The sequence below is a fragment of the Vipera ursinii genome (genome assembly GCF_947247035.1).
Source record: "Vipera ursinii genome assembly, chromosome: 2".
NCBI classification, from domain to species: Eukaryota; Metazoa; Chordata; class Lepidosauria; order Squamata; family Viperidae; genus Vipera; species Vipera ursinii.
In genome coordinates this window covers 250863845-251008023 of record NC_139513.1, presented here as the reverse complement: position 1 = coordinate 251008023, position 144179 = coordinate 250863845, and the positions used below count along the sequence as shown (strand labels likewise).

The following is a 144179-nucleotide window of genomic DNA, read 5'->3' as shown; positions in this document are numbered from 1 at the left end:
TTCTAGTTGTGGATTGTGGCAGTCCCACTTATGATAAGATGATATCATAAATATTACATCTCTTCATTTCTTATAATTTTTCAGCCTGCAGACAACAGCTTCAGGTTTGGGAGATAAAACCAAGAACTTCATATTAATTATATCTCTGCAGATAAAATGGAATTATCTCCTGATAAGTGGGCAAATTTAGAGCGCTTCCTTTTCTAAGAATATTTGCTTGCTCAAACACATTTCTCTCTTAGTACATATTAATCTTCCTACTGTATAACGTCTTAAAGTTTGAATATGCGTGTGTACATATATACAGACACACAAATAAACACACACTGCAAGTTCTAATTAAACACAAGGAAATGAAGCACTTAAATCTAAATTCAAATGAATTTGAAAATAACAGAATCCAAGAAGTGATATATACCTTTTTATTATACTGCACACCTCAATACATATGTAAACCTTTTTTATTTATTATTTACTATGTTTAGCATAAAAATGCTTAGTGAAATAAGACATTTTTAAATTTTATTCATTCAAATTTTACTTTAAAAGTATATCATTTGATTTCAAAAGATACAGGTTCTTCACCTTTTCATGAATAAACATGAGTATTTTGCTTGGTAACTGAAGACTGGAAGCATAAAACAAAAGCTGCTGATCAAACGCCCAAGGCCAACTTTCCAGCTATAATAATCTCATGGATGCTTAATAGTTCACATTTGGCATATATGCAAAACAACCACCCTTTTTGTAATCAATTCTTTTTTCTTAGTCTGAAGCAATCAAGACTAAGTAATCCCTGTAAACCACTTAATTTGTTCAACTAAGCCATCTGCTCATCACTTCTATAGTGAAAGAAGTTTGAAAAATTCCTAAAATAATTTAGTAAAGCTTAGTTGGCTAGAGATATAAAAAGGGGTAGTCAAGGGAATCATAGTTTCTTAAAACTGAATTAAATTTCCAATCCAACCTTGTGGAATAGGAAAAACCTCATGATATCATCTCGTTCATTTTCAACATTTTGAATCAGTCCAAATAAGGATGAGATGTCTGGAGAAATCAGTTCAAGTGCTAATATCTGTTCAGCTCTTTTCTCCTTTCCTTAACAATCAAGATTGTGATTATGCAATGAAAGCCCTCCCTTTTTGCATGCAACAAACATTAAAAGGGCAAGGCTTTGTTTGCATGGTTACAGCCACCATTTTGATGTTTTCCCCATCCCCATGGATGCCTCTGCATTTGACAGTGATATTCCAATTAAAATAAACCACGTTTTTGCCACCCGAGACCATTTCTAAGACCAACAATACAATGTGCACTGCAAATCTTTTTATAGATAAAGATAGCTAAGTGAAGACTCATTAGGTTCATAGAAAAAAGGCAAAGGAATTGTCATTTGCTGAAAAATAATGTGATTTTGAGCATATATGTTCATCTCAGTTAGGATACCGTAGTGATATGTGTGGATATTAGCAGCATTATTCAGTTGCAGCATCCACAGGGAATACCAAAATCTACAAGGTGGAAGAGTTTTTAACCATATATAACTATTTGGATTACTGCAAATAGGGCTGGACAGGGCCAGGTTATCTGCAGGACTGGCTTTCCTTGAGAATATCTATCCATCCTATCAGATGAGATTAGGTGGGCACACTCCTAGTTCCTTCCTCTAAATATTGCCATCTGATGGGAGCTAGGAAGTGTGCCTATTCCATGGCAGCTCCTGCTCTATGGAACACTCTATGTCCTCAAGTTCAGTGGTTCTCTACTGTCTTAGCATTCCATAAAGTTTTGAAGACCTGGTTTGTCCCCCAAGTGCTGGAATAAGATTAAGTGGATGCACAGAAGTTTGATTTGGTGCCAGGTTTTTATTGCTTTTGTTTGTTTTAATGTTTTTAGTTTTATAGCAATAGGAACATTATGGCTCACAAGGTTAGGCTGTTGGGATGATGATTGGCAGGCTTGTGTTCGAGATCCAGTTGCTGCTGTGGGACAGGGTGAGCTCCTGTCACATGCTTTAGCTCTACCGACCCAGCAGTTTGGAAGGGGTGACTGTGAGTAGGTAGATGGGTATCAGTTTGCTGGGTAATTTAACAGGTATATGAAAGGATCTCCCTACTGGGTTTGCCCCCTAGCAGCAGTTATGTCACCATTCAATCTTTTCAACCCGGAAGTGCTTTTGGTGCTCCTGACATGATTCTGTAGTAATTTCATAGTTTTAAATGAGGTTCACTTGGACACCTTTCAGAGGTAAAAATCACCTCTGTTGCTATATAAATCAAGAATATGAAAATAGTGCTGAACAATCAATTTCTCAGTTACCAATTTTGTATCAGGAAATTCATAAAAAGAAGTAGAGAGGAAAAGTTTAGATTAATAAAATACAAGACATAATAAGTGGCCTTATTCTTAAATGAAATCATATTGAAGCTTAGCAAAATAAGTTATGACTTTCTGAATAGGTCATCATTTAAAATAAAAGGCAGTGGATGGCAAAGCATTTTTTTAATGTTTATTCTGGCACAATATAGATTAATGACAGAACCCAGAAAGCACAATAAAAGCAATTTCAGTGTTATTATATAAAACAAGTCTTTAACATATAATTTTATAGTTTTTTTTAAAGCTTTTCTATTATTCAAAAATAATCTGGCCTGTTTTTTTGCAGAAAGAAAAATCCATACAACATTGAATGTTCACTACCAACACTGATTGGTGTTTATCACAAATGGATAAAAGATCAAAAGCAATTATAGGTAAATTAGATTTTTTTTACATTACATTTTCAAATACCTTTATTTTGACAGTTGAATAAATCCTAGAATATTTTCACTGAGCTACCTGTAGTAATTATAAAACCATCTATCAAGTGCCTACACTGTAGAACAAATCATTAAGATATAAAGAAATTAATATTTCAGTGATTAAACACATTTAATCAATACCATCATTTTTAAAAATCCACACTGCAGAGAAAACCAAGACCAGTGGATTAAACCTTGGAATTATGATATTTCCTACATTAAAAATAGCAAAGTCCTATTCGCTGGTTTGAAAGAGAGCTCATAGAGGCCATCTATATTAAAATTGAACAGCCCTTTCTCAACAGAGGTGGAGGGATAGGACACCAGCTATTTCCTGTCTCCACAGTACCAAAAAGGTTTCACACCCATTTGCACTCTGATTCAGGTGACCCTGAGAATACAGATGAACCCCCCCAAGTGGCCTCAATGACTCTCAGAGAGACAATAACCAACCTTCAGAGTGCTAATGGTAGATGACTGCTAAGAATATAAATCCTTCCATTCCCCACCATTCAGCCAGAACTGAAGGTTCTTAGATGAAAACAGAAGTTTTCAAAGAAAAACTTTTGAAAAGTCTGTTTGGGACACCAATGACCTGGATGATTGAGAATCTCCATAGATATTTCCTACAGTTAATTGTAGATATAAACATCATCACATGTCTAGAAACTGCCACTCAGTAATGAATATCATAGTTCAATGATAGAACACATACTGTACTTTCTATGCACAAATTTCTTTGGCATTTTCACATAGCAGGACCAGGTAACAGACAAGAAGATAAACAGGGCTTTTTTTGTGAGTTCTGGCACCTTTTCCTTTTACAAAAAAAGCACTGAAGATAAATGAAATGCTCTAAAATTGTTGCCAACTAGAATAGACAGTTTCTACTCTACTAGCCACTGCCAAAAATGGCAGCCAGCTACAGTTAAGGAAATGTGACAAGTGCTAAGTGACACTCTTTCCAAAGTTAATATTGCATGTGTTATATGTTCTTCAATGTTCTGCATGAGAAATTTAATATTTGATAATGTTATGGCTATGATGCAGCGTGGAAAAAATTGAAGCACAAAGTGTAAACCTGTAATTTGGAAGTATTGCAATTAAAGATCAGATCCCAAACAAACCCATGAAATCCTAATTCTATTATTAGCCATCTCTCAATGAATCATTATGGAAACTGCACAGAAATTAATTAACACCAATCCTACCTTCCTATTCAGCAATGTGATTTCATTGCACCTAAAACTGAATTTATTTCAAGTCAAACTTCCAATTTTGCAGTTCAAGGCCCTAGAAGAGCATTTCATTGAATTCAATCAAATTCTTTCAGCTGTAAATTGAACAAATTAGATTCACATAATTGAGTTGGAAAACTCTCCAGCTCATGATTAGTGAATCATCACAAAACCTAGATGGATTTGTCTTCACAATGTTGAGTCAAATAAACTTCCAAGAAATCATATTAACAGCTATGTCAGCATCCAAAAACTGTAGCTTATAGGTCTTGTCTAATTAAAGCAAGAATGTCTATGAAAAATTTGTTATTGTAACAAGCCTGTGTAAATCCTGCCTGAGCTGGGTACACTGCCATAAACACTCTGTAATCAATATAGGCTGTAGTAGTTCTTAAAATCTTAACATACACATTTATCAAGAAAATAGTTCTATAATTAGAACAGGATCGAATCCTTGCCTTTCTTATAAGTAACAAATATAAGTAATATTTGCCTCATTAAAAATGAAATGCAGTCATTGATTCAATTAAGCTTTACTAGGGGCTTCTGATAAATAAAATTCCATACACTTTTTACATTGATCCACTTGGAAATCTTCAAATCTTCCCTGATTTCACAGATTTCATTGTGTAGTCTCAATTCCTTGAAGCAAAAAAGATATAGCAGAATTAGCAATCCAGTCCTATGATAAGGAAGGAAGGAAGGAAGGAAGGAAGGAAGGAAGGAAGGAAGGAAGGAAGGAAGGAAGGAAGGAAGGAAGGAAGGAAGGAAGGAAGGCAGGCTATCTCATACTTTGTGATACGTGATATAAGTGATATATGTGATAAATATAATTCAGAATATTTTTAAAAGGTTGATTAATGAAACTGGAATCTGTGTATGGCATCCATTTGTATTCCTAATGGACAGCACAGTATTAGACTGTTTAATTTATTTAATATAGAATCCAATAATGTTCTGAGTTTCTCTCTCTTTTCCCAGTATTGTTGTTCTTGTGGAATGTAATAAAATTTCTATTTTGGAAGTATAAATCTAATTAAGCTCATTTTTGCCTGAAACTACCTCAGAAACAGTAGAGAAAACTTCAGATCTTTGCATCGCGCTTTGGAAGGCTTTGTTTGCAAAACTGTTTTCACCGAGTAACCCACCTGAAGTTTTGTGAAACTAATCACTGACTGGACTCTTCACATAGCACTCGTTGTTATTAAGTGATGGGGTCCTCACCATCTCTCTATTTTCCCTCACAACTATCCTGTGAGAAAATATTTAAGATTGACAGTGTCTGCATGAATCCAAATGCCATCAAATTTCCTCCCTCCTCTCTGTCTCTCTCTTCTTTCTCTCTCTTCTCCCTCTCCCTCTCTCCGTCTTTCCCTCTCCCTCCGCTCCCCCTACCAAAAGAATTAGCTCAATGCAGAAGTTCCAAGCTTTGAAATTGAATTTCATATTGTTAAGCTGTAGCATAAAGAACATTTTTGATGTTAAAAAGGACTTTGAACAACAAAAAAAACTAACATCTTCAGATTTCAGTTACTGTATTGCTTAGGCACTCTGCTGTGTGAACTTGCTGAAATGAGCTCATCCATTTGTCATAATGTCATAACTTTGTCTAGTCTAAAAACAGCTGAAAAGTCTTCTCCCCTGGAATGAGTGGCATTTTAGGATCACTCCAACCAGGCTAAAATTGCAATCAAAAGTCTTATTGTTACTTCAGCTGGCGCACACATATGTCTCCCCAAGTAGCTGTGTCTTTTTCACAGTCCCCTATGAGGCACCTTGCAGCAGACAGTGCAATTATAGGCAAAGAGCAAGAAATGCAATCATATGTTCAGACTGGTGATTAAAAAGTGGATATTGTTTCCTTACAAAAGCATCAGCTGCAGAGCTTCAGACAGGATGTGGCTGCTTGCCTCTGAAAAGGACTGATTCAGTTAAACACAGACATCTTTCTGGAATGCTAATTAAGGAAAGAAGCAGAACAGATTTATTGCTAATGTAATCTTATGGCCAATGATATAGATAAATACGAACTATGGAACAATAAAATGGAATAGCAATAGAATCAAAGCATTCTCATCTAAATGCTACTTTGCAATGAGAATTCTATTAATACATTTTGATTTGGCAGGCCACATATTGTTTTAATGGTGAGGCACAGGCATAGGAAATGGTAATACAGTGGGAACAGCATTTTTTATCTGCTGGTGAGCTTTGTCCTTGACCTAAAGCCTCTGGGTCACACAAAACCCACAAAGCAGAGGCCCTCTAACAATTGTCACCAATTTGTACATCAGTGTTTTTCAAACTTGGCAACTTTAAGATGTGTGGACCTCAGTTCCAGGAATTGAAGCCTACACATCTTAAAATTGCCAAGTTTGAAAAACAGAATGTGACAGAATGATTTAATGCATGGCTGGAGAGTAATCCTAAATGCTAATTTAAAGTTGAATGTAAATGAAATCAAAAATTAATTTTAAAAACCCTGTCCAGAGCAGCCCGCAAACATCCTATATTGTTATGATGACTTTTCTATGAGCTTTTCTCAGTTTTCTTAATCTTGTTTGTCTGCAAGCCAATTCTGGGGAAATGTCTATATATTAAAAGTTCTTGCTCAGGGACCAGTTCCTGCCTCTGCTTGTGGCATTGCCTACAAAAGAACTGCTTCATCCTGAAACGTGGTATGACTCAAGGATGTTTGCAATAGTGAGATGTTGCAGACTAGCTAAAATCAGTTATAAGTGAGATGGTCAAGTATAAGAGTGTTTAAATGATCCACTTAATAGAGAGGAAGTACCTCTATTATACTTGGAGGGGCATATTGCCAAGGCCTGAAAAAATAGACATAATTTTTATTTGTTAAGGAAGACTGTTGAGTTCATTTTGACTGAAGGATGTAGGGCTTTTTTTTCTCATAGAACGCACAGAACGGCATTCTGGCACCTTTTTTTTGCAAAAAAAGCTCCTTCTATTGGCTTTCGAAAGCCTATTGCAGGGATAGGCAATCTTGGATCTTTTTTATGACTCGTGGACTCCCAGAAATCCTGAGCCAGCCACGCTAAGGGGAAAGAGAGAGGTTTCCAAGCTGAGCCATGCTGGCTCAGTAATTCTGGGAGTTGAAGTCCTTGAGTCATAAAAGAGCCAAGGTTGCCTACCCTGCACTAGAGGAGGACATTAAAATTATTTACAAGGTTACTTCTTTAGCAACTAAACTTTTAGAATCTAAAGCAGCTAATTCAAAAAAAAAAACCAACAGGAAAGAACGTCACATTTTTCATCTGCTTCTGTCTTCTGGAAGGTAAAATTAGATAACAAAACAATCTATTTCCTATGTTAACATCTCTGCATTGAAATCAATATAGGTAACAGTGTATTATATCTGTAAACAACTTTAATATATAAGTTAACAAGTTATACGATGAGGGAAACCAATCTGACAGGAGAACACGCGGGAACTTTGACAGCTGTCAAAGTTCCTCGCAGGGCGCAGGCGCGACCACTGACAGCTCGCGGCTGTCAAAACACCAAGCCATGCGGAAGCCGGAGCTGTCAAGAACAGACGACGCGGATTGGTCCGGAGAGACGCGGCGCCAAAACGAACGATCCTGATTGGCCCTCACTGACAGCAGCCGGCTATAAAAGCCGGGTGAGTTATTCTGTTTTTGTCTTGCTCTAAATAAACAGTTGTTAAGTAGCCTGTCGTCCCGAGTGGTCCTTCGGCTACTTCACTGGCGACGAGGGTGGGATCGCTCCTGAGCTGAAGTCACGGCCGTGGAAGAGAGTTCCCGGCCAGAGCTGTCACGGGAAGTTTTAACTTCCAACGGAGCGAGACCTAGGACCGGACGACATGGCAAACTTCGGGCGCGTGAGGGAATTCGATACCCGCCATCCCGAGAGATGGCAATCACACCTGGGACAAGTCGAGGGATTTCTCCTCGTCAGCAAGATCACCGAAGACAGAGCAAAGGCCGCCGCGCTGCTATACATCAGCGGACCCCCAGTATACAACGCTGCCGTAGGGCTGTTTAGCCCAGTACCCATCACCGAGGTCTCCTACGCGGACCTGGTAGACCAGCTCACTAAGCATTATATGCCAGCCCGCTCCGAACTGTACTGGCGGGTACAATTCACCCTGAAGAAACAACGACCAGACGAACCCGCAAACGATTTCATCGCCGGGGTCAGACATGCCGCACGGAACTGCCATTTTCCCGACCTAGAAGACCACATTAGAGACCAGGTGGTGATCGGGCTGAGGGACGAACGTCTACAGAAGAAGCTGACATCCAAAACCGTCATGAGCCTGGCAGAATTGACCAGAGAAATCATGGCCTACGAGTATAACCACAAGAAGAAACCAACTACCACGACCCCCGAGAGCCCAGCGACCGTATACCAAGAAAGCGCAACGCTCAGCGACAGCGACGAGTCGGTGGACTTCACCGACGGGGAAGCCCTTCAGCGCCGAATGGAACGCAGACAACAGAGAAGAAGCGACACCTCGGATCGCCGAAGATCCAGGAACCCCCCTCTGCCACCGCCGCGCTACGAGCAACGGGCCGCCTGCGCCAGCTGCGGGGTCAATCATGCCCGAGGAAGCTGCCGGTTCAGAAATGCTAAGTGCCACAATTGCGGGAAGACTGGCCACATCAAACTGGTGTGTCGTAGCCGGGGCCGCGACAACGTCAATGACTTGGAGGCCAATTCCCCAGGTAGGCCAGCTGCCCGGGCCAACAGAGGAAAAACGACAGGGGGGCTTGTAGAAACCATTGATAGGGTAAACAGCTTAAGCTCAAAGGTGAGGATCAGGGTAAAAATTCAGGGGGTGCCCTGCCTCATGGAGGTGGACTCCGGGTCAGCAGTCTCCTTGATTTCATTTGAAACGTATAAGGAGATCTGCCAACAAACCAAGGGAAAAATTCCTCTGAAACAAACCCAGGTCCATCTAGCAGATTTCCAAAAAAAACCCTATTCCTCTGGAAGGGAGGGCTAAGGTTGCTGTGGAATACAAAAAATTCAAGGGCCCCTTAGAAGTTCTAGTAACGCCAGGGAACCGCACCAACCTGATAGGACTGAACTGGTTCGGGCCTCTAGGAATCGCCATAACGGGGGTAAATACAGTCCAATCACCCAGTCTCGAAGCCGTTTGCAACAAGTATGCAGACGTCTTCGATGGCACGCTAGGAAAATACACCGGTCCCCCCATCTCTTTACAATTAAACCCAGCAATCCAGCCCATAAAGATAAGAGCTAGGAGAGTACCCTTTGCCCTCAAAGAAAAAATAGAAAATGAGCTAGAATGCCTCGTAGGTCTCGGGGTGCTCGAACCTACGAAGGGGGGAAGCTGGGAGACCCCAATAGTCACCCCTGTCAAACCTAACGGGGAAATAAGATTATGCGTGGACTATAAGGCGACCCTCAACCTAGCGCTCAGCCCCCATGCTTACCCGGTGCCAGCGGTAAGGGACGTATTTGCTTCCATCTGCTCCGGCGCCATTTTCGCTAAGCTTGATCTCACGCAGGCGTATTTGCAACTGCCTGTCACAAATGACACCGCGGAAGCCCAGACAATTGTCACCCACCGCGGTGCCTTTAAAGTAAAAAGGCTCCAATTCGGCATATCGGCAGCCCCAGGTATCTTCCAGGGTATCATGGAGAAAACCCTGAAAGGAATACCCGGGGTCTGCCCCTATTTCGACGATGTTCTCATCGCCGGAGAAAATGAAGCAAACTTAGCTGACAGACTGTCAGCTGTGCTGAGCCGGCTCAGAGAAGCCGGTCTCAAACTTAAAAGGGAAAAGTGCTCCATTGGAGTCACTTCCACAGAATTCCTAGGGTACAAAATAGACGGCCAAGGCATCCACCCCACCACTGAAAAACTAAGGGCTATTCAAACAGCACCAAGCCCAAAGAATAAACAAGAACTCCAAGCCTTTTTAGGATTATTAAACTTTTATCACGCCTTCCTTCCCCACAAAGCCACTATCGCAGAGCCCTTGCATAGGCTCCTGGACAAGGGAACTGCCTGGTCCTGGACCAAAATACACGAAAATAGCTTCCAATCATTAAAAAAGATTATTTGCAATAGTTCAACGATCACCCTTTTCAGAGAAGACACACCAATATGCATCGCTTGCGATGCATCTCCCTATGGGATTGGGGCAGTGTTAAGTCATTTATACAAGGACGGCACCCAAAGACCCATAGCCTTTTATTCACGCACTCTGTCAAAAGCAGAAAGGAACTACGCACAAATAGACAGAGAAGCCCTAGCAATAGTCGCAGGGGTTAAAAAATTTCATGACTACCTCTATGGGAGACCCTTTACTATATTCACAGATCACAAACCCCTAATAGGGATATTCACGTGGAATAAAACAACACCTCAGATTCTCTCACCGAGAATTCTACGGTGGTCCACATTCTTATCTGCCTATTCTTATCAATTAATCCATAAACCAGGGAAGAAATTAGGTCACGCAGACTGCCTCAGCAGACTGCCAATTCAAAACAAGGACCCAGACCCAGCCCCAGCTGGACTGATTTTAGCAATTTCTCAACTTCCAGACTGTCCCCTCTCAGCAAAGATTATAGCTAACAACTCAGCCAAAGACAAAATACTCAGCAGAATTCTCAGGTGGGCCACAACAGGGTGGCCAGCACAAAACCCACACCCCCAATTCCAGCCATACTTCAACAGGAAAAATGAAATATCTTCACATAGGGGATGCCTGCTATGGGGAAATCGAGTTATAATACCTAATAAAAACATAAATCAAACATTAGACATCTTACATGAGGGACATCCTGGCATTGTCAAGATGAAAGTGATGGCCAGGAGTTATGTCTGGTGGCCTGGCATAGACAAAGAGATAGAAAAATACGTGGGAGGGTGCTACACCTGTCAAGCTACACGAAACGAGCCACCCCAAGCACCAACTCACAAATGGGAGACTACAAAAAACCCATGGTCACGCATACACTTAGATTTTGCAGGACCTATCCAGGGACAGAGTTTCCTAATTGTAGTTGACAGCTATTCGAAATGGTTAGAAGTCACCCCCCTTAGAAAAACTACGTCAGAAGCCACTATACAAGCCCTAAGGAAAATATTCGCCACACACAGCCTCCCAGATACCATAGTTTCAGACAATGGCCCTCAATTCACCTCTCGTGAATTTCAGTTCTTCGCTATGAAGAATTGTATTAGGCTGGTCACGTCTGCACCATTCCACCCATCGACGAACGGGATGGCAGAAATTATGGTGCGTTCCACAAAAGAAGCTTTGAAAAAATTCGTCAAGGGGAACTCGCAGCGGCGACTCAGCCAGTTCCTAATGTCACAACACGCAACGCCATGCACAACAATGGGCAAATCACCGGCACAACTAAGATGGGGGAGGAGGCTGATAACGCAGCTCGACAGACTACATCCTGACACCTACCCGGAGGAAAACGAGCACCCCCGACCGAACCGCACACTCAAACCAGGGCAAATGATATGGGCACGATCATATACGGATAAAAACAAATGGGTCCAAGGGACAGTGCTCAAACAAACAGGACCCATTTCCTATCTCATATCCTCACAAACTCACGGCAATCTACGCCGCCATATAGACCAACTCAGACCCAGACAACCACCACACACCCCAGAACCCCGACCGGAGGAACATGACCGACAACCCCCCCCCAGAAATACTACCGATGCCTAACCAAGAGGAAGAGGGGCAAAGTGACGCACTACCGGCAGAACCAGACATCGCCCCACTTCCACGTCGCTCCGACAGGAACCGAAGGGCCCCCGCCTACCTAAAGGACTACCAGTGGGCAGGTTCCAACGACCAAGGGGGAGGGAACGCTCCAGGGGAGGGGTAAGGGGTGTATTATATCTGTAAACAACTTTAATATATAAGTTAACAAGTTATACGATGAGGGAAACCAATCTGACAGGAGAACACGCGGGAACTTTGACAGCTGTCAAAGTTCCTCGCAGGGCGCAGGCACGACCACTGACAGCTCGCGGCTGTCAAAACACCAAGCCATGCGGAAGCCGGAGCTGTCAAGAACAGACGACACGGATTGGTCCGGAGAGACGCGGCGCCAAAACGAACGATCCTGATTGGCCCTCACTGACAGCAGCCGGCTATAAAAGCCGGGCGAGTTATTCTGTTTTTGTCTTGCTCTAAATAAACAGTTGTTAAGTAGCCTGTCGTCCCGAGTGGTCCTTCGGCTACTTCAAACAGGAAAGAAATGGGAAACATTTTTCTCAATGTAATATGTCTAATTTAGCTGATGCTAGAAAAAAAATAGTATCTTTTGTACATACTCTATTACAACTAAACCACTTTAAATTAAACAATTCTTTAAAATGAAATAATATTAATTTGGACTTTACTTTTACTGTTTGAACTGTTGTGTGTTTTGAAAAATAGATTATTTAGAATCTAGTTATGTTGCACTTCAGTCTTTAAATGATTAACCTAGTATATGATGTTTTCCATGGTGAGCTTAACTTCAATAACATTTATTAAAAAGGCTAAAATAATTTCTGGTGGTATTATCTGTACATTAAAATTTTGTTTAGTCACAATCTTTCACTTTTCACATTCTGGACAAGCAGTGGTCATGTATCCTAGCAAAAGATGTTACATATGTGCATAAGTGTAGTCAGTAGCATATGCCTTTGTAAAAATATCAAACATGCAAAGAAACAAAAATAAGTCAAAAATAACTGTATTACATCCAGAAATGCCAACTTTGCAACCAATATTTCTCATCCATAACTATGGCACCCTTAGGATACCTGCATACATGCAAATGCTTCTCTGGGATCAGTAACGCGGCAGGGATTGCTTTTTCCTTCCAGTAACAGATTGCTGGGAAATACAAAACATGGCCTTCAGAATTCCAATGTTTGTTACACATTTTTCTGGATGTGGTTGATAAGAGGCCTAGAAATGCCAGCACAAATACATCACACTTGCTGAACGTGCACACACAACTAATTACAATCTTCAATTATATGTGATATATCTAAAATGAGATGGGATGTCTCAACTGCAACTTGCAAACCGTTCCGTTTTGCGGCAAAACAATCCAGGACAAGCTGATCAGCAGAGCTTAGAGAGGACTCATTAACACAATTTTTGGGAAGGAAAGAAACAGAAGGACAGTTTAACATCTTCCAGTTGACGTTATGTTGTGTAACATCTTCTGGGAGTTGAAGTCCACGAGTCATAAAAAAGCCAAGGTTGCCTACGCCTGGCCTATTGGCTTTCGAAAGCCAATAGGAATTGCTGCTGAGCATGCCAAAAGATCCGGCCAGCAAAAGTTGCACAAGCAAGTTGTCTGCAGCGAAGGCAGGAACTTTGCACCCCTCCCTGCTGCCCAACTACACCATCTCATCTAGGTAAGTAAGATATTATTTGCAAATAGGATGGCAATAAACAATTTAGGCTGCATTTTACATCAAGGCTTTTCAACCTTTTCAGAAATTGTACCACTTTTAGGACATGACAATATTCAAGCACCACCAGTGCTTAACAAGGTGTCAAAAACTTGATGACTAAAAAAAAGGGGGGGTATTTTGGGTTTCATTGGTTAGATTCATTTATTCTTGTAGAAATGGCTAGTTTATAATATTATAGAAAAGCAAAAAGTTGAGGTTCAATGTTAATGCTTCCTTCTACTCCTGTAAGAGGAAGTCAGAAGTCAGTGCCTTTTCTTTTTCCCTTCTCCCTCTCACTTTTCCCTTTTTCTCTCACCCTTTGCTTGCAAAAGTTTGCCCCCCCCTCACTCACACTTTGCTCACAAAAGCCTCCAGTCGCTCTCACTCACTCCTCCATCTCTTTCAAAGTCACCTCATTCAGTCTCTCCCCCACTCACTCTGTCTCTTTTAAAGGCCTCTTGCTTGCTCACTCACTTACTGTCCCATCGCTTCCAAATGCTATCTGCTCGTTCACTCACTCACTTACTGCCCCGTCGCTTCCAAACACCATTTGCTCGTTTACACACTCACTTACTGCCCTATCGGTTCGAAACGCCACTTGCTCGCTCACTCACTTACTGCATTTGGAAGCGATGGGGCAGTAAGTGAACAAGTGCCGGTGCCGGAGGCCACTGCCATGAGGAACACAGCTCTGGATCGAGGTTTGGTGGGGGCTCAACATGGGCAGCAGCATGGCAACTGCGGGGAGGGGAATCTCCACGGCGACTGTGGTGGGGGAAACCCCACGGCATGTGGCTCCAAGCCACAGGGGTAGGGGTGCAAAGGACGGGCGCCGCCGCAGTAGCAAGACCCCAGCATTGCTCCCAGTGACAGCACCTCTGAGTTCCGGCACCTTTTTTTTTTTTTTTTTAGAAAAAAAAGCACTGGAAGGATGTATTTGAAATGAAAATGGGGTTCAAATTTAGTTCACTTTGAAATACTCTAACTTCCTGTTTTTTTAACTTTTCAGAAGATAAAATGTCTGAGAACTGTTTTGTTTGTGGTAGGATATAAATATAAAACAAAACATGACTTTTTTCACACAGAAAAAAGTAAACATTCAAATGGGACTGTTTTGCTCATTTTGAGGTCAGAATTAAGCAATGATCCTGTTGAGTGAGAATTTCTTTGTCATACATTGCTAACCCTTTTGTATTCTAGTTTAAACTCTGCTGACCTTCTTAGCCCACTGATATCTATACTTTTGTTCCATGGTGAGATGATTTCAGTCTCTGCAGGGCAGCCCATTGAGACACTGATGGAAAACCCAAACATTTGTTGATTATATCAATGCTTCAACTTTTCACTTAGGAAACATTGAGAAGAACATCAACGGGATCCTAAGTCACAAAGTCACTTTTGACATACTGGAGGTCAAGCCTTCAGGTATCATTTGTAACCATATGGATGAATAGGAATCAACACATAAGATGAGCATCATCAGTTTTTCCAATCACATCTTAGACTAGATACCTAGGAGATGGGATACATGCCTTATTGTTTAAGTCTAACTCTGAAGGCACATGGGCTACCCTGCTTGAGGTCACTTCTACCCTCTTAGAATATGCAAACAATGCCCATCTGCATTTTTGAAGGAGAATCTTTTTGGCTTATCATATACAGTATATTGTATATAAACATAGAATATATTGTATATATTCTGGCCTCAGCCATGCTCTGTTCTGTACAGAATAGGCCATGTGTGGGTTGTTAAAAATAAATGTAAAATCAAGAGGAAGAATAATATGTCTTTATTTTTTTTTTAAAATAAATATTATTTTCCAGAAGCATGGAAAAAGCATGATTTGGGAAAGAAAGGAATGCAACATATAATTTATGTTCCATTTCAAACCAAGGCCAAAAGAGGTCTCGGTTGTAGTAAGTTTGAGTTTGTGTACTGATTTTTTTTTTAGAAGAATGTTGCAGAATCTGGGACTGTTTTCTTTCTCTTGGGCAAACTATTTGAACTGTATTTTCAAGTAGAAGTGATTGAAATGCCCTGCTGGGGAATATATGTCCAGATTCTTGTCAGGAACAAGGAATAATACACCAAGCTGGCAACTCCTGTGAACAATGACAGTAACTACAAGAAAGAATATGCTTGCTGGAATGGAAGCAAAAAAGGTCTTCTCATTACAGTGTCTCCATTATTCCTAGATGATTCTAGCTAACTACCTGAATTCCAATATGCAATCGTCAGAGTACAATTACATACTTTGGTGCTACTGGTTATATTACGTGTTCATCTAACGCTCATTTATTTGGCATGATCAATTTCCTTTGGTTCTTTATCTCTTCAATTGTCCTCTGTTTCTTTTGGTGACCGTATCTTCTCTTCATATTCCATTGATTCTTGCTCATTTTAGTCATCCATCTCCTACCCCTTCTCCTTCTCAAGAACTCCATTTCTCTTCCCATGATCGTCTTTCTTTTGCTCTCATCTCATCGGTGCTGATTAACTTCAAATCTATATTTCTTCTTCCTCTGATTTGTGTTTTCAGGTCCATTCTTCTTTTTTCTTCCAACTCTTATTTTTATGCTAGATATCCTGCCACTAATGCAGTTGGTAGAGGTAAGGGCAACTCAGTTAATATTGTTTGCCTCCCCAAAAGGCAATTGTTTGAAGTTGCTGCCCAAACTTCTGTTGCTCCTCTCACAAGTTAATGTGCATTTAGCATTTATTTTTATAGGGCTCAGAAAGATACTTAGAAAAATGAGGATGCTTGATGCTTATCTTAGTAATTAGCAAGTTTTTCATTCTCCCATTTTATTTAAAACAAACATATAGACAATAAAAATAGGAATCTGGAGACCACTAAGGTATCTATAGAAATACTAATTCCATGGGTATCATATTGCCTAACTCAGCCAGCAGATTGGGTAAGTTATTTTTTTCCTCTGCAGAAAGAAATGAATTGAGCTAAACTGAAGATGGCAGTTTAGCCTCTTGGACACTGTGCATAAGAGTCAAGTCAAAGAGCTAATATGAAAAAGTATCAGGGAAATGTGTGAATGAACCAAAAGAAACATTTGTTATTAGCAGTGCATTAGCAACTACATTTGTGAGCCAAGAACCTTCAAGAAAAAAGAAAATACAGTGCTAAAAGAATTAATGTTAAAATAATTGTAATTTTATACCTGAACAAAGACAAACAGTCCAGTCCCTGCATTAGATATAGTTATCTCATTCTTAGAAAATGATGGATCGGTCTGTAATTATTCTCTCCACACTAGCCAGCTTCGAAGGTGATAATTTCCTTGAAAAGCATTAGGCACAGAGAAAAAAATATCTGATTGAATCATTTATTTTAGAAGAAAAGGTGACATTAATTCTCTAATTTAGCAAAATTAAGAGTTTAGCTGAGGCAGCCCATCTTTTTACAATGTTCACTCATCTGTCAGCCTAATGGGTAGTTAAATATTCTCATCTCTGTTGCTCCATAAAGCTATGGTGTAAGCAAAGAACATTTAAAGTTAAAAAAGGGACTTTGCTCAGAATGCTGCTCTTGATTCTTGACAAAAAATGGGGATACTGAGGAAGCAATTAATGTCGTTCAATGATTTTTTTTTTGCTTTAGACCGATTGCACTCTATTTTTTAAGAACTCATGTCATATACCAGTATGATCAAGTCTGAGTTTCACTTCTTCCCTACATAATAATTGTGTTTTCTGGTTTTTAATATTGCTATCTTAACATAGGAATCATTTTATTAGTAGTTTTGTGAATGCTTGAGACTTTTGTGATTTTCATAGAATAAAACTCATTTTCAAACGGCCAAGATCCTCCACAACATATGTACATTTGTCTGAACAATTTTTCCAGAATTCACTCTTTTACCAGGCAGTTCTTGGCACTTTCAGGGGCTTTCAGGGGTCCTGCTCCAAAAGTCTCAGGTTGTGACAGCCTATTTCTTAAGTTGGGCTCAAAGGAATCAGTTAGATAGTTTCTATACTAGTCTCCCTGCTGCACAGTAACATCCTTGCCTGATATCCTTGATAGCATATCTGAGTTAGCAGTGGAGTTCCCTAGATTAATGGTTTTGGAGGACTTTAATCTCCCTTTCCTGTGAATAGAGCCTGGTGACTCAGGATTTCATAGCTTCCATGACAATCAAGAGACCTGGCAGTTGTCCCTGCAAGTCTGCCATATGGTGCCTCTGATATCTTGAATAAGGAGGAAACCGAACCCTTGGTTCAACTCACATCCACATCAGTCTTCTCTTGGGGGTCCTGGCACTCACCATGATTACAGAGAAAATGAGGGGGATAAAATAGGAAAAGAGATGTCTAGAGTGTTGCTGGCATTTAAAAAAGAACCAACTCAACCAAACCACTATTAAGGCCTAGCCTGTGGAAATAAGGATGGCAAAGTGCCAGTACTTTTCTGCTCTTACTACATCTGCAGACTGCTGCCCTATAGCCCTTTTCAGGTGATTGAGCCTATTTATTATTGTGTACCACCCAGTCCCCTTTGTGGAAGATGGGCAAATATACAATCTGATAAATAGCTAGCTAGCTAGCTAAATAACAAAATTTAACTCTGCCCTTTAGGAGCTGTGACTAGGGGGGCTTTCGCCCAGGTTCGCCTGGTACGCCAGTTGCGGCCCTATCTAAGCCGGGATGATCTATGCACGGTCACTCACGCGCTCGTGACCTCTCGACTAGACTACTGCAACGCTCTCTACATGGGGCTGCCCTTGAGGACCACCCGGAAGCTCCAACTGGCACAGAATGCAGCCGCGAGAGTTGTGTTGGGAGTTTCCCGATACTCCCATGTCACACCTCTGCTCCGTGAGCTGCATTGGTTGCCAGTTGTCTTCCGGGTGAGATTCAAGGTACTAGTTATGGTGTTTAAAGCCCTACATGGCAGGGGTCCGGAGTACCTTAGGGAACACCTGCTGCCGGCGTCAACTTCCCTCCACCCTGTGCGTTCCCACAGAGAGGGACTCCTCAGGGTGCCACCGGTCAGAGAATGTAGATTGGTGGCCCCCAGGGGGAGATCTTTCTCTGTGGGCGCCCCGGAGCTATGGAACCAGTTACCGGTTGAGCTCCGGATGGCGCCCGATCTTCGCTCCTTTCGCCACGATCTGAAAACATACCTGTTCGAACAAGCCGGCCTGGCCTGAGGGGGGATTGGTGGGGTTTTTTATTATCATTTTATTGGGGTTTTATTAATGTACTTATTGTTTTTATGGGCATGTATTTAATTACTTTTTAATTTTTGTAACTTTGTGTTTTATTCTTGCCCTGTACACCGCCCTGAGTCCTTCGGGAGAAGGGCGGTATAGAAATATTAATAAATTAAATTAAATTAATGTGAAGAATCTTAACACAGACGTAAGAGAAAAGGCAAAGAAGTACACATACCGGTAGAAGTGAAATTGGACAATGCCACTACACCCTGGCAACTGTATTGTGCAAGTCCTGAGACTGTTTTGTCCCCAGTGTTATTTAATATTTGTATGAATTTGCTGGGGAATTTTCATCAGTTTGGAGGTTGAGTTGATGTTACTAAGCTTGACCTCTCTATAACGTTTGAATCAAGAGTGATTGTGCATATTCTAAAATGTCTGAATGCAGTGAAATGTTGAAGACCAGGAAATTGAGACTGAATCCTGATAAATACAAAAAGCTTTTCTAAATTAGATTGCATTCCTTCAGAGAATTGGTAGATCAGTTGGAGATGTTCCTAAGGTTTTCACTGAAAGCCCATATGACCGTAGTGCCCCAAATTACTCATTGTAAACTTTGCTTGTATAACAATTGTAACAGTTCCTGTCAGAGATAGCCTGGCAATATTAATGCACTGTCACACTCTTGTTTAGACTACAGTAATGAATCTTATGTGGAACTACTCATGTGCTTGTTGTGAAAGTACAGCAGGAACAAAATATGGAAATGGAGTAGAGCACTTGGCCATATATATCCTGTGCTTCTTCTGAAGCAACTGTACGGGACATAAGTTAGCTACTGAACCAGATGTGAAGTTTACAGCCCTAAAATTGGGAACAGGTCAGCTGACAGACTGGCCTTCACTATTATAGATCAGGTCAATCACTAAGTACAGATCTTGCTACATGTCCTGACAGAGTGCCAATCTGTAATTATTTTCCCAAATCTTTTCTGTGATAGTGCCTATTCTCTCCATCTTGTAATTTAAGAGGCATCTGATTATACATCTTTTGAATTCCTGTTGAAAACCATTGTCTTCACGTTCACTCTTCATCCATGTCTTCCTTGCACACATTTATTTTGTTTTTGCTTTCTTTTTTCTGCATCTTTTAACAATCTAGTTTGGTTACTCTCACTTTTCTACCTCCTCATATTTCTCCTGTAGCTACAAGTTGTCTTACTTGCATGCTGAGCATTGCTGTGCAATATTTAGCATAATATTTTCTGAACAACTACTGTGTTTTGAAAGCTAGTATAGTCCCTTATCTGCAAAATTGGAATAAACTGTTCTAAACAAGTGTTCAAAGGAGAGGCTAAATTGCTTGTCAATGAATTCTCACATTATTAAAGTTTTGGTTTAATGCATTCATAGCTTATAAAAATGAAACTAGCAGACTTTTAATCACACTGACATTTACATATGAATAAATGAATGGAATTCTATAAAATATATCAGACTGGATCTAGCTATTAGATGTGTGCAAAATATTTCATGAGTTCCAAATTAGAGCATGTTGAATATGAATTTCACTGGATCAATTGTCTTAAAACTCTACGAAGTATTATTTTACAGCATTTTTTGCTATTTCATATAAGAATTCTATTGATGCCATCCTTCCAGAAAAATTAATGTATTGATTGCTGCAGAAGAAACAGAGTGCACAAGTGAGCAAACAAAAGGACTGGAAAAGGAAAGAAATTGACTTTATTTTACAAGTACAAGTAACAAAGAATTAAACAGCAACTCCTATACACAAAATAATGTTAAACTGCATCAAACAAGATGATCCTGACAGAATACATCTCAACAGTGCACACAAATGAGACCTGTTTAAGTTTACTAGCAGTAGTACTGTTTAGGAAGGCATTTTCCACAAACATCCTTCCTCTAATATATACAGTTAAAACAATTGTGCTTTTGCCGATTTAGGACAACAGTGCTCTTTTTCAAAGGATGAAATAATAATAATGACAGGGAGGAAAAAATGATGTAAAAATTGCACAGCTCCAGTGGCACGGACCATATCATTCCCGCTGGAGAAACAGAGGTGCTTGTTTCCTGTGACTTAATGGATGGCATTTGCAGCCTTGAGACATACCTTCAGTTATAATCAAACTTTTTGGGCACTTTGTATTTTAGACTTCTATCCCATAGGCTGACTTCCTTTGCACAAAACCAAAGAGGGAATAGACGGAATTGTTCCTGTGAGAGGTTTAAATGTATACTGAATGCTTGTAAATCTTTCAAAAGGTTCAATAAAGGTTCAAGTGTTCCAGTGAACCTTTCCTTCAAAATGCTACAGTAGTTCATTTGGAAAAAAAATGGCATTCTTCCATTAAAGCGAAGGGGCTGATCAAATCCATTTAGAGCAGGGGTGTCAAACTCAATTTCATTGAGGGCCGCATTAGCATTGCGGTTGCCCTCAGGGGGCTGGGTGGGTGTGGCCTACTGGGTGGGCGTGGCTAAAGTGCGTATGGCCTACTGGGTGGGCATGGCCAGCTCTATATCCTTCACATCAAGGGTGCGTATGGGGGCCTGGGCAGGAGTGGGACAGATCTGAGGGTCTCTGGTAGGACGAGGGTCTCTGGGCCAGGGCTAGGGCAGTCGGGGCCGTTCCCTCACTGTTTCCAGGATGGCTTCGCGGGCCGCATGAAACCACTTCACGGGCTGGATCTGGCCCCCGGGCCTTGTGTTTGACATGTCTGATTTAGAGCAATCTTACTGCAATGTTTTATGGGGATAGATAGACTCACTCCCTGAGGCACTTTACATCAAGGTAGAGTGATATGCCTCAGGGAGGACAGTAAACTGATGTATGAATGCAAAAAAACCCTACTAGGTTTTCACTTGTTTTAGTAGATGACCATTCACTGGACTACAACCTAATCCTTGGTTCCCAGCATAATTGCACAACTTTTATATTTAGTGAATTCAATGTTAAATTTTAACTGGGAACAAAGTCACAGAGCCGGGTTTAGGAGTTGTTGACAAGATTTTGAGTGTCTGTATTTTATCTGCAAATTGAAAACTATCTGTAAAATACGATCATTTCAATTTTAAACTGCACACTTCACAAATAGCTTTGGCTAGGTTACTGATTAAGACATGCTTAGAAAACAATGTATGTGGGGTGGGGGTGGGGAGAAAAAACCCAAATAAATAAACAATGTATGTATTCATTAGTTATAGCTAGGAATGAAGGAGAAATGGGTTTGACCAGTATTATATAAGCTTGCCAGTGAATATCCTTTAAAGTTAAAACATAAAATAGAATAAATCTCTGTGTTGTACCTGGTGCTTTTAGAATTTTGCAGGGTAATAATGCAACTGAACATCACAAAATAAAATTATTCAGAAACCCATGTAGTACCACGTTGAGAAATTATTTGCAAAAATAGCATTTAATATACAAGAAATATGTGATATGGAAATGCATGAATTTTGGACAATGTTTTATTCATAAAAAAAATTCAAAAACTGATACAAACATGTTTAGTAATTAACCAACACTGAAATATTTTCCAGTTTCTATATATGGCTATTTTAAACTAATAAATATCAAATTTTAATAATTACTCATTTTTATTACCTTGTTTTATTTCTTGCACCAGTTTGTAAATTTTCTGAAGTATAAAAATTTGTGTACATTTCCTTGCAAAATTTTCTATTATATTAATCCACTTTTTGTAATATATGCATTTTTGCAAATAATTAATATGTTTTCATCTCAACTGTACCAATAGTGAACTTTTCCAATATAGGCATTATATAGTGCTTTATATCCCTAGCATATATTTTCTTAACTTTTTTCTAAGCTGCATCATAAAAACATATAGAAAGTGTAGTATACATGAATTTTAACACCCCTATAAGTTTGGAAAAAAGGGACGCGGTGGCTCAGTGGGTTAGGATGCTGAGCTTGTCGATCAGAAGGTCGGCAGTTTGGCGGGTCGAATCCCGAGTGCTGCGTAACAGAGTGAGCACCTGTTACTCGTCCCAGCTTCTGCCAACCTAGCAGTTCGAAAGCACGTAAAAATGCAAGTAGAAAACTAGGGACCACTACGGTGGGAAGGTAACAGCATTCCGTGCGCCTTTGGCGTCTAGTCATGCCGGCCACATGACCACGGAGATGTCCTCGGACAAGTGCTGGCTCTTCGGTTTTGAAACGGAGATGAGCACCGGCTCCTAGAGTCGGAAACAACTAGCACGCATGTGCAGGGAAACCTTTACCTTTACCTAAGTTTGGAAAATGTAAGTTGACCAAATTTGCAGTAAATTGTGAATCAAACTTATCCTGCTTTCTATTGCTTTTAATGCATCAATTTCAAGTAAGAATGACTTAATATAGATTCAATTAATTGTCTTTAATTTTGTGAATCTATTTTCTGGATGATATAAAATAGAGAAATATCAGATAGACAACAAACTAAAAGAAACGTTGAAAAGATAGTTAACAGAATAAAAGAGGGAGAATATTCCAGGGATGTGTGCAGGGAAGCAAGAACAGAAAAGCCTTACTTAACTGGATCTTGATGAAATAGATTTTACATGGAATGGTACTTTTCACAGTAACTTCATTTGCATAATGTTAATCATTATGCAAATAACATAAATTGACACAAATGATATACTTTTCATCATTTACATAATGGTCTATGAGAAATCTCTAACCTACTGGATATTTCTTAATAACTCGCAATTCGTGTTAGTCCACTTAAATGAGATTTCACTGTACGTTTATCATCACTAATCTCAGAAACTATAGTTCCTAACATGACCCCCACTTTAAACATTTATGATTTACATTCATAGGAAAAACATTCTTGAATGAACACAAATTCCCTTTCTAATTTCATAGTTTAAGATTTCTTCATAGATTTTTTTATCAAGTGATCTAATTTTGGTACTGAATATTTGTTGGAGATAGTGCTGGGCAATAATAATGGGAAAATATTGGTCTATTCATCCAGAATCCTGGAAGTAAAATGTGGTAAGTAAAAGAGCAAAAATGAAGAGAAACTTGAATTTATTCTTTACAAGGATCTGAAAAGGTATCACCTATTATTTCTGTATATTTAGAATAAAATAGAATAACAGAGTTGGAAGGGACTTTGGCGGTCTTCTAGTCCACGGGTGTCAAACTCACGTCATGTGACGTGTCACAATGTATCACGAATTTTCCCATTGCCAGCAATGGAGTGGGTGCAGTTTTGGCATGACGCATCCAGCCTGTGGGCCGGCAGTTTGACACCCCTGTTCTAGTCCAACCCCTGCTTAGGCAGTAAAGCCTATTTCTCATTACCTTTTCTTCTCCCACAGCTCTACCCACATTTTCTCAATTAAAAATTACTAAAATCGCAGGAGATTGTCCCATTTAGCAATATCAATACCCCATGAACCTGACAGTCTTTTTTATTGTTTTATTACAATAGAAGTCTTTAATTTTAGACTCCTAAAATTCGATGACTTGTGAAGAACTATATTTTATGGTGCCTGTAAGCATTGCATCTCCAACCCTAGATTTTAAGTGGTGGTTATTCTCAAAAGCTATGAATTTACAATGTAGGTCTGCATAAAGGAAAAAGTTGCAGTAGGAGTTGCATTTAAAGAAAGAATAGAAATTTCAAGGCAAGCTTTATTTCAATTCATATAAAAAACAAAACTCAGGACAGACATCAGGCAGGCCTTCCTGAAGAGTAGTAGAATCTGACAATCAAGAAAAGGCAAGGCTGTTCTACGAGCTGAAATTATCGTACATAAAATAAGAGGAAGGTGAGCAAGCTGACACTATGTATAAAGAAGAGATAGTCACTGTGTGTTGGGGGGAGAGAGCACGGGGGGAGGCTCAGCTAATCTCAATGTACACATGTTGTACTTTGACAATAAAGGTTTATTATTTATTATTATTATTTATTTATTTATATTGTGTTCCTGAAAAACTTTCTGATACTTTCAATCACTTTCAATTATTTTTTTATTTAGAAGCTTTTATTTGCTTTTGTTCTTTTATAGTCTTCAATGAGGCTTATTTTACACATAGGATTTTAATGTCTTATAATGAAAAAACAATTGATTTTTTTAAACATGTAATGTAGCAATCCCCTTCATGGAATACTGCCTAGTCGTGGTGAAGGGGCTTGTGTAATTCAATGAACGTAAGAGCTATGCTGTGCAGGGCCACCCAAGACGGAAAGGTCATAGCAGAGAGTTCTGACAAAACGTGATCCACTGGAGAAGGAAATGGCAACCCACTCCAGTATCTTTGCCATGAAAAGCCTATGGACAGTACCAAAAGGCAAAAAGATATGACGCTGGAAGATGAGCCCCTCAGGTTAGAAGGCGTCCAATATGCTACTGGGGAAGAGCAGAGGGCTAGTACTAGTAGCGCCAGAAAGAATGAAGCAACTGGGCCAAAGCCGAAAGGACGCTCAGCTGTGGATATGTCTGGTGGTGAAAGGAAAGTCCGATGCTGTAAAGATTTTCTCTCCATAGGAACCTGGAATGTAAGATCAATGAATCAAGGAAAGCTGGACGTGGTCAAATGAGATGACAAGACTGAACATCGACATCTTAAGAATCAGCAAACTAAAATGGACAGGAATGGGTGAATTTAATTCAGATGACCATCAAGTATACTACTGTGGACAAGAATCCCTCAGAAGAAATGGAGTAGCCTTCATAGTCAGTAAAAGAGTAGGAAAAGCAATACTTGGATACAATCCTCAAAATGACAGAATGATCTCAGCACGAATCCAAGGCAAACCATTCAATATAAAAGTAGCCCAGATCTATGCCCCAATCACCGGTGCTGAAGAAAATGAAGCTGACTGGTTCTATGAAGCCCTACAGCAACTTATACAATTAACATCAAAAAATGATGTCCTTATCATCATGGGGGATTGGAATGCTAAAGTAGGAAGCCAAAAGATAACCTGAATAACAGGAAAGTTTGGCCTTGGAGTACAAAATGAAGCAGGGCACAGGCTGATAGAATTTTGTCAAGAGAATATGATGGTCAGAGCAAACACTCTTTTCCAACAACCCAAGAGACGGCTCTACACATGGACATCACCAGACGGCCAACACAGAAATCAGATTGACTATGTGCTCTGCAGCCAAAGATGGAGAACCTCTATACAGTCAGTAAAAAAAAGACCAGGAGCTGACTGTGGCTCAGATCATGAGCTTCTCATTGCAAAATTTAGGCTTAAACTGAAGAAAGTAGGAAAAGCACTAGGCCACTCAGATATGAACTAAATCATATCCCTGATGAATACACAGTAGAGGTGACAAATAGATTTAAGGAATTAGATCTGATAGAGTGCCTGAAGAATTATGGACAGAGGTTCACAACAGTGTACAAGAGGTAGCAATTAAAACCATCCCAAAGAAAAAGAAATGCAAGAAAGCAAAATGGCTGTCTGAGGAAGCTTTGCAAATAGCTGAGGAAAGAATGGAAGCGAAAGGCAAGGGAGAAAGATACGCTCAATTGAATGCAGAATTCCAGAGAATAGCTAGAAGAGATAAGAATGCCTTCTTAAATGAATAGTGGAAAAAATAAGAACACAATAGAATAGGGAGGACCAGAGATCTCTTCAAGAAAATTGAAGATATAAAGGGAATGTTTCATGCAAAGATGGGCATGATAAAGGACCAAAATGGCAGGGACCTTGTCACTGCGTTTTTTGTTTGTCAGCTCCGCACGTCTCACTTTGTTTCTCTGCCAGCTGCATAGTAATCTTATCAATGTAACCAAGGTGATTGTCACATGTCCAGCCATGTTATGGTTTCATGCCTAGCACTGCTGTTAAGTGCGCATGTCTACAAAAGTTTTCTCACTTTACTTTTTCTTCTCTTTGTATTCTGTCTGATGAGAGGATGTAGTCAGTTAGGAGTTTTCTTTTGCTTTCCAATTAAACTTTTACATACAGTAGAAAATGCCTCAGTTTTGTTTATTTTTACCTGATGTTTACCATGCGTCAAATGAACCACGGTTCATCGCCCTCTGATAGGAAGTATTACTTTATTCTCCCTGACATTGGTAGCAGAGGATGGTTTGTTTTTATTTTCAAGATTTATTGCTACTGATAAGCGTATAGGCAATTAGCCAGCTCCTTAGTCCGGTGACTGAGGAACGCTGTGATTAAATTGCTGCAATATGCCAAAGAAAAATAAGAAGGCCTGTTATCAGTCTGCTGCAGAGACAGTTTTTTCAGGAAGACATCTCCCTTCCAGTTTACAGACTCCGCTCGCATCTGCTACACGTCTTGGAGATGAAAATGCAGCCTCTGAGCTAAGGTCAGTCTCATCGTTTTCTGATATTACAAGCCCTCCAGAAATAATTTATACTGATGGAGCACAGGCTATTTTTGAGAGGCTCGGTGCTAGACCAAAAGGTTCATTAGAAAAGGGTGTGATTCATTATCCTCCTAGCCCTGAACAAACTGTGCATGAGAAGGCTTTGCAAAGTTATTTTCAACAAATTGAAGCTTTTGACAAAGAGCTGCAGCAGGCAAAGGCATATGCATCAATGATTAAGCAGCAGGGGAGAGATTCTGCTGGTATTCACATTCCAGAGTCAGCCATATTGTCTTCTTCAAAGCCAAAGCCACTCCTACAAGAGTCAGCCATATTGCCTTCTTCTTCAAAGCCAAAGCCACTCCCAGAATTGAGTGTTGTGTCAGACGAATGGGAACAGGAACCTCCTATGTCACAGTCCCATGATTATGTGCTGAGCTATTCAAAATCTTAAAAGACAATGCAGTAAAAGTACTACACTCAATTTGCCAGCAAATTTGGAAAACTCAACAGTGGCCACAGGATTGGAAAAGATCAGTTTACATTCCAATTCCAAAGAAAGGCAATGTAAAAGAATGTTCAAACTATCACAGCATTGCACTCATTTCTCATGCTAGTAAAGTTATGCTTAAAATCCTACAAACTAGACTCCAGCAGTCTGTGGATCGAGAACTACCAGAAGTATAGGCAGGATTTCGGAGGCAGAGGAACTAGATGTTGTGACTCAGGGCCAGCCTGTGGGCCCGGCAGCCGGCTCAGATGTATTGGATGACTCAGATGAGGGGGAGGAGGAGTGTGTGGGAGATGAACCGGCTGATGATGGCTTGCAGGCTTGGCAGAGCTCCCAGCCGGGGCCCTCTTCTCAGCTGCGTGAGCCCGATAGTGCGGAGGATGATGACCCACAGCTGGCCCTGTTCAAGGACGCCCGACGCAGGAGGCAGTCGAGCAGGACCAAGCAGAGAAAGGCTGCGGGTCTCCTCGGGAGGAGGCAGAGGGAGGCCACGCCCTGAACTCTGAATAAAAGGAGTGTTTGGGGAAGGGCTGGTTGCTGAAAGCAACCCTTCCGCTTGAGGATTCAAGTTCCAGTGTTTTTGTTTCTTGTTCTGTTAATTGACTAATAAATCTTGGCAGACGCTTTTCAGCCTTGGACGCTCTCCAGTCTCTACTGTTTGAATAGGGGTTTGCCTTATTACAAGGCCGGTAGTTGGCTGGTTCAGAACACTAGAGATCAAATTGCCAACATACGCTAGATTATGGAGAAAGATAGGAAGTTCCAGAAAAACATCTACTTCTGCTTCATTGACTATGCTAAAGCCTTTGATTATGTGGATCACAACAAATTGTGGCAAGTCCTTAAAGAGATGGGTGTACCAGACCATCTTATTTGTCTCTTGAGAAACCTATATGTGGGTCAAGAAGCAATAGTGAGAACTGGACACGGAACCGCTGATTTGATTCAAAATTGGGAAAGGAGTCCGGCAAGGCTATATACTGTTGCCCTGCCTATTTAACTTATATACAGAGCACATCATGAGAAAGGCAGGGCTAGATAAATCAAAAGTTGGAATTAAGATTCCTGGGAGAAATATCAACTAAGATATGCAGACAATTCCACTCTAATGGCAGAAAGTGAAGAGGAACTAAAGAGCCTCTTGATGCAGGTGAAGGAGGAAAGTGCAAAAGTGGGCTTAAAACTCAACGTTAAGAAAGTCAAGATCATGGCATCCAGCCCTCTCAATTCCTGGCCAATAGATGGGGGAAGAAATGGAGGTAGTGACAGATTTTATTTTCCTGGGCTCCAAGATCACCGCAGATGGGGATTGCAGCCAAGAAGTTAAAAGACGCTTGCTCCTGGGGAGGAAAGCTATAGCAAATTTAGACAGCATACTAAAAAGCAGAGACATCACCCTGCCAACCAAAGTGTGTATAGTCAAGGCCATGGTTTTCCCTGTTGCAATGTATGGCTGTGAAATTTTATTTAATTCCATTTTTATTTTAATTCCATTTTATATCCCGCCCTTCTCCGAAGACTCAGGGCGGCTTACAAGCTTAGCAGTAGCCTTCATTCTATGTATATGCCTGCTTATTAGGGCTTTCACACACACCCCCAAGCGGCATTATTACAAAGTCAGCTTAATTGCCCCCAACAATCTGGGTCCTCATTTTACCTACCTCGGAAGGATGGAAGGCTGAGTCAACCTTGAGCCTGGTGGGATGCGAACCTGCACTAATTGCAGGCAGCCAGTGTTACTTAAGGAGGCATTAGCCCACTGCTCCACCAATTCCCTATTTGGACCATAAGAATGGCTAAGTGCCAAAGAATTGAGGCCTTTGAACTATGGTGCTGGATAAGACTCCTGCGAGTCCCTTGGACTGCATGGCATTCAAACCGGTCAATCCTAGAGATCAACTCTGGCTGCTCTTTAGAAGGCCAGATTCTGAAGTTGAAACTCAATACTTTGGCCACCTAATGAGAAGGAAGGACTCACTGGAGAAGAGCCTAATGCTGGAAAGATTGAGGGCAACAAAAGAAGGGGACGACAGAGAATGAGGTGGCTGGATGGAGTCACTGAAGCAGTAGGCATGAGCTTAAATGGACTCCAGAAGATGGTAGAGGACAGGAAGGCCTGGAGGAACGTTGTCCATGGGATCGCAATGGTTTGGACATGACTTTGCAACTAACAACAATATAGCAATATATATTAATCTCTTTTTTTTTAATTCTAACTTTCTTCTTTTGATTTGGAAAATTTAAATTTTCCTGAGAGATGAAAAACATAAAAGGGGTTTTAATCTGTATTTTAGCCCTTTCTTTATAATTGACATATTGAACTAGTCTGTACAAGGAAAGAATAATATAAACCAGTGATAGGTGAATATGAAGATTCAAGATAAAGTAAGTTGATTATAAAGGCACCACTTAACATCTTGCGTGTAGGTTTTAAAGTATATAGTCTATTCTGCCCAAAAATTGCATTTTAAAAAATGCAGGCATCATTCTTAATAAAGTGAGTACCACAGCTTGCAGATATATCCTTTTGAATTTTTATGAACTAAAAAGAAAAATCCTACAACAATGAATTCTTGGTTGTTGAATGTATTTTAATGTATTTATTTTCTTACTGTATTGCAAACAAGTGAGCTTGTAAATAACCATAAATACTAATTAATCTTCTTTTGTTAGGAAGATCAATCTTATTTACTGAGTGAATAAGAAAGAGTATAATTTGCTAGCTTCAATGCCTCATTGAAAGAAAAGTTTGTGCTGGTTGAGTAGACTAGAAAAAAATTATTTTGTTCCTTTTTTTTTTAGAACAAGAAAAAGAAAATAGCTACCAGTAAAATAATACTGCAGGAATCAAATACTTTTTCTAGTGAAAAAGAAGCAGCAGCTAAATTCTTAGCATTGACGTGTATACATTTCTCAGAAGCTTGCGAATCAAGTTCAGTAATACCAACAACTGCATAACACCTTGTTGTGAATTGTTAACCATTTCCCATCCACTTTACCAATCTGAAATAACTTCATCCTTGTCTTAATCAAAAAGAAGAGTTATAGGTGAGAACAAATGTCTATGAGCTTTCCAAAGACATTATTATGGAGAACAGAATATGGATTAGACAGAATATTAGTACGATCCACCAAAGTTTCTCTTAGGGTCTTCTGAAGTGACAGTGATGAATTGGCAACTCATTAGTAAGTGGAAGGGATGAATAGCTGATCTTAATAAGGTAAGTTTTAAACCAGAATTAATTAATTAATTAATGCACGCACAAGTATGTAAGCAGAAAGGAAAAGTGTGAGAATAGAACTTAAGATCTGGAAGGAAGCTCAAGATTATTCCTTTGGTGAGAAAATGACATCCAAAGCCCATTCCTTATATGTTCTATTTAATAAGATCCAATTAAAGTGTATTCTGTGTTTGCTTTTCAGAAGTTTTCTCCTTTTGCTCTTATTTAGGAAGTGGAGATAAATGAGTAAGTACACTCTTCACCCTGTAGCAATTTTGACACCAGTCATTAAATGTGCTTCAAATACTAAGATTTGCAGCTATTCTGTGTACAACCCTGCTTGACATTAGTGCTTCCGTTAATCTTCCTCTTTAGAAAACCTTTGGGAGCAAAGTGCAACAATAGAATTCTTCAAAATAGTACAAGAAAAGGAAGCTTCTAAAAAGCAGAAAGGCAAAGTATCTTAGTAGTGAGGTTTTTCATTTACTATTTATCAAGATACTACTGTATATGTCAAGAAAAACAGGGATATTGTCCAGCACTATAATGAATATATTGTAAACAAACTAAAAATAGTGGGGGAAAACTGCAGAATCTGAAAATAAGTATTAATGTTTTTTTATTACTTCTATTATCCTATTTTGATTAATGAAAGTCACGGGCACATTCTAATTAAGAAGGGAGAAGAATCCATTTTGCGCTGTTTATAAAATATTCAATATTCAATAAAATATTCAAAAACCAAGGCAAGTTAAGGAATTTGTCATTCAAACAGAATCTACCTACTAAGTTAACAGGAAACAGAGATGATTGCAAACGGTTTCCTCAGCAGTACAGCAACACAGTGATAACGCTAAATGTACATGTTTTTGTCAATACAAGGTAAATAAATACATTATCAATTACAAAAATCAGCATAATCTTTGGTACCAAATGTAAGGGCACCTGCTTGTTAATAGTATTCTTTTCATATGCCATACAAGGAAACAATCTTGCTTTAATAACTGCTCAAAATATGAAATGCTTTCAGGATGATTTAACTTATGACATAGGGCCAAATTACATGGATTTCTTCTCCATTTAGCTCTCCTCTATTAGAGACCTTGGCAGGAGGTGGTGAGAGTCCAAAAAAAGTCAATATGGTGGCTCAACCACATAACCAAAACCTTACCCTTTGTCACACACACCTCGTGGATGCTCCTAACCTTCAATGTGCTTTAAAAACATGCTTAGGATAGTTGTTTTTAAAATGACAGTTTGAAGACAAAGCCATATGAAGCCCTGAGCCAGAACATGTTCCCCATCGGATTTCAGGGTATAAGCCAGCCTCTGGTTTGAAAATCTTTCCTTCTGTTGCTGCTGTTTGAGGCAAATAATAATTGAGAATAGATGCATGAGCCCCAATATGAAACCAGCCATCTGGATCAGGCTCTCACAACTGCTTTTTCTTTAAAACAGAACAGACAGGGAAGAATGTTTTTCATTTGAACGTGTATTTATCAGTCCCTCCAACAGAAGCACATTTTTATTATTATTATCAAATTTCTATGCTGCCCATCTCACTGAAACAGCAACCTGGGGAGGCACATAAAGCAACTGGGAGATTCTAAGCCCTAGTACTCAAATTATACTGTTTTTTAAATACTGCTCAAAACAGTCTCTCTGAGATGACTTTTCCACCGTCCACTTTGTATAAGAGGGATTTAGTCAAGTATCATTCTTGTCAGCACTACATCTTCCTTCAGGTGGTTAAGGCTAGCATAGAGTATATTCTGTGGCCTGCAAAACCAGGGGAATGGCTCTGCATACTACAGCATCAACAAGCCCTCACATGGAGCTAGTTTTGACTTTAAGCAAGGTTAAGCTGAACAAGATGATACAATATTCATTTTAACTTTCAGGGATTTTTAAAGAATTAAGACATTCTTCTAAGATCAATACCTAAAGTTCAGTTAGAAAGTCCATATTATTGTCTTTTAAAAATCCCTTACAGAGTTCCAATACCCAAACACTATGATAATAAATGCATGACAATTGGAAAGAAAAAGAGAAAGAGGTTATAATACAAAGTTAGGCATTCCTCCGACCAAGGTGTCTTGTTTGATCTTTGAGATATGATCCACTGCTCTCCAAATTCCACCTTGACTTCGGATTCCTTTCACTTCGTTTCAATGCCAGGTTATTCCTTTGGACATTGCCTGACTTTGTGCGGAGGCAAATGAGCAGCGAGCAAATAATTTGCTTCTTTTAACAAGTGATGAATGCATTGCTGGATCTTGTAAACACTACTGATTGTATACATTCAAGATTTCTTTTTAGCAAAAGTGGCACTTACTTGAACCAATCCACTCAAGATTTAGCACTTCAACAGGTAAAACATCAGCTGGTAATAGACTTGATGTACTTCCTTATGTTCGGATGGCTTGGTACAGTGCACTGGGCTATATCCACTGTTTGGATCCCACTGCTGTTCTATAAAATCTGAATTTCCTGTATTTCTCGATACTTGACTCGTGCATTATTGCTGTATACATTTCCCTGTGGTCAATTTAAGTGCTCCTCTATTATGTAACATGTTCAGTGTTTTAAACTCTAATGGCATCCTATGGGGACTGGCGTTTGAAAAGTATCTGTACTTTAAGTCATCATAATAATGATATTTGACTGGTTTTCCATTTATATCCTTTGGGAAGGGCCAGAATCCGTAAAGGTGAATTTCATCACAGAACCTCGTTGCGAGGGTATACATAAGGAGTCCTGTGCTGGGTCGCTTGATGTAAACTTTGTTGGTTAGCCAGTAACTGTAGAAGTTGGAAAACAAACAGAAGTACATTTTATTATTAGGAAACTCCAACAAGAACTTTATCTTAAATTATTTTTCATTGAAATATGCTTTTCTAAGCCTTTTGTATCAAAATAAACATATTACACTGCACTTTAATACTATTTCAGAGATACGTACATTGTGTTTACCAAAAATTGAATCCAGAGATAAGTCTGGGAAATGGCAACCAAATCACATAGTGAATTCACTAAGTTTTAATTAATCTCAGAGATTGGAGCATTTTCTCCCAACAGCAAGTATTTGTATGTTGAATTAATATTTAACTATCAAATTTCTAAGTATTCCCCACCCCACCCACCCTAATAAAGCATAAGCATCAAATATAGTTACATATTCAGAGAAGAGCAGATATAATAATTAAATCCTGTTCCTGGCTTAATTTATATGAACAACGTGGTTTAATCTCCTGTTCGTGATTTGTTCTGTCCCACCCACATTATTGCCCATAAAAAGCCCTTTCAGCACAAAATGCCTCCCACTACCAGCAAAAAAGTTCAAAACCGCAGCTCTGAGAAAGTTATCTTGCTAAAAATTAATGGAATCATTGCTACTCAGAGAAAGCAACACAGCTTTAGTATCAAGCTTCATCACTGGTCTAGCTTAATATAAGAAACATCTCTTGTCTCTAAGTTCCACTGCCAAAAGTATGGCAAGTGATTTTAGGCAAGCTCCATTTCTTTCAACTTCATGTATGCACCTCCATGGTCTTGTAGTACAACAAATTGTTGCTATATGTTGTGTTTCCACTGAGAAAGAGAAATATCTTTTTTTATTGACAGCTGTAAAGCAGCCTGAAGCAAACTACATGAATAAGGCTGAGATAAGGAGTATTCACAGGGGAGGATTAAAAAAAGTCAAAATGGCAGCCATGACAATGCAATCAAAGATGGCAATAGCAATAAAATAGCTTTTAGACTTATAATGCCCAATAGCGCCCACTCTCTGGGTGGTTTACAAGTGTTATTTGCATATTCCTCCCAACAATCTGAATCTTCATTTTATCAATCTCGGAAGGATGGAAGGCAGAGTCAACCTTGATTCCCATTAGGATTGAATTCCAGGCTGTGGGCAGAGTTTGCCTGCAATACTGTATTTTAATCACAGCGGTATCAGGGCTCTATGTTTTTAATGTGGTACTATTGTGGTGATCCTTTTTTTAACCATATCTTGCAAATGCCCATTGCTAGGGATGAAGCGGATTCAGAGTAACAAGAACTTTCAAGCTTGTTTTGGCCCAGGATGAATGTAATCTTACAACTAGAGTTCATTCACCTCATCCCAGAATTGACTTAAGAGCTATATCTTGAAATAAGACCATCAATGTCTTCCTGGAAGGACCACCATCACAAACCAGAGTTTTTTCTACAAATGAACAGTGCTTAACTGCTGCCTAAGTATATTCCTATTGCATCAATTCACTTGATGCTGTAAGATGAAAACAACCATGAGGTTCCCAAACGGGGGCACTGATGATGAGGAATTTAACCCTGACTCTGTTTTTACATACATACCTGCCCTCATCTCTCTTGAAATCTACAATTTGGGAAAAGATATACAACCATCATATATTTTTCCTTATTTAGGTAAACAGCAGCTGGTGAAATAATCTATATCAGTAATATGATCAGAAAAGAGAAAGATCTATTCCTGTTTTTGCTTTTCCCCCTCTCCCAGTTGCTGTCTTTGTGATTGTTTTAAAGAAACCTAAAGACATATTCAGTTAAGTCTGGTGGTTAGGGCAGGGGTTCCCAACCCCCAGTCTGTGGACTGGTACTGGTCCGCGGCATGCCAGCAACCGGTCCGCAGAAACAAGCAAAGCCCCATCCGCAGGATGCAGGCAGCACATCAAACCATGCCCCCTCCGGTCCATGGAAAAACCTCTCTCCACATAACTGGTGCCTGGTGCCCAAAAGGTTGGGGACCTCTGGATTAGGGCACTAGACCAGAAGCAGAGAAATCTGAGTTCTAATCTTGCTTTAGACATCCAAACCAACTTGGGTACTGCAAGCCAGTCGGTCTCTCTTTCTCTCTCTCTGCCTCATCCCGCCCCCCTCACCCAGAAGGCACTAGTAAGTCCACTTTCAAAAATGTTGCCAAGTAAAACTACAGAAACTTAATCTTTGTAATCACTTGGAGTCAGACTGACTGAAAGCTATGGAAAGCATGAAAACAGACCTCAACTCCCTTTTTATATTTGAATCTGTCAGCTGTTGCTTTTACAGTCTGAATGTAGACAGAGAAATCCATAACTCAGAAAAATGCTTTTGCTGATGCAAGGCTTAAATGTACAGTAATACATTTTGTAAGAAACCAGACCATCTCACGTTGAATTAGTTATTTTTCTAATCCTGATTTTCAGTTAATACCTCCTCTCAATATAGCAACAATTAAAAATGTTTTCTTATCTTTAGAAGTCATTAATCACATGTCCAATAATCTTTTTTATAAGAAAATGTATTAGTTGTGAGTTGGATCCTTTAAAGAGCAACTGTTGAAGCAACAGTGACAGACGGGGATGGGTGGGAATGAGAAGACTTTAGCATTTGCTAATTTTAAACTTATTTTGTCCTTGCTAAGTGAGATAAAGTATCTTGTCTAGCAGCAAACCGTTTAAGAGATATTATAGGATGTTTTTTTTTTTCTGGTGCAGTTAGAATAAATCCGAAATAACTGCACTCTGCAAGATAAGAGCTGGAAATGTGTTGTTGCTGTTAAAAGCACAATGTGAAATGTATAAAACTAAACATAAATAAGCATTCTGTATCACATTTAATTCTTTTTCAAAAGACAGTAAGTTATAAGTGCTTTTGAAAGCAGCAGTTAATTCAACTAATGAATCACTCATCAATTCACCCTAAACCAGATTAATACATGACAACGATAATAGCCAATGGTTAGCAGAATTCTGCTGCATGCATTAATAATCTCTGTTACACATTGAAATGCTTTTAACTTTGACAGACTTTGCAGGTTCCATGGTTGTGTAGCTAAGGCAGAAGTCCTTTTGACTGCCACTTGTGTTTGTATGATGCCATCTTTCTTTGGCTTGAAAAGGTCAGAAAACTGTTCTTGTTCGAACAAGAATTACATTGTAAATGACAACTTGCCAATATTGGCCCCACACTGAGCTCAAAATGTACACAACCCTAAGGAGTAATGGAAGGTCATATTTCACACCAAAATGGGAAAAGGTCAGCCATATGTGGATTTGGATTTATAAATGGCCCTCAAATTCCCATGGGAAAGTAGCTTTGGAAAAGGTCACTGTGGAAGCTGGATTCTTTGCTGTAGCAATTGCAGTATGAAAATCTCAGCTTGCCAGGACACAACAGAAGTCATTTTGATGGCTCAAAACTTCCTGACATTTATTTCACCAGGACAGAAAATCAACAATCCTCTTTTGTATTGTACCAACTATGGAACTAGACACAGCTTTCTCACACTGAGCCAAGACACTTAAAAATCCAAAATCAAAATGCATCTTGCATCAACAAGAAAAATAGCCTAACATTTACTGATTGTAAGTTTGGTTCAGCTTCTACCTCTATGAAGGCTAATCATAACAAGGATTCATCTGTGTGTCCTAACAGTGCTTGAAGATGCCTCCCTAACTATGGCTGAGGTGGCCTATTTTTGCTTTTACCTGATATGACATTAAAGTGGTGCTCTCCATTTTCACTCAACAAAAGCCTTGCTCTAAGCACAATTTTAGGTGTTTCAAAACCCACTGTAGTGATGACAAAGTACAGGTGAAACTCGAAAAATTAGAATATCGAGCAAAAGTTCATTTATTTCAGTAATGCAACTTAAAAGGGGAAACTAATATATGAGATAGACTCATTACATGCAAAGCAAGATAGTTCAAGCCATGATTTGTCATAATTGTGATGATTATGGCTTACAGCTCATGAAAACCCCAAATCCACAATCTCAGAAAATTAGAATATTGTGAAAAGGTGCAATATTCTAGGCTCAAAGTGTCCCACTCTAATCAGCTAATTAAGCCATAACACCTGCAAAGGGTTCCTGAGCTTTTAAATGGTCTCTAAGTCTGGTTCAGTAGGAATCACAATCATGGGGAAGACTGCTGACCTGACAGTTGTGCAGAAAACCATCACTGACACCCTGCATAAGGAGAGAAAGCCTCAAAAGGTAATTGCAAAAGAAGTTGGATGTTCCCAAAGTGCTGTGTCAAAGCACATTAATAGAAAGTTATGTGGAAGGGAAAAGTGTGGAAGAAAAAGGTGCACAAGCAGCAGGGATGACCGCAGCCTGGAGAGGATTGTCAGGAAAAGGCCATTCAAAAGTGTTGGGGATTTTCACAAGGAGAGGACTGAAGCTGGAGTCAGTGCATCAAGAGCCACCACACACAGACGGATCCTGGACATGGGCTTCAAATGTCGTATTCCTCGTCAAGCCGCTCCTGAACAACAAACAACATCAGAAGCATCTCATCTGGGCTAAAGAAAAACAGACCTGGTCTGTTGCTCAGTGGTCCAAAGTTCTCTTTTCTGATGAGAACAACTTTTGCATCTCATTTGGAAACCAAGGACCCAGAGTCTGGAGGAAGAATGGAGAGGCACAGACTGCAAGATGCTTGAAGTCCAGTGTGAAGTTTCCACAGCCTGTGTTGATTTGGGGAGCCATGTCATCTGCTGGTGTTGGTCCACTATGCTTCGTTAAGTCCAGGATCAACGCAGCCGACTACCAGAAGATTTTAGAGCACTTCATGCTTCCTTCCGCAGAGGAGATTTATGGGGATGCTGACTTCATTTTCCAGCAGGACCTGGCACCTGCCCACACTGCCAAAAGCACCAAAACCTGGTTCAATGTCCGTGGGATTACTGTGCTTAATTGGCCAGCAAACTCGCCTGACCTGAACCCCATAGAGAATCTATGGGGTATTGCCAAGAGAAAGATGAGAGACATGACACCGAACAATGCAGAAGAGCTGAAGGCCGCTATTGAAGCATCCTGGTCTTCCATAACACCTCAGCAGTGCCACTTGCTGATAGCTTCCATGCCAGGCCGCATTGAGGCAGTAATTGCTGCAAAAGGGGCCCAAACCAAGTACTGAGTACATATGCATGCTTATACTTTTCAGAGGTCCGATATTGTTCTATGTACACTCCTTGTTTTATTGATTGCATGTAATATTCTAATTTTCTGAGATTGTGGATTTGGGGTTTTCATGAGCTGTAAGCCATAATCATCACAATTATGACAAATCATGGCTTGAACTATCTTGCTTTGCATGTAATGAGTCTATCTCATATATTAGTTTCCCCTTTTAAGTTGCATTACTGAAATAAATGAACTTTTGCACGATATTCTAATTTTTCGAGTTTCACCTGTAGAAGGTGGGGTCTACCTGAATGTCTAAATGGCCTCTTCCAAGTCCTGCATACACAGCCATACATTTCAGCCTGACAATTCCCTGAAGGGGGCGGGGAATTTAACCTTCAGAGAAAAGACAAAAGGAGCATTCTGAGTCTAATCATTTCTCATTTCTTAAGTCACTCTATGTTTGCTATTTAAAGCCTATACACATGAAACTAGAGTAATGCAGACTTTGTTTTACTGCAGCTTTTGATTGCCACTTCTGGTCATGATAGAGTGGCAGAGAGAGTGAACAAAAATGGCAGAAGTGGGGAGTCCATCTGCTGGAGGGTACAGCCAGCCTCCCCATCAGCTGTTTTCAGACAGAGTGAGAGAGTGAGTGAGGAAAAAAGGGCAAGAGAGCATGCAAGACAAATCAGGCATGAGAGACTAAGAATAAGAGGACCATAAGAAACAGAATGAGAGGAAATGCAAAAGAGCACAAGAAGGAGAGAGAGGTAATTTGCAGATCCTTTCTGGGGTGGATAGAAGCTTCCTTAGTATAACACGACAGCTTCTTCTACAGAACTGGAAAACCTTTTTCCACCGTGTGTGAATTGGCTGCAGAGCTTGGATGACAGGGTGAATTGGGGCTTACATGTAAAGGTGGAAGGCAGAAAGACCCTAATTATTCCTGAAGGTCAGGTTAGGACAGATAGCTAAATCCATGGATTAAATTCACTTCTGTCAAAATTCACTTCTCCCTAGTCCCATTCCATGTTAGGGGAAAGCGACTGATGGTTATTTTTCCTATGTGTAGGAAATTCACCAATTATTTTTCTTACATTATTGCACATCAAACATATAAAGATACTACTACTTACTGGTTTCATCACTGAGACAGATTGTAGCACAGCTGTCAGGACAGAGCAAATTTTGCCATGATACTTTATTCTGGCATATGGATTAGAAGAAAGCAGATTAAAGTGGCTGCCTGGATGAGCCCCAAATTTCTATCTTCACTTAACTGGTTTAGCAAGGCTGGTGCCAATACTTAATAAGTGAACCAATCATCAATCATCAATACCTTGTACTTCTTACTAAATGTGTACCTAAGAGTGTGTGGCAAGAGAGTTTTGTTTATGCATTAGAAACACTTGAACATCATTCAACCTGTATAGTCACTCTATCTGCACATTTGGCTGACCCAAAGCATTTTGCTGCAATTTTCAAGTCAAAATGAACAGCGCTGTGTATTAATAATTATTTTGAGATCTTGATCTGAATATGCTATCCTTCATGATACATCAAATCAGCTGCCAGAAACAGCCATCAGCTGCCAGAAACAGCCTGGAAAATACAGGCACATACACTGAAGCACATCGGTAGCCGTATTTCAAAAGATCAAAAGGCTTCCCGTTAAGTTTGCAGAGGCTGCTTTGATTTTCATTACGAAGAAAGGGATATGGTACTTTTTTTTTTAGGAAGAGAAATGATACACAGATCTAGTGCAACATTATTACAATACAAAATCAAATACAACTGTAGAGAAATTGAAAACCCCGCCATAAATATTTATTGATCACCAAAGGATAAATTTACATTCTGTCACAATCTGTGATACTGCAACAATAGTATAATATAATGTTATATATACTATATACAGACATATACATACAGACAGACATGTGTTCTGAAACATGTAATTTGTATCTGTCACTGCACAAAACTCACTTGGTCTTGACATTATTTCCCTGGGGGGAAAGACATGCACTTAACGTAGTACTTTGTTCAGCAATGTTGCTGCTTTATAATTTGCATTATTTCTTGGAATTGAAGCAAATGTGATAGCTTTTAAAGTGTATTTTTGGAAGGTTTCACAGCCTTTTTAAGTGCCCTAAAGTAACTGGCCTTCTGTTGCACATGTCCACCGAATATAATTATATATATCCCAGCATATAAAGATCTTTATGAACCACATAAAAAATGTTCTCAAGAAATCTCCAATATGGTAGCAGGTGAACAAAAAAGCAAAGAGTGTGCCTTATTTAAAGCCTTAATCTAAAAACCTAATTAGTGGATACTGTGCATAGTTATTTAGAGAAATAAACTCTTCTGAACTGGGTAGAATAAATATGCATCAAATTGTTGTAAGGGTAAAAAAGGTGAAATATGAAGCCTGAACAATTTATCATCCAGAGTCATATTATTAGAAGTTGAAAGCACAGATTTATCTTGCGCATAAATATTGCAACAATCAACTCTAATGTTCTGGATAAACTGACTCTGTAAGAATTTGGAGGCTGCATCTTGGAAGACAGAAATGCTCAGCATGTCAAGCAACCATTATACAATATCACAAGAAATAGACTAAGCAATTCTTACCACAAGAAGTGTCTAAATTGAGAGCTGGGAGGGAGGAGAGCAGAACATTCAAGTAGGGAGCTATGTTTTAACCATGTTTAAAGCATAATCTGGTTTTGGCTCTCCTTCCAAATACCATACTGCTTTGTGGACTATGAAAGATGATAAGTAATACCTCTGGAGGGCATAAGATTAGATAAGAGTATTATATATTAGATTATTTTTCTCTATATGACAAAATGCATAAACATCTATTATATTTTTCAGACTGAAGATCTGTGCAAAGAATGCACTTTTCAGTATTGACTGAATACTGAATAATTCAGTTTTTAATTAAGTATTTAATCAGGGACAAGGTTAAATAAAGACGTATGAAGAATAAAAAACCTAGACTTTCTTCTTCCATTCTGCATTCAAATGCCATTGGGGTGAAGGTGGGGAGTTCACACACTGCATCTGCCTATAAGGGAGGACATTATGCTGATGAACTTTGTGCTAATTTTCAGGGGAAAGGGAATATTAACCTAAGCCAGGTGCAGGTTGCTACAGCTGAGGGGACCAATACCCTCCCTTTTTTGTGATTTTGAACACAAAATAGTAATTGCCACAAGTCAACTATGATCACTGAACAAGTAAGTGGTTGCTAGGTAAGAGCTACCTACAGTATATATCAGCTTCTTCAATAGCATCTTCATAACCTAAGTATTCCAACCATCCTTCTCCTGCAGATTTATTTAAGTTCTAAATAACACATGTGCTTTCCAAGGTTTTGCAGGATGGTTGTGCCCAGAATTCCAGAACCATACCCTGCATGCTTTCCCTACTTTTTTTTACTCGGCCATTGGTAATCAAGCCATTGTGACGTTTGAAGTCTGGACTGCCCAGATATTCACTCAACAAATACTTACAAAGCAACCACTTGATCACCTTTCCTATAGTTGAAAAGTACACCTAAATTTATTCAACTATATTGAACCCCAACCTTCTATTTAATTCTATAATGAGCACTGTTTTTAATTTAATAGTCAAGGTAAAACCAATTTCAGGACTTTTGAGGGCCAAAATTAATTCTTTATCTTTCTATTATATCACCCCATCACACATGCAATCCTCTGTCTAAACTATTTGCTATCAACTATTAGCCTGTCAAGAAAAGTTATCTTATATAAAAGACAGTATTAAGTAACAATTGAAGAATAGATTTAAAGGTGGTGCTTTCAACGCATGTGGCATATCCCTGAAAAAACACACATAAAAGACAAATTTTCATTCAGCTGCTAGCATATTTGAGACATTCACATAAGAATATACTGTATATAAAATGATTACAAACTACATAGCATTTTTGGTTAAATGTTTGAACTAACTGCATTGGAAAATACTGTGCTGGAAATGCTGTGGTTATGACATTTCTAGCTGCACTTCTGGAATATGGTAGCTGTTGAATGGTAGAAGGGCATGTATGAATACATTCTTGATTAGGTCAAGTGCCAGTTCTTTCTCCTATTAGTCAAACTGGGTTAATACTTCATTGTTCCCAGTGAGAGCTTCTGTGATTTCATAAACTGAATTCATTACTGCATCCTCAGAAGGATCACTTCACATTTCAAGGCTGAGGGAGATGTTTAGCATTTGAGAAGCCCCTACAAATGTGGCACCAGATCATTGTCCCCTGAATTTTCTGTTCAGACATAATACCTGAAAAAAAGCTATTGTTCTGTGAAGAAAATGGCACTGAGGCATCATCTAAGAAAGACCTCCTAGCTGAGCCTTTTTGAATGCACCATAAGTGAGGAATGCAGATTTAGTACATCATGAGGAAGGGTTTTACCAGTGCCTGCCAGTTTTAAATCTATAATATGATGGCAGATACCAGGATATATTCTAATATGTATAGCTAGAAACAATTTCTACATGTTCAAAGACCTATGCGGTATGAAATATTTTGTGGAATTAAATAAATGAAACTTAAAATAGATCTATATTGTTTCTTTGAAAAAAAAAATGATACAAATAAAGATATTTTGAAGGTGAATACTGCTTTCTTAAGGGACGCGGTGGCTCAGTGGGTTAGGATGCTGAGCTTGTCGATCAGAAGGTCGGCAGTTTGGCGGGTCAAATCCCGAGTGCCGCGTAACAGAGTGAGCGCCTGTTACTGTCCCAGCTTCTGCCAACCTAGCAGTTCGAAAAGTACGTAAAAATGCAAGTAGAAAAATAGGGACCACTACGGTGGGAAGGTAACAGCGTCCCGTGTGCCTTTGGCGTCTAGTCATGCCGGCCACATGACCACGGAGACGTCCTCGGACAAACACTGGCTCTTCGGCTTTGAAACGGAGATGAGCACCGGCCCCTAGAGTCGGAAACGACTAGCACGCATGTGCGGGGGAACCTTTACCTTTACTGCTTTCTTTCCTTTCTGGCTTGTTCCACCTGCTAGGCATGTGCCGATATTTAATGCTCTTAAATTACTAATGTAGTTTGGCTTTAATTTTTCTATGTCAAAACATGATCACATTCGTCTGCTAACTATTTTTGGCACCCATAGGACAAAAATTTGAACACAGAAGAATAGAAATACAAGTGGAAATGGTTTTTCTCATCAAGATGTAAAACACAACAAAGATCACTTTGCCTCTTCTTTGTAACTCAATAAGAGGTACAGTAGAAAATCCAGTTTCTAAATTCACAAATAAGGAAAACGTCAAAAGAATGTGGGAGAGCAGTTGTTAAATTTCTCCAGTTTCGAAGTTTTCTGTATCTGAAATCCTATGTCCCTTGCCTGTTATAAGCTGCTGTAGATCTGTGCTGTTTCAGACCATCTTCCCACATGCTCTGAAACACCTTTTGTAATCTGAATAGGAAGGCCTAGTTTGAATCAAGTTTTTTTACTTTTATTAAGAATGATGATTACAATAGTAAAAATTAATATAAACTAAACTTAAGAGAAAGAGAATGGAAAAAAGAATAAAAAGTGTAGGAAAAAAGAAAAAGACAGAATATAAAGAAAAAGAAAAGAATATATATAAAAAATAAAAATATATAAAAGGTGACTTCCAACCTTCATCAGTTTAACTTCCATATAAGATTAGCCATGTAATAGCCGTACAAAATTTTGCGGCAGAGAGGTTGTCGCTGATAATTATCCAGTTTGGAAATAATAACAACAAGAAGTTGAAAAGTATCTTGGAGGTCATCTAGTCCAACCCCCTACTCAGGCAAGAAACCCTCTACCATTTCAGACAAACGGCTGTCCAGTCTCTTCTTAAAAACTTCCAGTGTGTTGGAGCATTCACAACTTCTGAAGGCAGGTTGTTCCACTGATTAATTGTTCTATCAGGAAATTTCTTCTTAGTTCTACCGTAGGTTGCTTCTCTCTTTGATTAGTTTTTATCCATTGCTTCTTGTCCTGCCTTCAGGTGCAGGAGAGAGACACAAGTACAGGTGAAACTCGAAAAATCAGAATATTGAGCAAAAGTTCGTTTATTTCAGTAATGCAACTTAAAAGGGGAAACTAATATATGAGATAGACTCATTACATGCAAAGCAAGATAGTTCAAGCCATGATTTGTCATAATTGTGATGATTATGGCTTACAGCTCATGAAAACCCCAAATCCACAATCTCAGAAAATTAGAATATTGTGAAAAGGTGCAATATTCTAGGCTCAAAGTGTCCCACTCTAATCAGCTAATTAAGCCATAACACCTGCAAAGGGTTCCTGAGCTTTTAAATGGTCTCTAAGTCTGGTTCAGTAGGAATCACAATCATGGGGAAAACTGCTGACCTGACAGTTGTGCAGAAAACCATCACTGACACCCTGCATAAGGAGAGAAAGCCTCAAAAGGTAATTGCAAAAGAAGTTGGATGTTCCCAAAGTGCTGTATCAAAGCACATTAATAGAAAGTTATGTGGAAGGGAAAAGTGTGGAAGAAAAAGGTGCACAAGCAGCAGGGATGACCGCAGCCTGGAGAGGATTGTCAGGAAAAGGCCATTCAAAAGTGTTGGGGATTTTCACAAGGAGAGGACTGAAGCTGGAGTCAGTGCATCAAGAGCCACCACACACAGACGGATCCTGGACATGGGCTTCAAATGTCGTATTCCTCGTCAAGCCGCTCCTGAACAACAAACAACATCAGAAGCATCTCATCTGGGCTAAAGAAAAACAGACCTGGTCTGTTGCTCAGTGGTCCAAAGTTCTCTTTTCTGATGAGAACAACTTTTGCATCTCATTTGGAAACCAAGGACCCAGAGTCTGGAGGAAGAATGGAGAGGCACACACTGCAAGATGCTTGAAGTCCAGTGTGAAGTTTCCACAGCCTGTGTTGATTTGGGGAGCCATGTCATCTGCTGGTGTTGGTCCACTATGCTTCGTTAAGTCCAGGATCAACGCAGCCGACTACCAGAAGATTTTGGAGCACTTCATGCTTCCTTCCGCAGACGAGATTTATGGGGATGCTGACTTCATTTTCCAGCAGGACCTGGCACCTGCCCACACTGCCAAAAGCACCAAAACCTGGTTCAATGTCCGTGGGATTACTGTGCTTAATTGGCCAGCAAACTCGCCTGACCTGAACCCCATAGAGAATCTATGGGGCATTGCCAAGAGAAAGATGAGAGACATGACACCGAACAATGCAGAAGAGCTGAAGGCCGCTATTGAGGCAGTAATTGCTGCAAAAGGGGCCCAAACCAAGTACTGAGTACATATGCATGCTTATACTTTTCAGAGGTCCGATATTGTTCTATGTACACTCCTTGTTTTATTGATTGCATGTAATATTCTAATTTTCTGAGATTGTGGATTTGGGGTTTTCATGAGCTGTAAGCCATAATCATCACAATTATGACAAATCATGGCTTGAACTATCTTGCTTTGTATGTAATGAGTCTATCTCATATATTAGTTTCCCCTTTTAAGTTGCATTACTGAAATAAATGAACTTTTGCACGATATTCTAATTTTTTGAGTTTCACCTGTACATTTCTTCCTACCATGTTGATGACAACTATCCTAATTTGTTAAAAACTGCAGAGTAATCACCACAATTAAACATGTGGGAGGAGAGCTGATCAGCCTCCCAGTTACGTCTTTAACAGAGGGGAAAGAGGTTCAGTACTGAACTATACATTAATAGAGGGAGGAAATGTTACCCCTCATCCTACCAATAAAATTGGAGGAAAGGTATAACCCCTTACTTCTATTCTTCCCCCCAACACTTTTATTTTTTCTCCTATTTGTATTACTTCTAACTTTCCCCATCTCTTTCACTGAATTTGTTTGGGGATGGCTACTTTGCAACAGGAAAACCCTAACAACACAACAACAATTTAACTATTTCCTCCCCAAAAACTGATTCTATGTTTACTGTATGTCAGATGAGCATGCCAAAGAATACTAACTATGCTTCTTTTAAAGCATCAATTGATCTTGAAGTTACAAGCCATAGGGCATAATTGTCAGGATGATAGAACTTTGAGGCAGAACAGTTATCAGGATTGGTCTTTTGTTTTTGTTTTGAGGCAACAAAAAGCTGCTGAAAGTCCACAATTCACAGGTATAATGTGATCATTAAGTTTTGTGTACAAAAAAAGTGCCCTATTGATCAAGCAGATTATTGAAAAGTAAGCCAAAGCAATCTGCATAGCTGTGTTCTGTTGCTACTTTTCAATGTACATATTGCTACTGCAGCACATCTAAACTCCAAGACTGTAAATGGTGCCAAATTATGACTGTGAAGTAGATGAACATACCAGAAGCCTTTGGGCTGGCTGGGGCTACTGATTTAAATTACAGTGGTAGATATTAAAAACTATAAACTGGACCATGCTTCAGGGTGGCAGTGCTATAATTTGCTTGGTTACACTAGAGTTTAAATCATAAAACTAATAGTTTGTGGTGATACTATACTCTTTGGCTGTATACACTGTGTGAATTGCAGTGATGTTTAGCATTAGTGCACAAATACAATCAACACTTCTTTCAAATTAGTTGCTGAAACACTTGGGAAAAGACCAATGTCTTGAACTGTCTTGTGCATACACGGGATTTGCACATACAGTATACACATAAGGGCTATCCCAATATGATGTCAATGAGTATTATAAAGATAACAAGATGGCACAGTCATTTGAGGATGTCAATATACAAATCCTAGATCCTCCAACTTAAGATCAGCATTGCTCTATAAAGTAAAAAAACAATGAGAGCAAAACAATATATGGACAAAAAATCCTGCTGATGTATGATTTTAAGATTTAAATGTAGTGGCAAATCATAGGACTGACTGATCTCTTTGCATTTAGAAAACTAGGTTATCATTCAGAGAATTTAGGCTGGCACTGTGTTCCATGGGATTCTAACTTTTTATACTTCAAAATTGGAAGAAACGGTAGAGATGCATCATCTACTTTTTTCTAGTCGAGCAAGGTGGCAGTAGCTACATTAATTTCTTTTCTTTCATGCCTATATATATGAAAAAATGAGACCAATATAGTTTTAAATAATGCACACTGCTCGTTAATTAGGACTCTTGTGAATTTATCATTCATGCACAACAAATAAAATTAACATATCAATCATGTAAAACACATTGCAAATTGTTGGGTATTAATCCTGCTATAATTGTTAATATATGCACAATAATTCACCAAAGCATCTGAGGGCAGGACAAGAAACAATGGTTGGAAACTGATCAAACAGAGAAGCAACCTGGAATTAAGGAGAAACTTTCTAACAGTGCGGACAATTAACCAATCAAACAGGTTGCCTTCAGAAATCATGGGTGCTCCATCACTGGAGATTTTTAAGAAGAGGCTAGACCACAGGTCTGCAACCCGCAGCTCCGGAGCCACATGCGGCTCTTTCAGCCATCTCCTGCGGCTCCTGGTCCTCTGCCATGTGCAGTTCAAAAAAAAAAAGTGGGACTAAAAAAGTTCAACCAATCAATTCAAATATGCAGGGTAAGTGCATATCTCACCTTGGCTCCACTCTTCAGTCAAACCCTGTTCTGCGCATGCGCGCATGTGCACACATTTTTTGTGGCTCCCAGTTTTTCCTTTTGTGAGGGAACCGGTTCCGAGTAGCTCTTTCACTGTTTCAGGTTGCTGACCCTTGGGCTAGACAGTCACTTGTTTGAGATGGTGTGGGTTCTCCTGCTTGAGCAGGGGGCTGGACTAGAAGACCTCAAAGGTCGCTTCCAGCTCTATTCTATTATAATTCATGCAGGTATACAAAATGATCATATTATGGGATCCAGGAAGCAGAATTATAAGAGCTGAGTTTCATCTCTGCTAGTATGTAAACTGAAAGCATGCTGTACTTACTGAATTACAAATTACATAAGAACAATGATCATAGGTAGGGTTTGCAAGAGGCAACAACTAACAAAATGTGCATCATGATGCAACTTCACTGTCTTACATATTTCCATGCAGTGTCAGGACACAAGTACAAAAGGGCAGTGTTTAGTTTGTGATGCTACAATTTTGTTTTGTCAATTCTGCACCATTGTATATTTTATGGGGAATTTTAGTGTTTGAAACAGACTAAATTAAGGCTTATCACTGTAGATTAGAGTGTAGCAAGGCAGGCCTGTGAATATTTTGAATTCTGCTATACACTGAGAATTTCACATGGAAAAATAAATGTCTTCAATATAATTGTAGAGCAATGATTTTTCCCCAATATAATTGTAAAGCAGTGGTCTCACTAGTCATATTTCATACTCATATCCTGAAATTTAATTTATCATGTCACTAAATCCTGACCCGCTTTTCTTTAATCAGTGCAATAAAACCTATCATTTCAAATATCTATTACCCATGCTTAGATTTTAATCAGGTTAAATCATCAGATATAAACATATTGATTTTACTATTACATCTCCCACAAGGGCCTTCATGCATTTGCCAACAAGAGACCTGCAGTGCATTAAAATAGTAAGTAATCCTCTAAACAATCAAAGGAGGTATTCATTCCTGAGAGAGCAAAGCACTTAAGCACAGGAATTGGCAATGGGCAGAGCAGCCTGAGTAATATTTGCAAAGCTCTGTATAAGGTTGAAATCCTTTATATGAGCAGTTTCCAAGGAAATAGCAGTGCATATGTGAATGATCAGGGAATTGATTCCAACTGTTTTTACAGAGCTACAAGCATTTTGTTTCAGCTAGTAGATCAAGCTGTGGAATTGTATAGGCAGTAACCCTAGTCTCTTCTCCAGAAGAGTACAAAACATTTAGATACATTTATGATTCCTAATTGTGGCTTTATGTTGCTGCAGTTGAGTCTCTTATTTGTCCTTACTAGTACACTTCTCAATGGTGGATGGGCTGACAAGATTAACTGACAAAGGCAGTAATTGTGAGCATGCATGTATCTATTGTAAGAGTACTGTTTAAAAAATGTAGATTATGAAATCCAAATTCATTCTCAACTTGCAATTAAACATCCAGATCCCATTTTTATCTGTTATTTTCTTAGAAGATAATCCTATTTTCCTCCCTCTGGAAGATAGGAAACCTTTTTCAAATGTTCCTTATTTTGTAATTTAGAAAACAAACTTTTGAGATCACTAAAAACCAAAACCAAAACTTAAATTGCAGACCTCTCTACAGGATGCCAAGTATTACCACTCTTATTAATTAGCCTCACAGCCTGATCCTCAACAAAATCAATAGCTAAAGACTCTATACCTTGAGGAAATAAAGAGATTGAAGGTGATTTATTTAGTAACCAACATTAGTTATGTAAAGGCTGATATGAAATTTCTAAAAGGTAAGGGAAAAATATGGACAAATCTATTGCCACTCTATACTTGCCGTTGAAAACTATGGTCCTTCCAATGGTTTTGTATAGTATATCTACAATTATGACACTGTATTTGTAATTCTATAAGATGTGTTCATATATACCGCAAATTTATTTGCTATTAGTATTCCTTTCCTTTCTTAAGATATACAGAAGCAAAGACACATTGCAATGGCAACATTTGTGTGTTCTCATCTCCGATGTTATCATAATTAGCAGAACAGCAGAAAGGACAAACAATATATTTAAAATAAATTAACTTTTAAATATATCAAGGAATAACCAAATTCTGATATCAGAGCTTTGGATGCAGTTAGTGTTTTTTTTTACTGTATCATGCCTATTATCCTTTTAACTCTTATAGAATTCCTTACAAGCAGTAGAAGTATAAAGGTTTACACAAACCCCTCTTTCTTCTGATTGCTTTTTAATCTTGTCTACCATCAAAGACTAACACATGTTCTTCCAAAAGAAGCCATGATAAGAATCCCATTTGTTCTACTGGTTAACTAAATTTCACATCATCCTCAAGTTCTGAATCTATATGCCAGACAGATATAGAATCTTAAAAAACAAATCAGCCAGTTTCTTGAAAGAGGAGAGGCTTTTGTGTACTAGCTACTTTGATAAATGATTCTAAGCAAGTATTTGAATCTTAATCTGGGTTTATTTAAACTGTATTAGATTTATATCTTTCTATCTTATTTTTAAGGCAAGCTCAGGTCTAAAAGTAATTCAGGCATCCAGTTCAATCCACATCCCATCTTTTCACCAATTTTTGAAGCTGTTAAATGAGGAAAGAAACATTTGAAGTTTTTCTTCATTTCTGATCCAACTATTACCTCAATATTTCAATATTTGTACAGTACTGTAATCGTAAAAGTGCAACATGTGCTTTTGTTAAGACTCTAAGGCTATACTTTAAAAAGAATCCCCTAAGCTTAAAAGGTAAAGGTAAAGTTTCCCCCGCACATGCGTGCTAGTTGTTTCCGACTCTAGGGGCCGGTGCTAATCTCCGTTTCAAAGCTGAAGAGCCAGCGCTTGTCCGAGGACGTCTCCGTGGTCATGTGGCCGGCATGACTACCTCTACAAAGTGATTGATCTGATGAGAACAAGGCATGAGACTGGAGGATTTAGTCAAGCCTGACTTTATACAGTTTCTCTTTTCCAATGCTGTCTAATTAGTTTGTCTGTCCCTATCATAAAAAGGTTACATAAACTTTTTTTTATTTTTGCAAGCAATTGTTTCCTACCATAAAATACCTTATTCACTATTTTCATATACAGACACTCTTATTTTGTCTGCAGACCTTTAGGTTTGTGTACTAACATATTTTTCAGAACCCTGCATGACAAAACCTGACAAAAAATATTGCTTCTGTAAGCGTATTTTGAGATAAGATCATATTAATGTATGAACAGAACAATTTTTTCTCCCTATGTATAAAACTCTGTACATTTGTGTCTGTTTGGTCTGAGAGCTTAAAGGATATACTGTTCTGAGATTACTGATATCCAATCTAATACTGAAAGAACAGGAGGTTACAAACTAAAGGTTTTTAATTTTTCTCCAAACTCATACCCCAATTCTTTATTATTATCCATAACTTGTAAAAACATATATTAAAATAGGATGATGACCCAAGTGAATAATCTGGGACAACGGCTGTTAATTTAAATCTTACAAAGCAATAAAAGTCACCTGGAAAGATAATAATAAAAAGCTACAGCTTTCCTGTCTGTAAGCCATAAGCAGCATTTGATAGGAAGTTAAGTTATTCAATGCTATTGTCTTTCACAAATTATTGCTGGAAATGTATATACTTAATGAAAACAGGATACCCTTTGTCCAATTTCAAGTCAGTAAGAATGACTAGTATCAACACTGACGGAAAAATCAAACAAACATCCTTCTTTTTTTCTTTTAAAGATAGAAGCAGATGTTTAACCATTTTAAGAAGTAGGCAAACAAAATGAAACTGTTCTTGTTTAATAAACAGAAATCTATATGTTAGGCTGTGGAGATTGTCCCTAACAACATCAGTACCCTTTTTGTGGCTGCCACAAAAGTTGGACCCATTTTTCCCCCAAAAGGTTTTGAAGATATAGGAAGCAAATGGCCTGGAATAATCTACATGCCACTGAGCAGGAAGGATGCAGGGAAAAACTCCTTTTAATAATATCTATTCTGTGTATTATAAGCCAACTGTGAATTGAAATAGGAACATTCCCATAAAATAAAAAAATAATAAATAAATAAAAATTTAACAAAAAATAATGAACAATTAAATAAACAATTCCCAGCTTTACACATCCAGGTTCTTATAGATGAATGGACCAGTTGTTTCCTACCTGTTAAAGTACTATTTCTAACTATCATGTTAGAATCCTATTCCATACAACCTGTCCATTCAATCCATCCTATCATACCATTTATTCCATCCTATTAATTCTATTATTGTATAGGCAGCCCTTGTTATTAGTGAATTTATGTCAAAGCTTTTATGAGGTTTACACATTTCAAAGGGAAGCAGGGAAAAATATAAAAAGGTGTGAAAAAACTTTGATACAAAGCTTAAATACTCATCTATGGATTTTATCTGTCTATTTCGATTGATAATCTAAATGCACAGAGTGGGTTTAGATATGCAAACTATGCTGGGAGAAACAGCTCTATGAACGTCTCCCTTTGCATAAACTGCCATTTCTTTATTTATTGTATTTGTATCCTTCTGCACTCCTCAATAACTCTAAGTGGTTCACAAATATACAACAATTAAAATATCAATGGTTGGGTTGAGATTAGAAAATATTTCTATATAAAACATAATCAACTCCAGTTCTTGGCAAGCTGTGAAATGCTATATACAAATAATAGGCTTCTCCCATTGTAAGCTAATTTCAAGGAAGTATGAGTGCAATGAATTTGTTGTCATTTCATGAATTTGAAAACCTTCCTATCATATTTAGCATATGTCTCAAAGCTACAAAATTGAAATTACTTTGCAATTAACCTACCTGGCACTGAAATCTAGCTATAAAAAGTAATCATTTTAATTTCACCTTTTGATTGCAGTTTTAATTCTCACAGTTAATCACAAACGGTACAATACACTACCTCAATTATTTTTATCAATAACAGAATTATATAATAATGGTCAGCAATATGCTATTAGAAACAAAATTAAAATAATGTACAATTTTGCAAAGAATACTTGTAATACAAGGAGGGGGGAGAAGTTCGACTCTAAAAGCTGAAACAAAGAATTAACCTACAGCAAAGTGATGCTTCCAAACTAGTGAAATTTGTCAATAAAATTATTTTACAGGATATAAATTATAAAGAGCATACTACTATTATCAAATATGGGCTAATGTATTAAATCTGCTGTATCATGCAGAACTTTGAATTGTCAATGAATTCTGAGTAATGCATTTACTCATATAATTTTTAAGGTACCCTTGCAATAATCAATTAATGCTGTATATTCTAAAAGGTAGACCTGTCTTTCTGTATGTCTCTCAAAAGGTTTTTTTGCAGAGACAGCTTTTTGGAGTATCAAAATTTTAGTGTAAATTAATGATGTAAACTAAGTAGAGAAGCTGATAAAATTGCAGCAAGCTTAAGAAATGATATATTTTCAAAAGAAAACAAAAGTTTAGATTTTGCAGACTTAGTAAGGGAACAGGCTGGAATTTAATGAGGCAAAGGCAATGGTGTGGTGGGGAATCAATGTGGTAGTCATAATCATATAATCGAAGATATTCAAATTCGCCTAGATCTTTGAATAAGAAGGCATCTAAAAAGGAGTGGGGTTCCAGTATCACAATCACAGTCACTATTGTGAGTTTTGTGATGCCACCATAGACAGCTCGGTGCTGAGGTTTTCAAGGTTTCTCTCAACAGCTCTGCCAGAGATGTAATATGGAGAAAGAAAACTTACTTTTTCTTAAAATGAGAAGGGTTAAATCAGGGGTCTAACCAATCCCTGGGTTGCAGCCCACTAGCACGTCTTGAGCCCTTTTGAACCAGAGCCACGGAAGTGGTAGGTGAGAGTGCTTGTGCATCCTCACTCGCGCAAGCATCGAGTGCAAGTGTGCGCACTCGATTTGTGCAAGTAGCGGGTGCATGTGCCTGCCACTTGCGCAAATGCAGCTGCATGAGAGCACATGCCTGCCGCTCACACAGAAGTATTCCCGTTCCCCTCCCTAACTGGTCTGCAAAGACGGAAAGGTTGGGGAACTATGGGTTACATTGTTTTGCAAAAGTCAAGGATTCTCTCCAGGCTTACAGCATAGACTTGAATGCACACCAGAGACCTGAACTGCAAATGAATTAGATAGGAAATATACTTAAAAGCTCTGGTCATTAAGAATCAGGGAAGTACAACTTCTTTCAGGTCACAGATAATACTTGGCCCTTGAATGGCATTTCGGGGCCACTCAAAGAGATAGCTCAGAGTCAATAATGAATAAAACCAAATTTATTTTGATTAAGCGTAGTTAATCTGATCACCTCACTTTTGCTTAATATTTATCTTGTTTTAGACTAAAATAAAAATCTGGAGATAGTTTTCAAAGGTTGTTAGGTTTTCCTGGTTGGCTTATGTCCATAGATTGAGTACTTCAGAAATAATGTTCTTTCAATTCCTAGGATTCATACTGAAAGGTCAGACAATGCTCAAGCATCCAATGCCCCATTTCTTTTGTCATACACTCTGCTATGTCCTAATAATGTGCCATTATATTGGTATTATTTTTAATTGTCCCTCAGTCTTCAAGCCGATCTGATTATGAAATGTTTCCCAAAGTATGATTTTTTATGTGTATGAGAAAGCAAACATCTTCTGTACTGCAGTCCATTTTTAAAAGCATGTCTTTCTCCTCAAATAATTGAACCAAGTAGGATCCTTGCTTTGAAAACAAGTGCTTTTGATTGATAGATTTCTAGAACAGAAGTTCTTCAAATCCTTTCAATGAAGCCTCAAGGCAGAAATAAATACAAGATCTCAAAAAGGTCCACCAAAGATAGTATTATTTTACTGCTAATATCTTTAGTGTCACTCCTAGCCCCCCAAAAAAACTAGAATATTCCCCAGCTTTGACATTTTATGGCAAAATTCCATAAACTAGTAACAATTCAGTTGTGTCTATATGTGCAATGCTTTTTAAAAGCTGCAGTCCTTAATAAAATCTTACATGAATATTGGCTATTTTATTTAGAACATTTTACAGAACAGGCAAGTTGCTCAGATGGTAAAACTACGTGAGCTGGAAAGACACAAACAGACATTTAGCTGTTAAAAGATAAATATTATCTTTCCTCCCAAATAATTTAATAGACTCACTTAAGCTATTAAATACAAAACTGCACTGTTATTTGTTAGTTATAGTTGTGCAGTTCATTTTGTATAGTATCTAAGTTCAGGTTGCTATTCAAGGAAACAATGCATTTAGGAGGAAGGTTTAAAAATCCTTCCTATGGTCATTTTATTATTTTAACTAATACAAAGAATATATTGCATTAAAGCACATCGTAAAAGCCTCAACGACTTTGCTGACTTCCGGTGGCTCCGCGGCGCCGGAGACAGCCTTCCCGGGCTGCCCGCGGCTCAGCTGTGTGATTTTTCGCCCGAAACAGCGCCGATCAGCTGTTCGGGCGAATTTGAAGCCCCCTCCTCGGGAGAAGAGGAGGGGGTGAGCCCCCAGGTAGGGGTCGAGTTCTCCGGGGCCGCCTGAGCTTGGAGCTTGGGCGGCTGAAGGATTGAACTCCCCCGTAGCCTGGGCTGCTCCCAGCTGGCTAGCGTCTCTGCTCCGGACTTTATGGAGCAGAGCCAGGCGTCTGCGACCATCCCTGCTTGAAGGAGAGACTATGAAAGGAAAAGAGCAGGCAGAGCAGTACAAGAGGGAAAGATGAAGAGATGAAGAGGATTATTTTATTTTACTCTCAAGCTTGATGGACTTTGCTTAAAACTTAAAGTGAAAGTGCGTCACAATTGTAAGTAAAAGATGGCGGCTAAACCTCCCCCTAGAACTTTTCGGAGTGCTGGAAATTCTCCGGTGCAACAACAATCATTACTGCAGGCGTTGCATTCTCCTGATGTATTGACATCGAAGGATCTTGAAAAACATACCCAGTTAATTTTGGAGTCAATGGGTGTTAAATTTGCACAGATGGAGGAGAAATTGGAGAAATTGGAGCAGAGAATGGAAGAAAGGATGGAGCAGAAACTTAGAGAGATGAAGGTAGACATTTTGTCCTCAGTGCATAAAGTAGCTAAATGTGTGGAGGTGCTGGATGATCAAGTGGAAGACTTGACTCAAAGGAATGCTATATTAGAAGCAAAAGTATTGGAAATTGAAGATTTAAAAGACAAAATGGATAGCGAACAGAGTTTGGCTCAATTTTACCAGATGCAGTTTGCTGTTAGAATTAGAGGCCTAAAAGAGAATATTAAGGAAGATCTAAAGCAGCTGGTTTCTGAGGCTTTTGAGGGGGTATTGAACCATCCAGCATCTGAAATAAAACAAGGCATGGACAAAGTGTTTCGTGTGAATTCGTGGATTGCTAAGCAGAGAAAGTTGCCTAGAGATGTGGTGGTTTATTTTGTAAAAAGGGAAATTAGAGATGAAGTTATACAAGCTGCCTATGATACTAAAGTTGTGATTGCTGGTCAAGAAGTTTTGGTTCTAAAAGAAATTCCTCCAAAGATTTTAAAGAGAAGGAAGGACTTTATATTTCTTGTGCAAGAGCTCAAGCAAAGAGATATAAGGTTCAGATGGGAGATCCCAGCTGGGTTGAGCTTCATGTATGATGGCAAAAGGTACTGTTTGGGTACTGTGAAGCAAGCGCATGATTTTTACAACAATGTTTTAAAAGCAACCGCATCAACACTTCTGGAAGCTGCAGAGGGATCTGGAGAAGGAGAACATCAAGAGGATGAAGATGGACAGATAGACGAGAAGGGTACAGGAGGAGATCAAGCTGCAACTCTTTTGGATGATCCTAGAGAACAGAGAGTGACGCGTGCTGCCTTAAAACGCTCAAAAAAGAAATAAGACCAGTAGAAATCTATGGAACTTCCACAATATACTTATAGTCAAGTGGTAGTTGTGTTTTTAAGAGTTTTGGGATGATATGTCTGGTAACAGAATGTTCAATTTGGAATTAATGGACAATTTACTACAGAGGAAGAGGAAGAAAGTTTTGTGGGTTAATGCGGGTTAATTTGTGTAAGAACTATCTATTATAGCCTATTTTGGCTAGAGAGGTTAATAGGGATAGGTGCTTGTGATGTGTAAGTGAGAATATGTCTAGGTAATAGTGAATTGTGGAAGAACATAGATGGGAATGATGCTAGTTTTCTTTTATTTTAGTTTTTTATACATATTTAGTATTGTTAAGGATTGGTTTACTCTATATAAGCTAGAGAGTGATGGATTTTAGAGTTTATAATTGTTAGTATATGATTGTTTATGATTGCTTTTTAGATATATACCTTGTATTTTGCTCTGGGAAGTCGGGGGGGGGGAGGGGGGGAGGAGGGGAAGTAGAGGGGGGGAGGCAGGGGAGGGAGGAGGGAGAGGGGGAGGGGGGGAGATAGGGGGGAGGTAGGGAGGGGAGGAGGGAGGGGGAAGGGGGGTTTTTCAAAGGAAAATTGTATTTTAAAACTTTTCAATAAAAAAAAAAAGCCTCAACGACTTTGCTGACTATCATGAAACTCTAATTCTTTAAAAAATGTTAAAAAATCTTGCATAAAAGTACATTTGATGTAAATGACCCTATGTATTAAAAAAAAATCCCCTTCATGGATTACTGCCTTGTCGTGGCGAAGGGGCTTGCGTAATTCAATGAAGCTATGAGCTATGCCGTGCAGGGCCACCCAAGACGGACAGGTCATAGCAGAGAGTTCTGACAAAACGTGATCCACTGGAGAAGGAAATGGCAACCCACTCCAGTATCTTTGCCATGAAAACCCTATGGACAGTACCAAAAGGCAAAACGATATGACGCTGGAAGATGAGCCCCTCAGGTCGGAAGGCGTCCAATATGCTACTGGGGAAGAGCAGAGGGCTAGTACTAGTAGCGCCAGAAAGAATGAAGCAACTGGGCCAAAGCCGAAAGGACGCTCAGCTGTGGATATGTCTGGTGGTGAAAGGAAAGTCCAATGCTGTAAAGATTTTTTCTCCATAGGAACCTGGAATGTAAGATCCATGAATCAAGGAAAGCTGGACATGGTCAAACAAGAGATGACAAGACTAGACATCGACATCTTAGGTATCAGCGAACTAAAATGGACAGGAATGGGTGAATTTAATTCAGATGACCATCAGGTATACTACTGCGGGCAAGAATCCCTCAGAAGAAATGGAGTAGCCTTCATAGTCAATAAAAAAGTAGGAAAAGCAATACTGGGATACAACCCTCAAAATGACAGAACGATCTCAGTTCGAATCCAAGGCAAACCATTCAATATCACAGTAGTCCAAGTCTATGCCCCAACCACCAGTGCTGAAGAGGATGAAATTGACCGGTTCTATGAAGCCCTACAGCACCTTATAGAACTAACACCCAAAAATGATGTCCTTATCATCATGGGAGATTGGAATGCTAAAGTAGGAAGCCAAAAGATAACCGGAATAACAGGCAAGTTTGGCCTTGGAGTACAAAATGAAGCAGGGCACAGGCTGATAGAATTTTGTCAAGAGAATACAATGGTCATAGCAAACACTCTTTTCCAACAACCCAAGAGACGGCTTTACACATGGACATCACCAGATGGTCAACACAGAAATCAGATTGACTATATGCTCTGCAGCCAAAGATGGAGAAGCTCTATACAGTCAGTAAAAACAAGACCAGGAGCTGACTGTGGCTCAGACCATGAGCTTCTTGTTGCAAAGTTTAGGCTTAAATTAAAGAAAGTAGGGAAAAGCGCTAGGCCAGTCAGGTACGAATTAAATCATATCCCTGTTGAATATACAGTAGAGGTGACAAATAGATTTAAAGAATTAGATCTGATAGACAGAGTGCCTGAAGAACTATGGACAGAGGTTCGCGACATTGTACAACAGGTAGCAACCAAAACCATCCCAAAGAAAAAGAAATGCAAGAAAGCAAAATGGCTGTCTGAGGAAGCTTTGCAAATAGCTGAGGAAAGGAGGGAAGCGAAAGGCAAGGGAGAAAAAGAAAGATACGCCCAATTAAATGCAGAATTCCAAAGAATAGCTAGAAGAGATAAGAATGCCTTCTTAAATGAACAATTGAAAGAAATAGAAGAAAACAATAGAATAGGGAGGACCAGAGATCTTTTCAAGAAAATTGGAGAAATGAAGCGAACGTTTAATGCAAAAATGGGCATGATAAAGGACCAAAATGGCAGGGACCTAACAGAGGCAGAAGAGATTAAGAAGAGGTGGCAAAATTACACAGAAGAACTATACAAGAATGAGCTTAACGTCCCTGATAATCACAATGAGGTGGTCACTGACCTCGAGCCAGACATCCTAGAATGTGAAGTGAAGTGGGCCTTAGAAAAGCTGAGCAACAACAAAGCTAGTGGAGGTGACAGTATTCCAGCTGAGCTATTCAAAATCTTAAAAGACAATGCAGTAAAAGTGCTACACTCAATTTGCCAGCAAATTTGGAAAACTCAACAGTGGCCACAGGATTGGAAAAGATCAGTTTACATTCCAATTCCTAAGAAAGGCAGTGCCAAAGAATGTTCAAACTATCGCACCATTGCACTCATTTCTCATGCTAGTAAAGTCATGCTTAAAATCCTACAAGCTAGACTTCAGCAGTATGTGGATCGAGAACTACCAGAAGTGCAGGCAGGATTTCGAAGAGGCAGAGGAACTAGAGATCAAATTGCCAACATACGCTGGATCATGGAGAAAGCTAGGGAGTTCCAGAAAAACATCTACTTCTGCTTCATTGACTATGCTAAAGCCTTTGATTGTGTGGATCATAACAAACTGTGGCAAGTTCTTAAAGAGATGGGAGTACCAGACCATCTTATTTGTCTCTTGAGAAACCTATATGCGGGTCAAGAAGCAACAGTGAGAACTGGACACGGAACCACTGATTGGTTCAAAATTGGGAAAGGAGTCCGGCAAGGCTGTATACTGTCGCCCTGCCTATTTAACTTATATGCAGAGCACATCATGAGAAAGGCAGGGCTAGATGAATCAAAAGTTGGAATTAAGATTGCCGGAAGAAATATCAACAACCTAAGATACGCAGATGATACCACTCTAATGGCAGAAAGTGAAGAAGAACTAAAGAGCCTCTTGTTGCAGGTGAAGAAGGAGAGTGCAAAACTTGGGTTGAAGCTTAACATTAAGAAAACCAAGATCATGGCATCTGGCCCTCTCAATTCCTGGCAAATAGATGGGGAAGAAATGGAGGTAGTGACAGATTTTATTTTCCTGGGCTCCAAGATCACTGCAGATGGGGACTGTAGCCAAGAAATTAAAAGACGCTTGCTCCTCGGGAGGAAAGCCATGGCAAATCTAGACAGCACACTAAAAAGCAGAGACATCACCCTGTCAACAAAAGTGCGTATAGTCAAGGCTATGGTCTTTCCAGTTGCAATGTATGGTAGTGAAAGTTGGACCATAAGAAAGGCTGAGCGCCAAAGAATTGAGGCCTTTGAACATTGGTGCTGGAGAAGACTCCTGCGAGTCCCTTGGACTGCAAGGCGATCAAACCGGTCAGTCCTAGAGGAGATCAATCCTGACTGCTCTTTAGAAGGCCAGATCCTGAAGCTAAAACTCAAGTACTTTGGCCACCTAATGAGAAGGAAGGACTCCCTGGAGAAGAGCCTAATGCTGGGGAAGATCGAGGGCAATAGAAGAAGGGGACGACAGAGAATGAGGTGGCTGGATGGAGTCACTGAAGCAGTAGGCGTGAGCTTAAATGGACTCCAGAAGATGGTAGAGGACAGGAAGGCCTGGAGGAATGTTGTCCATAGGGTCGCGATGGGTCGGACACGACTTCGCAGCTAACAACAACAACATTAAAAAAAATACAAAGCAGGATGCAGCCATGTAAACTGACTTGGATGGAAAGTATCTGATAAAGTTTAAATAAACTGTGTGTCTCTCCCCACCTTTTGGATAAAAGTGATTAATTTACAGGGTGGTAAATTATCTACACCTATATATTTTTTTCTTTTTACAACCCTATAGTCCCTTCATTCAGGGTAGAGCCAGGGCAACAGGGTGGAGCTGAGCATTTGCTGGTTGGATGCCCTTCCTGACACCTATGTGGAGTTCACAGCAGATATCTTTTTTTTTTTCTTTGTGCCCTAGGAGAGAAACATTTGCTGCAACATAGGATTGAACTTTCAAGTGGAAGGTGAGTATCTTCACTACTAGGCTACCATGCTGCTTCCTGGACCTATAGCACCAATTATTACATCAGCAAGTTGGCACATAGAAACTGTAATTATTCTCATGCTATTTTATAGGAACTGTGATTATTCTCATGCTATTTTAGGAGCATAGATTCAGTATCCTTCCAAAATTTCAGAATTTTCACATAAATAGAGAGTTGGATTGGGTCATTTATGCTATTAAGTTCCACCCTCTGTTCAATACTGGAATCCAAATTACAGCATTCTAAGAAATATCTACCTAGCTTGAAGGCATTCAGTTGTTTGGAGACTCTACCACCTGCCCAGATAAATTGATATTACACTTAGGGAAAAAAATGAGTAGGCCATTATCCCATGTTTCCTCATACAGAGGATGGAAAGGATCTGTTATTATTAAACACAGCAGCAGCAAAGGAATGATCTATCTATTCAACAACGTTGAATATTTGCCTGGGTTCATAAATTGTCCTGTGATCATATGTACTGCTTGGTTTTGAGTTAGCTCAATATGGGAACTCAAAACACTGAGGTTTGTAAATGTGGCTTATGACTTAGTGTGTGTTTTTAACCAAGTCAGTTATGATTTATTCACCATATAATGGATAAGCAAACTAGTACTGCTTGGTTTTGAGTTAGCTCAATATGGGAACTCAAAACACTGAGGTTTGTAAATGTGGCTTATGACTTAGTGTGTGTTTTTAACCAAGTCAGTTATGATTTATTCACCATATAATGGATAAGCAAACTAGAATTAGTGGAATATATGAACCTAGCCTTTGGCTCTTCAAAGTTTGGAGCTAAATGAGGATTGACATCCCTCCCCCCCAAACTTTTTTTAATTGGGTCCCACTGCAGGCCAGTTGTTGTCTATGGCAACTATTTCCAGGAGCTAATAAAAACGGAGAGCTATTTAGTCATTTCCACTCTTTCTACTTCTGCTAAAGGAATCTTTAGGACAAACTGCAGTATCTGATCTTTTCTTTCATTATCTTATTTTATAGTTTGGGAAATCCTAGGCTGGTGGGAGAGGTGCAGAATAGGTTCAGCTGTTCTCAAGTTATCTAGAGTAGGCTTGATGATTTATGTTGTCATGGAGTTTAAAAATAACTTTGCAGCAGCTGAGAAACTGAGTATTTTAATTGAGAGAGGGGAAGTGAGTAGCAGCCTTCCAGAAAATTCAACCTTTTTTTTTTACCCAGGAACGAGTGGTATGCAATGTGGACAGGTCTAATGTTACTGAAATGGGCCATGCATTGGTTTCTAATTTTTAGATTCTGGAAATGTGAAGGAATTAATTTGTCTACATACATTATTATTGGTTACACAATAAGCTAGATTTGACATTTTATCCAACTATCAAGTCATTTTTATTATTATCCCAAAATTACAGTAAACATATCTAATACTCTTGTCTCCTATTTTTCCCACAACAGTAGCCGTGTGAGATGCTCTCTCTCTCTCTCTCTCTCTCTCTCTCTCTCTCTCTCTCTCTCTCTCTCTCTCTGTGTGTGTGTGTGTGTGTGTGTGTGTGTGTAGCAACTCTCCAGATATCCTCTCACAGCCACTAACTAGCTTTTTGGACAGAAAAGTCAGGAAGATGCAAGGCAAGCAATATTTGGGATCTACCACAGATTCTTTACGCATTCTTCACAGACTATATACAACTAATGCTAAGAGTAAATTGAGAAGAACAATTATGAGAATATGCTTGTTAAAAGGTGGAAGGGTCATGGGTCAGCTTGTAAGGCCTGCTATGAGTACCAACCAGGCCTTCAAATCCTTTATATAAAGATCTAAAAAAAAGGCCAATACTGTACTACAAATATTGAGTAGCCTTTGAAAGCATTTTGTGGTCTGAAAAGTTGCTAAGATAGGCTTTACAAACTGAAAAATATTGCTATGCTAAGATTTTTTAATAGTAGCGAATATGGGATGGTGAATCAGAAGTCCTGCATGTAGTATAAATCCAATTCAGAGTTCCAATCTCTGCAAAAAAGTTCAGAAGTTCATATATTAAGAGTCTGGCTAAGGCTGGTTTCAAGGCAGACAACAGTCTAAATCAGGGGTGCCAAACTCGCAATGTTATGTGATGTGTCGTGACGTATCGCAACTTTTTTTCCATTGCCAGCAATGGGGTGGGCACAGTTTCACCTTGATGCATCGGGCTCAGGGCTGGCAGTTTGACACCCCTGGTCTAAATCATATCTCTGATGTCTTAATGTTTGAGCTCAAACAAAGGCTTCCGTTTCAGAGGTTCCTCCTCTCTACTCAAGCACAATTAATGGTATTTAGGTTGAATTATGGTTGCTGGGCTACTTGCAACTAACAGTCTACTTAAAATAACAAATTCTGAATAAATACTCCCAAAGCATACTTCTTAGCAATCTGGCTCTGTTCTGCTCTGTGGCACTTAACTTGGAAGCAGATGCCCTGTTACAGTTTTGTTCTTTTTCCAGAGTCTGAATTTAGGACCATGGTGGTAAAAGCAATTCTCCTAAGATCTCACAGCAAGAGCATGACTCATCAGGATTGGCTTGCCATATTTTCCATCCTTCTTCAGAAAACTCCTCTAAGAGGGTCACAAATGGATATTTAAGTTACATGTCTTCTCCAAGTTTTATGCTTGCAGATTCATATTTGCTTGAAGCACTAGTCTCTCACTAGTCAGCTTCATCTCTAACTTCAATATACCCTTTATGATTTTTATCTTGTGTGGGTGTTCTATTCAACTATTGATAAATAATTTGTCTAACGGGGAATGTCATTATGCCTTTTCACAGCTTCCATGCTCTTTTTTTCATTTAAAAAACATGATCTCGGTTGGATACATATATCTCTTTATTCCTAATCCATGTAGAGCTAGCAATGATTTTTCACTTCCTGTTGCACTTTCTCGTGCCTCTCTTAAATCTGAAGCATATCCTAATTTGCCATAAATCCTTTATTAGGCAATAACCTATAGGCTCTTGCTTCTTGTGCACAATAGATATTAAAGCTTATAACAATATCACTGTTCAGAAAATAAAATAATTCCTTTGAGGTACTGCTATAAAGTACACAATCATCTTCATTGGATCTGATTCATATTAGTTAGAATGAAGCTCTAATGAAGCTCATATTAGTTAGAATGGATTTGCTCTATTATTATATTCTGGAAGGAGGGCACTCAACCTAGTATCAATCTCATATCCACAGCCAGCATACATAATTTTTATACCAACGTTATAATTGATAATTTATATGATTTATAATTCAGAGTCATAAAGATCCACAATTCAACACAGATTCCAGTTGGTGCATGATTAAAAAAATACAGTACTTAAAAAACAAAGCCAATAAACTTAAAAATGGAACTAAAAAGGAGGAACAACATACCATACCCCAAATAAATACTGCAAACCAAATGAACACACAAACAATGAACTTTAGGGGAAAACAATAACAGGCTTTTAAACATTGTCTTCTAAAGGATTGCAAGGTTGGAGTGGGCTGAACCTCTAGCAGGGACGCTGTTCCAAAGACAGATGTTGAAATAGTAGAAATACACTTCTTGGGACCCAAGAGATAACAGAGTAATCTTCTCCTTCCCAATTGGTTCATAGATGATTGGCAGAAATACAGGTAGTCCTCATTTACAGCCACAACTGGGACCAAAAACTTGGTTATTAAGCAAAAGGATCTTATTTCAGCCTTCCTTCATTTTGCAGTTCAGCAAAGGTTATAAATGCAAAGATTAGTCACAAGGGGTTTTTTTCATCGCTACCGTAACTGCAAATGGTTGCTAAATGAAGCAGTCACTAAACAAGGACTGTCTGTAAATGGAAAAGAAGCAATCCTTCAGAGAGCCAGAAACTACATTATGAAGGACTTTATAAGTGATAAAATAGCGTATTAATGGCACCCAAAGCTTAATGGCAATCAGCACAATTTATGTGGCAAAGGAGAACTTAACACAGAGCATGCTCTGGGGCTTTTTGTCAGTAAATAAATAAAATGCTGCAACGATGCACATCTGAGACTAATAATGGAATCTGAGACTAATAGTGAAAGTATAAAAGTGGAAGGTATATTAGAGGAATCAGCAAATGCAACATCTATTTGATGTCTCCTCAAAGTATCCATGTACTTTAGTTTGCAGAGGATAGTTTTGGGCTTGAGGACAATTCCCTAGTCAAAAGACTGCCCAACTCTAGTCAAAGAATAAAGAAGAAAAGAAGAGAGAGAATGGAATTTTTAAGCTGCCATCAGCTTTAGAAAATATCCTGTGTAGACATGCATGTTTTATCTGTCTCAATCTTCCCACTGTGGTACAAATTATTTGAATGTAATATTTTCTTTCTACACACTAAGAATGACAATCTAATACATCAGGAAGGAACCCATATCAGGTAAGATTATTCTTCCTATTCTCAAAATAGATTTTTGAAGATTACTCTAGCAGTTATGCAGCTCCAGTATGCAGATTGCATTTTCATTTAGTGTTTTGGAGAATAAAGCTATTACATAGATCAGGGCAGTTATTTTTTACCATTGATAGGTACAACTGCTTTCAGAATAATAAGCCCTATAAATTTTTACCACTATGCCTTATGCATTTTCTTATTTGAAAAGTAACTTTGGAAAAAAAACAAACCACTAACTATACTGTGTAATATTCTAATATTCTGATAAGCAGGCCAATGAAAAGCAAAATGCAACCAAAATAATTAATCTGAAATGATTCCAGCAACAAGAAATTTTGCAACATCAAATGTTTCAAGGCAAAACCAGAAATGTACAACATAGCAATGCAATGAATAACTACAACTGGGAAAAGCTATCTCCAAAAGGAACAGGTGCATCCCAAAAAGCAATTAGTCTCACATAACAATTTGACCTATACGATCCTTGATGCCTTTTCCATGGCAGCTGCTACCCTATGGAACAGTCTTCCTCCTTAAGTTAAGCAACCATTCTCTCTGCCTATGCTTCCAAAACATACTGATGAGTCGGCTTTTCCTCCAAACGTTGGGATAAGATGAGGCAACTGCATGTTCAGCTTGTGCCATGTTTTTTGTTTTCAATAATGATGGTATTGATAGTTTAAATATGGTTTTTATGTTGCTTTTACTATTGATATTTTTAATACTTGTTTGGAAACTGGCCAGAGATTGGTATAAGATGGCTGGCTATATAAATGTTTTAAATAAATATAAAATTTCCTTGATCTTTATTCAATTGCAGAAATATAGAATGTGGATCCTCAAAGCCCTGCTTCCTCATAATAGAAAACACACATATGGGAAAGAACAGAACATATAGGACGGAGGCAAAATTTTCAAGTAGGAACATGCAATATTGGTGACGGTTGGCTCTGCTACAAGTCAAATGGGGGAGGGGAGGGGGAGTGGTCAAGCCACACCTGAGCAAGATTCACATGCTTTTGTGTATAAAGCGGAGGAAAAAAATATGAAATTAAATCAGCTCCAATGCTCGTCTTTGAATGGAGTAAACAGATTTTTTTTTATTTTTTATTTTTTAAATTCCATTTATATCCCGCCCTTCTCCGAAGACTCAGGGCGGCTTACAAACTTAGCAGTAGCCTTCATTCTATGTATATGCCTGCTTATTAGGGCTTTCACACACACCCCCAAGCGGCATTATTACAAAGTCAGCTTAATTGCCCCCAACAATCTGGGTCCTCATTTTACCTACCTCGGAAGGATGGAAGGCTGAGTCAACCTTGAGCCTGGTGGGATGCGAACCTGCACTAATTGCAGGCAGCTGGTGTTACTTAAGGAGGCATTAGCCCACTGCTCCACCAAGGCTGGGAAGTGCTTGCTTTAAACATGTCTGTATCAGAAATATAAGCCGCTATGAGTTGAATGGAATAGAGCCACTCTTTCTTTTCTAGCAGAAATGTTAGCTATGAGTTCCATTGTGCCAAGGACAGACCAGTCTTTTTCCAGACACTTACCCTCTGACAGCATGAATAAGTCTCAGTGATGGATAGGCAGTTCGCACTTTCAATTTATTCTTAAGGATTAATGCATTAACCCACTCCACATGCTTTTCTCCGCCTTTGACCATGAAAGCAGGGATCCAAAGGACACTGTCATTCAGCATAGATAGTCTATGCACAAATTTTTCTCTGTCACTCTCATTCCGAAAGCCTCCAAATGCTCTTTGTACAACTGATGGGTTCATGGTAATAAAATCTGATTTAGTTCCCACGTCTGCAGCAAACTCCACCACAGGAGCTAGATTGCACCTGAAGAGGAAGAGATTAATGGAAAAATAAAAAAAATGTGAAACATTAACTCAGGTAAAAACATGCATGAAATAAAAGCTGAAAATGAAAAATGCAAAGCTATTTCAGAGTGAGTAAAAATCCCGGGGCATCTCATAGGTTTAAATTAACCCTGGGCTGAATAAAGCTCTATCCTCATCATCTTAAGAATTTAGGTGGAGTCCAGAAGCAATTTTAACTTTGCTGATACCAACAGATACAATTTACTTAACTGTGGACTTAAATCTCACTAAATTCTGCTTATTTACTCAGTAAACGGAATACCGATCTAAAGGACATTTCTAAATAATTCAAGTAACAAAGTAAGTTTTATTTTGCATGAGATGCAGGCATCAAACCAAAGATTTCCAGCTGGCATACAGTGGTATGCTAAAAATCATATTCCAACAAAAGGCAAAAATGATATAAATTTGGATGAATGAAAACTAACAATACAGTTCATGGGTTTATTTCTCTTCTGTAAAACTATAATTCAGTGGAAATAAGTGGATATGCATCAAGGGCTGCACCAAAAGTTTTCAGGGTTATAGCCATAGAGCTTTTGAGTTGTGCAGTCTTGTACAAAATGGTCCCTTGATACCAACAAAGTGCTCCTTTAGAGAAATACATATACATATGCAATGTGCAGTTAATTTCAGGATCAATATGAACCTAAATGAGAATCCTCTAGATGAGCACTTTGTGACTGGATTTTCAGAGCCTAATGAATTAAATTTAGATACAGAACTATGAAAAAAAATAGTTGCTTATTATTTGTCAGTATTAACTAATTAAATGATCATGATCCAATATCAAATATTCCATAAAGCCTAGAATGCAACTATGTATAGGGTAGTTTCTTTTCCTCTTTTTTTATCATCATACTGCATTTGTTAGCATGAGGAGGAACGTGTATTAGTAGCATTGCAGCAATCCACAACAATCCCAACTTCACAGTAAAAAAAATAGTAAGGTTTTGATCTTCAGGTTGCTTTATGCAGAAGAATTTGAACACCACCACCACAGTTCTTGGTGGCCAAGATCTCTGCCTTAGGCTTCATATGATTCTGTCTTGATGGCAAAGCTGTTATGGGTCTAATCAAAGATTAGTCCATTCAAAAAATGTATTGTAAAACTTTTCAATAAAAAAAGATTAGTCCATTCTGGGTGGTTATTCTTTTAAAAAAGAAACAGTGTATTTTTTATTATTAGATAAAATAATATATTTTAAAAGGGAAAAGAGAAATAAAATCTTTATAAGGAACCCTGTAAGAAAGGCGTGAAGGCTTTTGGTAGGACATTCTAGCAAAATCTATCCTTCAGAAAATGTGATATTTAACAATAGGTTGAAAATGTACTTGTTGAATTCTTGTGGTGGGTGGACAGCTACATCTGAAATTATTAAAAGCCATTAGGAGACTATCTAACCCAGGAGTCCACAATGCCCACGCTGCGACCCACTACAACGAACAGGCTGTGCAAGAGGTGGGTGAGCACGCATGCGAAGCTCCATTTGTGTGAACGGCTGGTGCGCATGCTCCCATGCAAAACTCCATTTCTGCGAGTAGCAGGCTCGCACACAAAGCTGCATTTGAGTGAGCAGAACCATTCCCTCTCCTCCCCCCTGCCAGTCCAGAGTGACACAGAACCATTCCTTCCCCTCCCCGTCCACCAAGCCAGAAAGGTTAGGGACCGCTGATCTTATTAGGAGACTATCTAATGTTCTCTCATTACATTTATGAGCTCTTTGTTCATAATATGACCACTCTTATAAAGCAAGTCAAACAAACATTTGTAGAATATAACAATGAAGGGATGGTTAACAGTTGATGGGGCTAGCCTACAATGTCTCTTCCAATGATTCTTCCATTGACAATGTTCTGGAACTCTTATGGTCTCTAGCTATCAAATAATAAGTAATTATCATATTTTTCTAAAAGTTGGGCTTTTCTAAAAAAAAGTCACAATTATTGGACAGTAAATGATCAATATACATACTTTGTGGAAGCATTTATACTCAGACTGGGATTAGAACTTTATGCACAACCCAACATAACCTTTTCATATAAAGAAAAACACCACCTAGATAATACCCTTTTTATAAACTTCCCCTTTTCATATAAGAGTGCAAAACTTTGGGGCGTTATGTGGAAACATGCCTTAATCAGACCCCACCAATACATTCCCAGACTGATGCAAAGTCGTCATGGCTATAGATATTGCACTAACATTTACTTTACACAGAATATTATTATACAGTTTAAAGATAATGACTTTAAACTAAACCTTTAAACAGAATTATATTCAACTTGACATCTAACAAAAATAAATAAGGACTCATGTTTTTATAAAACCAGTTTATTTTGTGGTTAAAGCACCAGGCTAGAAAACAGGAGACCATAAACTCAAGTCCTGTCTTAGCCATGAAAAACAGCTGGGTAACTTTGGGCCAGTCAATCTCTCTCAGCTCTACCCACCTTCCAGATCTGTTGTTGTGAGAAAAATAGGAGGAAGAAGATATGCTGGATATGCTTGCCACTTTGAGTTAATTGTAAAAATAAAGGTGGAATAGAAATAAATAAAAATATTTAAATATTAAGAGTTTAAAAAAAAAAACTGTTAGCAAATGAAGTGTGGCAAATAATAACACAGAATAGGCACTCTTTTAGTGTTAAAACATTGTTTTAAAATTTTACATCTGTCAAAAGTAATGCATTTCTTATCTGGAAGGCAGCTAAGATGGAATTATTCTGAAATATTTTTAACACTCACAGTGATGACTCTATCTCTTTTTGAAGGTACTTTTGTTTCTGCCGTTTTATATGCAAAATGCCAGGTGGTCTTTGGATTCTGGTAGAATAGAAATAAATATCTAAAATAAGTAACCACAATTTGGCATGCTCTGCGCTGAAACACTAGATTACCTTGCACTGTATTAAAAAAGTTATCAGGGCAGATGGAGTACAAAATTAAAGGAAGTTGGAGATAGGGCAGAGGCAGTTAACTGAATAAAAAAGAGGGAAAGGTAAAAAAAAAGACAAAGCAGTATACAGAAAAGAAATGATATGAGGTTCGTTCTCAGAGCTCTGCTGAAGATGTTACCTAGCCTGGGAACGAAACCAAGCCGCAAGCTCGGAAAACGAACCTTCACCCTCATCCTACACCAGATAATTGTCACTACTGCAAAAAAAATTAGATATTGGAGACTTTGTGAAAATGTAAATTATCACTAGGTAAATAAGCATGTATCTCTAAAGGGAAACAATTTGCAATTGTATGTTATACTGTTTATCTGGTATATTATTGTGATATGAAGTTTTAATTGTTCGTAAGAAAACTGTAAATGAGAGAAACAATACAATAATGTCCTATGCCCAGGAACCAGTAAGAAAGAAATTAACATCTATATAATAAGTATATACTTATTTTGGTGTAATGGCAATGAGATTTTAACTGTATGCGCCCGTGTGTATTTCTGTCTATACATACAACAATTGATCATGTGCAACAAGTCATTGCTGAATCTTAGTTACTACATAGATTTCTTCCATGATGATCTGATCTTAACCCTAACCTGGTCTTTCAGTTCTTCAATAATGCAATCATGTCCACTGTAACTTTCCATCCACATATTAAATACGCATAAATTATATATGCGTATAAATATATATATTTAATTCTTTGTCAGCAATCCACACACACACAAACACACACACACATATATATATATATATATATGCACACACACACAAACACATATTGATAGTCTCAAAATAAATGTAGAAATTATGCCACTTCTGATTAAATAAATCCAGTTTCACTATGGGCACCTTGTTAACTTTTCATTGTATACAGCACATGATGCATTTTTAGTGATTTACTGGGTTTTCCTTATTTTTATTATGCTTGTTAATTATTTGTTTTACAAGTGGCTTTCAGCTGTATCTTATTCTTTTAAGAATTAATCTCTCCATTGACTGTACTGCCAACTGCATTGTACTTTTAAAAACAGTAGGAGAAAAAATAATAGCAATACCTTTGTTTTCTTTCATAATACATTTTAACACATTAGCCTGCTTTGTTAACATAATTTAAGCAAATATGAATATAGTTTTTACATTATGTTCACAGCACTCCCCCATTCAGCTGCTGAAAATTCACACTAGCAGTATTCTATTGTTTGTTCAGTTTTCAATATTTCCTAAAAATCACAAAACTGTCCTCAATGTAATTTTTCTTGTTTAAAATCTAAAACTGCAACTAAACTAAGCAAGCTAATATAGAATAAGTGCCATATCTTTAAAAGATGTGAACTAGACTGATCTCATAATTCAACTATTACTCTTGCTGTCTCCTCAGCTTTTATTATTACTGATAGCAATTCTCCCCATAAATTGAATATACCTTGTGAAGATGCCTGTTTTATTCCATTTCTTTACTCTCTCAGACATGGGAGACACTGTGGTTTAAATCTAATAAAAACTGAACAATCATTAACAAGGTAAAGAACAGCCTTGTCAGGACCCACCCCAAACCACGTCTTAGGAAGACAAAATTCTTGGAGTCAAATCTATTCCAAAAAGAATCTTTACTATGACATGCTTGGTTGTAGGAAAAGAGACAGGACTTAATATTATCCCATGAAGTAAACCCTTATAAAGAGTTCCTGGCTTAACCCCCCTTAACCCCATTTGGTCAGTCCCCCATCCTTTCTTTCGTATCATCCATCTCGTGGGAAAAAGGAACTTAGGACCCTTCATGTTTATTGCTGTCTTCCGTGACAAAAGCCAGATGCTAGCCCCCCCTTTTGTTTCCCCAGTTCAAAAGGCTTCTCCTTTCCTTTGAAATGCCTAATACCGGTTCAATACACATCTATCCTCCTCTCTTCCGGAGATGGCAGAATCCATGGAATAATGTTTGAAACATTCCATTTATGAATATGATATAAATGGATTCTGACAAGCCTGTTTTTATCAAGGGTTCATCAAGCTCTGAGCAGTCTGCAGGAAAACTCTCCATTAAGTTGATGAAAACAGCAGAAAAGCCAGCAAGAGCCCTCACCATGTTTCTCTAAAAAAGGTAGCCAGCTACCATGAGGATGCCATGTGCAGCCTATATCCCAGCAAGATGCATGATGGGAGAAAAAAGGGGAGAAATACTCAAGGGAAGAAGATGACCACAAGCTCCAGAATCTGAACTCCTAGTTCTCATAGATTCAATATTTTGCAACTTAATCAGCTCTGGCTTTATGCTGGAATAGAACCACATATAATAGAACCACATCTCTGGCTTTATGCTGGAATAGAACCACACCTGAATTGTCCTGTCAGGTGCTTTCCAAAGAAATGTAAGAAACTGTAGAGTTACCTGGGGAGGGAGAGGGAGACAGAGAGCAGGAGTAGCCATTTGGAAGAGAACACTGTGACCAAGTGCCACAGAAATATGTGGACTTACAGTAAAAGAACGTTCATTTGAATGACAAAATGAAAATAGCGCTAGAAAAATGAAGATGGGAGAAAAATAATGTGTAATGTGTATTTTGAAAAAAAAATGCAAAAAGAACAAAGAATGGTCAAGATTAATAGTGTAAACACTGATGTTTAGTAAGAGCCCTGATAAGAGTGAATAAAATTACAAAAAATAGCTATAAAATTGAGATCCAGAATTTTGGACAGAACACTTAAGAGATCCATATGAAAATGGATTATTTGTTAGCATCCAAAAAAAAATCTTTGATGAAAGCAGGCTGTAAGAATGTTGAAAAATGTTAAGACTAAAGGTGTAGATTGTATAACTGAAAAAGGTTAAAATATAGGTTAAAATATAGAAGTTTCCTCAATGAGTGTATGAGCAATGGCTGCATCTATGCATTACAAGCTTTCACACCACCACTAGTTGTAGACAAGGAAGACTCCTCTTATACCTGCCAATGATAGTCACAAAATTAATAAGGAGCCCGTCTCTATGGATTGCTTTTTACCAAAGAAGCATTATCCCATATTTTCTCTAGAACACGGGTGTCAAATTCACCGCGTCACATCACGCGTTGTGACATGACTTTTTTTGCATTGCTGGAGTTGGGGTGGGTGCAGCCTCTGCATGATGCAAACCGCCTGCGGGCTGGCAGTTTGACACCCCTACTGTTGTGTACTGGGTTTGTTGTGCAAGAATGAAGACGAGGCGAGTGAATTCAGTGAAGATCATGGTTTATTGCTTGCAGGATCTGAGCTAGAGAACAGGGCTGCAGATGCAGCAATTTATACCCTGGCCCCTAGGCGGCGGCCAATAGGTTTGAAGCAACCTATTGCCGCCCTAGGTGCAAACAATAGCAGCACTGGAGACGGGTTGTCTGAGATGCTGGGAGCCGTTAGCTGCTCCCTGCTCAAGCAGCCTACCAGCCGTTACCACGTGGTGTTAACAAGCAAGCCCAAAACATTACACCCCTCCCACCTTAGAACGAACAACATTATAGCAACAACAGAAAGTAATTACAGCAATACAATTTACAAAGATTTAACACTGGTGTGAATAGGTTCTACTTAGCAGCACAATAAGTACTTATAACATTATAGCTCCATTGTCCAATACAATCTTGTAGGTCAGCATTAAATACAAGGGTACATTCAACATTATAGCTTCATTATTTCAGGACAAAATCTTGCAGATAAGCAGGAGGTTTGCGTGGCCTTGTGGAATGCCTGGGGGACCCAGGCACGTCCTGGCCTACCAGCTTGCCCGCCGGGCTGGGTAGACCAGTGTCTCTTAGTTCAAGTGATTCAGAATGGCTTGGTGCTCTCTGGCTGGCCTTTCCAGGTTGGCCCACCCCAGAGTCAGTTTGTTCAGCAGACTTAGCACAGCGGCTGTAGCCATCAGGTTGGCTTTCTCCGTCAGGGGACCCATGATGCACATCCGGGCTCCCCTCCTCTACGGCCAACTCCTCGTTGCTTGGGCTGTGTGAGCCTTCAGAGTCTATGCATAGGCCGGCTTGGCTGCCGGTTTGCGGACCCTGGTAAGGACTTATGACGAAGTCCTCGCTTTGTGGCTGTTCTGGGAAATGCTTCCTAAGCTGATCAATGTGGTGCCGGACAACTCGCCCGCCCTCCAGCCCCACTTCGTAAGAGAGGGGGCCTGACGTTTTAGTAATTTTTCCAGGCACCCACAAATTCCCATGCCCATAGTTCCTGGCCCACAACCCATCGCCCACTTGCAGCCCCCTCGGGGCTTTTGAGCATGAAGCTTCTGCTGCCACCCTATCTGGATGCAACCTGTCCAGTTTCGTGATCAGTCGCCTCCCCCAGCGCAGCTCTGCTGGGCTGCGTGCAGAATGTGGAATGCTGGCAAAGTAAAAAAATCTGCCAATCTGTGATGCCAGTCCCCAGTCACTATATGCTTCAGTGACTCTTTTGTGGTCCGGAACATGCGTTGACCATTAGAAGAAGGGTGAAACGGGGCCGACGTTGCGTGCCTGATGAGGTTTGCTCTCAGGAATGCCTGAAATTCTGCCGCTGTAAATTGGGCTCAACTGTCAGATACTATGATGTCTGGCAGCCCATGTGTGGCAAAGAGTTTCCTAAGCACCTGGATGGTCCTAGCAGTACTCATGTTAGCAACTGGTATTACTTCAAGCCATTTAGAGTGGCTGTCGACCACTATAAGAAAGAGCTGTCCCTGAAAGGGCCCAGCGAAGTTTATGTGAATTCTAGACCAGGGAGTGTGAGTCTCCTCCCACATGTGAACTGGAGCGTGCGGCATTTGAGGCCTTGATTGTTGGCATGTGTGACATCCATGCACCTGGGCTTCAATGGCCTTTTCTAATCCTGGCCACCATAAGTAGCTTCTAGCTAAAGCTATCATATGGACAATACCCAGATGACCTTCATGCAGTGATTGTAAGACCCTGTCTCTTAGTGAGGTGGGGACTATGACCCTGTTCCCCCATAGGATGCAACTCTTGTGAGCTGATAGCTCGTGTCTTCTAGTAAAATAACTCTGAAAATCAGGGCCTGGGCTTTTATCCAGCCACCCTGTGTGCACCCAAGAAAGCACTCTACTTAGTGTCTTATCAGCTGCTGTTTCTGCAGCTATGTCCCCAGTGTGGAGGGGAAACTCTGCCAAGTCCTGAATGGACAATATGTGGGCCGCTGGGGTCGGATCTGGTTCGATTTGTGTCAGTGGAAGCCTACTCAGGCCGTCTGCATGGCCCATTTCTTTGCCGGGTTTGTGAATCAGCTTAAACGTGTACACTGATGAAAAATAGATCACCTCAGCATTCTAGGGGATAATATATGGGGTGTCTGTTTGTCTGTGGTGAATAACCCCAGTAGCGGTTTGTGGTCTGTGAGGACCGTGAAGTCCCTGCCATATAAATATTCATGGAATTTTTTAACTCCCGCTACAATGGCCAATGCCTCTTTGTCAATTTGAGCATAATTACACTCAGCAGAGGACAGTGTCCTCGAATAAAATGCAATGGGAACTTGAGTTCCATCTTTCTCTAACTCACTCAAGACTGCACCCACCCTGTATGGGGATGCGTCACAGGCTAAGCAAACTGGTTTAGACTCCTTGAAGTGAGTGATAGTGGAACTGACCGACAGAAGTGCCTTCAGGTCCTGAAAACCTTTTTCGTGAATGCTAGTCCACTTCCAAGAAGCTTTTTTATCTAGGAGCCTGTGAAGCGGCTCTGCCACCACAGCCTTGTTGGGAAGGAACGCGTGGTAGAAGTTGAGGAGGCCCAAGAATACTTGCAACTATCCTTTTGTTTTAGGGCTAGGTGGCATCTGAATGGCCTTCATTTTGGACTCAGCTGGGTGGATGCCAGTAGCATCAATGCGAAACCCCAAAATTCAGTTGAGGGAACCCCAATACTTAGTGGTGAAAGGTGGTGAAAGGAAAGTCCGATGCTGTAAAGATTTTTTCTCCATAGGAACCTGGAATGTAAGATCCATGAATCAAGGCAAGCTGGATGTGGTCAAACAAGAGATGACAAGACTGAACATCGACATCTTAGGTATCAGCGAACTAAAATGGACAGGAATGGGTGAATTTAATTCAGATGACCATCAGGTATACTACTGCGGGCAACAATCCCTCAGAAGAAATGGAGTAGCCTTCATAGTCAATAAAAGAGTAGGAAAATCAATACTGGGATACAATCCTCAAAATGACAGAATGATCTCAGTTCGAATCCAAGGCAAACCATTCAATATCACAGTAGTCCAAGTCTATGCCCCAACCACCAGTGCTGAAGAGGATGAAATTGACCGGTTCTATGAAGCCCTACAGCACCTTATAGAAGTAACACCAAAAAATGATGTCCTTATCATCATGGGGGATTGGAATGCTAAAGTAGGAAGCCAAAAGATAACTGGAATAACAGGCAAGTTTGGCCTTGGAGTACAAAATGAAGCAGGGCACAGGCTGATAGAATTTTGTCAAGAGAATACGATGGTCATAGCAAACACTCTTTTCCAACAACCCAAGAGACGGCTTTACACATGGACATCACCAGACGGTCAACACAGAAATCAGATTGACTATATGCTCTGCAGCCAAAGATGGAGAAGCTCTATACAGTCGGTAAAAACAAGACCAGGAGCTGACTGTGGCTCAGACCATGAGCTTCTCATTGCAAAGTTTAGGCTTAAACTAAAGAAAGTAGGGAAAAGCACTAGGCCACTCAGGTATGAATTAAATCATATCCCTGTTGAATATACAGTAGAGGTGACAAATAGATTTAAGGAATTAGATCTGATAGACAAGAGTGCCTGAAGAACTATGGACAGAGGTTCGCGACATTGTACAACAGGTAGCAACCAAAACCATCCCAAAGAAAAAGAAATGCAAGAAAGCAAAATGGCTGTCTGAGGAAGCTTTGCAAATAGCTGAGGAAAGGAGAGAAGCGAAAGGCAAGGGAGAAAAACATAGATATGCCCAATTGAATGCAGAATTCCAGAGAATAGTTAAAAGAGATAAGAATGCCTTCTTAAATGAACAGTGCAAAGAAATAGAAGAAAACAATAGAATAGGGAGGACCAGAAGTCTTTTTTTTGAAGAAAATTGGAGAGATGAAGGGAACGTTTAATGCAAAAATGGGCATGATAAAGGACCAAAATGGCAGGGACCTAACAGAGGCAGAAGAGATTAAGAAGAGGTGGCAAAATTACACAGAAGAACTATACAAGAATGAGCTTAACATCCCAGATAATCACAATGAGGTGGTCACTGACCTCGAGCCAGACATCCTAGAATGTGAAGTGAAGTGGGCCTTAGAAAAGCTGAGCAACAACAAAACTAGTGGAGGTGACAGTATTCCAGCTGAGCTATTCAAAATCTTAAAAGACAGTGCAGTAAAAGTGCTACACTCACTTTGCCAGCAAATTTGGAAAACTCAACAGTGGCCACAGGATTGGAAAAGATCAGTTTACATTCCAATTCCAAAGAAAGGCAGTGCCAAAGAATGTTCAAACTGTCGCACCATTGCACTCATTTCTCATGCTAGTAAAGTCATGCTTAAAATCCTACAAGCTAGACTTCAGCAGTATGTGGATCGAGAACTACCAGAAGTACAGGCAGGATTTCGAAGAGGCAGAGGAACTAGAGATCAAATTGCCAACATACGCTGGATCATGGAGAAAGCTAGGGAGTTCCAGAAAAACATCTACTTCTGCTTCATTGACTATGCTAAAGCCTTTGATTGTGTGGATCATAACAAACTGTGGCAAGTTCTTAAAGAGATGGGAGTACCAGACCATCTTATTTGTCTCTTGAGAAACCTATATGCGGGTCAAGAAGCAACAGTGAGAACTGGACACGGAACCACTGATTTGTTCAAAATTGGGAAAGGAGTCCAGCAAGGCTGTATACTGTCGCCCTGCCTATTTAACTTATATGCAGAGCACATCATGAGAAAGGCAGGGCTAGATGAATCAAAAGTTGGAATTAAGATTGCCGGAAGAAATATCAACAACCTAAGATACGCAGATGATACCACTCTAATGGCAGAAAGTGAAGAAGAACTAAAGAGCCTCTTGTTGCGGGTGAAGAAGGACAGTGCAAAACTTGGGTTGAAACTTAACATTAAGAAAACCAAGATCATGGCATCTGGCCCTCTCAATTCTTGGCAAATAGATGGGGAAGAAATGGAGGTAGTGACAGATTTTGTTTTCCTGTGCTCCAAGATCACTGCAGATGGGGACTGTAGCCAAGAAATTAAAAGACGCTTGCTCCTGGGGAGGAAAGCCATGGCAAATCTAGACAGCACACTAAAAAGCAGAGACATCACCCTGTCAACAAAAGTGCGTATAGTCAAGGCTATGGTCTTCCCAGTTGCAATGTATGGCAGTGAAAGTTGGACCATAAGAAAGGCTGAGCGCCAAAGAATTGAGGCCTTTGAACTATGGTGCTGGAGAAGACTCCTGCGAGTCCCTTGGACTGCAAGGCGATCAAACCGGTTAGTCCTAGAGGAGATCAATCCTGACTGCTCTTTAGAAGGCCAGATCCTGAAGCTAAAACTCAAATACTTTGGCCACCTAATGAGAAGGAAGGACTCACTGGAGAAGAGCCTAATGCTGGGAAAGATCGAGGGCAATAGAAGAAGGGGACGACAGAGAATGAGGTGGCTGGATGGAGTCACTGAAGCAGTAGGCGTGAGCTTAAATGGACTCCAGAAGATGGTAGAAGACAGGAAGGCCTGGAGGAATGTTGTGCATAGGGTCGCGATGGGTCGGACACGACTTCGCAGCTAACAACAACAATACTTAGTTTGAGGTCTGCTTCACGCAGCCTCTGCAGGACGGCTCTGAGCCTCCTTGCTAGCACCTCTGTGGATTCTCCGGTAATAAGCACGTCGTCAAAATAGGAGCAAACCCCTGGAATGTCTTTGTGTGTGTGTTCCATGATTCCCTGAAAAATGCCCGGGGCTACACTGACCTCAAATTACAAGCGCTTTACTCTGAAAGCTCCCCTGTGGGTCACAATTGTCTGTGCTGCGGTTGTGGCCTCATCAATCGGTAGTTGCTGATAGGCCTGCACCAAATCTAATTTTGCAAAAGTGGTGCCACCCTGCAAAGATGCCAGGATGTGGCTCACCACTGGGACTGGGTATGCGTGCTGTTTAAGGGCCCGGTTAATTGTGCATTTATAATCTGCGCATATTCTGATTTCCCCATTGGCTTTAAGTGGTGTTACAATAGGAGTTTCGCACTCCCCACCATCTACTGGTTGCAAAACGCCCTGTTCAACAAGCTTGTCTAGTTCCATGTCTATTTTGTGCTTGAGGGCAAATGGGACCCTGCAGGGCTTAATCCTGACGGGAACTACGTTTGGGTCTAGTTTGAATGCTATAGGCAGGCCTGTGTAAGTTCCTAAGGCTGAATCAAATACCTCTGTGAATTCCTCGCAAACTGTCGCTAGACTCACGATTTGTGTCCAGTTGATTCCGGTTACTTGGATGCCTAGTGCATCAAACCAATTGAGCCCAATTAGGCTCGTTCTCTGGCCCCCTACTACAACATCCAGGTGCCCTGAAAACCCCTTAAATTTAACGGCCAAGGTGGCTTCACCCTTGACTGCAACTTTTGTGTTCTGAAAATCTGTTAAAAGTATGTCAGAAGGCCTCAGTTTAGCCCATCTCCTACTGCGACTGCACACGAAATTAAATGTGTCCAGAGAAATAATGGAAACAGCGGAGCCTGTGTCCAGCTCCATCTTACAGGGGACCCCTTGCAGCTCCACCTGAACTCTATACTTGGGTTTAAGGGGGCGTCAGGCCCCAGTATGGCAGAAACTTCTATGACTTGAACAAAACCCCACGCTGAACGAACCTTGGGCTCCGGTACCTCTCATGGTCGTATCTTCTGACTGGCGATTCGATGGCCGGTCCCTCTGGCAACCTCTGTAAACTGATGCGATGTGGCTGGTTTTTCCACAAGCCCAGCACGTGGCTGTCCGGAACCTGCAGTCCAAGCGTTGGTGGCAGTCGCCACAACCTGGACATCTAGGCAAGGGATCTGCTTTGTAAGTAGTCTCTTGTTGCTTGCTGCTGTGGTGCTGTTGGTCGGGCTGTCTGTGCAGCTTGTCGACTTCAGCGTCTTCTTCTGTGTCCTCTGTAAGTTCTGCGTCCTCGTGGTGGATGGCCTCCTCGTGTTGCATCGTTCTGGCAGGCCGGATAGCTCGGATGGCTCCTCCGGCGGCTTCATCTGCCATGACTTCTTGCTGGGCACCTGCAAACGATAGGACCTCTCTGGCGAATAGTTTCTGTTGTAGCTCTCGGTTGCAGAGGCCACAGGCGAGTGAGTCTTGCAGTCACTCTTTGAGGTTTGAAAATTGGCACAAGGGCGCAATGTACTCGAATACGGTCTCTCCCGTTCGCTGTATTTGTTGTTCGAAGGTGTAGCGCCATGCAATCACTGACATCTTTAGTTGGAAGTGTTCTCCAAGCTTCTTCAGTTCAGTGTAGGAGATGGATTCCAACGGCGTGGGCGTGAACAGGTTCTCCGCAAGATCGAATGTCGCTGGGCCGCACACACAGAGCAGCATGACGGCCTTCAGTCCGTCCTCTGCGACCTGGTTCGCCCGAAGGTAGTTTTCGACCTGGGACAGGTACGAGGGCCATTCTTCTGGTTGCCTTATGTTAAATTCTCGCAGCCTTCCGACCTTAGGCATTGTGCTGGTCTTCACGGCTGGCTTCTGCGTCTTCGAATCCTGCCTCTCCATTGCTCAGGGACTGGTCCTCTGAGCGCGTGGTCACTAGCATGGCTTAGCTAGCCAACCATAGGGGGGGAATTGCTTTTCCCGCTAGGCGTGCGCTGCCTCTCCCCTAGTGACTTTCAGCTCCGACGAAGAAGCAGGATCCCACCTTCGTCGCCAGTGTTGTGTACTGGCTTTGTTGCGCAGGAATGAAGACGAGGTGAGTTCAGTAAAGATCATGGTTTATTGCTTGCAGGATCTGAACTAGAGAACAGGGCTGCAGATGCAGCAATTTATACCCTGGTCCCTAGGCGGCGACCAATAGGTTTGAAGCAACCTATTGCTGCCCTAGGGGCAACCAATAGCAGCGCTGGAGACGGGTTGTCTAGATGCTGGGAGCCGTTAGCTGCTCCCTGCTCAAGCAGCCTACCAGCTGTTACCACGGCGTGTTATCAAGCAAGCCCAATACATTATACCTACTCTAGAAGCTTAAGGCAATATATATGGCAACTCCCCTTTTGCTTTATCTCAACAAGAAACCAATGAGTTGGTTAGGCTAAGAAAGCATGACTACATCAACATCATTGCCTGAAGTCCAGTAGAATTTAAATCTGGATGCCTTCAACCTAAACCAATCATCTCAACCAGAGTTTATGAAAAAATATGAGGACTTCTATAAGTAGTTATTTTTCCCTAAAATGTATAGAAAATGGTGGTTTGATCCCTGACAATATTTGTCCATTAAATGTTGGGAACAATATTAACTTAATTTGCTATTTGCTAGTTTTTGAAAACATACTACTAAGGAAAAGACAGTCTTCTTCAAATCAAGCTCATTTTTTATACATATATAGGAAAAGGAAAAACTGGAACAGATAATCCTGAATTTTAAGAAACATCAAAGATATTTTTTCTGACCTATAACCAAAACCAAATAATCAGCAAATATTGTTCTATATTGATCCGTCTCTTGAAATATTTTTTTAAAATGATTATCAGATTTGGGAGGTTGGTACTATAAGAAATTTGAGGGCTCTCTGCTTTACATGATTTGTTGTGTTATGGCTCTTTTTTTCCAAGTAATTACACATACTTATGCAATCCTGAGGAGAAATATAATATTTTAAAATGTGACTGAATGCAAGGGACACCTCAAGCAGAAACAGTAATACAAAAGATACTTTTTAAAAACCTCTAGCTCTACTGAGCCTAATTCCAAAAACAATTACCGGTATTCCACGGAGGTAGAAAAAAAGCAATATTATGGATATTAAAGAATGGATTCATATGTTCCCTTGGTTTCACAAATGTCCTAAAATGAGTATATGGAGCAGTGTACACTAGTTCTATATAAATTTTAATAATATCAATATACTGAGTTAATTCTACATTAATGTTGTACATATCTTTCATTTTTAAGGGTTTTTTTCATCTGAATCAGTTATATATAATGTTATCCAATTGTTCTCCTCTTTATTGAATTTCACTAATAATAACAAATTCATCTTCCAGTAGGAAAGATAAAAACAAAATGATGCACTGCATGAAGGACATTTTTTTTACAGTATCTGAAAATAAAAGACATTATTTTCATGTGAAATATTGTTTAGTAATCACAAAGCCTATTTTTTGAATTCAGAAATCAAGTGACTTGGGGGGGGGGGGAAATCCACCATTTTCAAACTGTTCTGGAAACCAGAACTATTATTTTACAGAAGTTTTGATATAATCTTTTTTTTTTACAGAATAGGGAAGTTATGGCCATGAAAACAAGATTTTGCTTTGCCTTAATTCTGTATCTTCCTTTTTTCACTCTGAATCAGGACCAGAATAAAAGGTCATAAAATAGCTGGATGCTAACTGTTGAAGCACATCTTTTTTTTAAAAAATTTTTTTGAAATAATTTGAAAACAGCTTTTGCCAAAATAATAAATCCAACTATCCTTTGCAGTTAACCTTCCATGTCCCGTAAGGCATGTAATTCAGAATAATATTGCTGGTGTTTTTGTTAGCACAGTAGACTTCAAAACTGAAGAAACAAACTTCTGCCAACAGCTGAGTAAACATCAGTCAGTTAATAGAATAACAGAGCTGGATGGGATTTTGGAGGTCTTCTGTTCAATTTCAGACAAATGACTGCTAATCTGTTCTTAAAAAGTTTCTATGATAGAACACCCACAACCTTTGGAGAGAAGCCGTTTTAGTGGTTAATTGTTCCAACTGTCAGGAAATTTCTCCTTAAATATGGTTCTCTCCTTGATTAGTTTCCATCCATACCCAATTCCTGCCACTGTTCGTATGTTTTAGTCTCCAGTCCCCTAATCATTTTTATTCATCATCTTTTTTTATATCATGGAGATCAAAAATGATTGCAAAACTCCAACTGTAGTCTTATCAAGGCATTATAAAGCAGTACTAACACTTCACATGATCTAGATTAATATTAATCTAATATGAATACATTATTGTTAATTAAATAAATCAGATGCTGAAATTCACACAACTCTAACAAAATTGATATATTTACATTTGGACGCTTATTAAAAAGGAATTAGAAAATTTCCTAAGGATGAACGAAATGAATCAGGGTTCATGATTTATATGCAAAACAAATTTGGGCTGCCTCAAGAGCATGAATTTGATTGCTGAATAATCCCATTTATGGATTCTCTGAAAGGACAGCTTTGCTAGTTATTGTTGCTTTTGCTTTTGGCATGCTAGGAGGGGTTATTTTGGATGGAGGGATCACAAAGGGGGAAAAAAAACTCACATTCTCAGTTCCTAATTGCATGACTGATGTTTAAACAGAGCTCTGACTCATTCCATTGTTGAAGAGACACTTCTAGCAGTGGTTGAAAATGACATGAAAAAATAAGCAAAAGGAACATATGTAAATTTTGGGGAAGCGGGGGGGGGGGGGGAGAGAAGGCACATATTTAGTTTTATATTAAAACCTTATTTTAGCCTCCTGAGAATAAAAACTATGTCCTAATATTTTGGCCAAATTAAAATTTTGCCTCTAAGAATTTACAATATATAGAGAGAAATAATTCAACTTGTCACTTATTTAATTCTCCCATTCAAGAAGGCATTCTCAAGACAGGAGTTTGGTGGAAAACTCCAGTTCCATTCAACAGAATGAGAAGAACCCCCAAATGCAGCTGAGTTAAGCGTGCAGAAGAAATGGGGGCATGGTAAATATCTCCAATGACACGGTAATTTCTTGGGCTGTAATGAGTAGAAATGTATTTTCACACTGCAAGATTCTGTTAATACAACCTTATAATAAAGACAGAACTAATACTTCTGGGGTTTGCTTCTTGACTGGACCACCTGAGAAGGCTGGTGGAAGAACTTTAGAATAGTCCTTCTAAACGGCACTACTTTCAACTGTGCTAGATGTTGACTTGAATGGTCTCATTTGTAGGGTTAACAGTATTCTCACATGTTAGCAGAGAATGACTTTTTGTAGATATGCATGACATTCTGAAATGGTTAGATTTCCATTTGAATCCATATCTGAAATAATGTTCTTTAAAATGTTATTATTTATTCTTCCAGATCTAAACCACTTCCCAATGATATTGTAAATATTTTTTATGGTTTTAAATAGATATCTCAATTCATTTCAGCTCCCAATCAAGCTGAATTTCATTCCATGTTGTTCCATGTGTTCTAGTATAAGGAACAATGAGATTTTGAAACAAATCAATGCTCTGTTTTCAACTTGAATCTCCAAATATGCATACATCAACATAAATCTCATAAAGGAATAGTTGAATCAAACATTATCTTTATTATTTATTTCTTCATTAAATTTTAATGTTTTGCTTCCTCAAATACCCTTCAGAAAAAACCAACATGAACTGACTCCACCTACTTTTATGAATTCAGGATAAAAATGTAGGGAGCAAAGGCATATTTTGAATTCCCTCCAGTAGAACATTCAAAACATTTAAAATTTTGTTCTGTTAGAATATAAGATGCTTGAAACATAGTCACATTTTAATTGCAGCTGTTACATTTCAAGCTCAGAATAAAGTATTTTGTGTACATACCTACTACTCAGACGGTAGACATGTTTACCTCTAGAGCTAATTCTGGGTTTGCAGCCAAGAAGTGTTCACAAGATGTGATGATTATGAAATAACACTACGATACAAAGATCTGGTTGGATTGTATATATGAATAGTGAATTATCCCCTTTTCCTTGATAAAAAGGAAGATTTAATATTATGTAGAAAGTCTATCTATCTATCTATCTATCTATCTATCTATCTATCTATCACCATCATCTTTAGAAAAAAAGCAGGAAGGAACTAAAAAATGGTGGACTGGAACATGTACCGTATATACTTGAGTATAAGCCGACTCGAGTATAAGCCGAGACCCCCAATTTCACCCCCAAAAACTGGGAAAAGTTGTTCACTCGAGTATAAGCCGATCCGCCGTTCTGCAAGCCTCCGCCGCCGGCGGAGGCTGGATCCGCCATTTTGCAAGCCTGAATACACAGGAATACCCTGTGTGGCCGCGGCTCTCGGGGAAGCCCTGGCTGTCCGCTTCCTCACTCCACGCTGCCATTCGGGGCCCGCGCGTTCCCTGGGCAAATCGCGGTGCCCAGCAGGCGAGGAAACACGCCCATTCCAGTTGCCCCCCCTTCCCTCAGGAGATGCGAAGCAAGTGACCGCCCGGAGCTTACCGAGGACTTGCGCGCGGTCTCCGTTCCTCCTGCCGACGTTTGGGGAGGTTTGGGCGCCTCCCCAAACCTCCCCAGGTCTCCGTTCCTCCGCGCAGACCTGCCGACGTTTGGGGAGGTTTGGGCGCCTCCCCAAACCTCCCCAGGTCTCCGTTCCTCCTGCCGATGTTTGGGGAGGTTTGGGCGCCTCCCCAAACCTCCCCAGGTCTCCGTTCCTCCTGCCGAAGTTTGGGGAGGTTTGGGCGCCTCCCCAAACCTCCCCAGGTCTCCGTTCCTTCTGCCGAAGTTTGGGGAGGTTTGGGTGCCTCCCCAAACCTCCCCAGGTCTCCGTTCCTCCTGCCGAAGTTTGGGGAGGTTTGGGCGCCTCCCCAAACCTCCCCAGGTCTCCGTTCCTCCGCGCAGACCTGCCGACGTTTGGGGAGGTTTGGGCGCCTCCCCAAACCTCCCCAGGTCTCCGTTCCTCCTGCCGATGTTTGGGGAGGTTTGGGCGCCTCCCCAAACCTCCCCAGGTCTCCGTTCCTCCTGCCGAAGTTTGGGGAGGTTTGGGCGCCTCCCCAAACCTCCCCAGGTCTCCGTTCCTTCTGCCGAAGTTTGGGGAGGTTTGGGTGCCTCCCCAAACCTCCCCAGGTCTCCGTTCCTCCTGCCGAAGTTTGGGGAGGTTTGGGCGCCTCCCCAAACCTCCCCAGGTCTCCGTTCCTCCGCGCAGACCTGCCGACGTTTGGGGACATTTGGGCGCCTGCCCAAACCTCCCCAGGTCTCCGTTCCTCCTGCCGAAGTTTGGGGAGGTTTGGGCGCCTCCCCAAACCTCCCCAGGTCTCCGTTCCTCCGCGCAGACCTGCCAAAGTTTGGGGAGGTTTGGGCGCCTCCCCAAACCTCCCCAGGTCTCCGTTCCTCCTGCCGAAGTTTGGGGAGGTTTGGGCGCCTCCCCAAACCTCCCCAGGTCTCCGTTCCTCCTGCCGAAGTTTGGGGAGGTTTGGGCGCCTCCCCAAACCTCCCCAGGTCTCCGTTCCTCCGCACAGACCTGCCGACGTTTGGGGAGGTTTGGGCGCCTCCCCAAACCTCCCCAGGTCTCCGTTCCTCCTGCCGAAGTTTGGGGAGGTTTGGGCGCCTCCCCAAACCTCCCCAGGTCTCCGTTCCTCCGCGCAGACCTGCCAAAGTTTGGGGAGGTTTGGGCGCTTCCCCAAACCTCCCCAGGTCTCCGTTCCTCCTGCCGAAGTTTGGGGAGGTTTGGGCGCCTCCCCAAACCTCCCCAGGTCTCCGTTCCTCCTGCCGAAGTTTGGAGAGGTTTGGGCGCCTCCCCAAACCTCCCCAGGTCTCCGTTCCTCCTGCCGAAGTTTGGGGAGGTTTGGGCGCCTCCCCAAACCTCCCCAGGTCTCCGTTCCTCCGCACAGACCTGCCGACGTTTGGGGAGGTTTGGGCGCCTCCCCAAACCTCCCCAGGTCTCCGTTCCTCCTGCCGAAGTTTGGGGAGGTTTGGGCGCCTCCCCAAACCTCCCCAGGTCTCCGTTCCTCCGCGCAGACCTGCCGAAGTTTGGGGAGGTTTGGGCGCCTCCCCAAACCTCCCCAGGTCTCCGTTCCTTCTGCCGAAGTTTGGGGAGGTTTGGGTGCCTCCCCAAACCTCCCCAGGTCTCCGTTCCTCCTGCCGAAGTTTGGGGAGGTTTGGGCGCCTCCCCAAACCTCCCCAGGTCTCCGTTCCTCCGCGCAGACCTGCCGACGTTTGGGGAGGTTTGGGCGCCTCCCCAAACCTCCCCAGGTCTCCGTTCCTCCTGCCGATGTTTGGGGAGGTTTGGGCGCCTCCCCAAACCTCCCCAGGTCTCCGTTCCTCCTGCCGAAGTTTGGGGAGGTTTGGGCGCCTCCCCAAACCTCCCCAGGTCTCCGTTCCTTCTGCCGAAGTTTGGGGAGGTTTGGGTGCCTCCCCAAACCTCCCCAGGTCTCCGTTCCTCCTGCCGAAGTTTGGGGAGGTTTGGGCGCCTCCCCAAACCTCCCCAGGTCTCCGTTCCTCCGCGCAGACCTGCCGACGTTTGGGGAGGTTTGGGCGCCTGCCCAAACCTCCCCAGGTCTCCGTTCCTCCTGCCGAAGTTTGGGGAGGTTTGGGCGCCTCCCCAAACCTCCCCAGGTCTCCGTTCCTCCGCGCAGACCTGCCAAAGTTTGGGGAGGTTTGGGCGCCTCCCCAAACCTCCCCAGGTCTCCGTTCCTCCTGCCGAAGTTTGGGGAGGTTTGGGCGCCTCCCCAAACCTCCCCAGGTCTCCGTTCCTCCTGCCGAAGTTTGGGGAGGTTTGGGCGCCTCCCCAAACCTCCCCAGGTCTCCGTTCCTCCGCACAGACCTGCCGACGTTTGGGGAGGTTTGGGCGCCTCCCCAAACCTCCCCAGGTCTCCGTTCCTCCTGCCGAAGTTTGGGGAGGTTTGGGCGCCTCCCCAAACCTCCCCAGGTCTCCGTTCCTCCGCGCAGACCTGCCAAAGTTTGGGGAGGTTTGGGCGCTTCCCCAAACCTCCCCAGGTCTCCGTTCCTCCGCACAGACCTGCCGACGTTTGGGGAGGTTTGGGCGCCTCCCCAAACCTCCCCAGGTCTCCGTTCCTCCTGCCGAAGTTTGGGGAGGTTTGGGCGCCTCCCCAAACCTCCCCAGGTCTCCGTTCCTCCGCGCAGACCTGCCGAAGTTTGGGGAGGTTTGGGCGCCTCCCCAAACCTCCCCAGGTCTCCGTTCCTCCGCGCAGACCTGCCGACGTTTGGGGAGGTTTGGGCGCCTCCCCAAACGTCGCGCAGACCTGCCGACGTTTGGGGAGGCGCCCAAACCTCCCCAAACGTCGGCAGGTCTGCGCGGAGGAACGGAGACCTGGGGAGGTTTGGGGAGGCGCCCAAACCTCCCCAAACTTCGGCAGGAGGAACGGAGACCTGGGGAGGTTTGGGGAGGCGCCCAAACCTCCCCAAACTTCGGCAGGTCTGCGCGGAGGAACGGAGACCTGGGGAGGTTTGGGGAGGCGCCCAAACCTCCCCAAACTTCGGCAGGAGGAACGGAGACCTGGGGAGGTTTGGGGAGGCGCCCAAACCTCCCCAAACGTCGGCAGGAGGAACGGAGACGTTTGGGGAGGCGCCCAAACCTCCCCAAACGTCGGCAGGTCTGCGCGGAGGAACGAAGACCTGCCGAGGTTTGGAGAGGCGCCCAAACCTCCCCAAACGTCGGCAGGTCTGCGCGGAGGAACGGAGACCTGGGGAGGTTTGGGGAGGCGCCCAAACCTCCCCAAACTTCGGCAGGTCTGCGCGGAGGAACGGAGACCTGGGGAGGTTTGGGGAGGCGCCCAAACCTCCCCAAACGTCGGCAGGAGGAACGGAGACCTGGGGAGGTTTGGGGAGGCGCCCAAACCTCCCCAAACATCGGCAGGTCTGTGCGGAGGAACGGAGACCTGGGGAGGTTTGGGGAGGCGCCCAAACCTCCCCAAACGTCGGCAGGTCTGCGCAGAGGAACGGAGACCTGGGGAGGCGTCCAAACCTCCCCAAACGTCGGCAGGTCTGCGCGGAGGAACGGAGACCTGGGGAGGCGCCCAAACCTCCCCAAATGTCGGCAGGTCTGCGCGGAGGAACGGAGACCTGGGGAGGTTTGGGGAGGCGCCCAAACCTCCCCAAACGTCAGCAGGAGGAACGGAGACCTGCCGAGGTTTGGGGAGGTTTGGGGAGGCGCCCAAACCTCCCCAAACGTCGGCAGGAGGAACGGAGACCTGCCGACGTTTGGGGAGGCGCCCAAACCTCCCCAAACGTCGGCAGGTCTCCGTTCCTCCGCGCCCTGCCTGCCTGCTTCTTTCCGCTGCGGAAAGAAGCAGGCAGGCAGGGCGCGGAGGAACGGAGACCTGCCGACGTTTGGGGAGGTTTGGGGAGGTGCGTGCGCACCTCCCCAAACTTCGGCAGGTCTCAGACGGCGGTGGCTTGGGAGAGGTGCGCGCGATCCCGGAAGCACCAAAGCCTCGGCCGCGCACAAGTCCTCGGTAAGTTTTTTTGTTGACTGGAGTATAAGCCGAAGTGGAATTTTTCAGCCCAAAAAGTGGGCTGAAAAATTCGGCTTATACTCAAGTATATACGGTATTCCCTATGTTAAATATACTAATTTAACTATGTTATTCATGTCCATATATATCATTATTTCAATGTTCACCTTAGATCTAGAAAAGCAATAAAAAATAGTCCAGATCTGGCTTGAGAACAACAACAAAAGAGAACAACATTCCAGGGGGAAAAAACCCTTTGGAAAAGACAGTTGTGCAATGGTTTAGAATGCTGCTAGCCTACTCAGTTTTAGCACTTCTGGATATGATGACCAGATTCCAGAATTCTCAGTAATAAGCATGTTAACTGAGGAATTCTGGGAACTGACATTTACATGTCAGCAAGGTATTCAGAATGTGGAAGGCTTGTATCACATACACTGTTATCTCCAATTTGTTCCTAGAGGTTAATGCACCAGTCTAGAAACCAGGAAATTGTGAGTTCTAGTCCTACCTTTACAAGAAACCTGGCTAGGTGACTTTGGGTCAGTTATTCTCACTCACTTCACAAGGGTATTGTTGTATGGAAAATAGGAAGAGGAAGGAGTATTAGGTATGTTTGCCGCCTTGAGTTATTTATAAAAATAATATAGGGAGGATAAAAACATCTAAAGGTAAATAAACATAAATAAAATTGATGATTAAAGAATACATGGAATACAGTAGATATAAACAATTAAGATCTAAATAACTAACATAACTAAGACAGAATATCAGCAAATAACCCTTTATCTGCAAAGATAAAGTGTGGATTGCTAAGGCTCAAAATAAACTAAGGCTTGTGGCAAGTCAAAAACAACAACAAAAAACTTCTTTCAACATGTAAAAAGCAAGAAAAAAGTTAAGGAAATGATTGGTCCATTAGTGGGAGAAAGTGGCCAGAAGGTGACAAGCAACAGGGAGAAAGCAGAACTAGTTAACTCTTTTTTTGCATCCATTTTTACACAAAGGGACAAAACAGTTCAACCTATCAAAAAACAGTACTGTAAAAAAAAACGCCAAGTTATGATAGGCAAAAAAATGGTAAGCAATCACCTGTCCACCCTAGACAAGTTCAAATCACCAGGACCAGATAGATTACACCTCAAGGTTCTGAAGGAACTGGCAGATGTGATCTTAGAACCACTGAACTATATCTTTCGAAGATCCTGGAGCACTGGGAAACTACCAGAGGGCTGGAAAAGAGCTGACGTAGTTCCCATCTTTAAAAAAAGGGGGAAAAATGGATCCAGGAAACTACAGACCTATCAGCCTGAACTCAATACCTGCGAAGATTCTGGAAAAGATAAGCAAGCAACAAATCTGTGAACACCTAGAGGCAAACAAAGTCATTACCAAAAGCCAACATGTCATAAACAGATCATGCCAGACAAGTCTTATTACATTCTTTGACCAGGTGACAAAATTAGTGGACCAGAGAAATGCGTGGATATAATTTACTGGGACTTCAGTAAGGCATTTGATAAAGTAGACCACAACCTACTACTTGATAAGATAGAAAAATATGGGTTAGATAGCATCACCACCAGATGGATTCGTAGGCTTTCCTGCCTGAGCAGGGGGTTGAACTAAATTGGGGTTCCCAACCCCCGGTCCATGGACCAGTACCAGGCCGCAGCTTGCCAGCAACTGGTCGACACAAACAAGCAAAGCCCCATCTGCAGGATGCAGGTAGCACACAAAACCATGCACCCTTTGGTCCTCGGGAAAACCTCTCTCCATGGAACCGGTCCCTGGTGTCCCAAAGGTTGGGGACCTCTGGACTAGACGACCTCCAAGGTCCCTTCCATCTTCATCATCATCATTATTATTAATCTTCTAGATACAACTCAAACTAACTATAACTGATACTGAAGAATATGTTCTTGTATTAAATTCAAGCTATGAAATAATTTTATGAGCATTCCCTTTGCCTCCACTAATGCAAAAAGGAAAACAATATACAAATAACTAGAAAATCATATATATTATTGAAATGCAACAGTCTATTCTGACTACTAGGAAAGATGAATACATCACAAGATATTCCATGCTGAAGAGTAATTTTAAAACTTTTCTTTAAATGATGGTGGTACCACTAATAAAAAGTCCAATAAATTATATTAATGGTGATGCAATGAACAGATCCTCAAGAATACTTCAGTGTTTCATATGATCTTTCTAGACCACAGGTCAGCAACCCGTGGCTCTGGAGCCGCAGGGGCTCCAGAGACAGGCAGTTGCGCTTCCCTTCTCTCTCTGTGTGTGTGTGTGTGTGTCTGTGTGTAACTCACACTGTTCTCTGAGAAGCTGACAAGCTTATTGTGTGGGGCTCCTGCCTTTGCTGCGTCTTCACAGGAAGCAGCAACTCTCAAGGGCAGGAGAGCCAGCCCAGTAAGAATGTGTGTCAGCTTGTCCGAGAACAGCATGAAGCCAGCTTGCCAGGTGAGCAGAAGATCGGAGAAAAAGAGGGGGGGAGGGGGGAGATAGAGAGGGAGGGAGGGAGAGAGAGAGAGAGAGAAGAGACAACTCATGCACAGCAGCCTCTATTTCTTTTTAATTAAACTCTTCAATAAAGTCCCCCCCACATGTGTGTGCACGCATTTTGTGGCCCCCAGTGTTTTTTTCCCCTCTGGGAAACAGGTCCAAGTGGCTTTTTGAGTATTTAAGGTTGCCGACCCCTGGTCTAGACCTATAAATTAAAAACACATGGATATGATTTATTTACTTTCTGCACAGAACAGACATACACGCCCATACTCTATATAAACTTTGTAATTTTTTTCACTTGTATGTGTTCCTTCTAAGATCAAGAAGCATCTTAGAAATTAGATGGACTATGTTAGATAAATTGCAGAATTCTATCTCATTTGTGTTGCAGCAACAACTGACAGCTATTAATTATACTTCAGAAACATCTGCAAGATGGTAGGTTATCCAGTCAAATGGTAAGCATAAGGATCTACCATCATCCTTGCTACATCGTCTCTGGCTGGAAAAGTGAAGAATCTCTTTTGATTTAAAGAAAAAGTAACTTGAAACAAACAATTCTTTTAAATAATGATATAAGTGCAGCAAAACAAACAAACTGTAAAACTTGTAGGCTTTTTAAATAGAACTTTTCACTTCCCAGAACAAATAACAACTTTCACTTTGTAAAGATAACTGCCTGAACAACAGTAATTTACACAGCTTTTAAACTCTACTTATTTATAGAACTCCAAATGTCTCTACACGGAACTTAAGCTATGTTCCACTATTTAAAATATGAACACAGAAAGTTAACCTACTGAACAATGACATGTCCTGGTCTATATATTTAGGAAAGTTGACAGTCACATTTATTTCAGTAGTGATCAATTCCTACTGAAGAAAGAAAATGACAAGGAAACAAGGAACTCTTGCATCTGACAGCCACCCTTTAGCCCCACCTCCTAAATCTTCTAAGATTTACAAGAAATCTATGGTAATGTTGATGGAGAAGGTGATATTCTTTATTTCTATTTTTTGGGGGGGAGAAGTTATAAAACTAACTGCAAGATTTGCCCCAACTTAGCACAATTATTTTACCTACTCTCTGCAAAAATGCAAAGAATTACACCATCAAAGATTATTAATCCAGTGATATAATGGGAAGGGAGGGGCCTGCAAAGATTATGGAAATAGGAAGCTTAACGTTGTTTAATTTTGACCGGATTGCTCCCTTCTATAATTTGATACCTATAGGTCAGGGATTTCAAACTCGCAACGTCACATGACGTATTGTGACTTTTTGTTTCATTGCCAGTAATGGGGTGGGCGCGGTTTTGCCATGACAGCCCATGGGCCAGCAGTTTGACACCCCTGCTGTAGGTCTAGTAGACTGTAACTTATAAAAATAAGAGCAAGCATAAATGATATCTAATTGATTTTATTAGCTCCTTTAGTACCCAATCTAGAGATGCGGTAGTTTTTTGTCTCCAGACAACGCTGGCTCTTTGATTTAAAAAATAAAGAACCAGCTGCTAAAATCAGTCATGACTAGCGGAGTAAAGCCCACAGGGACACTTTTAGCTTTTTAGTTCCCAATGCCTAAATTTAATTAAATTTATTTTACCTGCATTTTGATTTCTTGCTGATCTATGATAATGCATAATTTTTAACTTTGAAAAAATTATTAAAATGAAATATATGACCGTATTTGTGCGTGTACTTAGGATGTATTTTCAGTGCAGTACAGCATATAAGAATTTAGATAGGAAATTCTAACAATTCCCTTAATGGGAATTATTTGGCTAATCCCCAGTGTATTTCATCTAAACATAACCATAGATATTCCAAAGGTGCTTTTTCAAGTGGCAACTGGACTTTTGTATTTTTCTTCTCATCCAAGAAGCTACTTCAGCTACGGCTGGATGGTGGGGAATGGAAAGATTTATATTTCTTGCAGACAGATGGTAATTTGCATTCTTTTAGAAAATCACTGAGGCCACTTGGAGGTTTATCTGTGTCATCAGGTTTACCTGAGTGGTACAAATGGGTGTGGAGCCTTTTTGGAACTGCTGAAAGGACTGTCTGGTAGACAGAGATAGATGACGTTGTATCCCTCCCCCTCTTTTGAGAGAGCTGTTCAATTTTGACTCAGATGGCCTCTTTGACCCCTCTTTCAAAACCAGAGGTCCTCTCAGTCCAAAATGTGAACTTTGCTGTCTTCAAGTGTGGCCTTTGTCTTTTAAATGCAGATGGACTGCTGAATCTTGTCCTGATGGGTTTGTCCTCCTATGCCTGTGCCATGCGTTTATGAAGTGGTTGTTTTATTTCAACATTGTACAGATCTGCACGTCTCACTGCCTTGTACTGCATATACCTCTTGGATGAAAAGCGAAACGTCTTCAAAGAAAAACAAGAAAGTCCAGCTGCCTCTTGAAAAAGCACCTTTGGGATAACTATGACCTGGATGACTGAAAATCTCCATTGACATGTAACCATAGACAGTGCATGTATAATAAATAAATATGGTATTTTTCTATTATGATGACTGGCAAGAGAGAGAAATTGAAAACATTTTCTTTTTGTGGAGCCAGTTCCCTATCAAAATAATTATTATGCCTGCATAATGAGCAAAAGCAGATCCTACAAACAGTATCACCAATCTCTCTGCAGCCTCCAGCAGTGCAATTTCTCATTCATAATATATGGACAGCCCTGTTCCTTTCTTACTGAAATATCTTTAATTTGGGCATCATATGGTGAAATATATATTCCAGAAATTCTGAGCTATCATTCCAAGTTGAGCATTTCTGTTCATTGCTGTTGAAGTAATAAGTAATCTGTCAAGCAAAAGATAAAGGCTCACCTTATAACGAACTCATGGTTGTCAATCTCTTTTCCACACCCACTATCCAGAAGGATGCCAGAATTTCCTACAACAGAACATGTCTTAAATCGACGATTCTTCATTGGAGAAACTTCAGGAAGGAGGCTATGCAAATCCTGAGAAATATTTAGTGTACGGCGTCTGTCTAACACATAGTGGATTACATCTCCGGGCTTGAAACTGCTTTTGACGACTGAGATGTCTCTTTCGGCATCCAAGAATCGAAGAATATTCTTCCTGCATTATAAACAAGAAGGCAAATGCATTGTACCTCTTTAAGAACTAAAGCAAACTGTTGTTGGATGATGCCCAGAACACAAGAAAACCTGTTGCTCATATATCACTTTTGAAAGATGTATTTCAGAAAACCAATCTGGGTTTTTTTTTGTGGGGGAAACTCACCTCCGAACTTGCATGGTCACTTCAAGATACTTCATACTTCAATTGCCTAATTCAAATGTCAGATGAAATAACTCTCTGCAATACACCAGGAGGAAACCAACATTTTAGGACGGAGGAGGAAATAATACCAAAGTTGAAGACTCTGATTCTCACTGAAATGGTACCAAGCCCTAGTTTGAACTTTATATGATACCCCTTTTGTGCAAAATCTCCATTTCTCTGATATATTCAGCAAGAATGGAAACATTTTTCTTTTTTTCAGCAAGATATGACACCTCTTGAAACAAAGAGTGAAAATATATTATCTGTGAACTTTTTAAAATTATAATGAAATTACATTTGTAAAGCTAAGATTAAAAATTACGATGTAACTTTAAAATTTCATGTCCAACTCCCACAAATCCATTTTACTGATTTTTTTAATCAACAAAGCAGTCAATAATTTTTGAAGAAAAATTAGATTCAATCATATCTGTAACAAAATTATCACTTATAAAAAGCATAATTCTACATATAACACAATAAAGAACTTTTAAACATTCCTGTTTATTTAACAAATCAGTTTTAGATAACATACTAAATTATAGCTATATGTACAATATTAATAAGAAGTTAGGCTAAGATGGTGAGCAAAGAACCTCTGTTTCTAATAGATGGTTATTTCTCATGTTTTCATCTGCAACTCTACATTAGTGTACATTTTCAATAGAAATGTCATTTCAAAGTACTTTTTCCAGCACAATCCTGAAAGGTCTATTAAAAAGGTTAGTTGTAGAGTCAAACTTTATCCATGAGGAAATGGCATCACTTTGATTCCAGAATCCCTACCTCTTGTCTTACCCATTATCCAAATCTGGATGCAAACAAGCCCAAGCTACTGTAAAGAGCAAATAATACTCCCGAAGGCCTGTTCCTAACAAGAAAATTTTCTCTTCTTCTGCTTTGGGAATGGACTCACTGTGTGCTTTCTCTTACTGTTTCCTTTGAAGAGAGAAAGAGTTGCTTAGGGCACTGTGTGGCTAATTCTTGGAGATCAGATTTGGGATAGAGCAATTAGATTAGTGAATAGAAAATACAATGAATCTCTTGGAAGAGCAAAGAGGATTCTGCTGAAGTTGAGAGTTTTCTGCATTCTGTGAAATATACTGTATCAAGGACCGTGAGGCTTTTTCTCTCATCTCCACATATGCACAACATCCTCTCCTTCATCTCCCCAATATAGCCTTGACTGAAGGAGAAAGAAATAAACTTGGACATAATATGCAAAAATCCTTGATGCCTCAGAGTGTAAGAAGTTCCTCAAAACTCCACATGCAGACAACACAGTGACAGAATCCATTTATAAATATTTATATTTATATTTATTTGATTTATATACCACCCTTCTCCCGAAGGACTCAGGGCAGTGTACAGGGCAATAAAATACCAAAAATAGAATACAAAAATTAAAAACAGATTAAACAATTGTGCCCAAATATAATAAATTAGTTAAAATCAGTAATTAAAACCCAAAACCCATCACCCATCAGACCAGGCCAGCTGTTCAAATAAGTGAGTTTTTAGATCACGTCGGAAGGAGCGAAGGTTGGGAGTCATCCGGAGCTCAACCGGTAGATGATTCCAAAGGTCTGGCGCACCCACAGAGAACGCCCTCCCCCTGGGGGCCATCAGTTGACATTCTCTGACCGGTGGCACCCTGAGGAGGCCCTCTCTTTGGGAGCGCACTGGGCGAAGGGAAGTTGACGCCGGCCGCAGGTGCTCCCTTAGGTACTCCGGACCCATGCCATGTAGGGTTTTATAGGTCATCACCAGCACCTTGAATCTCACCCGGAGGGCAACTGGAAGCCAATGCAGCTCACGAAGCAGAGGTGTAACATGGGAGTATCGGGAGACCCCCAACACAACTCGCGCGGCTGCATTCTGCACCAGTTGAAGACTGTACGCAAGGCATCCCGGTCCAGATAGGGCCGCAACTGGTGCACCAGGCGAACCTGGGCGAAGCCCCCCCCTAGTCACAGTTACTATATGATCTTCTAAGGAAAGCTGTGAATCTAGGAGGACACCCAAGTTGCGAGCCCTATCTACAGGGGTAATAACTCACCCCCCATAGTAAGAGATGGAACAATCTGAATTTCACGAGATGCCGGCACGCACAGCCACTCAGTCTTGTCAGGGTTGAGTCAAAGCCTGTTCCTCCCCATCCAGACCCAGACCGCCTCCAGGCAACGGGACATCACGTCGAGGGCATCACTGGGGTGGTTTGGGGTCAAAATAAAAAGCTGGGTATCATCAGCGTACTGATGATAACCAACTCCAAAGCCACGAATGATCTCACCCAGAGGCTTCATATAGATGTTGAACAGAAGAGGCGAGAGGACCGACCCCTGAGGGACTCCACAAACGAGAGGCCTCGAGGTCGACCTCTGCCCCTGTCAACACCGACTGCGAACGTCCCAGGAGGTAGGAGAACCATTTAAGAACAGTGCCTTCCACTCCCAACCCCCTGAGACGCCGCAGCAAGATACCATGGTCGATGGTATCAAAAGCCGCTGAGAGGTCTAATAGGACTAGGACAGAGGAACAACCCCTGTCCCGAGCCCGCTAGAGATCATTCACCAGAGCAACCAATGCCGTCTCCGTGCTGTGCCCAGGCCTGAAACCCGATTAGTATGGGTCCAGATAGTCAGCTTCCTCCAGGAACAAAGGGAGCTGATGCGCCACCACCAATGTGGTTGGTGAAGTCAAACCAGGCATTCTAGACTAAGGTAGGGGGTGCATTTGGCTGGATTGTCAGATGAAATGCATGAGGGTGAGACAGAGAACAAACTGTGTTTTCTGTCAAATGAATATTGCAGTATTTATTTTATACAGGTTTAAATGGTCAAGAATTCCATTATAACAGCCAGAGAAGCACCAAAACTGATAGTTAACCACAAATTCACACATTAATTCAAGAGGGAAAGATAGCAATTTTCTCTAAGACTGTGCCAAGAGTAATTGCAGAGTGAGCTTATTGCTTCACATAGATGCAGTTCTTTTCAAGTACCTTCAGCACAACTGTGTCCCTAAAGCAGCAGGAGATAAAATTCAACTCAGAAACTTGACCTTTATGCATTTAAAATACTAAAGCCACAGGCAGTCCAACCCTTATTTTTTAAGAAAAAAAAAACCCAGCTCTGTATGAGAGCAATATAAATCTGTGGAAAGAACTTTGGGTAGAAAGGATTCAAGAGAAGGAAAAATTGGGAAGAGGAACAAATGGTTGCAGTGGTTCATTTAGTGACTGTTCCAAGTTACAACAACAAAAAAGTGACTTATGACATTTTTCACAATTATGACCATTGCAACATCCCCAGTCACATGATCAAAATTCAGATGTTTAGCAATCAACTCATGTTTATGATGGTTGAAGTGTCCTGCAGTCATGTGATCACCTTTTGCAGCTTTCTGACAAGCAAAGTCAGATTCGCTTCACAATCATGTTAACAACTGCAGTGACTTACTTAATAACTGTCAAGAAAGGACATAAAATGGGGCAAAACTCACTTAAAAACTGTCTCAATTAGCTACAGAAATTTTGGGCTCACCTGTTGTCGTAAGTCAAAGACTACCTGCATACTCTCTGCCAGTTTGAATTCTGCCTCTAGTTATTACTGCCTACAGAAGGAATGCTTGAAACTGCCTTATGTTGGTTCATTGGTTAATCTATCCCAGTTATTACTCTGAAAGGCAGTGTTCCTTCATGATTTCAGGCAAATTGATGGTCCCTCTTCTACCATGGATGAAATGTTTGTAGGCATCCCATTATAAAGCTTTTCTTTTAAAAAGCGCTTGCTATAACTTAGTACTGAACACAAAAGAGTGTTTTCCAATATGCTCTCCAACATATTTCTGATCCATCTAAGTCAGGTATGTCAAACCTGCGACGTCACGTGACTTCACGCGACGTATCGGAACTTTTTCCCCATTACCGGCAATGGGGTGGGCATGGTTTCCTGGTGACACGTCCAGCCCGCGGGCCGGCAGTTGGACACCCCTGATCTAAGTATATTTCTGGTGCATACTCAGCCCATCAAGATAGATAAGACTGTGCAGGAGCTAATCTTTTCAAGGAAGGACAAAGCAACCTGAGGAAGACTTCCCTGATTACTTTGAGGTAACTTAGCTTCTAGGCAGGCACACAGACACACACACATACACAAATGGCCTTAGATTTCTATGAGGACAAGCTGTTGACTCACCTTTCAGAAACTGTTATGTGCCCCAGGAGGCTAAGATGTGTTATCTCTTCAAGTACTGCCTACCTGCAAACAACCTGCCTACCTGATAAATATCCCATATTTTAGAAAGGTCTAGCTTGACAATTATTCTTTTCCTAGCCTGTAGCCTTTTAGTAATTAACCTTATACTTGAAACTCATCTTCAAAGCCATCATCTCCAATGACTTATTGTTTATCTTATGCTAAGGAATGGATAACCATTTAGTAGCAAGACATATTCAGTAGTTTTTTTCTGGAGAAGCAAAGATTGCATTCGCAAATGAGTTGGGGTGATGTCACACATGAAGATAGGAATGCTTCTTGCATGTGTGCAGTTTGTCAATGGATGAAGTTTTCCTTTAAAAAAAACATATGAAGCCTAGTTTAGGTTTTATGGCAGCTGAACATGCTCCAATCTTATGCAATTTCTTCTCTCGGGATTTCCCAGACAACATGCCTGTTGCTCAGATTTCTGGAAGTTAAAGTACTTATTCCACAAAAGGTGAATTGTGAAAAATTTAGTGAAGACAATGGACAAATGACCACAAGGTAGTGGCTAAGTCTCCAACCTTGGCAACTTTACAACTTGTATGGCTAGCTGAGGAATTCTGTGGGTTGAAGTCCAGAAGTTGTAAAATTGCTAAGGTTGGAGCCCCTGACTTAGAGGACTAAAAGGAGGTAAGTCAAATGAAATGAATAATTAAAAATGCTTAGTCATGACCTTTGTTTCCTTCAGTTGTGCTTACCAGCTGTTAAAGAACAGCAACAGTCCCCTATATCATATTCTGCTTAGAAGATTCATATGGGGATCTGATTGATCATTAGAGAAATAGGATATAAGACTAGATGGGTCTTATTTCCTGTAGCACAGCGGTGTCAAACTGCTGGCCCACGGGCCAGATGCGTCATGCCGAAACAGCATCCACCTCATTGCCGGCTATGGAGAAAAAGTTGTGATAAGTCACAACACATCACGAGATGTTGCAAGTTTGACACCCCTGCTCTAGGAGAGCTCTTTTCTTTGTAAATGACAATTGCAGTATATTTACAGACTTTAAAACAACATATAAACTAGAAAAAAGGATAGATTTCCAAACAGAGATTCACATAGGAAATAATGCCATTAAAATCCCGAGTATCCATATTCAGTGCTTTAAGTGAGAAGAATATTTCTTACATTCTAACTTAAACTTATTTCACTGAGGTATATTTACTCTCTCACCCACATACACACACACACAGGAAACTTAAATATTGCTAAATGTGGGAGGAAAAAAATGTTTTTCTCTGTCTTCAGTAAACAATATACCACTAAGAACAAGGAAATATATGTTTCAGAGTAATGAAGCAAAATGAAAAATATTAAAACCTAAAGTACTTAGAGCTCCAGATAAATGATAATAAAGTAAGGCAAATGTTTCATTTCCCTACAGTTTCACTGCTCTGCCATTTATTTTTATTTTTATTCTTAATGATATTTTTATCCTTAATGTAATCTTGCACCTAAATGGATTTAAAAGCCTTTCAAGTCCAAAATACCTAGCTTGGCAAAATGTATGAGTATTCCAAAAGGATAATGCAATGAATTGTAACAAATTTGTATAAGTTTCCAAGTTTCTGACTCAAAACAGGTGGCCACATTATGCCGAGTCAAACAACTGCTCTAACTCGGTGGTATCAGAGATGCAGATTCATTTTTTTCTGTAATAGTCCTATTCCATGGGTGTCAAACCCGCAGCATCATGCAACTTTTTTTGCATTGCCGAAGCTGGGGTGGCCATGGCCTCTGTATGATACAACCGGTCCACCGACAGTTTGACACCCCTGTCTTATTCCCTTGAGAGTAGACCTTTATGGGCTCTATGCCTCTAGTCACTGAGGGGAAATCAAGAGCAGATGAGGTTGAAGCCAAAAGCAGGCAAAGCAATACCTTTTTGGTTGCTCATCTCTTTCTCTCTCCCACTTCCTCTGTTGAAAAAGCTGTTAGCAAAAGAACAAGATGTTTTTGCCATCAGGTAAGTTGCTCAGAGAGCTTTTGAAATCAAATTAAGGCTTAAAGCAACCAATTCACCATCTATAACTGGAAACTGCTCTATTAAGTTTAATAAAAGTCCATAACTTGTGATGCCCACAATTGAAATTACATTACTTTAAGACAGGTATTATTTCCTCCAAGGAGTCATGGTGGCATAGAACAGAATCCCCAGCTCAATTTTTTCCACAGGAACAACACTTCAAGTTACATTGGGCTGAAAGATAGTTCAAAGTCAACTATGACCTCCTGTAGCTTAAGATGGTCTTGAACCTGGCTATCACTCGTCTAATATCTAGCACTTGAACCACTGGTTCTACCACATTGTTCCATCCTTTCCTTTGTATTGTCTTTCAAGATGAAAAACATGGTTTGGTTGTTCCTTGCTGTGTTATTTATACAATAACTTTGTGTGGTAAATTGAGGTAGAAGAAAAGACTGACTAGTTCAATATCTTTTTATGAATTTCATTGCCAAGTGAACATTTGAATTCAGATCTCTAATTTCTTTTATTAAGTACATTATAATGTGTATATTAATAATTGTGTGGCTGCAATTGTATTTTTAGCATCCTATAATAGATTTATGGAAAAGAGTATATTAATATATTTTAGATGCTTAATAAATAGGATCCAAGTTGCCAGAAAAAGCTCTTAGCAAATATCTCCCACAAATTTAAGAATATAAATTTTCTAGAAGGCTTTTTTAATTCTTTACTGCTAGAGTTGTTTGGTTTTATCAATCATTAACGGTAACAATTTTTGGGAACCCAGACAAATAAGATACTAACCTAATTAGAAACTCTAATTTTAGCTAGTTTAGAATTATAAACTTTTTGACAATTTACAATATGATTTGTATCAAAACAATTGGGCAAGACATGTGTGAAAGTACTAAAAAATTGACAGCCTGTCTTAAAATTCTTTTCTGTAATAAAAGCATGGAATCTACTGTACTATAAATCATGTACAGAGAAATATAACCTGAAAAAAAAACTCCTGAAAATATTTAACTACCTTACATGAAATCAGAATACTGAACTAGGTCAGGAATGTCAGGATTTGATTTTACCAAAAATTAGTTAATCAATCAGCCTCTAAGGGCTACATTGATACGATGTTGATGTTACTCTTTTGTAAAATGAATAAAATATTTTGGATCTTTTTTGATAATAAGTGAGAGTGGAGGGGGGAGACTGAACAGAAAAAGAAAACAAGAGTGCGAAGAGATAGCTTAGTAATGAAGGTTAAGTCATTTATTTTCTGTTTTATTTTCACATAATAAGAAATGGAAGTATTATACAACTAAAAATCTGTGTTTAGCTGCTAAAATGCCCTTTGAGTCACTTGCCATCCAGAGTTATGGATAAATTTATGACAGAGAAATCTCAGTGCCTGCCACAGAAGGTGCAGTGTTACTTCTAGGTTGCAGCAACGTAGGAGCAGTTCGAAATGCCTGTTCAAAGAAACAGTAGCAGGGAAGGCATATGAATAAAGTATCCAAAAAATTAAACATTAAGCCAGGATTTGGACTGATCTGGCAGAACTAACTTAATGTTATATTAATAGAAATTGAACGGAAGTATTGGGTCTTTGGTTCAATGGACCTATTTGGAATTTGGGTACTCTTATAAAATGGTTGCCTTAGTAGCTACTAGTTATAAACTACATACTTTTAAGAAGTCAAAATGATGCAATTACTCCTCCCCACTCCTTTTAGTCATCAGTCTGCTTTGCCTATTTTCTAAGAAAGTACAGCACACAACTATATAAAAGCTTTCTAAAAACTGTTAATGGAACATAGATATGAGCCCAGAAGCATTTTGGGAAGTAAAGATGGTAGCTTCCTATCATTACAGTTGGTCACACAGTCAGCTAGTTGTTTAGGCTGGATTTGCACCCACTGAGTGCTTCCCAAGGACTTGGGATAGGCAAATATTTTTGTTTCATGGTATTATTATTATTATTATTATTATTATTATTATTATTATTATTATTATTATTATTATTATTATTATTATTATTATTATTATTATTTTAAAATCAGGGAAGGCATAGCAATAAATAAGACAAGTATCACTGGGCATAATGATATCCAGTTGAATCTGAGAATCTGAGACACGGCGATTTTGAACAGCTTGCAACTTTCTTCACTCAATTTAACCATTTTATCACTAAGGGAAAAAAATCATTCCATTTAAAAAAAAATATCCCTCAAGCTTCTTACTTTTAAAAAGACATAATGACTGTGATTATGTGATAAATACATAACTTAATGTGAACTTGGTTTTTTTAAAAAAATATTGATTTCTCATTTTAAAAATGCAAATGATGTAGCTCAGTAGTTAGGTTCAAATCTCCGAGTGTCAAGAAGACAGATGGTCCAAACAAATCTTCACAAAACCTGCTTTTAAAAAAGTTCATACATTCCACATTTGTAATTAAATTATCGTGAGGAATGAAGATGAAAGATTTGTGTTTATATTCTCCTAGGAGTTATTGATTTCACCAAACAAATGGCTACTGTTATAACTAACTCCTCTTTACTTTATCCTATGAGACATCTTTGTAAGGAAAGTCTTCACTTTTTAGAGACTTTACTGATCATTTTTCTAACAAATGAAATCACTTTATTAAATAGAACAAATCACAGATAATAAATATGCGAACCCATTTCTTTCTGGACCCGTCTCTTTAAAGCTGAGGCTGATGGTTTAACTGATCTTGGGCTAATTTGTATAAAAATATCTCTTAATATTTAACATGAGACAATACATAGAATGATTTAAAATATTGCTACAACTGAATTACATTGCACATCGAACAATCCATTGGTTAAATCACTGCTTAGCATGGAATTGTGAATCTAATATTATTTTCAAATTAATCCTGGCCATGCCTGGAAACTAATTAGTATAAACAGAAAAATGTGTAAAATGTATAGACTGTTACAGAGGTGGGCTTTCCCCCCCCTAATGTTAAATTAATAGGTGCTTTTTGGTTTTGGAACTTAACAAGTTACATTCTCTTTTTCACATCAAAGAAAGGAAAGTCTGGCTGAAATGGGAATTAGGAAAATGTCTCCTGCATCACCTAACAACAAGCTATTTTCTTCAAATGAGCAGTTCCCTGTGAGACTACAAACTCAATGCAGATTCAAATGGCATTTAAAGGATGAGTAAGACCACTGTTAAAATTTTATTATTCTATATTCTTGCAGAATTGCAATGGTAGACAATATATGTAGCTCAGGTTTGAAGGCTTAAGTAGGAACCCATATATGCCACAACTAACCATACCTTACTTCCCAAATCCACAGCATAGAAGGTGTTACCTAGGCAGGTCCTGAAACACGTACAAGTGAAAACCTACGGTCAGACAACTCCTACAGCCCAGAATTCCCCAAATCCATTTTGATACCAGTTGCTAAGATAAGGTTCTACCCATTGATCTTACACACACATACACAGATAGACACACACATACATACAAACACATTTCCTTGGGTTGCCGAAATCCACACTAAGTCGAGTAGCACAGTGCCATTGAAGAGACTGAGTTTCTTTATGATTAGTTGAGGGGGAGATACATTTGTAGCATCCACAACACACTGAGTGATTCCAAAATAATGTTATTGCACAATGGCATAACCACAGAAATACCTCACTTTCACAAAGGACAATATGTACATAATTGTACCAACTTGCATATTTCCTCATTTTTCTACCTCAGCTCAGTCACTAGATGCCCGGATAGGATGGAGACAGATTTCTATGCCTGTAAACATCAATCAGTATTTTCCAGTGTTTGTATCAATGGTAGGACAGTATGTTTTCTCACATGGTCTAGATCTAGAATTACTTTTCAGGAGTCTTGTGGTGATTTGCAAAATCAAACAAAAACAATTTTGAGAATACATAGAGAACGTATTTTGGGAGTTAGGGTAAGGGCTCTGGACAGATTATTCCCAAGAGCAAAGTCATGGAAAGAGAATAACAGCCAGAGTTTTCAGAGTGCTAGATAATTAAAAAATATTGGGACTTCGGTGAATTATTCAAGATGTCTGTCACTCCCTCTTTCTGCTCACTTCTAGATGGAAGAAAATAGTTTTAAGGACTCCTCTCTCTACTTGTTTGAATTTTTGTGGCTAACAGTTATTCCATTGCATGTGCCACAATTGCTATTAAGAAATTAAAAATAAGTCTTGGCGCAGTTCTATATACCCCTTACAAATGTTACCTATCTCACAACTGAACCTGCAGTGCCGGAAAACCACAAACAGTTCACATGCTTTTCAACTTAGCTTGGAGTCTTTTTGCTGTTTCCTTTTTTCAGAACAAAAGGAAATCTCCACCTCTACTAATCAAGTGAGAGCCTTTGTGGTTATTCAACTGAAAACAAAATAGGACTCTTAACAAAATAACATTCTGGTCGATATGTTTTAAAAGTGTGTGTGTGTGTGTGTGTGTGTGTGTGTGTGTGTGTAGAGAGAGAACTGTCCAGGTTTATATTCAATCCAAATATACTAATAATGTTCCACTGAAATCGCCATATGTCATTCCACAGAATATGTTCTGAGAATTTATTTTTAAAAAAGGTTAACAAACAATTAAAAACAAAAACCAGCTTATTAAATACATTAGTTATAAACATATTTCAATTCAATGTTTCAATTTTATGTGATTTTTTAAAAAAAATTCAGATGCACCTACATCAAATGATTCAACAATGTTGAAATTAAAAAAAAATTAAAATTAAAATTAAATTAAAAGAAAAGTATCATACAATTTAAGCATAGCAATGGAGAAATAGCCATACATACTTTTATATATATAGATAAGACTTCTACTTTTTTTTCTTTCACCAATTTTAGCCTGCATCCTTCTGCTTTCCACCAACCCAAAAATCTCCAAAAGGAATCAAGATACATTTTATTTTTATGATTAATACCATGAAAGCAATGTGATTTCACTTCTCTGAAGCCTAGAGACAGCATAATTCACTTCATCAAACCAATCTGGATGATTTCTTTTCAGAGTTTTGTCCTAGCACCCCTCAAAGAATCTCCAAGATGGGTGATTCAGAGGCACTCAATGAAACAATCCAGCCTAGAAAATACTTCACATCTAAACCAAGCTGGTGTGGAAAAGCAGTGCCTTCTCTATGATGCTCACAACAGCAACACACCCTCCAGATTGTTTTGACCTTTCTCAAACACTGTGTAAAACATGTCCTTCCCCCTTCCCTCCTGTGCTGATCAAAGCTGAGCAGCAGTTTCTCTGCAGCAATGCCCGAAGGAGATAAGTAGTATCTCCTCTGCAGTCTCACCAAAAATTCTGGCAAGCGGCCCAAGGATACTCTAGGCCAAAAAGTTCCAGAGCTCAATAAGGGAATGCCAGCATTGTGTGCTTAATCTGCCCAGCCTGGAATCAATTTCACCAGCACTGCAGGGGAAGGCTTGTCTCGGCTTTCACCTGGAGGATTTCTCTCAAAAAGGCAGCTCTCAGCGTACTTTCATTGCATGAGTTGCATGAGTTCCACAGGAACAGGCTGAAAGGGGCTCTAAGCAAGATATAAAGCAACATACTTTTTCTTTTTCTTTTAGAAGAAAGTGATCATATCGCTTTGTGAAGCAGCTACAAGGTGATTCATTCAAATCTTGGTACTTCACTTTGATTATTAAAGTTATACACATCCCCTACTAGCTGCTGTTATTTTGTAGAGATTGTTCAAGTAAGCTATGACTGTTTAATCCATGTTCTCAATCTCAGGGCAAGGTATTTTAATTTGGGAGAGGAAGGTGATGCAACTATATTTGATGGCATATCCAGACATCTCACCATATTTTCTAGTTCTCTACCTGCACTAATTTTTATGGAGGCTATATACTATTCACCCATTGCTCAGGATATTCAGATTAGCAATTGATAGGTCCTTTATAGTAACATCCCATAACAGGATAGAATTTATTTCAGGTGTCTTCAAACTTGGCCCTTTTATGACTTGTGGACTTCAACTCCCAGAATTCCTCAGCCAGTGTGCCTGGCTGAGGAATTCTGGGAATTAAAGTCCACAAGTCACAAAAGGGCCAAGTCTGAAGACCCCTGATTTATTTTATAAGGATTGTGAATAAAGAAAACTTTAAAAACTTAAAATACCCTTTCACACCAGACAAGTAATCTTTAGATCTCTCTAATAAAATATTCTGTTCCTTTGTAGTTTAGCAGAAGATAACCTTTTACCCCAAATCATCAAATACGCCATTAGCGTATTTGATCTTGATGATTTCTGAAGACATTTCTCTCCCCATCTTCACAACAGTTTGGGTCACATGAATACGCAACTATACAGACATCTGTAATTTCAACTATAGGTAAAGGTAAAGGTTCCCCCGCACATGCGTGCTAGTCGTTTCCAACTCTAGGGGCCGGTGCTCATCTCTGTTTCAAAGCCGAAGAGCCAGCGCTTGTCCGAGGACGTCTCCGTGGTCATGTGGCTGGCATGACTGGACGCCAAAGGCGCACGGAACGCTGTTACCTTCCCACCGGAGTGGTCCCTATTTTTCTACTTGCATTTTTACGTGCTTTCAACTATACCTTCCGCTTTTTACTGTTTTCCTGATGGCAATTAAGAGGAAGAGCTTGGGATCATGTAGATAACATAACAAGAGTGGTATAGTAGAAAGAAAGTATACATTTTGTCTTCTGAAACTTCTGAAAAGAAGTGCTTTGCAAGGACAGTGCAAAGACTTATCCAAAAGAAAAAAGGTTAATTTTCAGCAGTGGCTACTAGAGGCTCCTAAAAAGTTGATGTGCAACAAATATCACTAGTATGTCCTGTTTTCTAGCTAAAAATCAAAACATTATCAGTATTATTTACTTTCATATTTCTACTTAATCAACTCTGAAATATTAAATGTACGCATACATTACATGATACCCTTGCTCATAGCCCAAAGGCAAAGATTGCTTTGTGACTTTTTCCCAAGACAGTTTAGATCAGGCATGTCAAACTCGCGACGTCACGTGACGTCGCGTGATGTATCGGAACGTTTTCCCATTGCCGAAAATGGGATGGGCGTGGTTTCTCTGTGACGCTTCGGCCCACGGGCCGGCAGTTTGACACCCCTGGTTTAGATCTTCTGTAATTTCACAAACCCATACTGTGCTGTAAACCAAGAGAAATTTATTTTCCCAACATTATTCATCTTCTAGAATTATCCGGCACAGTCCACAAGGTTAAGTAAAAAAGGTTTCCCAGTCTCATCAAAGCTGCAAGCTATATTATTGAAGATACTAACCTTATTTCCAACACCAAGGAGGAATTGATTTTCCATCTTTCTACAGAATGCTGGAACACTGAAGAGCCACTCTTCCGGCTTATTTTATCGGAGCTATTGAGCATTGATCTACTTAAACTTTGCTCACCATCTCTGAAACACAATGTAAAAAGAATGAAAGGTAGTAGTTAGCTCAGACATAGCCAAAATCTTCCTTTGGCATCACTTCACAAATACCAGCTACAGGTATTATTTTAAATTTAATACTTTATGACAAGGCAAATACAGTATCTAATACAGGGGTGTGAAACTGCCGGTCCGCGGGTTGGATTCATCATGGCAAAACTGCACCCACCCTATTGCTGGCAATGGAAAAATGTCACGATACGTTGCGACACGTCATGTGACGTTGCACGTTTGACACCCCTGATCTAATACAAGTAGTCCTTGACTTACAACTATTCATTCAGTGACTGTTCAAACTTACAGCACTGAAAAAGTGACTTTTTAAAATACATCAGTGGCAGCATCCCCATACTCACTTGATCAAAATTTGGCACTTGGCAATTGGCATATATTTTTTACAGCTGCACTGTCCTGGGGTCATGTGATCATCATCTGTAAACTTCTCAGCTAGTTTCTGACAAGCAAAGTCAACAGGGGCAGCCACTTGCTTAACAACCACATGAGTCACTTAACAACTGCAGTCATTTGTTCAACAACTGTGGCAAAAAAGGATGTAAATTGAAGCATAACTCAGTTAACAGAAGCCTTGTTTAATAGCAGAACTTGGGGCTCAGTTGTGGTTGTTAAGGACTACCTGTACTTCTTTCTCCTTCTATTTTCAGTACAACAACACACATACTTTGTTTTTATTTTACACACTGGTTTCTACTGAATAGGTAAAGCTGAAACTTCCTTAAAACTGGAGTTTTTTTCTATTAATTGACTGAATCTTTCGCCATTATTTACTTGCTAGGTTCAACTTATAATGCATTATAACTATGATCTGAAATGTCAGCAGAATTTCCATCAAAAGTAGGAACTCTCTATTTTGATCTGAGGTACAGTTACTTCCTATAATTGCAACCTGGTTGGATCAGATTAAAGGCCTTTATTAATTCCACATCAATATTCACCTATCAGCCCTCCCAGGTAAACTAGACAGAAAATATGCATGATGAACAAATTCTGCTTTATTGTAAGGCTACATTAACTGAATCTTGCAAGTCTGGAAGTACAACCTGACCAGGTGGGTCCTTCCTAAGTTTCTTTCTGACTGTTAAGCCACTGGGGGTTCCTTCTGCTCTTGTCTGATTGTTTCCTAGTAGCATTTCTTCCTCTCATTCCCCAAGATCACCCACACATTCCATTACATCATCATAACAAATTACTACAGGTGTGTTGGGAACACAAAGTGCTTCCAGGTTGAAAGAATTGAACAGTGACATCAACGTTGCTCACGGGGTGCCAGTTGGGTGCACCTTCCCATTAAATTGCTCACCAAAGTGGCAACCATTTATACACTCGCAGTCATCCAATTTTGAACTGCTAGCTGGAGCATATGACAGCTCATCCCTTCCTGCAGCAACAACTGGATCTTGAATGCTAGACTGCTGATCGACAGCCCAGCATCCTAACCTCATGAACCACCATGGTATCCCATCATAACAGTTCTCAAGATATTAGGAATTCCTAAAGTACACCCAAATGAAAATAACTCTCATCCTTTGCTCTAAATATCACTTGATTTTGAATTCAAAGACAGCCTTAATATAATGTATAATTATCATGACCTGTATCCATTAAAATACCTACCCAGCATGTATTTCTTATTTATTAATTTCTTTTAAATCATCTAAACCAGGCATGTCAAACTCACAATGTCACATGACATCGCACGACATATCACAACTTTTCCCCCATTACCGGCAATGGAGTGGGCGCAGTTTTGGGGGATGCATCCGGCCCATGGGCCAGCAGTTTGACATGCCTGATCTAAACCAATGGGCCTGTTGGTTTTAGCTATTTTTAGTCTGTCAGTGAAAATTAATAGCAGACTGTTTATCAATGTCAGTCGTCTGTTTTTCAGGGACTTTTGGGAAAAATTCTGCTTAGGCCTATCCTACAGCTTTTGCAATGAAAACATATGCATAAAATTAATTTTACTATTCTCCTTCTCCATTTCTAAACAAGTGGCCAGAAGACAAATCAGAACTAAAACAAGAAATGGCTTCTCATAATGGGTCATATTACTTATTTAGAGACTCCCTCTCTAAACTAAGATGAATGCTATACTTTAATGAATAATAATAGTTTGGTTTATTAATAGGGATTTGCTTATTAAATTTGTTTATTAAAAGTATTTGATTGAGTAAATATGTTACAAAATAAACAACTATGGTGGATCATTTCAGTGAAAATATCTATCAATAAATCAGGCCTATTATTCATTAGAGTGTGGCATCCATCTTAGTTTAGAGAGGGAGTCTCAGCAACCAAATATGGGAGGGAAAATCTATGTCCGCTATGCAGCATGACATAACCCACAAAACAACCCTTTGCCCACAGGCATACAGTATTTTTATTCTCTTATCAATCTTGCTCATGCTGAACATAACAGAAACATCTTAATTCTACAGTTTTGATTTATTACTGGAAGAAAGAAGTAGAATGCTCATGTAGCTTTTTAACTAAAGCTACTACTCAAGCTCTAAGTTTTTACCCTTAAGTACACTATTACACCCCTTCATGTATTACTGCCTTGTCGTGGCGAAGGGGCTTGCGTAATTCAATGAAGCTATGAGCTATGCCGTGTAGGGCCACCCAAGACAGAAAGGTCATAGCAGAGTTCTGACAAAACATGATCCACTGGAGAAGGAAATGGCAAACCACTCCAGTATCTTTGCCATGAAAACCCTATGGACAGTACCAAAAGGCAAAACAATATGACGCTGAAAGATGAGCACCTCAGGTTGGAAGGCGTCCAGTATGCTACTGGGGAAGAGCACAGGGCTAGTACTAGTAGCGCCAGAAAGAATGAAGTGACTGGGCCAAAGCCGAAAGGACGCTCAGCTGTGGATATGTCTGGTGGTGAAAGGAAAGTCCGATATTGTAAAGATTTTTTCTCCATAGGAACCTGGAATGTAAGATCCATGAATCAAGGAAAGCTGGACGTGCTCAAACAAGAGATGACAAGACTGAACATCGACATCTTAGGAATTTGCGAACTAAAATGGACAGGAATGAGTGAATTTAATTCAGATGACCATTAGGTATACTACTGCGGGCAAGAATCCCTAAGAAGAAATGGAGTAGCTTTCATAGTCAATAAAAGAGTAGGAAAAGCAATACTGGGATACAATCCTCAAAATGACAGAATGATCTCAGTTCGAATCCAAGGCAAACCATTGACCGGTTCTATGAAGCCCTATAGCACCTTATAGAACTAACACCAAAAAAAGATGTCCTTATCATCATGGAAGATTGGAATGCTAAAGTAGGAAGCCAAAAGATAACCGGAGTAACAGGCAACTTTGGCCTTGGAGTACAAAATGAAGCAGGGCACAGGCTGATAGAATTTTGTCAAGAGAATACGATGGTCATAGCAAACACTCTTTTCCAACAACCCAAGAGAAGGCTCTACACATGGACATCACCAGACGGTCAACACAGAAATCACATTGATTATATGCTTTGCAGGCAAAGGTGGAGAAGTTCTATACAGTCAGTAAAAACAAGACCAGGAGCTGACTGTGGCTCAGACCATGAGCTTCTCGTTGCAAAGTTTAGGCTTAAATTAAAGAAAGTAGGGAAAAGCACTAGGCCACGCAGGTATGAACTAAATCATATCCCTGTTCAATATACAGTAGAGGTGACAAATAGATTTAAGGAATTAGATCTGATAGACAGAGTGCCTGATGAACTATGGACAGAGGTTCACAACATTGTACAACAGGTAGCAACCAAAACCATCCCAAAGAAAAAGAAATGCAAGAAAGCAAAATGGCTGTCTGAGGAAGCTTTGCAAATAGCTGAGGAAAGGAGGGAAGCAAAAGGCAAGGGAGAAAAAGAAAGATACGCCCAATTGAATGCAGAATTCGATAGAATAGCTAGAAGAGATAAGAATGCCTTCTTAAATGAACAGTGCAAAGAAATAGAAGAAAACAATAGAATAGGGAGGACCAGAGATCTTTTCAAAAAATTGGAGAGATGAAGGGAACATTTAATGCAAAAATGGGCATGATAAAAGACCAAAATGGAAGGGACCTAACAGAGGCAGAAGAGATTAAGAAGAGATGGCAAAATTACACAGAACTATACAAGAATGAGCTTAAAGTCCCTGATAATCACAATGAGGTGGTCACTGACCTCGAGCCAGACATCCTAGAATGTGAAGTGAAGTGGGCCTTAGAAAAGCTGAGCAACAACAAAGCTAGTGGAGGTGACAGTATTCCAGCTGAGGTATTCAAAATCTTAAAAGATGATGCAGTAAAAGTGCTACACTCAATATGCCAGCAAATTTGGAAAACTCAACAGTGGCCACAGGATTGGAAAAGATCAGTTTACATTCCAATTCCAAAGAAAGGCAGTGCGAATGTTCAAACTATCGCACCGTTGCACTCATTTCTCATGCTAGTAAAGTTATGCTTAAAATCCTACAAGTTAGACTCCAGCAGTATGTGGATCGAGAACTACCAGAAGTACAGGCAGGATTTCGAAGAGGCAGAGAAACTAGAGATCAAATTGCCAACATACGCTGGATCATGGAGAAAGCTAGAGAGTTCCAGAAAAACATCTACTTCTGCTTCATTGACTATGCTAAAGCCTTTGATTGTGTGGATCATAACAAACTGTGGCAAGTTCTTAAAGAGATGGGAGTACCAGAACATCTTATTTGTCTCTTGAGAAACCTATATGTGGGCCAAGAAGCAACAGTGAGAACTGAACACGGAACCACTGATTGGTTCAAAATTGGGAAAGGAGTCCGGCAAGGCTATATACTGTTGCCCTGCCTATTTAACTTATATGCAGAGCACATCATGAGAAAGGCAGGGCTAGATGAATCAAAAGTTGGAATTAAGATTGCCAGAAGAAATATCAACAACCTAAGATATGCAGATGATACCACTCTAATGGCAGAAAGTGAAGAAGAACTAAAGAGCCTCTTGTTGCAGGTGAAGAAGGAGAATGCAAAACTAGGGTTGAAACTTAACATTAAGAAAACCAAGGTCATCCAGCCCTCTCAATTCCTGGCAAATAGATGGGGGGAAAATGGAGGTAGTGACAGATTTTATTTTCCTGGGCTCCAAGATCACTGCAGATGGGGACTGTAGCCAAGAAATTAAGACGCTTGCTCCTGGGGAGGAAAGCCATGGCAAATCTAGACAGCACACTAAAAAGCAGAGACATCACCCTGTGAACAAAAATGTGTATAGTCAAGGCTATGGTCTTCCCAGTTGCAATGTATGGCAGTGAAAGTTGGACCATAAAAAAGACTGAGCGCCAAAGAATTGAGGCCTTTGAACTATGGTGCTGGAGAAGACTTCTGCAAGTCCCTTGGACTGCAAGGCGATCAAACTGGTCAGTCCTATAGGAGATCAACCCTGACTGCTCTTTAGAAAGCCAGATCCTGAAGCTAAAACTCAATTGGCCACCTAATGAGGCTCACTTGAGAAGAGCCTAATGCTGGGAAAGATTGAAGACAATAGAAGAAGGGGACGACAGAGAGTGAGGTGGCTGGATGGAGTCACTGAAGCAGTAGGCGTGAGCTTAAATGTACTCCAGAAGATGGTAGAGGACAGGAAGGCCTGGAGGAACGTTGTGCATAGGGTCGCGATGGGTCGGAGACAACTTCGCAGCTAACAACAACAACAACACTATTACAACCTTATTAACTAGACAACACTGTAAGCCATTGGGTCATCCTTTGACAAAAAGGTAGTACATTCTGATATGATCAGAATGAACACTAAATTGTAGGCTGGCCATATTTTGTTTACCTCAATGCTGAACAGTCTTGTAATCAACTAAGAAGGTTATATATCATAAATAGAAAAATATAGTGGCAAATGAACTTCAATAATGCCAATATTTATTTACCTAAACAGATAAATAGAATGACCACAGGAAGGCAAAAAAGCAATGGGAGGAGTAGCAGCTTATGACTTTCTGCTAGCTTCCCCATTTACTTTGCTTTTGGTGAGGAGCATCGGAAATCACAATCAGGAAGTGGGGATGCGGTAGGAATGATGCTTTGGTGTGACCATCATGGAAATTTCAATTACACAAGAGTAGTGGGTCCTGAATTTTTATACATTTTTAAAGTAACAGATTTTAGGTACCTCGATTTAAAGATTGTCATGGTATTAGCACCATTTGGGCTAATTTGAGAGTACAAACAGATAAACATAAAGAAGATTTTAGTAGTATAAAGATATATTAATTAGGTAGGTGTTACTGTATGCAAAAAGGTTTTCATCTAAATGAATTGAGGCAGTTAAGGTTTTTTTAAATATCTAATGCATTCATACTGTTGCCAAGAGGTCAATGATGTCTCAATATAAACTAAGGAGAGATTTGACTTTGGCTTTTTATCCATCCCAAGAGCACAATTATTTTACAATTCCATTTTTATGCTGGTATTTTACTAACTGTGATGAGCCACTCAGAGTCTATGACTGGGGCTCTTGTGAGATAAATACATTAACTATGATGCCTGAGAAAATCCAGTTAGTTTCTGGAAAGTAAGAATCTGTTTTATACAAGGTCAGATCATTTGTCCACATTGTCTTGTACCATCTGAGTAGCAGCCAACAACAGCTTCACTTAGAAATCCTTCTCACAACATAAGATTCTTTAAATGGGAAGAGGGCCAACAACTGAATCTGAAGACTTTGGCATTAAAGCTATAAACACTATCATAAAATAAATGTTTTGCCCATAAACATCACACAATAAAATGTGTTTACTTCTATATAGAATATATCAACAAAGCAATGTACGTATTAAAAAGACAAATCTGATGCAAGTGGTACACAAAACAAATCCAACAAACACAAATTATTTTACAATTAAATTAAAGAAAGAGCAGCTTTAAAAGTGATTGCACAGGATAGAACTATTAGAACACCCAGAGTAAACAAGAAGCACCACACCACAAATTAATCCAAAGATCCACTTAAGCAGATACATCTTCAGATCAGTCTCAATTGTAATTAAAGTGGGAGGGAATTTCACAGTTGAGAAACCTATGGCTCAGAATTGGCTGTTTTTGGGTTGTTTTTCAATGAATCCCTTGCAAGTCCAACATCTTCAAGAAGGCAGTTCTGCTAAATCTTTACCTTTCAGACAGATGTAAAAGAGAAAAAACAGTTGTTAGATAGGAAGGCCTAAACCATACAGTTCTTCATATGGCATAATATGTAGTTTAATCTTAGCTTGACAGCAAATTGGCAAGATCAGACTTAACACTGCTATAGCACACCATCAAAAAACTGTAGCGCCCTAAAAAGAATGTGGATTTCTGTATGCTGCATATAGCAATCTCATGTCACACAGTGGTATCCAGAAAGACTAAGTTCTGCTTCATCGCATCTTGAAGCTTGCCTAGGAGAACTCATAGGATCAATGATTGTATGTATGATTGATTTACAAATCAAAGTTGAACTTAAACTAGGTTTAAAGAAAACTAAGCAAATTTTATTTCAAACTTCATAAATAGTAATTTTAAGATGGGGCAAGGAATGCAAATACAAATACATTTATGCATGTACATAATATTCTTTTCAAATTTAATGTTATAAAGAATAATGATAAAATTTTTGGTGAACAATGTTCACATTGATCTCAGGGAACAGATTCATGCCAAAACTAATTACACAGCATTTCTCTGCCTTCCAAATCAGTCATATGAAAGAATCCCTTTTAAATAATGTACACACACAGTGCTAAGATTTGTGGGTGATGTTGCCTTCATTCTCCTGAAGCAGCATCATAGCACACTTAAAAATAAAGTGATCAAAATATCATGATGCATAACAATTGTACGATGAATTTCCATTTGTACTGAATTTGCTGTAGCCCCTTAGAAACTTTCCAAAAATGGCATGGGTGTTTCACAGTATACAGTGATATACGTTCACTAAAACATAATTTGGTAGTGTAGTGCAGCATGGGAGCTAAGGTTTTGGAACTAAGATAAGTGAAAGGCAGGTTCAAGTCCACTCTCAGTGATCGAAGTTCTGTACTGGCTGTGCTTTCTCAATCCAATCTAGTGCAATGGGTTATTGTAGTAGAGGTGGCAGAACCTAAGGACTGAGTCCAAAGAGGAATCAGCTTAGAATCTCTACATAGCCACAAATGAACTAAGTCCAACCCTTCTTGAGTTCCATTGACCTTTATCTAGCACCAAGCTAGTGCTAATAGCTAGTACATAGACATGAATAGTAGTAAATCAGTTTATTAGAACTTTGCAGATAGTCTTGATCTTTCATGCCTGGCAGTTAAACTTATGGGAAAACCTGAAAAGGGAGAGCTGGGTTTGTTGCCTTGTGTTCCTGGGAAAAGGACGAATATAAATGGGGCGTTGTCTTACCTGAATGCCTTTTCTCAGCATGATGATGGAGAATCCACAAATGGGTTAACTCTGTCTTCCTACCCAATTAGACTAAGTCAGTCAAACTTGCCACGCCTCTCCTGGGCCAGGAAACCTCCCAGTCACGATGAAGGCGAAGCAAATGACGACAGTCCGACGTGTTGGCTCTCATACCCCTGACACAGGACCTGACGGACACTGAGGGGTGGGTGTGGATTCTCCATCATCATGCTGAGAAAAGGCGTTCAGGTAAGACAACGCCCCTTCTCCAGCATGATAGATGGAGAATCCATGAATGGGACATACCAAAGCTGCCCTGTCCCTATGGGAGGGAAATATATATATATAAATACACACACACACACACACACACACACACAACCTACTCAATTACTCAGAAGAGATGATTCAGCAAGATTTCTTGGAGCCAAAATCAACACATCTATTCTGGGCACAGACTAAGTCATGACTGGGAGATATCCTGGCCCAGGAGAAGCGTGGCAAGTTTGACTGACTTAGTCTAATTGGGCAGGAAGACAGAGTTAACCCATTCGTGGATACTCCATCTATCATGCTGGAGAACAGACAAATAATTGTCCATAAAAGTACTCATGCTTTAAATACAAGTAGTTGTTGACCTACAAGACAATTGGAGCCAGAATTTTCATTGATAAGCAAGATGTTTGTTAAGTGAGCTCCACTCAATTTTGCAAACATTTATTTTTTTACCATGGTTAAACAAATCACAGCAGTTGTGAAATGAATCATGTGGTTATTAGGCAGATCCAGCTTCCTCTATCAACTTTGCTTATTGGAAGACAACTGGAAGATTGCAAATAGAGATCACATGATGCTGGCATGCTGCAAACATTGAAAATACATGCTGATTGCCAAGCATCCAAATTTTGATCACAGGACTGTGACATGCTACAATGGTCGTAAGCATGAGGATCATTTTTAAGTATTTTTTTTTGTAACAGTGCTGTTATAACTCTGATCACTAAATGAATGCTTTTAAGTCAAGGAAGGTAATCCTTGACTTACAATCATTCATTTAGTGATCATAACAGACCTGAGCAGTCAAAATGTTCTGAAAACCTAGTTAATAAAAATAATAACAATATATAACACGGTCTATTTAAAAAAAGTTTGGGTAATCTGCTTGTTTCTGCTTCATGCTATTTCTCCAACTTCTAGTTAATATTCTTGGTCTGTTGGACATCTCTTCTGGTTTATTTTTATCCTTATTTATCATTTTTAGTATACCATCTTATTCTTTTGTAACAATTTTTAAGGAAAATATCCTTTTACATACGGTCACTAAACAACACATACCAATATTTTTCCATTTCTCACGAGTACCTTATTAGTCAAGCTTTGTAGCTAATCATGTCATCCAAATCAGAATCAGTCATTTCGGCAACTGTTTGAGGTTTGGACAAGATTAGCTACAAAGATGTGCACACTGAAGGATGTGAAAGTAAGATGGTATTATTGTATGCCTCAATATTCTGTATCTCATCAAATAAACTTTTTTAGGCTTACTGTGTTTTCCAAATAACTCTGTTTGAAAAATCTATGCCATATTCTCCTAGGATAAGTAGTTTTTAAATCTTGAAACATAAATGAGAATTTAGAATGATTAACTTGATTTTGCCTCTGATCCTTAATTGTTTTTATGATTATAATGTTGTTTCTGTACTGAATCTATGTTGCTGTTCTGTTTATTTTTTAACCTGCTTCTGTCAGCAGGTAATCTCTACTTAAAAAAGGCCACAATTTTTCTATCAAAACTGTAATGCAATATATTATAAAAGGGAGCGTATAAACAAATTCAGCAAAAATAAAATCATCTGAATACTGTCATGCTTCTAATCAAGTCTTCACATCAACTTTTACCACAAACTAACAAAACATTTTATTTCTTGTGGCATTAAGTAGAACTTATATCAGTTGAGAACACATTTCCAGATAGCTTCAAATTTTCCATTTTTATACTTCAATTCTGTAAAATTTATTCAAACATAAATGTCTGTGTGCCGTATTTCCACTGAATCAACCATAGCTAGTCTCTCTTTTCCCCAAACTTGATTAACAGGTTCAATAAATAACATTCTTGATATGTATCTCATGATGTGTATTACAGTCTTAAAAATTGGAGCTGCCTTGATAGAGACAGAGTGGATAGAAGAAGTAAGTTGAATATTTTCATTTACGGTCGAATCATCATTCTTTGCCAGAGAAGTCATTTGTGTTATGCTATATACAATTTTGTTTGGAGAAGGTACTACTGCCATAATTTGACCAGTGAATACTATCTGATAAATGCTAGTTTGTCCCCCCTCCAAAAAATAATCCTTTTACTTAAAAAATTATATGTTATAAACTCTTAATTTGGCTTTACAATTTGGACACCATCATTATGCAACCTTGTTATTGACTTGCTAAAGCTGATTTAAAGTAATATTTGTTTTCTCTTCTTTTAATAGAAAAATCAAGCGGAACATTTCTGCCTCCATCCTAACCAATACAATAAAATGCTATATGTTTTTCTTGTAAAGCAAGCCATATTTATAAAATGCTTTGCGCCTCACTACAAGCTAAGTTAGTTTGTATATAAAGCAATGTTCGCTTTTACTGGATGCCAGGAAAACACAAAGTTTTAATTTCTAATATTTTACAATGAGTTACAACTGAGAAAATCTCAAAACTCAACAAGCAACTGGGCCATTTTACAGGCCTACAAAATCTGAGATCAGTGATGGCTAGAGAGATGCTAGAGTTGGGATACATTTACTTCATTTTGATTTTGGTCGTTGTTTCTTTATAAATATTAAAAATATTCCAACTTAAAATCTTTCAAACAGTTATTTAATAGACAATTACAGTTAACCAATATGCAACAGAGTAAAAATACAGAACTATATATAGATTTAGCTAGGCATATGATAATAGAGCATATTATCCTTTAGTTACAGCTTTCCAAATGCCAATCTTTTTAAAAAATGCTAAAAACATTCAAGTATATATAAGTAAAATTAAAAGTAATAATTTAAAATGAAAATGTAAAAATGAAGTGTTCAGTACTTCTCTCTTTTCTTTTTCATTTTCCCCTAACCACTATTACTCAGATATTTATACTTTGCTTTAAATCTTTATAACTATTGCTTGAACTCAGCATAATAAGGCCAATCAGATGGTTCATTACCTTTTTTCTTTAGCTGTGCCCAAGTCTAAAATATCTGTAACTAAAATTCCTATCCCATCATCTCCAGCCAACATGTTAATGGCCAGTGGCAATGGAAATTCTTCTGTAGAACACTGGAAAACACTAGGTCAAAGCAGTAGATAGCTAATTTGGCAGGAAAGAGGTTTCCACATAAATAAATGAAATATAAAATAAGTGAAGTGATGGGGGAAAGATAGCTGAAGTTTTACTGTGACTGAAGAAACGTGTATCAATAAAGGTGAGGGCAAAATTGACAGTAATTCCATTGGATGTTTCAATGCTGTTTTAGCCAATTTTGTTTTACAACAGATTAACCAACCAACTCAGAAAGTAATAGAATACCAATCAATCCTCAATTCTGCATGTAGCTACCAAACTGTGAAAGTAGATGACTTATTAACCTTTCTCCACAAGCACCCATTCAAAGGATAATGCAAACTGTATTTTCCCTCATCTCTCCACTAGTAAGAAAGCATTTAAGAACCCATGAATATATGTTCTGGGTAACAATTAAAAACACAGACTTCAACATAACCTTGTATCTGGCTCTAAAGTAAGATTTTTAATAGATCAGACCTGCCCAGGAAAACAATTGTTTCGCTATTCATTCTGGAAAGAAGTGAGCAGCCTACAGAAATATTTCTATGAGAAAATTTTAATACGGAGAGGAGGAGGAATAGATAAACCAATACAAAAAGAAAAGTTTTAGAAGCAGGTTACAGTATTGAAATCAAGAGGCAAGTTAGCCATGACTTATTTCTAACCCACAACTTCTCTCCCCTGATCACTGCTCTACTTGGCCTTTTAGCTTAAACTTCAAGGAAGCCTGAATACCTGGATTATTAAAAAGGCATTAATCCCCAACTAGAACTTTCCAGAGCATTTGTCCATTTTAACTAAGTTTCTTCTAAACCAGGAATGCCCAAATTCTTCACCTCATCAACCCCTGGGCTCAGGAATTCTGGGAGTTGAAGTCCACATCCTAAAGGGGCCATAGTTCCCCACCCATTTTAGATGGTTCATTCGCACCCCAGACACCATTTATTGTATTAAAAATACTAATGTTACTAATAATACTACAAATGATAATGGTAACAATAATATATAGTACCATCAACCCTTGGGGATCATGAGCGCTTTGGGAAGCCCCTTTCAAAATAGTACTACAATTTCACTGACTGAAGATTGACTTAAATCAATAAAGATAGAGGATATCTGCCAGATGTGGGCTATTTCTGTCGCCACTGGCTGTTATATAGTTTTTGCACTGCTTCTGCTACCAAGTGGTTTCACACAGCTGCATTTTTCCCCCTACATCTGTAATTTCTGAGGACTTACCAGAAAGCACTGAAACTGCCACCAACCCTCCAGGATGAGTATCATGCAGTTGCATTTCCTGTGGCTGGGCAGGGGGACTTTGCAAACTCTATTCCGACTTCTATGAATGACTTCTATGAATTACATCCATTGAGTCTACTCAGATGCAGCTACCCAAGTCAGAATTAGATGCTGGCCAGTCATGATTAGCACTACTATTTCTTTGCACCTCAGAGCTTGTTCATTATCAACTGTTTCCTCCCCTTTCTCACCCTGCATGCACCCACAAGACCTGCCACCAGTCAGCACACTTGATAGATAACTAGGCATGTCATTCTAAGCATGAGAATAAACTTGCATCTTAAGGATGTGTCTAAACTCCAGCCTTCAGGAGAGTGATCTGTGATTGCTATTAACGCAGGCAGGGAATGCTTAGTGGGAGAAGAAAGGAATCCAGGGGGATCTATCAATCCTTTTCCTAACTTAGCTCCATAAATAAAGAAAACACAGTTAACAGGGTTCTTTCTTGCAGCAGGAAAATACACTGCCAGTAGGAGCAGCACAATAAATGCTGGCATAGTTTTCAACAAGCATAAGGCTTGGTGCCGGTGCTTTAACCAGAACAGATGTGTTTCCAGAGGTTTATCCCAACAGTTTAGGAAGGAGGAGGTGTAAAGCTGTAAGAGCTGCAGCCACTATTTGGCAGAAAAGAGCCAAGAATCGTGGCTGAGGGCTAACAAAGAAGCTAATCTTTTGTCTCTGCTGGCACCTCTGAAACCTTATCACCGAAGCCCATCATCCATTGGTGCAGCACTTTCCCTGTTTGTGCAAACCTCGCAAAAGCCGGCAAGGATTTGCAGACCACTCTCACTAAAGACGAAACGCGAGCACGGCGCCTTCTATTTCATTTGCTCGGGAGCGAAGCACAAAGCAACGGAGCAGATTAATGTTGCCAAGCTGCCCCCTCTCTCCGGTTCGGCTGTATCGGGGCGGTTGTACCCCGCAAGGCGAGAAAGCCGGAGGAGAAAGAACGGCCATCTCCAGGTTAGAGGGGTGAGCTGCTCTCAAGCCCACCCACCCCACCCCCCTTCTCGCCATGTGCCCGCTTTTCCTGCCCTGAACTACAGCTGGACGATTTTGCGACTGAGTTGTGATCTGCAGCTTCGCCGAGGAAGGAGACGTTTGCAAAGAAAACGCTATCTAGGAATGGGACTGTTATAGGGGTGGGAAGGAGACGAACAGTCCTGGCTGACACGCATCCCCAAGTCTCCCCTGCGCTACCATTCAGCCTCCGCAGGCACTCCCGGATTTCTCGAGGGGCTAAGCAAGCAGACACGCATGAAATATGTAGGTGCCGGTGGAGGGAACAAGAATCGGAGCGGAGGCAGACCAGAGAAATACACACACACACACACACACATATATACACGCCCCTCTCCAGTACGGGCAGCAACTGCTCTCTTTGCTGGGCGGGAAGGAGCGGAAGCAAGTTACCCTACCTAAACGGCGTTTTTTTGCTGTTAGTGTACGCGAACCACGTTGGCTTTCCTAGACACCGCCGCTCCCCACCCCCTCTCGGGCACGCCTTCCCACCCGCCAACTGACATGCCTACACCAAACAAGCCATCTTCAGGATTAAATTAGTCCTATGCCCGCCAACGGCAGCGTAAAAAAAAAAAATACAGCAGTAGCAACAGCCACCAGGATCCTCCTTGAATCCTCCAAAACGTTAAGTCGACAGGGCTGATCCCGCCGCTTTCTCCAGTTGAGAAGCTTGTCAGAATTAAATACAACCTGGTATCGTAAAAAATGGGGGAGGTTCCTTTCTCCCCCTCCCCTCCCTTTAATTGCGCGGTGCGAACTGCAGTCTCGCCACAGCTACGTCGCACTAGACGGGCTAAAGTTTTCTTTTGCTTTGAAAGTGTCAAGGCTCGACAGTCGGGGCGCGTGGCAATATGAATCATTTGTCATCGCCTCAAACGAAAAATAGCAGAAGGGCGGCTTCGGACGTGTTGTTGCCCAGAACGAGCACTAATAAAAGAACCTGGGACGCGCCCCTCTACAAAGAGGACACACGTCCCTCAACACAACACAACACAACACTCATAGAAAACTTAAGCTTTCGGGAGAGCACAATATCAGCAGCAGCTGAGCGCAATCTAACTTGCTTCGGCGCTACTCCGGTTTAAACGATCTAGAGATGAAGCGTAACCCAGGAGAAGCGTTAAGAGACATGCGGGTTTGGAATAGTCAACATACATGATGAGCACTAACTTGGCAGCAATTCCCACTTTTCTTATACTGCTGGTTGACGGGGGTGGGGTGGGGTGGAATGGCATTCCTTCCAGAAGTTCAGCTGTGCTTTATAGAGAAGGGTTGCGGATTTGGAACGCCCTGGACCTAGACGGAAATCATCTCAAGCTACTCTCGCTACTTCACAATCTGCCGTTGCTTCCAAATATCGAACGTGCCCCTTGTTTTATTCAACTCTTTGCAACTGCCCAGCCGTCGAACAACTCATTTGGGCAATCACCCTTCTCCCCCCTCCCCCTTTCAACTTCTTTCCCAAAACCCCCGCCATCGTTTTCGTCTTGGGGTCACCTCTCTCCTGAAGCCGGCCGTAACGCTTAGTTAGGTACGCTAGGGCGAAATCGCAGATTGCAAATCAAAAGGAAGTGGGCGGCCGGGGGGAGAGAGAGAGATCTTCACAACATCCTCCAAAAAAAATAAATACACACCTACTCAATACGAGTTGGGAAGGGGGGCTGAAGGGAGGAAACACCACCGGCCCCTTTGCACCTTTAATGCGCTGTGTGCGCATCCCAGCTCTCCTCCCTTTTTTTTTTTTTTTTTTGGTCAAATACGTGTGAAAGCAAAGGCTTTTGCATTTACCCGTTGGGTTGCGCCTCCGGGTGCCCCTCCGTTCTTGCAATCTCTTTTGTCTTGTAAAAGATCAGGAGGATACTTATCGTGCAGATAGTCCACCTCTTCCTGACGGAACGCATGTCTCCCGCAAAATCGGAATTCCTTCTATTGCATTTCCTTTGTTCGGCAGGATGCAAAGAGAAAAGGGAGCAAAGGAGATAAAAACAAAGCAGCGGCGTTCGGCCGATTTTTTATTTTTAAAAAAAAAATAAAAAAGCAAAGGGAAAAAAAAAAGGCGACTTCGTGTTGTGGGAGGCGAGGCTGCCGTGGCTTTCTCCTTCCCCACCCCCTCCCCCCGCCGCGGGCGAAGTCCTGCCCGAAGTCCACGCGCTCCCGAGATCGCTCGGCGATCGCTCCTCTTCCAAGCTCCTCTCAACGCTGCCTTCCCGTTTAGGTAACGGCAGAGGCGGCAGCCGCCAGTCTCCGGGGCGTCACGTAGCCCCGCCCTTTCCCTGGCGGGGAAATGATGAGCAAAGCCCGGCCAATAGGTGGCCAGAGGAGGCGGGGAAGGCTGCTTCTTCAACTTTAAAACGCGCCTCTTGCTGGGCTTAGCCTTCGGTGCCGGGTGGGAAGAAAGCGGCCAAACGAAAGGTGGTGGCTTGACAGGCTTCTTCACCCTTCCCACCCACCCACCCACCCCCGCTTAGGTTGCGAGGACCCTCGGTGTTCCTCGAGAGCACCTAAGCAGACGTAAGTCCCCAGGAGCTCACTGACGCTGATTCCTGAGGGGTGTGAGCAGTGCTTTTTTTTGTAAAAGAAAAAGGTGCCGGAACTCACACGTGTCATACAACCTTGCCTTGCCTACCCTACAACAGCGTTTCCCAACCTTAGGAACTTGAAGATGCGTGGACTTTCAACTCCCAGAATTCCCCAGCCAGCTATGCTGGCTGGGGAATTCTGGGAGTTGAAGTCCACGCATCTTCAAGTTCCTAAGGTTGGAAAACGCTGCCCTACAAGGTTCCATCCAAAAAAAAAGGTGCCGGAACTCCGTTCTGAGCGTTCTATGAGGAAAAAAAAAGCCCTGGGTGTGAGTAGGGATTTTTTTTTTCCTTCTCCTTTTAATGCGCTCGGTAAGATGGTCCGTCTTAACCTTGACAATGCATTGCTTGAAGGAAGGATGCAATCCAAAGACGATCGTGCTTTTGTTGCAAGATGATTTGCGTTTGTTTTATTGGCAAAAGTGGCGGTAAAACAACAAAAAAAAAGTGGAACTTCTGAGTGGTCTAGCCCGTGGTTAACCTAAAACAATGGTTCCTTGACGTCCACCTTGACTCAACAACAATTATATGGTGGTGTGGGTTGTTGCTTTTTCCCTGACTGCTTTTTGACTCTTCAAACTAATCCTAAATCCCGAGATTGCCTGATGTCTCCTATTCAAGTATCATCCGGGTCTGGCTTGTCTTAATTTGGGGCTTATCCCAGCGCTGAGGGTGTCCTTCAAATTCACCATTGAGTTCTGTGAAGGTATGGAGGGTTGACCTTGGGAGAAGGGGCAAAAAGGCACAACAAAGGCAATACTCGGTTAAAAAGCAGCTTAGCCCGCAGCAGGAATGACACCCCTAGAGCTTAAAGAGATGGGAGAAATATACTTTCAGACTTGCAAGTTTCTGTTAATGTAACCTTACAATAAAGTATAATTAGCTCATCTGATCATGTTTCTTGTCTGGACAGATTTATACAACGTTCTAAATCTGGATTAACCAAGCAAAATTCCTGGGTTATAGAACTGATTATGCCAAATAAGTGAAGCATACTATAATATGATTGCTTTATTCATACGAGGTTCACACCATGTAAGGTAGTGGGTGGGATATGAAAACTTGCTGAACTACAAACTACTTCAGGTTAGCCCAGGCTAGTAGGCTGTGTGAACATGATTTTCACTCTCCGTCCCCTGGAATTGGAGGAGCACTGACAAACTTGGGAAGAGGATCTCTCTTAATATAGAAATTAAGAATTATAGAGTAGGTGGGAGAACAGCATACACTTTGGTGGGGAGGAATTTACTAAGCTATGATGGACCTATTTTAACCAGAAGGATTTTTTTTTACTTAAAACATCAGCATGAGAAACTTACCCAGTTTTAATGGTTAATGTCTGCTGGCTTTATAAAGAGAATCTCGGGGTCAGACCCAGTCCTAGTGTCTAGGTAGCCCCACCCTGGTTCAGAAAAACATGACTGATAGCCTGTGTTTAGGAACCTGCCCTAGAATTATATGCATACAGCTAAATTAACTGTACCAGTTGGATAACAATACACAAATCTGAATGCAGAATTGAACAGCTTTCCTAAATCTAGTCTGAATTGTACAATCCTTTGAAATGGTAATTGTTAAGGAATTTAGTTGTGCAAAGGTCTCCTTGTGCTACCAAAGAGTTGCACAGACAAGAAAGGGTACTGAGAGTAGTAAAAGTCACACACAGAAATACACTGAGTTCTAAAAACAAAAAGTAGTTTACTTTTGAGGTGGTATAAGAACAAAAATGCACAGTCAAAAAATAAACAGTCCAGGTCATAAACAATAGCAACAGTCCAAGCTACAACGTCTTCTTACCGGTCCAGAGGTCAAATACACAGTTCAGGTTACAACAGTAGTAAACCAACAGCAGAGCAAAAACAGTAACAGTAGATATCAGTGAATTCAGAGAGAGAGAGAAGCTACGTTCCTAGCTTCCTCTTATGGCCATGAGAACACTTACACACCCATTGGCCAATTACCAACTTAAAGACATAGCATTATGGTTAATATATTTTCAACCCAACATTGTAGGCTAACACCATATGCCTAACAGTAATACAATGTGAGATAGGGCATAAATACTCAGTTATGTGGGGCTTATACATATAAAGCAGCCAATCCAAATTACATTCTATAAATATTCTTTTACAAAATATAAGATATAGTTTTTATTCCAGTAAAAAAAACCTAACTGCTTCTATATTTGTTACAGATTAGGGATTTTATAAAGATTGGTGGATTTAATGACCAAGCAATTATTTGAAACTGGGATTTCCCAATGCCAGAATAAATACAGAAGCAATATTATGCTGTGTTCTAGGATATGAATAGTGGATTGTTCTCAGAATAATATAGAAGCACAGCATTGTGGCTCTTGTTCAAGTGATTTGTCTGGTTCTCAGCATTTTACCTCTGTGAAATGGGTTTTAAAGCAGGATCCAAAAGAAGTAAACTTTTTTTAAAAAACTAAAACCACCCTGTTTGTACTTGGACTCCTGAGTACCATTAACCTCTCCCAAATTTGAAATATCATGAGTTAACCTGTTTCTTTTGGTCTTACCATATGCTGCCTCAAAGTAATATGCAACTCAAACAATACTTGACTAATAGAGTTTTAAGGATCTTTTCAATGCATTCACCAATCTCTCAAGAGCACTTTGAAAGTAATATGCAGTAGTCTTCTAGTACTTATTTCTGTTTTCTGTTCAATATGTTGAAAACAAGAGCAAACCCCATTTGATCACCCTTCTACTTCAGATGCCATGCTATCTCTAGTGGTAAATATCTTCTCTATCTTCTCATTCTTCACAAAAGGGAAATAAATTACACAAAAATTCTCTCTTTTTAAAGATCATTTTGTATGTTTGAGAGAATGAAGGGTTTTCAGTAATAAGTTTTTCAATCCTTGCTTGAGTTTCTAGGTTTTTTATTTTAAAATTTAATGAAATCTAGATTTTTCTATTTGTTGCAATTATGTTGTATATATTAAATGTGTAAAAATAATTTAGTTTGAGACTGATTTATTATATGGAGGGTTTTTGTGGAGAATCTGGCTTTATTTGAGCACAGAAACTTGGGTTTTTTTAGGCAACCTGCTGGCAACCCAGAAAGCCCAGATCCTGGTAGGTTGTTGAGATAAAAGTAAGTGTTATACCATTGATTACTCAAATACCACACAGCTGTAGGTTTTCAAAGATAAAAGTAGTGTTACTCTACTTTCAAACATATAGTAGCCAAGCCAGAAACAAATCTGGTAGGTTCTTGAGCATAGATGACATCATAGGATTCTAAAGGTCTAGATAGTTTTCACACTGGCAAGAGTTCTTGTGTGCAAATAATCAAGACATCACAAAGGGCAGTGGAAGCTTCTGAATTCTTTCAAACTTTCCATCAGAAAGATGTTAGGAAAACAGGAGATAAGAGAACAAACTATAAAGATCTTGCATTTTTATAGTATCTTGAATTAACTTTTAACATTTATAACCTCTTCTATACCATTTTGATTTGGCTCTAATATATTACACTCTGGATTTTGGATTTTTTTCCTAAGGTACTTACCTTTTAAAATAACGTTATTTAAAAGTTCTAGAGCACGTAACAGAAGAACTAGTAGCTCCTGAAATTGGGTCGTCAAACAAGACCATATATTTGATATTAGGAAAGCTGAATATTAAATCATACACTAAATCAGTTATTCAAATGAGTTACTTCTATGAATGAATGTTAAATAGTTCAATTAAGGGAATGAAGATACCAATTGAGAGAAATCCTGTTTCATAGCTTTTAAAGATGACACACTCTATTTTATGGAGTATGGCTTTGAAAGAGCAAAATGTAAATGCAGAAATAATTGTACATTAAGCTATTCAAATTACCCTGGGCAAATTAGTATGCATTTTAAGTAAAAGCATAATATATGCTTTGGAACAGCAGACTCAGGCTTTAATATTTGTGCTATGATATGAAGATTCTTGTTAGACATGAATTGAGCCACAACACTGGACTAAAGTTAAAAGCCTAAATTATTTATTTATTTATTTATTATTTATTAATTTAATTTGTATACCGCCCTTCTCCCGAGGGACTCAGGGCGGTGAACAGGGCAATACATAAAAACTAGATACAAAAATTAAAATTATTAAAACATGATTAAACAATGCCCATAAATTAATACAAATTTAAAGTTAAAGTCCTTTATAAAAATCCCACCCCATCCCATCAGGCCAGGCCAGCTTGTTTAAAGAGATGGGTTTTAAGATCGCGCCGGAAGGAGCGGAGATCGGGCGCCATCCGGAGCTCAACCGGAAGATGGTTCCATAAATCCGGTGCACCCACAGAGAACGCTCTCCCCCTGGGGGCCACCAGTCGGCATTCTTTGACCGGTGGCACCCTGAGGAGGCCCTCTCTGTGGGAGCGTACTGGGCGGAGGGAAGTTGACGCCGGCTGCAGGTGCTCCCCAAGGTATTCTGGACCCATGCCATGAAGGGCTTTGTAGGTCATTACCAACACCTTGAACCTCACCCGGAAGACAACTGGCAACCAATGCAGCTCACGGAGCAAAGGTGTGACATGGGAGTATCGGGAAACTCCCAGTACAACTCTCGCGGCTGCATTCTGTACCAGTTGGAGCCTCCGAGTGGTCTTCAAGGGTAGCCCCATGTAGAGAGCGTTGCAGTAATCAAGACAAGAGGTCACGAGCGCATGAGTGACCGTGCATAAGGCATCCCGGTCTAGATAGGGCCGCAACTGGCGCACCAGGCGAACCTGGGCGAAGGGTCCAAGTTCTCATTTGCTCACAAAACTTACTGACAGCACAATGGTATACATGTTCACCAGAAGTATATCTAAATTCAAGGAATTATTTCAGGCCAGTGGATCTGAAACTGCAGCCTGCATAATTTTAAAGCAGTTATTTGCCTCCTTACTATATTATCACGAACCACATGTTTAAACTAGTTTAGTGGCTCACATTAACTGCTTTTGCACCTCCTGCTAAGCCATAGTAACTATTTGATTTTTTTGACAATTGTTTTAACCTTCTGCAACTCACTGGGAGCATTGTATGTAAAATGAATTGGAGAGGGCAAACCACACAGATCTTTACAAGCAGAATGGGATAAAAGTAGTAATAGTTGATGTTACTGGAACTATAGATGCTTCTGACTCTTTGACTTTTCTTTTCTTTTTCTTTGTGATATGTACCTTCTAGAAGAAGCTTTTCATGGTTCTCCAGTTTTCTGAGGTCCAAAAGCATCCATTCGGGGATGACTTTTATTTCAGAGAGTAGCCTCCTTCTTGATGCTAGGTTGGTACTTGCCTTTTGCCTTTATGGAAACTGGTGAAAGCAGAGCTTTTCCAGGAAGCTTTAATAGGCACTTCCTGTGGTTTTTTTTATGGCTCCAGATAAACAATCATCTGATTCTGTTGTGCCTTTATAAATTATACTGTTTTGTGTTCAAGTTCTTATGACATTAGTCACCAGGAGTCCATGGTAATTGCTGTGAAATTTCACTCTTGCAAGATTATGTTAATGTGTAGTCTTGCAATAAATCTGATCTGTTTCCTGTCTGATCTTTCCTTCCCCATATACTTAATTGATTGTTTCCTAGGCAGCATTTCTTCCCTGTCTCCCAAATTCATCCCACATACTACTACATATTAGTCCTAGTATAGAAACAAAATAATAATAAGCCTAGGTTTTCTATGTATTTAATCTTGGTAGAGTACAAATCAGCCTTCCATAGCCTAGATGCCTTTCAGTTCCCAGAATGGACTACAACCTGCTTGGCATGCCAAAGTCTCAGGTTCATCACTGGGGTCGTCAGTGAACTCAACCAAACACCTGATGATATTTCAGGAGCTGATTTCTAAAAACTTGGTAAGCTTGTGCTTAAGAGATAACACTGTACTGAAGCTGATGGTTGAATAGTTTAACCTAGTATAATATAATATAGTAATATAGTTCTTCAACTGCAGTGGACCCATAGCTGGAGTTCAGCTTTTAACAACATCTCTATTCCAAGTCTGTCTTGATTCCCATTTTTCTTTATAATATTATAGCAGAGCCTGGGTGCTTTCAGTTTGCCCCCCCCCAATCCTGGGTACTTGCCTTCGGTTCATCTTTGTGGGATGCTGGGATGGTTTTTGGTTTTTGATTTAAGGCAGGGAAAAACTCTTACTGTCAAGTTTCTTAATCCACTTTACAACATGTTATCTTTGGTTAGCATTTGAATGTTGATTTGTTTGAAATAAACCTTAAAATAATTAACATAATCTTTTGAATACAATCTCTTGGCTCACAATGCAATATACTAATCAACTAATTCTGAGAGTTTGGAAATAAGATTAGGCATGGCTTTGGTACAAATAGCCCTTAGCGTATGATCACCTATTTAGCAACTGTTCAAAGTTATGACAACACTGAAAAAGTGACCAGTCTTTACATTTTCGACTGTCCCAGTGTCCCAGTAAGTGACATGATTGCAATTTGATTTGGGCACTTTCAAGTTGTATGTATATGATCGCTTCAGTGTCCCAGGGTCATGTGACTATGATTTGTGAATTTCCTAGATGACTTTCCACAAGCCAAGTCAATGGGGAAAGGTGGATTCACTTAACAGCCATATGATTCACATATTGATTGCAGTGGCAACCAACCGTGGCAAAAATGGTCTTAAAATTGGGTGCAGTCTTGTGACAATTCATTTAACAACTATATCACTTAGCAATGGAAGTTCTGGTCCTAATTGTCGTAAGTCAAGGACTACCTATAAATGATAGTCCTGCAGCATACTGTAGATAATTATGGGGGCAGTTAAGGGGACCTTTTTATTGTTTGAACAAATCATGCAAATGCTGACCTCTGTGAATTTTAATAGGATTAAGTATAATGTTTAATTCAAAATAAGAGCAACAATGATACAGGAGAGGATTATAAAATGGTCATTAAAATGCCACAGTTTTTCAAGCTTCAGCATAAAAACAATGTACGTCCCTTTTTAAAACCAAATATTCAAGAGTGAATTTTGACCCCTTTCCCCTTGAACTCAAGACATCTGCAGCATTTTTCCCCCCATTTACTAAAATTGGACATTGATCTGAAATACAAAACATGTTTTCAAAAATCAAATAACCTGGTTCTCGATCTTGTATTAAGAGTACTAGTAAGTACAGGAAGATTAAATTGCACTGACTGGCTGCCAGAAATTTCCAACAAAAGTGAATGAAAGAAAATGTATCCCAAGCTTTAAACGTTTCACTCAGAATCTTATTTATATTACTTCCAGTTTCCCCACACATCATTCCCACAAAAGAGATAATAGCATGAAAACATTTAAACTGGCCAGAGAGATAATAGAGCTACAAAAGTTCTCTAGAACATATTCAGTGCTTAATTTTTTTCCCTCCAGGAAAAAAAATCTACATCATTTTCAAAATAGCATATTTTATATTTTGACATATGCTTCTACTAAATAAGATAAGAGAAGGCTGTACTTCTAACCTTATTTTTGAATGCATAGTTAGATCTGTCACTTATACATACTTATTTTGATTGAACAGAATAGAAAATAAACGCCATAGTGTTGAGTCATTTACAATAAACATGATCTAATATTTAGCATAAGTTTAACATTAATTCATTTCCTTTTGCAAGCAGGTTTGGTAAAAGAACAATAAATGGCATGCTAATTCATTTTATAGTTGTATGTTGCATTGAACTGAACAGGTTTTAAATTATAAAGTCTGTTTGAGAAATACCGGTAGTTACTTTCAGACACTTATGACTTTTGGTTTCTGTCAAATACTGAAAGAACATGTCTAGAGGGTCTAAGCTTTATATATTTTCCAATCAAATATATATAGGACTCAAGGATTCCTAAAAAGCATCTCATCTGTTATGGTTTTTGATATACCTGGTTACCTGTAACTGGGGGTGACAAGTCTCTAGTCCAGGAAAAATTGCTATTCTGTCTATGCTTAATACAAACCTCTAGTTACTATATGATATGTAGGAAGAAGAAAAAGAGGAGGAGATGGAGTAGAAATGTATTAGATTTATAAGACTGTCATTTTAGAGTGATTCTAGGCAGCTTCTTTTAAAATGTAACAAAAACAATCTAAATGAAAAATGTACAAAAATTAAACAACACATCAGGGAAGTACATTGCTGCTATTTTGATGTAAGCCATTATCTTTTGTCTAGATCTAAGTGAACTGCAGTGGGGCTATTCTTCATAAACAGTTTGCATTGTAATTTGTAACTATTCCCAGGTACTAATTCTGCAGGTAATGCAAATCATATTTAAAATAACCCTGAACTGCCAATTGAAGAATAGCAACCTAAAGAAACATCTCTACAAAGAAGTCCTAATGTGTATTTCTGTCAGAGAATTTTGTTAGAAAACTGTGACAAAATTTCTCATCAGATTTATGATTTTTGTCCTTGCAAAGTAGCTAACTGCTGCTGCTATACATTCATTCTGTTGGGGGAAGAGAATTTACTACTCTGTGGTAGTAAGAATTACCTCTGTCTCTCCCTCTCCCTCTCCCTTTCTCTCTCTAATATACAGTGCTTTTTTGTAAAAGAAAAAGGTGCCGGAACTCACACATGTCATACAATCCGCCTTGCCTACCATAAGCACATTGGTTTGTGCTTAAATTGTAAGCTGCCCTGAGTCTTCGGAGAAGGGCGGGATATAAATGGGATTAAAATAAAAAATAAAAAAAATATAAGGTTCCATCCAAAAAAGGTGCCGGAACTCCGTTCTGAGCATTCTATGACAAAAAAGCCCTGCTATACTCTGTGTGTGTGTGTGTGTGTGTGTGTGTGTGTGTATTAGTTCATGTCCTGACTGACTCACTTTTTCTGGGGAATATGACCCAGCACCCAATTGACATTCCAAGTACAATCCTCTGTCCAAATAACATTATTGATTCCTTTATACAATGTCTTTATAAAAATAATATTGGTGAGTCATTCCTAAGGCCAAAATGGACTGTCACTACATTTTTCACTGTGGGAAGTTGAAGGCTTGTGAGAAATCTTAAGTACGACTAGACCAATGATGTTCCTGTATTATCCATATCCATTTCCTGATAGATGGGAAGAGCCTGGCAGTATTGTCTGGTGCAACCTGTTCTCGGAATTTGAGGTCTGATAATCAAAAGTTGCTTAAGCTGGACATTATAGAAATGAATCTGACAAAGATGAAGTGTCGTGAAACTTAGGATTTTATCTTTCACCTTTTGCAGTAATTGAAGTGGGAAAATGATAATGTATTTCCTTCTGAGGTGGCATTTTGAGGAACTATAGAGAACAAAAGGGTTTGCAAAATAAGCTGTAATCCATGGTAGAAAGTAGGTTGTAATACTTTTAACACATAGGTCCACTCTTATTGTTTTTAATTATAGTGTTCATCAAAAGTATCATGAAACATACTGTACCATTTCTGAAGGCTATGAAAAGGACTCCAATATATAGTATCATGATTGTTCTCAGAAAATGAGAGAAATTCTAAAACTTAAGTTTTCTGTACTGGAAGGTTTGGTGGGGATAAGCTCTAGAACAAATAGATGAATTGTCAGGAATTAAATTTTAGACTTCTAGAATTAAATGTACCAAAAGAGGAATGAGTTACAAAATCAGAACTCTATTTTTTGCCAAAAAATAGCTTATCACCATATTTTTTTCTGGTTTTCCTCTAATTATATCAGTTTTATGCACAGCTGTTTGATTGTTTTTCAAAAGCTGCCCTAGTCAAACGTTCATGCTAATAAATGAGTTTGTAATTTACAAATTTACAACTGAGGGTGAGAATTTGAAATTAATGCTTACATACAAGTGATCAATTACATCAGGGAATTCTCTCTTTTAAACTAATGCCATTATAATCAAGGACAAATGGATAATCACTGGTAGTAACAACAACTTTTATTGATTAGCCCTTGGGCCATATCAAAGTACAAAGTTCCAGCAACAAACCGTCACCAAAACTAGATAAAAGCAATGGTAGTAACATTTTTGTATTGTACTACACTGATCATACTTTCTTGAAGCATAATATCTGTAAAATAGGTTAGTACAGTACAGATTCTATATCCATTTGACACAGTATAAGTTATAAAATGGCTAGTTAGTATCCTTAAAGTTAGTGACAATGGAAAGATATTTGAAAGATATGTTTTCTGGATGTATATGCAAGAATAAGAAATGCTAACAATTTAAAATACATTAAGTTTGGAGTATGAAACATTATAAATGGATTAAGACACTCAGAACTTTCAAAAATACTATGATCTGTGGCACACATGGGAAACATAAGCCCTATGAATTAAACTAATTATAGTCTAGGTGATGTGTATCTTAGAGTTGGAGTCTTATGAAAAAGGAACTTGACTTTCCAAAGAACAGTGAATATTTCTAATCTAATAAAAGTGCACTATTTAATCAATGTAATAAAGCTTTATGTTCATCCAATTAAAAATTGTGATTGATTCAGATTAAAATTACAATATATAGGAGAGTGTTGACACACACCAGAGTGTTCTAGCTATGGTCAATACATCCTTGAGATAAGGGTGATCCCATTAATGCTTACACAGTTGTCCACTCTCTTCTCAAGAAACTATTGCCAACCACTAACCATTGCTGCAATGTGTGTGGCTTATAAACCAACAAGAGAATTAAAATATTATGGTTGGTTGCACAGACAGGCAGATGTTTCGATTAGATCTGGCATTTTGATGTAGTTATTGAGTCCTTTCCAAGGACCTGGAATAGGCAGATGTTTAATAATATTAAAGCTATCATTGTGGGATTAAGCAGTTCCAGGTAAAACAGCTTTTTGCAATTGACCGATGGTGATTTTGCCAATGCTGATGGTGTTCAAATGATGCTCTGGTTGTTTTGAGGTTGCAACCAATTATTACTATTGGTACTACCTTTGCTTTCTTTCACCATAGCCATACAACATATGTTTGCAGATCTTTGTATTTGGTATTTTCCCCCCAGTTTTTTCTCTTCTTTTTTCCTGTTTCCAGGTACTGCAACATCTATTGCATCTATGGTTGTTGCACAATCAGCCAGATATTAAGACTGGATTTTCATTTATATCCACCTTTTGAGTCTTTCCCAAAAAACTGTGATAGGCAGATGAGGATATTTGACACAGATAGCTTTTCCTAAGGGTGGCTTGAATTATTTCCTTAAACTTTGCATTCATTGAACTTTAGTATAACACACACAATTGGAGCATACTTACATTTCTTTTAAAAATGTTAAGTGACAGGAATTTGGGGATCCAGACTCAAGGTCTTATTTTCCCTATGCAGGGCAGCAGCTATTCTCATCTTTGCTATGCTGTTAAAAAGTTATTTTCAAAACCAATGGGAACCTGATCTTATTTCTGTTTTGTTTCAGTTTAGTTTCTTGGTATAAAGACCTCATTTGAACATAGACATTCATGTTGTCCTGCCATTTCCCTATTTTATCATCTGCCTAACTTGTCAGCAAATGTCCTTGATTCGTCCAGTCTTTGTCTCTTTGGTCCACACCTCTGATCAGATGGAGTATCCATTTTGATTTTTCAAGAAGTTGTTGTGTAAACTTCAAGCTCTTTGGCAATAGTTGGGATAAAAAGTAAAAGCTAGGCAGGGTAGCAGTATACATAATTCTGAAGCGCTTTTTGCATTTATTCTCATTGCATTATCATTTCAAGACATTTTTCAGCCTTCTTGGTAGTTATCTTCATACCCAGGGACAAATTAAGGCACACTATAAATAACAGAATGTGAAAAAATATACAGGGCCTTCCCCCATATTTCAAGCCTGCTGTGATCATATTGTAAAAGCTCTATTTTTCAGAGTTAGAATCCTGTTTTTAGGGAGAGGCAGTTAAATTGCTTAACTCTCATTATTTGTGACTCACATACAGCTCATACAGTATAAGCTTTGAAAAAAAGTATGCAGAAACATTTTCCTCTAAATGTTTTAGTCCATGGCTTCTAGCTTTTTTTAACAATGCAGAAAAGATAATAGTAACTAATCCAAGTGATTAGAGAGATTTAGGTTGGGGAAACCTACCTGAAACATAGACTCTTGAGTGCAATAATCCACAATGTGATTTGTTTAATTTTGGTTTAGTTGGTAGAGCATGGTTTGTATTTATAGGTTATCTGTGATGTAGCCAGCTGCTGCTTGGTCACTAAACTATGGCTTTGTTTGATTTTTAAATCTCACTGTCACTCCTTTAATAAAACAAATATATATGGAGCTGGGTGCAGATTTGCATCACCTATTTCCTGGTTTGGGAGTTTAAATAATCCTCCTTTTATATGAATTCTGTTTCCTATGTCCAGCCTTTCCTGATTCCATGAATTTGATATTTGAATTTGAATTATGTTTACTGAGGACAATCTTAAGATAGCTTTCTCTATCAGTGGATATTCATAGAGCAGGGGTGTCAAACTCAATTTCACTGAGGGCCGCATCAGCATTGCGGTTGCCCTCAGGGGGCCAGGTGGGTGTGGCCAGGGTGGGTGTGGCCTACTGGGTGGGCGTGGCTAGAGTGTGTATGGCCTACTGGGTGGGCGTGGCCAGCTCTACATCGTTTGCATCAAGGGGTGTCTATGGGGGCCTGGGCAGGAGTGGGACAGATCTGAGGGTCTCTGGCAGGAGGAGGGTCTCTGGGCCAGGGCCAAGGCAGTGGGGGCCGTTCCCTCACTGTTTCCAGGATGGCTTCGCGGGCCACATAAAACCACTTCGCGGGCCAGATCCGGCCCCCGGGCATTGTGTTTGACATGTCTGTCATAGAAGATAAGGTCATGTTTAGTGTCTACTAATTTTGCTAGTTATGTGGTATTTCTGAGTTACTGTCCTTATGTCATGTTTTTAGTTTCCATTACGCATATGCTTAGCGCTGTTAATTGTGATTTGTAGATTTGTAATCCAGGATTTGTGATCCAGTAGAAGTCTTTTTAATAAAAATGGGTAAATCAGTTTCCATCAATCAAGCATCCTTCAGAAATGTTTGATTATATATAGATATCCCAAAATTTCCAGCCAACTATTATGCTGGCTAGGTTAATAGCAAATGTAGTACAACAGGTAAAATTGGTGCTGGTTGAAATAAAGCCTTCCCCCACATTTTTTGAAAGAGCACACAATAAATTTAAAGTTTTAGGTTGGAGTTTAGCCAAGGCTGGGAACAGGTTCCTCTTTATTCCAGTTGTGCTGTAAATAAATTCAATTAAATCTAATTATATTCATTTGAGATGCCTACTCATACTGTGCTATGCAAATAACCATATTTTCTGATTTTGCACAATACACTGGATTACAAACTAGCTATATAGTCTAGGCTTACAAAACAGGCTGTGATGCTCACAGTCATGGGATTCAAAGGGTATAAAAATTGTATGTCTTATGTATGTATGTATTTAGTTTCAATTTATATTGTTACCCATTTTAACATCATGATTCTGGGCAGCAAACAACAGTTAAAAACATATCAACATAACAATACATGTTAAGAGCTCTGTGAATTCCTTTTTACAGATGTTTGCCCAATTTATGCAGTTATTCCAGCCAGTGCTTTCCACCCAGATGTCAAAGAAGAGAGTAAAACAAAGGGGTCAGGGCCTACCCCTGTCAACCCTGATTAATACAGAGTTGCTTTGTTTTGAGTCTAAAAGTAAATTGATTAGTGAGTTTAAGTTATAATAATATATGCATAAACAGCAGCCAAGATAAAACCAACAAACCATAAGCAACATAGCCATTACATATTTTTTCCATTAATTCCAAACCCCATGTCCAGTGACATAGCAAGTGTTTCAAAACCTTGGGGTTGGGGCTAATCTAATTTCCAATGTTCCAAAGTACAAATAGCATTCTTAATTGATGGGACCTCTTGTATGCCTCTTCTGCATAGGTAGACACAATTGAGGAAAGGCACTCACTAGTTCCGTAATTTTACTGGCTAATTTGTGGCTCAATGACTTATAATGTACAAACACAACTTTCATATAATTACTCCAAAAACTACTGATATTTTGTTTAATTATTTTAGTTATTTTAGTTCCTACTGCATTTTGCTAGCAACCTGGTTACCATAAAAAACATAATTTTGCAATTACTCTTTGAAAAATTTGTTTCTTTGTAAGGGTTAGGCTTAAATCGTGCATTCATTAACCTGAGTACCATGTTCTCTACTATTGGAAAAAAAGCAGTTGGGAACAATGAGAGCAATATTTTGTATTGGTTTCCTTATACAAGGGTGATATTTGGATTGCATCACTTCATATTTCTCACTTATGTAATGTTCTCTCATCAAGCAGATAAAGACAAATAAGGGAAAAGTGAGATGACTCTGGCTTCTCCAAATTTGTTCAAATCTGTCACACTTTTCATTTTAACGTGAAGGTATGCAGACAGCAAAAAGTCAAAATCATTAAATAAGTTAATTCACATCTATTGAAAGATTATTTTCACTAAATCAGTTGGAGCCACTCTTCTTTTAAACAGGAATTGTAAGAAAAACAGCTGTAGCATTCACATTTTAAGTGTAACATCTTCAAACACTCCCCAAATCTGCAGTTTATATATTTGAAGGTTTGTTTTAAAACCTTGCTAACTGTTGAGTGGTTTTCTCTGTGAGGTAAAGAAAGCATATTCAGTATGGAAATGATGAAGCATTTTGTATAAAGCAGTATGTTTATCAGTACCATGCACAATGCAGCCTGATACCTAAATGTTAGCTTGAAATGTTACACTTACATCATATTGGACTTATCTGTGCAGAGAAGTACCTGAGAAAGCATTGTGATTTAAATTGCTTAAGCTCAAGAGATTGTTATGAAACTTTTTTTAATAATTCACTTTGATGCTGAGCCTAAGTAAAAGAAGTATTTCTCTGTAAATGTTATGTTGGTTTTTAAAGAATATTTCAGCCAATATTGGCTGGAAATAAACATTGCAATGATAAGACTCTAAGGTACCTTTAAATATTAAAGAAGCACTAGAACTCATATGTATTAATCATACTTAAGTGAAGTCACTCCTTGCCTCCTGGACTTTCAAAAATATATAAAAACATTACTCTGCTATCTCACTTGGCGCTCAAAGTGGAGTGCAAAGCCATCGGGCTGGTTAGCACACTGAAGGCTTTCTTCCCGCCTTTTAATTAACTTTAAATTGATTAATATTGAATTTTAACTACCCTTATCTCTGTTGTAAATTTTTAAATTTTATATTCAGTTTTTATGTTTGTAATATGTTATTTGTACACCACCCAGAGTCCCTCTGGGTCGGAGATGGGCAGTTATTAAATGTGATTGGGAGGAGGGGGGAGAGACAAAGAGAGGCAGAGAAAAATCAGCCAAATGTTTAGATTGGATTTGGCATTTTTATCCAATTATTGAACCCTTCTCCAGGATTTGGGATAGGTAGACGTTGTTGTCGAAGATGTTACAGATACTATCACAGGATATAAACTGTTCCAAGTAAACCTTTTGCAATTGATTGATGATGGTTTTGTCAACACCAATGGTGTTCAAGTAGTGCTCCAACTGTTTTGGGAATGCACCTTTTACTGTTGGTACTAATTTTGCATTTTTTTTCACCACAGTCTTTGTATTACGATTTGCAGGTGTTTGTATTTTGTGATTTTCTTCAATTCTTTCTCCTGTGTTCTGCTAACTCCATCTACTGCCACATCTATTAACAGAGGACATTCAGATGTTTAGACTGGATTTGGCATTTCTATCCATTTATCAAATATTTCCCAAGAACTTGGGATAGGCAGATGTTGGGTTCTGAGGGTGTTAAAGGTATTGTCACAGGATGATAATGATAATAATGATGAGAAGGAGGAAGAGGAGTTTGGAGATCTTTTGAAAGCCTTTCCTTATTTTTTCCCATGTCTGTTTCCATCATCAGTGCCTTTAGAGATATCATTGCAATACTGCTTCTTGTGCCTTCTAAATCTAACCACTTTATGAAACTCTTTATTAAGTTCCTTCTTAGATTTTTTATCTTTTGTGACTTTAACTTCTCTTCTTGGCAATTTCTACAGTTTGTTTTTACCTGTTTACTTTTTTTCATCTTAGGCAATCTCCTTCCACATTCATCCTTAATTATTTATTTATTTCACATTTATGGATATAACATACATATTAATGACTGGGTATCCTTTATCTATAAGCCCTCCAGCTGTCTGAATATACGTATGTGAACACATGATTTTCATATAAGTGATCTTGGCCTAAATTAGACCTGCTTTGCATGCTTAATGTTTGTATACATATGTTGATAATAAGTGGGGCCCTTATTCATTTGTATCAAAAGCAAAGACATTAAGCAAGTGGCTTCTGAGCAGATTAGCAGCAAGCCTGGATCTTTGTCCTGTATTCTTGCATGGATCTATCATGCTAATATACCTATTCTATTTTTAATTTGCCAATATTGTTGGATGCAATCTTGTACCCCTAAGGGGGGACAAGCATATCTCTTCACATATTTGGACAAACCTTCTGAAGTGGTTATCACATGTTATTTATCCAATTGCCTTCCCCATATCCCACTAATATATAATATTCATCAGAAGAAGCTCATGTTAAATGGTTATTCTTTATAGTTACATGGATGTAGTAATAGTAATAACAGAAGACAGAACTGGCATGGAATACCACCAATTCGAATATGTGAAATAAGTTTTATGTTAGTAGCTGATTCAGGGGAGGTTGGTGATTTACTTCTTGTGATCTTTCTTTAATGTTTTGATTTAATTGCTGTTATACCTTGTTAACCTATAAAATTAGTTACAGAATTGCATTCTGTATGATTTAAAGGGAGGAAAGAGAAGGCATGAATGAAGATGGTTTGAATATCCAAAGTGAAGTATAAGGTCCAAGTATTATTAGAAGCAGTTATATATTTTCTTATTATTCTTTTATGTTTACCTTTTTATCAATTTAAATACATCTTCATGTTAAATGGTCTTACTCAGTGCTATTTACTTAAGTTTGGCTATATTAATCCTTGGTCATATGACATATGCATGTAATCCAGCGTTTGTCCCTGCTTCATCTGAACATCTGTTTTCTTGCTAAATACTTGCTTCAGAAGAGAGAAAGCTATTACATTTATCAAATAAATGAACTGTATTGAACAATGGCAATTAAATCAGGAAATGACAGCAGTCATGAATATAATGACTGCTGCAATCACTGGGTCAGTAGCTTACATCTGGTGAGTTTCCTGTCCAAGCAAAGGCTTTAACTTCACCATCCTTATTTCTATTCCAGCGTTCCTGCTTGCTGTGCCATAAAGGATGTTTAGCAGTTTGACTTCCACTAAACTCCAATTCAAGAAACATCTATGGGATTTCCATATGCAAACCTCTCTTGCTGGGTTGACACAATTATTTTTAATTAAGTTTTATTTTTTACCTTATCAAGAGGAAATATCACCTATATAGTTGTTACCTATATTGTAGAGTGAGTAGAAATAATTTGGTAGTAAAAATGGCAACCTGCACTTTTCATCATATCCATAACACTAAAACTAATAGCAACAATAATGTATTCACTTCTGAGCTGTATAATTCACCCCAGAGACTTTTTATCATATCATTAAAGACTGTGTGTAAAAATATGAATCCCAACAAAAGTTGAAAAGTCCAAAATACTCTTTTTTTCTTCTCAACATAGGCCAATTGAGGTGTCCCAGGGTGATCTGGCAATTTTGGGTTTTTTTGGTAAGTATTTTGAACCAGAAGCTGTAGTTTCTAGATATAGTTTGACTCCAAAACCAGGCTTGTTTCATCTGGAACAACATCTTCAGAACAGTATACCACAAACTACTTTTATTTCAGAAGATTAGCGCCTAAAAAAGCAGTGGCTCAATTAAATGGTACAGGGTAGAAATGGAAAATTACT

At 39.7% G+C, this 144179-nt stretch overlaps 1 protein-coding gene across 1 annotated transcript; it reads right to left on the bottom strand.

Moving 5' to 3' along the window:
• Nucleotides 1-33248: 33248 nt before the first annotated feature.
• ST8SIA4 (ST8 alpha-N-acetyl-neuraminide alpha-2,8-sialyltransferase 4) lies at nucleotides 33249-125660 on the bottom strand (the record flags this gene model as incomplete). Its single annotated transcript, XM_083351965.1, has 5 exons — nucleotides 125470-125660; nucleotides 109457-109588; nucleotides 95444-95701; nucleotides 67402-67695; nucleotides 33249-33531 (listed from the first exon to the last, which is right to left on the bottom strand). The coding sequence occupies exons 1-5, from the start codon at nucleotides 125580-125582 to the stop codon at nucleotides 33249-33251; spliced, it is 1080 nt and encodes a 359-aa protein (XP_083208091.1). The 5' UTR covers nucleotides 125583-125660.
• Nucleotides 125661-144179: the final 18519 nt, after the last annotated feature.